The sequence below is a fragment of the Dermacentor variabilis genome, chromosome 11 (assembly GCF_050947875.1).
Source record: "Dermacentor variabilis isolate Ectoservices chromosome 11, ASM5094787v1, whole genome shotgun sequence".
Classification (NCBI taxonomy): domain Eukaryota; kingdom Metazoa; phylum Arthropoda; class Arachnida; order Ixodida; family Ixodidae; genus Dermacentor; species Dermacentor variabilis.
The window spans coordinates 41,102,115-41,216,780 of record NC_134578.1 but is presented as its reverse complement, the minus strand read 5'-3'; the positions used below and the strand labels follow the sequence as shown (position 1 = coordinate 41,216,780).

Genomic DNA, 114,666 nt, shown 5'->3' with positions numbered 1-114,666 from the left:
TATGATAAAATTATTGGGTGAAGATAATGGGCATGTGTTGTTACCGGAATTCTTGACGTTTTCTCAGGTGCCGCTATTCTATAAAACACTTAGGAATAATTCAATGAAGATGAGACCCGGATTGAGCAAATTTGGAGGTTGAATAGTAATACATGTAGCTTGCCTAAGCGGTATGGGTGAACACAAAAATTCGTACGCAACGTCGCGCTGAAAGAGAAAATCCGCCTGTAGTGCCCGTATATTTGTCATCGCAACAAAGCGACAACGAACGCAAAGCCCCTGGAAGAGGCCAGGAAAGCTTCGCTGGAAAAGAATTTCTCCATCGCCTTGTAAACAACTTACACCTCCCGAGCTGAACCTTCATGATAAATGCCAATTGGCGCTAATTTCACTTTGGCTAAATTGTTAATCGGTATTTTGAACCAGATTTTCATGGCTTCTTTTTTTAGCGAGAGTGCCAGCCGCGGCGCTACGCTCGGCACCAGGTGCAGCCTTCTCGCTCTACTTGCGGCGCCTGTTCGAGTGTTTCAAACACCTGTCCTCACCGCACCAGCTGCGCTTTTTGTTAACCGATTTAGCTGAGAAGCGCGATGTACCGTTGATGCTGTTCTATTACTCGTTACTCGTACATGTCTGAAAGGGGCCACTGCGCATACTTTAGCCCAGCAACATACACGGACACAAGAGATGCCGGAGTTTGTGCGCCGTGAATTTTCTTGACGGATTTCCCGCGGCGCCCGATAACCACCGTTGTATAGCTACTTTCAACATAAAAGACTTTGTGCCCAGAAAGTTTATTCGGTGGGCATTAGCCCTCCCACTGTAAACTACGCGATAGTGTAATCCCTGCGTTAGTGTACGACCTCAAACCGCGGTAGCGTAGGGCCGCAAACCACTAGCCAGCTATCTGGAATAACAATATTGCTGTCTCGATGAAAGTATCCTCGTCAAAAGAACAAGCGCCATTGCTCTCCTGCCTTTGCGCACATACTTTAGGTAACCAAGAATTTTTCGTTCGTATGAAATTTCGGCGTTTGCTTGTAGCACGCAAAGGCCCAATAAGTGCCTTCCGACACTTGCATGACTGAACAGTCTATTTTGATTCCTTTTGTAGGGTGCGGAAGAGGTTATCTGTAAGAGGAGCGACACAGAGCGAGTCGGCGCCAGCAAGATGGGAGCCATTAATGACAAGGACAGAAAGGCTGCCCAACTCGGGACGGGCATACCGGCCGGAGTATTGCTTCCACTAGCCGTGGCTGCTGGTTCCTTTGCACCGCTGGTGCTAACAGCTGGACAAATACTGGATGCTGCCGGATGCACAGCAAGAGCCATTACTACTTCGCTCTTGCCGAGCGATGAAAAAAAAAGTAACAGTTTAGTGTCTGTGCTTGTCTCCATTGTGGCGGATTCTGTGATAAAATATTCTATATGTTCGTCACCACCACGACAGGCAATTTCATTTATATAATAAATAAATTATTATTTAATCATTTACTAAATTATCGGATTTTACCCACCGCATACAGTTGAGTTCACACGTAAAAAATAAGGGTTCACTTTCGAACACATAGCAGTCACGCGATTTTCGAAGCTAATGAAACTTCTTCGGAAACAATAAAGGAACCTGATAATGCCGTAGGCTTTTAAATTCGTACATTCTCAAACAATCTGCAAACAAAATGTTAGCTTCCTTTATGGCATTTTACAGTATCATACTTGTCTTTGCGTGTTTGTCATGTTTGAAAGCCCATTAGCTTAAGCCCAGGTCCCTGCCCAACTCATTTCATTTCTACATTCTCGCACATTACTGTTTGAAATTGTTTTATTCATTATAGATTACCGTTTATAAAAATAGAATAATATACAGAGGCAGGTCCCATAGTCAGACTGTATCGGGACCTTCTGTTATTTATAAATATGCGTTTCCTAAAGCAACGAGAACTACATTAAAATCATATATAAGGAAGCATGGAAGAAAGTAAGTACTGGAGAATCGAAAACAAGATTAGGATTTACAATAGATCTCACGAAGGAAATTATACAATTGCACGGAGGAAATGTAGCAAAACTAAATGAAAAACACGAAAATTACTGTAAAGTACAAAAAAAGATTACCCAAACATGCAATACAAAAAAAAAACAAATTGAATATATCATCATCATCACCAGCCTAGTTACGCCCACTGCAGGGCGAAGGCCTCTCCCACACTTCTCCAACTACCGCGGTCATGTACTAATTGTGGCCATGTTGTCCCTGCAAACGTCTTAATGTCATCCGCCCACCTAACTTTCTGCCACTTCCTGCTGCGCTTTCCTTCCCTTGGAATCCAGTCCGTAACCCTTAATGACCATCGGTTATCTTTCCTCCTCATTACATGATCGGCCCATGCCGATTTCTTTTTCTTGATTTCAACTAAGATGTCATTTACCCGCGTTTGTTGCCTCACCCAATCTGCTCTGTTCTTATCCCTTAACGTTGCGCCCATCATTCTTCTTTCCATAGCTCGTTGCGTCGTCCTCAATTTCAGCAGAACCCTTTTCGTAAGCCTCCAGGTTTCTGCCCCATATGTGAGTACTGGTAACACACAGCTGTTATACACTTTCCTTTTGAGGGATAGTGGCAACCTGCTGTTCATGATTTGAGAATGCCTGCCAAACGCACCCCAGCCCATTCTTATTCTTCTGGTTATTTCAGTCTCATGATCCGGATCCGTGGTCACTACCTGCCCTAAGTAGATATATTCCCTTACCAGTTCCAGTGCCTCGCTACCTATCGTAAACTGCTGTTCTCTTCCGAGACTGTTAAACATTACTTTAGTTTTCTGCATATTAATTTTCAGACACACCCTTCTGCTTTGCCTCTCCAGGTCAGTGAGCATGCATTGCAATTGGTCTCCTGAGTTACTAAGCAAGGCAATATCATCAGCGAATCGCAAGTTGCTAAGCTATTCTCCATCAACTTTTATCCCCAATTCTTCACACTCCAGGTCTCTGAATACCTCCTGTAAACATGCTGTGAATAGCATTGGAGAGATCGTATCTCCCGGTCTGACGCCTTTCTTTATTGGGATTTTGTGTCTTTCTTTCTGGAGGACAACGATGGCTGTGGAGCCGCTATAGATATCTTCCAGTATTTTTACATATGGCTCATCTACACCCAGATTCCGTAATGCCTCCATGAATGCTGAGGTTTGGACTGAATCAAACACTTTCTCGTAATCAATGAAAGCTATATATAAGGGTTGGTTATATTCTGCACATTTCTCTATCACTTGGTTGATAGTGTGAATATGGTCTATTGTTGAGTAGCCTTTACGGAATCCTGCCTGGTGCTTTGGTTGACAGAAGTCTAAGGTGTTGCTGATTCTATTTGCGATTACCTTAGTACACACTTTGTAGGCAATGGACAGTAAGCTGACCTGTCTATAAGTTTTCAAGTCTTTGGCGTCCCCTTTCTTATGGATTAGGCTTATGTTAGCGTTCTTCCAAGATTCCGGTACGCTCGAGGTTATGAGGCACTGCGTATACAGGGTGGCCAGTTTCTCTAGAACAATCTGACCACCATCCTTCAACAAATCTGCTGTTACCTGATCCTCCCCAGCTGCCTTCCCCTTTTGCATAGCTATTAAGGCTTTCTTTACTTCTTCTGGCATTACCTGTGGGATTTCGAGTTCCTCTAGGCTGTTCTCTCTTCCACTATTGTCGTGGGTGCCACTGGTACTGTATAAATCTCTATAGAACTCCTCATCCACTTGAACTATGTCATCCATATTAGTAACGATCTTGCCGGCTTTGTCTCTTAACGCACACATCTGATTCTTGCCTATTCCTAGCTTCTTCTTCACTGTTTTTAGGCTTCCTCCGTTCCTGAGAGCCTGTTCAATTCTATCCATAATATAGTTCCTGATGTCCGCATTCTTACGGTTGTTGATTAGCTTAGAAAGTTCTGCCAGTTCTATTCTAGCTGTAGGGTTAGAGGCTGTCATAGATTGGCGTTTCTTGATCAGGTCTTTCGTCTCCTGCGATAGCTTACTGATTTCCTGTCTAACGGCGTTACCACCGACTTCTGTTGCGCACTCCTTAATGATGCCCATGAGATTGTCGTTCATTGCTTCAACACTAAGGTCCTCTTCCTGAATTAAAGCCTAATACCTGTTCTGTAGCTTGATCCGGAATTCTTCTAGTTTCCCTCTTACCGCAAACTCATTGATTGGCTTCTTGTGTACCAGTTTCTTCCGTTCCCTCCTCAAGTCTAGGCTAATTCGAGTTCTCACCATCCTATGGTCACTGCAGCGTACCTTGGCGAGCACGTCTACATCTTGTATGATGCCAGGGTTCGCGCAGAGTATGAAGTCGATTTCATTTCTAGTCTCACCATTCGGGCTCCTCCACGTCCACTTTCGGCTAACCCGCTTGCGGAAAAAGGTATTCATTCTCCGCATATTATTCTGTTCTGCAAAACTCTACTAATAACTATCCTGTGCTATTCCTATAGCCTATGCCATATTCCCCCACTGACTTGTCTCCAGCCTGCGTCTTGCCTACCCTGGCATTGAAGTCGCCCATCAGTATAGTGTACTTTATTTTGACTTTACCCATCGCCGATTCCACGTCTTCATAAAAGCTTTCGACTTCCTGGTCATCATGACTGCATGTAGGGGCATATACTTGTACCACCTTCAATTTGTGCCTCTTATTAAGTTCCACAACAAGACCTGCCCCCCTCTCGTTAATGCTATAGGATTCCTGTATGTTACCAGCTATTTCCTTATTAATCAGGAATCAGACTCCTAGTTCTCGTCTCTCCGCTAAGCCCCGGTAGCACAGTACGTGTCCGCTTTTTAGCACTGTATATGCTTCTTTTGTCCTCCTAACCTCAATGAGCCCTATTATATCCCATTTACTACCCTCTAATTCCTCCAATAACACTGCTAGACTCGCCTCACTAGATAACGTTCTAACGTTAAACGTTGCCAGGTTCAGATTCCAATGGCAGCCTGTCCGGAGCCAGGTATTCTTAGCACCCTATGCAGCGTCACAGATCTGACCGCCGCCGTGGTCAGTTGCTTCGCGGCTGCTGGGGACTGAGGGCCGGGGTTTGATTGTTGTAATCATATAGGAGGTTGTGGCCAAGTACTCCACCAGGGTGGCCAATCCTGCTTTGGTGAGAGAGTGCGTTACCGGTTCTGGTCACCGGGATCAGGCCGCACTCCAGGCCGTTTGTGCAATTTTCTCAACACACGATTTTTTTGTATTTTCCGGTGGAGAATTGCGCAGCTCCGGGATTTGAACCAGGGTCCTCTTGCACGGCAGGCGGATACTCTACCGTCCCCGCAGGAGTTAAATTAAAAATTAAATTATGGGGTTTTACGTGACAATACCACTTTCTGATTATGAGGCACGCCGTAGTGGAGGACTGCGGAAATTTCGACCACCTGGGGTTCTTTAACGTGCACCTAATTCTAAGTACACGGGTATTTTCGCATTTCGGCCCCATCGAAATGCGGGCGCCGTTGCCGGGATTCGATCCCGCGACCTCGTGCTCAGCAGTCTAACACCATAGTCACTGAGCAACCACGGCGGGTCCCGCAGGAGTTGTGCGCTTCATTTCACCTACAGTGGTGCCCTATTTGATCAGTCAAGGTGGACAAATCTGAGCTCGGTTATACCGCACAGATGGCACTCGGCTAGAGAACCTGGTATTTATGACCTGGACATGTGTGGCCATATATAATTGACCATATATATCTTTTTTTTGAAGAAGGGTTCCCGTACAGTGATAAAATAAAGAAAAAGGCATGCAAAAGAAAGAAAAAAGAATTTGGGGGAAAAGAGGAACATAAGAGGTGATTTGAACTCGTGACCCTGGGATGTTGCCCGGAAAGATAGCTCAGTCGGTTGGTTCGTCAGGCCCCAGGTTACTTTCGAGCGCCGTAACTCCTGCTCCGAGCCTCATACTTACGAGGAAAGGGACTGATGTTGTCAGCGATAGTTGATTTTTGTAGTTGGAAGGCATTCTTTCTTGGAAAAATGGCCGCCCACGAAGAAGAGCGAACTTTAGCGGCTTTAGATACTAGGAATACTGCCTTAAAATATTTAGACTTGAGGCAAACCTTCGTTAACAAACTATAACACGGAAATCAGCACTCGAATACGACGGGAGAAATTATTGAGCCGTGGAAAACTCCCTTGAAATAAATATGGTGTCCGAGACAAATGCTTGTAAGTATTGAACTCCTTAAAAGATGAGGGGGAATAAGCGCTCACCGAGAGGGCATCGTCCGCGCGAGACCACCACCAGGCACCTTACTGAGATAGCACAGCAATCTTACGATAGCACAGCAATCAGCACTCGAATATAATTATAACCCTAATAATAACTGTAAATATTCATCTCATCTATGGGATCTAATGCGCGCGCTGTTGCTTCGTCTCTGCGCGTAATAGTTAAGATGGCCAGTTTAAAGGCGGAGAAGAAGGAAGGAAAGGAAAGCAAAATTGCAGCGCCGTGGTTTTAAAGCGCACCCGTGGTAGAGAAACGAAAGGCGATATAAGCGCGCGTGGCCATATACACACAGGACAAACTGCCTTAAAATATTTAGACTTGAGGGAAAGCTCCGTTAACAAACGATAGCGCAGCAATCAGCACTCGAATATAATTATTACCCTAATAATAATTGTAAATATTCATCTCATCTATGGAATATAATGCGTGCGCTGTTGCTTTGTCTCTGCGTGTACTAGATAAGAAAGCCAGTTTAAGGTCTGAGAAGAAGGAAGGAAACGAAAGTCTTTGAAGCAAAATTGCAGCGCCGTGGTTTTAAAGCGCAACCGTGGCAGAGAAACGGAAGGCGATATAAGCGTGCGTGGCCATGATACGCACACGACAAACTGCCTTAAAATATTTAGACTTGAGGGAAAACTTCGTTAGCAAACCATAACACGGCAATCAGCACTCGAATACGACGAGAGAAATTATTGAGACGTGGAAAACTCCCTTGAAATAAATATGGTTTTCGAGACAAATGCTTGTATTGAACCTCTTAAAAGATGAGGATAAGCGCTCACCGAGAGGGCATCGTCCGCGCGAGACCACCACCAGGCACAATAATGCAAATGCAATAATGCAAAAAACAAAGAACTTCGAGATACACATGACCATCAATAAATAAGAAAGGTATCAGAACTCTGGAATATTTGAAGTAGTAAGGGTGAAAGAAAAAATGAGAAAACAAAGAAAAAAATGTTAATGTTAAATATTTTCTGTCGGAAGAAAATTCTTCAGATGTTTCTTATTTTAAGTATGGAGGTTCAACGCGAAGTTTGGTGCAAAGTAGTATGGAATTCCAAAATGAAAAGGCTGAAAAATGAACAGATATTTTTCCGTAGTTTGTGCTCACCTGAGGTAAAATGAGATTGTTTAAAGCAAATCTAGTGACATTAGCGTCCATCAGGCACGCTTTAGAAATTGTACATGCAGGAACTTGATTATTCAATAACCTAAGAATAAGTATACCCAAATTATACAACACAGTTCCTTTGAGACAGAATGTTATTATAATGTAGCAATGGCAGAGCGCTAGTATTATAGGTACTAGAGATGACTATTCTAATTGCTTGGTTTTGCAAAGTTTGAATTGACCTGAGGTAAGTATTATATGTATTTCCCCAACATATCAACGAGTAGGTAATGTGTGAGCGTATAAACTCGTAATATAGGGAGACAAGTGTAGAGCAGTTAAAGAATTGGCCGGCTCTTATCAGTAACCGAATGCCGTAATCAACTGTCTTTAATATTCGAGACATAATAATGAAACTTGAGGTTAGTCTAGTTCTACCCCTAAGAATTGGCAATGAGTGCTACAAGGGATTAAATGGGAACCAAGATTCAGCAATGCAACTGAACAAGATGGTTTCTTGAGGGAATTAAATAAAATAAACTTGGTTTTTGAGGTATTTTTAACAAGATTATTATTTATACACTAGTTTGTAACCTTAGCTAAGCCAGTATTGACTTCAGTAACCGAGGACTAAATATTTTTATCGTAGTTAATAATAGTTATGTCGTCGGCATACAATACAGTGTGAGGATGTTAGACAGGTCTGGCAGATCATTAAAGTAAATTAAAAATAATAAAGGTCAGAGAATAATAAGGTCAGAGTAACCTTAACTTCGGAAAAAAACATTAGAAATTTTAACTATGTTATCTCTATCTTGCAGATAGGTTCGTATTAACATTAGTGTTGTTACACACTGATGTTACACACTGGTAGTAGGAAAAAGCCGCAGTTTGGCCCGAAAGCGAAGCATCCGTTGCGATAGCTAATTAGTGGACAGATATACGAAGTATGGATAGTAGTTTGATCTGCCGTACAAGCTTGTAAACATTGGCATACTAACAAAATTAGCAAGCATGGTGCCACGCGCGTACAAGCGAACATGTACGCATCTCATTTGATGACAGCGGAAACTCGCTGTCAAAATGCCGGAGTGAGGAAGCGCGGCAGCAGCAGCGACCGAATTTACTTTCGTGCTTGAACAGCGCACGGCGGACTTTGTGCCCGTCGCAAATGGCTTTCAAGGCAGAGCGGCGCAGGAGGGCGCGCGAAGGCCCAAAATTATCGGAGGCCCAAAAGTAATGAAAGGAGCGATCTAAGATCAACATAGATGTTGCAGGGGAGTCCACGATTATTTCCGCCCATTGAAGAGTTGTAGTGTGCCGCAAGAGGTGGTGAATGTTCTGAACACCCTTAAACTTTTAAACTTCAAGCAACTGCGGTTCTGGCGCAGCACTCGAGCAAATACACACAAATAAATTAGCGCTCTTAGTAAATGCACCGTGTAATCTCATTGAAAAAGAAACGTTTCATAGCTAGTATTGCCATAATTTATGTAGTCAATCAAACACGCGTGTTGTCCTTGCGTAAAAAATGCTCTATATACTAAAATACACAAAATTAGGCTTGCGGTCACGCACGCAAGCACAAATACGTGCGCTAATTCCTGACCACAACTGCTCGCTGTATGACGTCACTCTGTCGGTTGAAAAAAAACTCTCTTAGTCCCCTCTTAGTTGTTGCCTGTTGGTATGGAGGACTACATGCCAATCAAATTTGAATAGACTGATATGTCTCCAAAATCAAGAAGTTCGCTTTATTGAAAACCTTGAACCGCGCAATTACACCGCATTTTTCTTGAAATATCGCGTTTTAAACATTATTCATCCACATGAGTTTAAGCTCCCAATACACACACGAGGTGAACTCTAGAGAAATACACTCACTTTTTATCAGAAATACCTCTCAATCACACAATACAATTTCAGGCGCAACAATTTCAGAGTTCAATTTAGCAGAGGCAACTACGGTGCAAAAGTACTAGCACACTTAGTCCCATCCTTCATAAATGGACATTCTAACACGATCATTATTGTAAAAAAAGTTCAGATCATTGAACTGCTTTGAAAATGCAATAAAAATATATATGCTTTCCTTTTCTGATTGAGACTGTGCCAGATAGTTTCTTGTGTGCTTTATCTGTAATTATCCTTTGTTTAGGTCACTATCATTTTCTTCTTGTATATATTATTTTTGTTATGCGAATTATACTCCGTTGAACCTAAACTGTTCCCACTTAGAAAATTGTATAATGACACAGCTATCTATTACACGTATGTTTTTAATGTACGCTAAGTATGTGTAATCCGTGCTATTGATATGTATGTATGATATATTTTATGCTATGCTACATCAACGTTCAGCAATGTATGGTTGCCAAGACTTCAGTCAGGTAGACAATGTGTGCCTTTAGCTTTCCCATCCAAGACTTTAGTGTCTGAAACAATGCTAAATAAATAGATAATCTAAGGCAACCCAAGCGCCACGGTATATTGAGCTTAGAGTGCTATTTATAAAGTTACATAAAACACTAAGATGTGTTTTTGAAGTGTTAGATGTGCAGCAGCTGGGTTGGGGAAGAAAATAAATTCTTATTTAACATGATTATGTCATACTTCATGTGGTATTTTAGCATTGCGGCAATTCCTACGTTGATGTGGGAATATCTAAAAAACATATTCTACGGCGATTGCATGGAAGTTAGAAAATATGACTTCGCCCCTTTACAGCCGGATATTTTGTCACTACTTGACACTACCAAACCCATTTTCTGTTTCTGTGAGGGCTTTCCTTAAGGCCAATTACAATAAGAAACTCCGTTTAGTGCCCCAGAGAAGTGTATATCGGCTGTGATTGTCCATACTGCATCATTTAAACGCCCTCTGGCAATAGATCCTTCCTTCGTTAGGTACAATGAGTCATTAGTATCACGGATGAATATTTTTATCAAAGAAACTTATCACGTTGGCACATATAAATAAAACATATAAGGTTATCTTAGACTTATTTGTACCAATATTTCCTGAGGACAAGAGACAAGTACTGTCGGATGCTTTTCCCTGCAGTATCTCCATCAACCGTTGATAAAGTGCTTTTATTTTCTCTGTCATTTCCCCAAGGGGACCTGGCTCATACAATTTAATCATGGGGCGACCAGTGCAGATTGTATCCGTCCAGGAAGACCACAGTATCTGGTTGATCGAGAACGAGTTGGAAAGAATTTTACTGGCTGACAAAGTGAAAGACATGGCCATCATCGTGATTTCCATAATTGGCGCTTTCCGCCAAGGCAAGTCATTTTTAATGAACTTTCTGCTGCGATACCTACGCACCGTCGGTACACCGAACTGGATCGGTCACGATGACACTCCGCTAAATGGATTCAGCTGGAGCACAAGCACGGAACGAGACACCAAAGGCATCCTTCTGTGGGACGAAGCGTTTCGGGTAAGAATAAGAAATTTTCGCAAACTGCGCGTTTCATTTGACTTGCATGTTCGTAGGGTTCCACACCTGAAGGTGCCGAGGTGGCAGTGGTGCTCATGGACACACAGGGGGCGTTTGACAGCGAGTCCACTGCAGACGAGACCGCCAACTTGTTTGCCCTTAGCATTCTGACGAGCTCAGTGCAGTTATACAACGTTTTGCACAACATTCAAGAAGATCACCTTCAGCACCTACAACTTGTCGCTGAGTACGCAGAGGTCGCACAACAGGTACTGAAAAGTAGTCTGAAAAGTTGAGATATAATTTTCGAGGCGTCAAACTTTTTTCTAGTGATAGCACTCAAAGCGTGCTGAAATTCTTTGGAGTCTACGGTTGCGTCTTTTCTAACAACGGGGTTGCGTGGACGTGATCGTGATTTGGAATGTAAATAACGTTACAGTTTGAAACATTAGGTATTTGTTGCTTTCTCGAAATTCTTGGGATGTACTCCTGTGCAAAACCCGTTGCATCGAAGCAATAAAAATTCAAACAGGTAAACTTCTAAAATATTTTTAGAGCCTAGAAGTTTCAATTTCAGAAAAATCTATAGAAACACTAAAGCTTACTCGAAGAAAATGTAATTATGGTGGCTACTTCACAATTACATAAACAAATGGTCACCTTACAGAAACAGCTACCCTTTAGGAGGACCGAAATGCCACCGAGTAAATCCATGAAACTATGAAATACCAGCGGTCTGTAAATAGAGAGCTTTGATTGCATAGTTTCTTTGTTGCGTATACACAGCGTAACCAGAGATGGATTGATAAATGTCTGGTTTGATAGATACAAGGGTGAATTGCAGTGTAGATGAATGAATGGCTAGGTGTAAATGTGGATGGATGAACGGACTCACTGAGGCATGAACGAATGTGAGCATTCCCTTTGAAACAAGGAGTTGCCATTAAAGTTGTTATTGTTACGTTTATTTTGCTGCTTTAATCGGGCTTGAAGCCCCTCGCAGGTGTTAAGAGATTGATTGTGATCGTTAATATAATTTTTCCCAAAAGTGTTGCATTATTGTTCACCGTGTTGCCCCCGCTTACGCCATCAGTACTCCAGGCGTATTTTATTGCTGTTCCTACTATTATCTTAGATTTACTATCTGTCTGTTAAGAAAAGGTTCACTCTCAAATGCCTCCCCACTTTCCGCCCTCTGCCCTCCTTTTGTTTACGAAGAGCCTTTCAAAAGCTGTACACCGCCATCTCCGAAGAGTACGCCCTGAAGAATGGGCTCCTAAACGTCGGGCTAATCAAATTCACTTATTCAGCTCGAGTCGCTCTTAAAGCCCTAATCAATTTTCCGCACCAGATAGGCAATTCTGTTAAAATGTTTAGCTTCAATTTCTACTAAGCATATTCTGAGCAGCATGATATTATACTTCTTTTTATGCTTAACAGTCTAGACAGCGGCGCATACGCATGCACAAGTAGCGCGGTCGTAGAAGTATCACTCCGCGCTATTCAGGGAACAGCTGTGTCCGATCTGCAGTGCTTTCTCTCAAACAACTACCTCAACTATTACAACTACAACTTGTAAACGTAAAGTTAAGTCAAATTCTCCAAGATTTGTGCACTTTTGGGCTAAGAGCACCAGACCTAGTATTTTTTTTGTTGTTGCTAGTGCGAGCGTTCGACGGCGAGTCTCGGGCAGTTTCAGTGAACTTCGCGGGATGTTAGTGGAGACACAGAAAATATAAACGGGAGGCAGCGAGTCCCTGCATAATTTTTGGCACAATCTCGCCGTCATTTTATACCGTCACCAGTCTTATCGATCATAAATATTCACAAAATTGTTATGCCAGGTTGTGCCAAATTATGGCTTCATATTTCGTTTCAAAGACGTGGGTGCCATATAAAACACGAGAGACATGCCCAGAGCCGCTACTTCAAGGCAGACTTACCAAAACACGACTCTTTTACGGCAAGTGACTACCTTACGTACAGTAAGCAACCTACAAAGCTCACTGTAGGGGCAAGGGCTTAAACGAATCAAACCTGACAAAGACCCCGGTCCTTCTGCAGTTATTCGCAGTTCACATGCTTCAAGTTCAGCACAGTCAAAAAGGCATTATAACGCATAAGTTTCAGGAAAATGGTCAACTAGCAGCTGCAAGAGTGCGCATATCAAATCACACAGAAAGAAAAGGAGAAGTTTACATAACAGTTTTAGGCAATAGATCAGAAAAGATCGCGCGCGGCAAAATACAAAGCTAAACAAAATAAATTCCAAAATGAGAAACATAGAATGGATGCGGATTCACTGAAATAAAATACAGTGTACATGGAAATATTCAGAATGCTAATTCGTGAAGAATTTGTTCATTGTTCGAGGCATGAAAGTACGCTAGTTAATGTTGATACAGTATACATCTCGTTATCAATAAGTTGTTTGCTTGTTTTTTTAAAGGGCACACATTAGTATTAAAGCTCAATCTATCTGCAAAGATATACAGAACACGATGTGTCTCGTACGCAGCACTTTGTCTTTTGTAATTGTTTCTCATTTTAGATGCTTGTTTCCTTTCTTCACGTAAAGAGTAATATGGTCCTTCGGAGGAGCTTTGTTCATATAGCTTATTTTCTTGAGATACCTCGAGCAACTTAGGATAGTATGACTGATCCGCTTTAAGGAGGAGGAGGAGGAATAAACTTTATTTGTGCACAGCAGATTTGAGACCTAGGCCTCTACCTAAATGACGGCCTCGAGCCCTTGGGCCCTGGCGGCATCTTCGGCCTGCTGGATTGCCTTGAGTTGGTCTTCCGGTGCACAGCTGAGCAACGCGGTCTCCCACTGCTCTCTGGTCTTAATTATTTTATTCTGTATGGGTGTACGAGGACAAGCCCAAACAATATGTTGTAGGTCCGCCCTTTCTTCACAGAATCTACATCTATCCGTGTAAAGGTCCGGGTAGTAGCGGTGGTAGGCCACCGGGTTCGGATATGTATCTGTTTGTAAGAGGCGCCATGCCGTCGCTTGCCGTCTATTTAACGAGGAGTGTGCCGGGGGGAAATGGGCCCTTCCCAATTTATAGTGTTTGGTGATCTCGTTAAAGCTGGTCATCCGGTCTCTCTCCGTTCCCAGTATTTGTTGCGTGTCACCTGCTCGGCCTGTCAGTTCTCGAGCCAGGTTAGCGCTATTTCGTTCCCGGGAAGGGAGGAGTGTGCGGGTGCCCAAATAATGTGGATGTCGCGATCTCCACGAAAGTTGTTTAAAATTCTCAGTGCTTCCGGCGAGATTCTTCCCTTTGCATAGTTCTTGACGGCTGTCTTGCAGTCGCTTACTACGATGTTAGCTTCCGTGGAGGCTATTGCCAGTGCTAAGGCAGCTTCCTCCGCCACCTCTGCCTTGCATGTTTTTACCGGCCCACTAACTCTGCAGTCACCCTCTAGACTCGTAGCAACTATGGACATACTATGTCCATTTGCGTACTCCGCCGCGTCCACATAGACCACGTCCTTGGCAGTACGGAATCTTTTGTGGAGAGCTCTCGCTCGTGCGTTTCTTCGATCTTGGTGAAACTCCGGGTGCATGTTTCTGGGGAGTGGGGGTATTGATAGATGTTCCCTTATTTTCCTTGGGATGTCTCTCCGCACTCCGTGCTGTGCTTCGTAGGTTATTCCGATGTCATCTAAGATGTGTCTCCCCGTCAAACTCTGTGCAAGCCTTTCATACTGCGCTACTCTCTGGGTCTCAATAAGTTCGTCTAAAGTGTTGTGCACGCCGAGCGCCAAGAATTTCTCGTTTGACGTATTTGCCGGAAGTCCCAAGGCTTGCTTATACGCCCTTCTAATACTGCAATCTATCTTGGTTTTCTCGGCAGCGTAGAGCTTGAGGTAAGGAACCACATATACAATGCGACTGATTACGAATGTTTCTATTAATCGGATGAGATTGTGCTCTTTCATGCCATAGTGCCTGCTGGATATCCGCTTTATTAGTCTGATTGTTTGTTGAACACTATTGTCAAGTAGTCTAATGGTTTCTCCGTTATGGCCGTTTTCGGATATGCGGAGTCCCAGTATTCTCAGGCTCTCAACTATCGGTATCGCGGTGCCTTCTACTGTGACCACAATGCCCGGCCTTTCCCTAATGCTTTTTCGACCCCGGCATGTGGGCCTATAGAGCAGAAGTTCTGATTTTTGTGAGGAGCATCTCAGTCCCTTGTCTTTGATGTAGTCTTCCACCGTGTTTACTGCTGTTTGAAGGATCTCTTCCACATGCCCATCGCTTCCACCCGCCACCCAAAGGGTGATGTCGTCCGCGTAGAGGCTGTGTCCGAGTCCTTCTATCTTGTCAAGTCTCGCAGGAATACCGGTCATTGCCACGTTGAATAGAAAGGGAGATAGGACTGAACCCTGCGGGGTACCCCTATTACCTAGCTTGAGCGCGTCCGATTTGGATTCTCCAATTGAAATCTTTGCGGTACGATCTGTCAAGAAGTCTTTGATGTACGCGTATGTTTTACGTCCTACATCCAGCTTTTGGAGATTTTGTAGCATGGCCTTGTGCGTGACGGTGTCAAAGGCCTTAATTAGATCGAGACCTAGTATTGCCTTAGTGTCTAGACTTTTCTCACCCGCATCTATGATCTGATGTTTTAGTTTAAGCATAACATCCTGCGTCGATAACTTTGGTCGAAATCCAACCATGGTATGTGGGTAAAGTCCTCCATCATCCATGTATCTCGTGAGACGTGTGAGAGCCACATGTTCCATGAGTTTACCGACGCAGTATGTCAGTGATATCGGCCTTAAGTTCGTCAGTTGTGGTTTTTTTCCAGGCTTTGGTATAAAAATTATTTGGGCTGATTTCCATTGACTTGGAATGCTGCCTTGCTCCCAGCAGTTATTCATGTAGTCCGTGAGAGCTCGGATGGATACATCGTCTAGGTTCCTGAGTGTTTTGTTGCTTATCCCATCAGGTCCTGGTGCAGATTTCGAGTTGAGCCTGGTGAGTTCATATCTGACTTCTGCCTCCGTAATAGGGGTATCAAGATCAGGATTCTCGCTACCTAGGTAATCCGGAAGTAGTTCTCTCTCCGCATCTCCAACGTACATCTTTTGGAGCTCTCGAAAGAGCTCTTCTTCTGTACCGTTGTAGCTGTGTATAACCTTCTGTAGATTGTGTCTTTGTATGGTTTTTGTACTTACGGGGTCCAAGAGACATCGGAGAATGTTCCAGGTCTTGGACATTCCTATCTGCCTTTCCATCAAGTCGCACGTGGCGTCCCACTTCTGTTGGGTTAACCTATTTGCATATATCTCGATTTCCTTGTTTAATTCCACAATACTCTTCCTTAATTTCCGATTATGTTTTTGCTTTTTCCGTCTTTTCAGCATGCTGCCTTTCGCTTCCCACATGTGCAATAATCTGCTATCCATCTCCTCTATACCTGCCTCCTCTGGAACAGTTTTGGTAGCTCGTTTAATGTTTTCTTGCAGTGTCTCTGCCCATTTCTCAATGTCCGTTATAGTGTCTTTCGCATCATCTTGTCGGATTTTGCGGAAAGAGTCCCATTCTACTAGCTTGAGTTCTCTCCCCCTCTTTCTTCTTGGGCCTGCTTGTACCGTTGTGACGACGATGTAGTGGTCACTACCTAAGCTTTCCTGCATGTTTGTCCACTGAGAAACTGCTAGATTCTTCGTAAATGTTAGATTTGGTGTCGTGTCGTTGGTTACGCTGTTTCCTATTCTGGTTGGTGTCTGAGGGTCAGTTATGAGCGTTAGTCCTTCGTGCTGAGCGTCTGCCCATAGGCTTCGGCCCTTAATGTTCTCTATCCTGTATCCCCAAGCCGCGTGTGGCGCGTTAAAATCGCCGACCACGACTAGTGCCTGCTTCTGCGCTACGCTCAACACTTTGCTGAAGAGTGGGCCGAATTTGGGCTTGTGCCGGGGTGGACTATATATGTTCAGAATAAATAGACTTCCCTCTTCTTTACGGGAGGGGATTATTTCAATCAGGACGTGGTCTATGCCGCGCACACCGGTATCGTGCTCGACAGCTGAGAGGTTTCTGTGTATCAGCGTCGTGACGGTTGCCTTCTCGGCGGAAGCACTGTACGATTTATACCCCGATAATTTTGCGATCCCCCCGGTTTCCTGCAGGGCAATGATATCTGGCGCCTCCTTACTTGTTACGAACTGCTGCAGGTTTCCTCGCTTGCGACGATACCCGCGGCAGTTCCATTGCCAAATCGCGTATTGGTTACGCGGCGCCATGTTGATTTATCTGTTCTTGCCCGGTGGCCTTGTTATTTTCTACCGCATTCGGCCTGCTATACGGTTTGCTTTTAGCCGGTCCTGCGCCTGCCGGCCTAATATCCTTTGGTGTGCTTTCTAGTGCCGCTACTCTATTCTCTAATCCATCGAATCGTTGTTTAATCTCTACATACATGTTTGTGATTTGTTGCTGTAACCCATCAAACATTCCTTTAAACGTTCCCATAACCTCGCTGATTGCAAATACACTCTTTTCTTCAGCCGTTTCTTGCGCCCTCCTTTTGTGTGGTGGTGCTTCTCCGTTGGCTTGCGTGGGAACGGGCGTTGGAGCCCGACTACGCGTCGACGTCGTACTGGCTGAGGGTGCGTTGACATTCTTTTGTTGCTGAACCTTCGCGTTTTCTGCCCTAAGCTGCTTGATCTCACCTTTAAGCGTTGCATTCTCTCGGGTAATCTGTTCTAACATGTTTCTAATCTGTGTCATTTCCTGTTCTAGGGCGTACCCTTTAACTTTAGGCGATTGAGTAGCAGTGCCGGAGACCACGCTTGCCCAGCTCACCTGTGCTTTGCTCCCGTCTCCCCCTCGATTAGTTCTCGAACCGGACCTCGACCTTGATCTCGTCCACGATCTGGTCCTGGACCTGGACCTGGAGCGTTCGCCACCGGCTTCCCCTGGCAGTCTCGGGATGGAACCAGAGCGGTGTCTTCCATAGTTTTTCCTGCTTGTTTCTTCTTTGTCGGTTGAGGGCTGCTTGCTCGCTACAGTCTTATGATTATCGTTGTTGCTCCCTCTGGTTTCTTTGTAGTTGTGGTAGGAGTACTCTTCCTCTTCGGCCTCTTCTTCTTCCCTCCTCCGTCGCTACCAGCGGCGTTTCCTGACCAGGTACGGTATCTTGTATCTTGCTTGGCACTTCTTGTCTCCCGTGAGGTGGTCTTTGCCGCACAGTTGGCACTCCGCCTCGCAGTTGTGATCCTGCTGAGGATTCTTGCACCCACACCCCCGGCAAATCTTGTCTTTAGGGTTGGGGCACACGTCAGCCCTGTGCTCTGTTCTTCCGCATCCATAGCATATGTCGATGTGTTTTTTATACAAGGAGCATTGGATAAGCATCGCTCCATACCTCACATATCTGGGGACGTGAAAACCTTCAAATAAAATGATCACGTTGTCTGTGTTACCCATTCTCTTGGCGTGCAAGACTCCAGGATTGCGTGGCGTGACCAGACTGGTCACTATGTCCTCCGGACTCTCCTCCTGGGATATTCCTCTGATGAGACCCTTGGATGTATTATCAGGAGCTGCTCTGTAAGCACTTGCTTCAAATTCTTGTTCTCCAAGGCGTAGCTTATTGATAGCCCCATATTTCCTGGCCCGCTCCTCGGAAGGTGTGCTGAGCACCACTATATTTTGTTTGCTGTTTATGCATATGCTGTCTTCCTCCGCTGTCTCTCGGCCGACCCCGGCAGCGTTTCGCAGGCAGTAGTAAATGCGATCCAGCTTGTAGTCTGATACCTTAAGTCCGCCACGTGGACGCACGATAACCCTGTAGTCTTTTTTGGCAGGTTAGGCAGCCTACTTGCTTTGATGATTTGTCGCACCTTGCGTTCGTTCTTCCATTTGTTTCTATTTTTTGCTTCTCCGACGAAGGTTCTTCCCTGCTGCTCGTGTCCCGCCAATCCGGCCCCACCGCTGCATCGCTTCTTTGTGCCTCTTCTAACTTCGCACCAACCTGATTCTTTTCCGAACTCCTCCGGTTGCATTTCTTCGCCTTCCACGCTCACGACTTCCATAATGGAGCAGGGCCTGGGTATCTCCGTCGGTAGGCCGAGCTCTCTCAGCCACCGCTGCGGCGGTGCCGTTCGAGGTGTCGAGGCGTTCTAGTTAGGTGTAGATCTCCCGCCACGCGTAGCGAGAGGAAGGAACGATTGACGGCCGAAAAACGGGCCCACCTGGTAGAGAATGGTGTCCTTGGACTCCTTGGCACCTGTTCTTGAGAAGATCAATGGATTTCTCCACAAAATGCGATTTTCCGCCGAGAATCATAAGAAAATGCGGAGCTGACGCGATGTGCATCCGCACTCCACGGCTTCTTCTTCTGCCTCCTTTCTCCGCTTTGAGCATTTAATGTTTTAGGAACATTGGAGTTGGAAGATCTTGTAATATTGCCCTGTACTTTTCAAGACAGCACAATATTTTCTTTTGTATAGTAATAAGTTAATGATAATTTCTTTGCGATGTCGTTCCACAGACTAATATGCCATAAGTTACATTTAAGTCGAAGAGTGCATAGTGAACTCTTCTTTTTAACCTTAGTTGGATTATGTGTATTGTTTTTAAAAACACCAAACTTTTTCGTAACACGGTAATCAGGTGATTCTCATGCGTATTCCAGTTAAGTTCCTTCTGGAACCACATACCAAGAAATTTTTGTTCCTTTACCTGCGAAATACAATTTCCTTCAAATTGTACACTTATTTTACTTATAGGATTGTTTATAGGTCGCAATATCATACAAGTTGTTTTTTTTTCATCGAAGCGTAGCGCATCCTGCCTTAACCAATTTAAAGATGCCTTAAATAGTTATTCACACGGACCTCAAGTGATTTTAAATTGCCTGATGAAAAGGAAACGTTGGTTTCACCAGAATACACAATAAGTTCAGGGGAATCCGGTATTTGCACAATATCATTCATATAGGCAAGGAACGGTAGTGGTCCCAATATGGTCCCTTGGAGAACTCCTTGGTTTAACTTTGTCTTTCTAGACATTGTCCTATTAATTTGTACGAATTGATAAGCAGCTTCAAGGTAACTTAGTTGAAGTGCGACTCCATGCACCCCATACCTCGACAATTTGTGAAATAATAATTGGAATGGTATGGAGTGAAATGCTCTTTGAAGATAAAAAAAAGTTGGAGAATTTTTTTTTCTTTTGCATATAGTCGATTATGCTATCTTTGATATAAAGTAGAGCTTGTTTTGTTGACAAATTCTTCTGAAACCCATATTGACTCCGTTCTTATTTGATGTTTATCAAAAAGGGTTGGAAATCTCTGGTAATTTACTCTTTCAAATATTTTTGATATGGTTGGAAGCACGGATATTGGTGCATAGTTTGCTAAAGTATCCATATCACCACTTTTATGTACCACAGTGAATTTCGCCACCTTAAACTGTTCTGGAAATACACAGTAGTGAGGGTGAGATTGATATAAGCCAACACAGCACATATCACTGGTCATATCAGTTTCGACTCAAGAGAGTCTATTTCATCAATCCCTGATACAACATCAAGCTTTCTGATTCAGTTTTCTACTTCAACCGGATCTACGGGTACCAAAATATGGAATTAGGAACAATATACTTATTTGCAGTTGGATCATTTTTCGTCTTTCCATCGGTTGCAACATAAGAGCCCACATTTTTAAGGTGTTTGATCGTGACATTGCTTCTCTATTGTCAACAGAGAAGACTGCGAGCTGATCAGCCTTTAGTACTATAATCTCTGTGAGGATACCAAAGGTGTCAATCCAGCAACCACGAAGGAACCTTTTGTTTGAGTAGGAACGCATTCAACATATATAGCAGATGTGAATAAAATGACGCGTATAGCGTCTTCAAATGGTACACTGAGTGATTGTGAGGGACGTTCTACGGTAGGAAGTACAGCGTCATTTTGAACATCGGGTATCCTTTAACGTGTAACTAAGAGCAAGTACCGGAGCATTCTTGCATTCCACACCCGTCGGAATGGCCGTCGCAGCGACCGGTAATCGAGCCGCTACAGAAACAACGCGATGGAACTTGATGCAATAAATTGCAAAGGTCAGTGGAAGCAGAACCTCGCTTATATTCACCGAACAATCAGGTGAACTGTGTATACATTTGAAGCAGTATCAGCTTACGTTATAACATGCCTGGAACCAACAAACACATGGCGTATAAGGTAACACAATTGCTCTATTTCTTGGATTCTACCTTTTCCTTTCAGTAAGACATCGCTATCTCACAAAGATTCCGTAACTCACATTTGAAGGCCCCCGAACGGTAGCGTTGAAGAGCACCAGTGACCAAAGGGAATCGTTTAAGCAAAGCGAGGTCTCACGTTCCTGAGTACTTCATCAAGCTGAATGGCGACGAGCTGCGACAAGATGCGACAACTATGCTCATGTGCTGCTCCGTATTTTGTAAATGTCCTTACCTTCCCTGGTGCGTTAACACGACGTCTTCTGAGACGTTGTCGTAGAAATTATTTACCATGCATCAAATCCGATTGCGGACGTTCTTACTGGGTTTGACTACTGTTTTCTGCCACTGATACATGAGCTGGCCGATAAAAATTTTCATGCTGTTGTTTTGTGCATGTAGCCTACCCTTTCGGTGCATTATTAGCACCAGAACGCCGATCGTTACAGAATATCACGACTGTGACGTGATGCTGATTTTCCTTCAGCAAATGCGCAATATGTTAAGCTAATATGCAAGGAGGGTTAACTAAGAACAACTACCCATTAAATGCCCCGCTAGTTTAATGCAAGCCGGTGCCGAAGCTTCTGTTTCCGAAGCACATTTTCGTCCGTCTGATGAACCTAAAGCTATTTCGATCCATGACTGAAATTACGCAGCAGCAAAAGTACCAGATTGAGTGTGCGTTATTATAATATTATTTGTTTTGAACACATATATACAAATAACAGGAAAGGGAAAGCGAGAAGCAGGCTGGCAAAAATTGCCTTTTTTGTGGAAATGTGAAATGCGTTATTGTGGCTCTTCTCGTAAAAAAAAAATTCCTTCGTAGAAGAAGAGCCATAATAACGCATTCCACATTTCCACAATGACGAAAGAAAGAAACCCAGCACTATTTCATTCCTGAACAAGTGAGGTTGCAGCGCAAGCTGCGGCGGCTGAGTGAGAGAGGGAGAGCAAACGTAGCCCCATATGGCTTCTTAAGTGAAGCTGGTTGTATTGGTAATTTTTGCACCGTGTGCTTTTACATTTTTTTTCTACACTGTGCAATTGCAGGCTCAAGAATGTAATTGCACAGCGTAGAAAAAAAGTTTAGCTGTAAGGAGGCATGAACTATTTACTAATGTAATGTGACAAGTCCTCGCGGTGATGAACGACCAAGGGGAGCCTCATGTGCTTCCTGAAAAAAAAAAACATTAATCTAAACCACTGGCCCGCTTGCGACACAATCGTGCATGATCGTGCCCATCGTGAATAGGAGTTGGCATTGTCTGAAGATTCGAACAACCGCGAGCGAAATAGACCCGAAGGGAGGAAAATTGTTCATGCATTGGCGCCTCCTTGTGCTTTTTGCATGAGATGTGCGAAACGGTGGACATGCGCCTTTGGGTTAAGGAGCTCGTCTCGCAGAAAAGCCGGTGTCGTCGGCGTCGGTGTCGGCTGCGTTGGCAGTGAGCTATAAATCTCAGAAGGCACTTCATAAATAAAAAACATCTTACAAGATGGGCTGGTGGGAATCGAACCAGGGTCTCCGGAGTGTGAGACGATACCACTCAGCCACGAGCTCTTTCCTTCAAAACGGGACAAAAATCGCCTCTAGTGAATGCGGTGTTGCCTTAGAAACGTGCCGTAGAATGTTATACTGCGCTGTATATCGGTAATTATGACCATGTAACTTACAGAAGTCGCAGTTTCACGAGTAGCGAAGTACGTTTCCGCTAAATTTCTTCTGCGCTTTGCGCACACGCAGAGCCATCTTGCGGCAAACACAGAAGACCCCCTCCTCGCAATGTACGGCGCTGCCCCGAGACATGGCGCCCCACTCGCCCCATGACCGCGTCCGCCTTCACGGCGCGTCGGGGCCCGGCTATCTGTCGATCGCGACGTTTGGCTGGCGTAGCGCGTTTGAGTAGGCAGTGCGAACGGGATGCAATAACGCTATCGCGTTCCACTCTTGAAGGCGAAGCTTAAGCGTCGTCCAATTTTTTTCTCCCCAAGCGTATGCTATATCAAAATATAGAACTTCGTCGCGTTCGTGCCTCTGTGTACCTGAACATATGTTTAAGATATTTCAAAGCGTGACCTGGCCACAAACGTAATCGCCTATTTCATTATGAAAGCCATGATATCTAGCTCTTCACAGCACGTACACTGGGGAATAGTCCGCTGGAAAATCCGCAGCATCTTCCTGACAGATTTGAAGAAAAGTGGGGACCAGTAACTCAATAACTAATGCTGCGTTGCTACGGATAGCCAGGGGGCCTAATGATACTTTCAAATATATGGGGTCATACCAAAATGCATATCGAGTAATTAAGCTGTCCTCATTAGGGAGTAAATATGAGCGTTGATGACATCTCATCCAAGGTTTGTGTTGCGTTGAGGGAATAGCGCTGGCTAGTGAGCACCGTAAAAGCCAATCTACAGTACTACAGGCGCGCTTCCACAGTTGTAGGCTGGCAAGGGCCCAAAATAAGTGCATGATTGCAACAGTAGGCTTGCAGTGCACAGTTGGTGTCACTGCAGCTAGAGGGCGCTTTCGATAATACGGTCGGGATGCAGTAGCAGATGAGTAAATTTTGTAGCAAGGGTGGCTGAAAATCGGGGCTTCGATTTCCTCTTAGTTAGCGTGCCAGCTCCCACTTCAGCGGTGACACCTGCCGTAAAAGCGCAGGCCCCTACGAGAGTGGACATGAACACAATTTTACTAGAACTTGGGTCTGTCGAGCCCACATAAGTGACAGGTGCGTCCAGCAGATCAGCGCAACGAAGCTCATTTATATGAAGTGGACGAGGTGTCAAGTAGCCCCTTTGTTTTGTTGACGCGTGACATCGTTGACAAAGTCCCCTCAATGTCACTTCAAAATAGCAATTGCGAATTTGCTGATGGAAACGCGTACACTAGTGCACGAAGTCACCATACGCACGGGTGAATAAAAGTGCTGGTTAGCGCTGCACGACCGATGCAATTGCACCAACATGGCCGCTGGATAAAAAAAAAAGGTGCGGCCCGCCACGTTAGGCGGGATGCTATGGGAGCGAACGTCACAGCCGTAGTTGCATTCTCGGCCGCTTGGCTGGGCCGAATGGCGCTAGCTCTCGGGGACGGGACGCGTCGGTGTCCACGGGCGACGGCGTTCGAAGCGCGTTTCTCACGCACTTTCTATGCCGATCCGAGGCAACAGTCCGCGACTGGCACCGCCGCGACGCATGACAGCGTTTTCGATGCACGCGGCAGGCCGCACCTTCTTCATTTATCCAATTGCCGTGCCACCACGTACGTGAACGAACTGCTCCTCCCGCTACAGTTTCCGCAATATGAAATTCCCTTAGTGACCGGCTTGGAAACGTACAAGGTTAGCTTTACCAATACTTGAGTACGTTTTTCCGAATGTCTTGGATGAGGGAAGCCGCAAGTTATATTGAGAAGCGGGGAAGCGCCGACCAAGGTAGATGCGCGCTTGCAGCAAGGCCGGGTTTCGTCCTTTGCGACGTCAGAACTTCACTGCTACGCTGCAAACAGATCATAAGAAAAGCAGATTGACTATAACATGCTCACGCAAACAGGCACTGAGCCGTGAAGCAAAAAACCTACACTGCGTGGTAAGTCCGCTCATAGAGCAGGCGGTGTAAAGATGTGAGGGTCCAATTACGGTGTAAAGACGTCTCACAAATGACGCAAATTTTTTCAGCGATAATCGAACAGCAGAGCTATAGGCAGCAGCTAAGAACCACCGTCACCCTGAGCTACGTATTTTCTAAAGCATTTCCCAAGCAACCGCAATATCAGGCGAAACGAACAAAGCTGTTAAAGAAGCACTTGCCTGTAGTCATCGCGGTAGAACAGCGTGATTCAGGCCCCTTCCTAATAAGGCGGACCAAACACTAACAAGGTGACCAACCGAACCAAAACGTGGACTGGCTGCGATAAACGTCGTCATTTACCGGTGTTAACAAGATCGTGGGCAACGAACACTGAGAAGATTACAAAAGAAAGCATGAGAACAAGAAATGTCTCTCAGAACAGCGGCGATCCATTGCTGCCGTTGCTCCACGAGACGTGAGGCCTCGTGAGAATGATTAGAATCGTGTAGCATGTTTTTGAAGCCATTTATGCCTCCCAACACGCAGTAAGTGTTCTTCGATACGACTTGTGGCATTGTCCATCACGCATATGCAACTGGTGTTGCTCATTTCCCTCGGAAAATTTGAATAGAACGGATGATCTCGATCAACGATGCACAAAACTACGGCGCACGGCCGCCTCCTTTCCCGAGTGCACTTAGCAAGGCCGCCACCAGGAGCGCTTCAGTAGGTGCACACTACGCGTATTACATTGAGCCCGCAGATATGTTATACCGTGAATGTGTTTAATTTTTCAGGAACAGACATTTAATTTGTTATAAACGTACTATCGCCAGCTCAGTGGGAACGCTGCTAATGGATGTAAGCGGTCATGTCGTTTGTGTTGGACGTTTTGAGATAACAAATACAAAATTACGGAAATAGGCACAAGAATGCAATAACATGAATTTGGCCGATGAAAAATACATTCTTTTCGTTTGAAGCCTCAGAAGTAGTTCTTTCCAATCTGCTGCCCTTGAATACCTTAGACATTAATAGTGCAAACACTGGAAAAGCCTAAAATTGTGTGATGTGTCGAGTTACGTTTCAAAGATGGAAAACAGCTTATAATATACTTTTTTTTTATTTGCAGATAAACCAAAAGCTGACTGAATATATAACGGAGCTACATCCCTCGACAGTCACCTTATTCCTGCAGCGGACTGTCTCCTTCCTTGGCATAAACTTACGTCCTAACTTGAAGTACACTATATAGTCATGTTGCGTTTGTTAAACAAAAAACAGCTTTCAGCAATAAAGAACTGAATAAAATATGAGCATTTCTTTTGGAACGTGCAATATTACCTTTATACTTTGCGTTCATTCATATTCATATCGCCCACCGCACTGCTTCCTGGGAGAATAGATATGCCACCACTCGTTGCATTGAACACCTACAGTACTCGGCTATTTGCATAATTACCAATAGTTATTTTTACTCTTATGCTCTACTACTACTTTAGGCTAACTTTATTCTACCTGTACATGGATTGTTGCAAGTACGATTGTACCTTTTTTTTAATTACTTAACAAACAGCTTGCTTACGAATTTGGAGACTACAGGTTACTGACTAATACCGACTGTACTAGGCCTGCGCATAATTCAACTTTCTACTATCTAAATGTAACCCCAACTACACAAAAATAACATCCTCGTTTTCAGCGTTAAGATATGTAATTACGTGTGAGACTCACTTGTGCAATTATCATTCAATCCATTCAAACATAATTTGAAACACTTTTTTTTAAATAGTTTCATCCGCAATAGTATGTTCTGCTTTAGAGTTCCGCTTTTTATATGTAAACGAGAATAAAGGGGGTTAACGGAGGGGCCCGATTGTTCTTAATCATATCATAGGAAGCCAACAAACACTGAACCCAAGGATAACACGGGGAAAATTACATGTGCCTAATAAATAAATAAAGGAACGATAAACTAATGGAAATGAAAGTGGATGAAAAAACAACTTGACGCAAGTGAGGAACGATCCCACAACCTTCGCATTTCGCGTGCGATGCTCTACCAAATGTTTTGTCGCAGATATTATAGCAGGTGATTCTGTAAGTTCAAACAGACTGATTAAATATCGTCCTTGACAGGTAGCGCAACCCTGTACGATCCACGTGCCGTCCCACGTGAAAGTTGGATTCTTCCGTCATCCAGTGCGACCGTTCGTTCTAAGACATCTTGAGTGCCGTAATTGTTTGAAGCTCGGGCATGTCAGTGGCATATGCATATATTCGACCATGTGCCCAAAATTTTCTCAGCAGCATAGCGCTGATGCTTGCCGTACGACTGATTTCAAGTGTTCCTGTTGCTCAGGTCCCCATGAAGCATTGTCGAAAGACTGCCCGAGACACAGACAGAGCTGAATGTCCTAAAACAAATGGTGAGAGACAACTCAACGCACAGAGAGGCCGCCGCCAAAGTGCGACGGCGTCGTGTCCACCGTCACCGCAGGCGATCTTCGTCTACTAGAAATACTGATACTTTCGTGAGACAGACGCTACTTCCTGCAGCTTGTGCTCCCAAGGCGCTCACCCACAATAACGACACGGTGCCTGGTGACGCAGTTGATATATCTACTGCGAACCCCTGGCCTGCACTTCCGACCATGTCCTCCAGCACAACAAAGATCGACGGTGAACTACCGACGCACCAATGACGGCACAGATCAGGTGCAAGGTAAAGACAAGCAAGTCATCGCCAGAATCAAATCTCTAATGAAAGTCATTCGCGTGTTGATAAATGACATGCAGACGCCATCCGCTCGAGGTGCACTACAAGTCCTCGGCGGCCTGGATCCGGTTCTTGCGAGCCTCGAGTACCAAGCACAATGGCAACACCGCGTCAGCCTTTCCTCAGGCAAGTCAAAGAAGCGTCTGTTATGCAATGGACTGTCCGTGGACTGAAATCCTGTACTGCGGATTTTCGCCATTAGGTTTTCACCCATCGATTCCTCATTGTTGTCGTCTGTAAACCGAACCTACAGAAACCCGTCCTGATCTCACATTATGAACCTTAGGTGTCATCGACATGTAATGACATTAGCAAAGTTATCCTTATATGCCGTGTGAACTGACTTGCGTTGTTCATCCAGTGAGGCCACATGACAATAACCAATGTCTGTTTGACCGTGAAAAAGAAACTGAAACTTACGTTTACTTTAGTGGGCGCTTACCTCTCTCCATCAAGTCGTTTCGATAGACAGAGACTGAGTGACATTATAGATGCGACTCCTCGTCCATGGATGGTTCTCGGGGACTTCAACGCCTATCATTCACTTTGGGGAAGCAACAAGATAAATTCCAAAGGAAGAAACCTCGTGCCCTTTGCTTGCGAGCATGAACTTTGTTGTCTAAATGATGGCAGTTCCACGTTTCTGCGCGGTCGGGCGTACAATAGTCGCTCAGACTTAGCTGTTGTTTCGCGATGCCTCACTCGCTGCGTCCATTGCTCGCAGATATAGAACCCATGGAAGCGACCACATTTCTACCTACCTGAAGATAAAAAGCCGAACAAAATCCGCTTCATCAAATTTTAAACAAACAATAGATTGGCCCTTGTTTAAGTCACTTATTGAAGACACATGCCACGAAAGCTTTTCGTCCACGCAAAAATTTGAGATTGTCAAGGGTATGCAGGATGCTGTGAGTTCATTTCGGCCATTGGAGAAAGACAGATTTTGATGCGGAAATACCGAAGCCTCCGTGCAATCCGCCGGAGAGCGGAGTGACGGTACAGACGGACGAATTCGGTCTACAACCGTAGAGAGGCGAGACGCATTCAAAAGAAAATTCAGCGCCGCCTTGCTTTATTGCAATATCAAAGCTGGAAATCCTTTTGTGAGTCCCTCGATCCGCGCAAACCTCTGTCGGTTGTCTGGAGAACAATCCGAAGAATTTGAACAGCTCCTCAACAGCGCCGTCTATTTAAATCTTTAGACCTCCATCAAGGACGCCGAGAAGTCGAAGTAGCCGAAGATTACTGCGCAAGGATCACGGGTCCAGCGTTCAAGTATTCACCTTGCGGACCTATTATTATTGTCCCCCCTTGCTCCCGAGCTCCTCCCGTGGGCGCGCCTTTCTCCATCGAAGAATTGGAGGCCGCACTTGCTGGTCGCAGGCGATCTTCGTCACCAGGACCCGATGGCATTCCATACTCTGCGCTTGCAAACCTCGGTCAAGAGGCGAGAGATGCACTTCTTTGCCTATACAACGCGTCATGGCGTGGCGGCCTGGTCCTTACCACGTAGAAATCCAGTCGCCTTGTTCCACTCCTCAAGGCTGGCAAATCTCCATTGGAACTGTCATCTTACCGTCCAATAGCACTGGCCAGCTGTGTCGGCAAGGTAATGGAGAGAATCATCCGTACATGGTTGGAATGGTACTTACAATTTTATAACGTCTATCCAGATGTAATGGCTGGTTTTAGACGCGGTCGCTCGTCAATAGATAGCGTTATCGACCTTGTAATATACGTACGACCACCACGAACATCTGAAACAAATTACTGCGGCCTTATTCCTTGATGTTAAAGGTGCGTACGACAATGTAGATCATCATTCAATTCTGGACGCTTTCGAAGCTGTAGGGATTGGTGGACTCACCTTTCGCTGGTTACGCAACTATTTCAATGGACTATCTTTCTTTCTTTTGACTGAAGATGGACCAACGCTATCTAGCTATACCAGTCGTGGTATACCGCAAGGCGGAGTACTCAGGCCGACCCTTTTCAACCTGGTGCTAGTTGGTCTCGCTGATACGTTACTGCAAACCATTCAGCTCTCCGTATATGCAGACAATATTTGCATATGGACTTCAGGAGCGACATGTATACAAATCCGCGCGCTACTTCAGAAAGCTTCAACGGCTGTGTCAACATACCTAAGCCAAGGCCTGGAGCTTTCAGCTGAGAAATGTGCACTTGTTGCTTTTACTCGCAAAGCGATGGCCCCTTATGCTTTGCGGATTAATGACCAGATTATACGATATAGACGAACGCATCAAATGTCTTGGAGCAAGGCGTTTGGTCGCCAAGGCGTTTGGTCGCCATTGTGGCACTTCTTGCGTTCCTCGGCGGAAAGTCCTGGGGCGCAACAGTACCGTCAATGTTGCAACTGTATAAAGCACTGTTTTTGGGCTTCCTGCGGTGCAGCTTACCTGTACTAGGAAATACTTGTATTACAAATATCCGCAAACTCCAGAGTATGCAAGCACAAGCAGTCAGAGTTGACCCAGTCTCCCCAAAACTACATCATTGATTGCGACATTGGCCATTGCCAGAGACGTTCCTTTGACAGTCTACATCGATGAAGATGTCTTGAAAGCACACATCCGACACCCGACTCGGATTCTCTCCCACCATCTTTCTCGCGTGCCAACAAAAAGGCCACATTCAACTTTTGCCAATAGTATTGTAAGACATCAGTGCTACTTGCCATCACAATTTACGCTTGCTACCCGATTATCCGACCCGTTGTAGTCTCTGCACCGGCCGCAAGTGCAGTTGACAATTCTAGGCATCAGAAACAAAGCCTTTGCAATCTTTGAAACAAGCAACGTTGGAACACATTCACAACGTGCACAGATTCCGCTAACATGTCTACACGGACGGTTTGGTGAAACTCAACAGCTCTGCTGCTGCAGTCTCCATCCCCCCAAAATCTGGTTAATCGACGCTCGCACTTCAAAGGTACTTTTTTCCGCAATAGTACATCCCCTTTAATGCAAATATTATGAAGGCAGCTCATAGCCGCAGCAGCAGGTTACCACTGAAAAAATTGTCTTGCCAAGACACTGACATGATTGCAGACATAAAACACTTTGCTCTTTATGATATGAATGCATTGCATGGTAAATACACAAAAAAAGGTGCCAAATTTCAGTCCTGAAGTTCTTAGATCACAGAAGCAACTTTTTGTTCAATCACTCGTCTTGCAATTTTTCCTGGTGAAAGTTTTTATTGACCCCAAACGCCCTGAAAAGATAAACTTGCTGCTGTTAGGAGAAAGAAATAATATTCGTGAATTTTCACCCTAGAGAAAGCGGCAAAAAAGAATAATCACAGAACAGAACAAAGCAGTAACTTCTGTGTTAGAAAAACATGTACGTAGACGAACTTTGTTGGAACAAGGCATGTTGCTGTAGCCGACATTTCGACATAGGCGTTTGTCATCACGGTAGCAAATGTTTTCCTTGGCAGTGTTGTGCATAGCTGACTGGCCCCTGCACTCATTGGGGAAGAAGCAGCTGGTGCGCATAATAGGTCAAGAGAAGTGTCAAAGTGTTAAAATAAATGCAGGAAGGGTGTGCTTAGTAGTGGTGATTGGGATGGAGTGCGTATGAGCACTGCTGTGAGTTCTTGCAAAGAGTAGGGGCGACCAAAACAGAAAACAATGTACACATATAAGCCAAAAATTATCCAATAGACCTAGTTTTCCCATAAGTCAAAATGGGAATTAGGATAAACTGTTTGCACAATTGAAAAAGAAAGGCAAGGAAGAATTAAGGAAAACAAATTTTGTATCAAGATTCACCTGGTTAAGATGAGTGTAAATGGTAAATGAAGGCACATTATGAAATCACATTTTGTTGAAAGCCAATGAAGAAAATATATTGACCAAATATTAAAAATAGGCACATTAAAATAAACTGGGTATGGGCATAAAACAGTAAAGAACAGCCCGTGCAAAAAATTGGATGGGCAATAAGATAACCAGGTACAAGATTGCGAAACGGTGAGCGCTGTTTATATTCATGCTGCTGTTGATGGCTTCAAGTTTCTGTCTTCCTGTGGAACCTTCGCCTTGCTTGAACAAGAAAATGGGCCATTTTTGAAAAAGTCTCAGTTCAAATGCTGTTCGAAGCTTCAGCTTTATTATAATTAAATAAAACATTATGGGCAGATCTCCTGGGTGGACTTTCATTGATCAGCAATTTCCACAGGTGTAAGCTCCAAATTTAATGGTCTAAATGGAACTTAGCTCCTGGCAAACCGTTAGCTGCTCTTTTTTTTAACACAGATGCCTACACATTATATATGTTGGCAGGAGCGCTAGCGAACTACATTATACTTGTTGCCACAACCAAAGTGAAGCTTGGTAACAATGAGTGAAAGAAACAAACAGCACTCCACAATACTGATTCAAGTCATCCATAAAAGTTAATGCAGATATTGTACACCCCCCCACTATACACACTATTATACACAGCACTGACGCTCATGCTTTCGACCATGCTAATATAGCACCAGGCATTAAGTTGGGAGAATTAGGGGATAAGAGGGCGCAGTACTTTTTGTTAGCACATCAAATGTGCTTTACAATAATGCTACATTTTAACTAACAAAGGAGCGGCCGGTTTGTGAGATAATGACCAATGCATACGAAAGCTTATGACATTCTGTGCAGCAGAACGCTGCCGATGAGGTGTTATGCACACAACCTCACTTTTTCACACAGAATGACATCATGCTGTCAAACCTATTTCCAAAATTAGAGTTTCAAAAACACCACAGTGGAAGGCAAAGGGTACTAAATTTGTTGAATATTACTAAAACTTATTCGATTATTTATTATGCTCACTGTTCGTTAAAGATTCACAGACTGTTCTCTACGGGTGCTGTAAACAGGCACCTTGCTTTTACAGTCGTAGCAACAATGATCTGTGGAACAGACAAGAAGAAATGTTTATGAAATTTATGCGAGGGTATAACCTACAAATTACACCTCATTTCACATTCCAGTCTGGTAGAAGAGGAAGATGAAAGAGGAAAAAACTATTTTCTGGAGGAGGGTTCATACTCCAGAGCAGAAGAAACTAGTGTACCCTAACCGTTGCTGATGCCGATGCCTGTGCACTAGCAGTTACATATAATATGGCAGTAACAATTGTTTTTCTCCAAGCACTGCAAGCTGCTGAACGTTTACCAGTACACAACAGTAATATATTTAGGGCAAGTTAAAGCTCTCTAATGAAGTTATCTGATATGACACAATTGGAATTCGATATTCTGCAAATAAACGAAGCGCTATGTGCCATCGCATACAACGAAACACCTTTGAAGAACCTAAATCTTCACCTGGGCCATGACGAGATAAAGAGTGTGTTCTGTGTAAAGTAGTACACCTGTATAGCTTAAAGCTGTGGAGAACGCATTATCAGTTATGAAGGTTTCTGATTTAAATTGTACACAGTAAAAGCCTTCATGCATTTTTGGAAAACGCAAACTCCCCACCTTTTTTTTTTGTTTAAGGGTAACAATACGTGGGGCCATAACATGTACACTATGGGCTTCATTCCCAAACACGCAATGTGAATAGCGCCACCCTAAGTGTTATGTGCCTTATTTTTCGCATTTGCTGTCAAAAATTTTTAGTGTCGGATGCTGCGATTGGCAGAGAAACTTATTTCTGCAGCAATATAAAGTATTACGTCCTGTGACCTCAGTTCTTTCACTGCTGTTTAAGCATTATTGGGCATCAAAGTAAGGAAATGAATAAATGCAAGTTGTATATTTCATGTCGCAACCCTCATGAGGCATTTAGTAGTCTGAATTATTAAGACTTCCACATTTACAACGGAAGACAAATTTTATTCCAGTGAAAGAATGACATCATTTCGATGATTCTTGCATTTGGTGCTATATTTATTTGTATTTATTTCAGTTGGAATGTGTGTGAATTAACAGTAATATCGCTTGACATGTTTTACATTGACTGTTTTCCAAATTTACGCAAACTCATATTCGCAAATAACCTTGAGGATGACACCAAGAACTTGCTTACCAGGAGTATTTCTAACATTTGGAAGATACGATGCTCTTGAATGCTTATCTAAACCTGGGATGCATGCCGCCCTCTAATCTGATCAGCAAGTTTCTGGAAATCATTTACAAGGTTTCTTATGATGAATGTAATTTTGCTTGTATGGCAGAAATAGGGAATTTAAACAGGTCAATTATGCAGCATAAGAATGATGTCAGCAAGAAGCATGCATCAAGAAGCACTGTCGTTGAAGGCACATAGACTATCAAACACAAGAATTATTTGGGATGATTTAAAATTCTGGCAGTGGAAGGAAATACGTATTTTAATCTATATCTCAACTCTTTGATTATTCACTCTACTACCATCACCAGAAACGTTCATAATCATTATCTTATCTATGCCAGATCATCCTGGCGAATATGCAAGCGTTCATAATCTGCTTTTTTACTGCTAATTCTCTGCGAGAAAGCGGCGTCCCTTGGAGACCATACCATATACTTATTTCAAGTTTTCTTGATAAATGATAAGGGAAAAATTTCACACTTAGAATGCATTGAGCTTGAGTAAGTTATATGTTTGAAGCTGTTGATTATTTTTCCCTTTGCCATCTTTGACCCACCTGGTTAGTTAAGTAGTTAAGTAGACAGAAAAGAGGAGAAATATGATGGTGCCAAATTAGACTTGTGTCCCAGGGGACCTTTTTGTGGTCAATGGAGGAACTCGCCTGGGTCTTGGCTTCTGCAATTAACTGTTGGCATCGGCATCTTCCTTGAGGGCCATGGCCATGTCTAAGACACCTTATCTCCACAGGCTGCATAAAGAAGGATAATTTTCTGAACTAAGTATTTTCCTTAAGAGAACCTATTTAAGTTATATTCGTGGCTTTCCAACACAATATTGCCACATGACTGCCCACTCAAGGCACTTTACGTGTATTCGCAGGCTTCTTTCTTCGAAAAGCCATTATGTAGCACAAAATGAGTAACAGTGGGAGGCTTTTATTTTGCTCTACATCTTTTTCATTGAAATTTTTAATTATTAGAGAAGTTTCTTTACTAAAAGAATTATTATGTAATTAGGCATAATGCAAGAAATAGTCTGAGTATCTCCAAGCGACGGTGAACAAAATTACCATGGTTCTGTCGCGTAAACATCGCGTTTACATATTTCTAAATCTTTGTGCATGTAGTTAGGACACCCTGTAGATCAAAAAACAATATTGGAATTTTCATAATTGTCTCGCGTGTTAAAGGTGAATATGGCTGCTTCAAGTGATTCTTTCATTACAGTAGAAGCACTTCTGAAGTTAAATTGTTTAGCAGCAAGGTGCGTGTAATTTAGTAAATAAAGCAAAAGGTCAAGTTGTGTTCACTATTGAAATGTGTAACTAAGAAGCTGTAGAAAAAGAAATCAGGACACAACACCTAATAAACAATGCAAATTCGAAAATCACAACAGAACAAGAAACCAGCTTTCAAAAATTCAGAATAAAGCCACCAGCTTACGTGGAGTATACACTTGCTATGTAGTCCAAGTGAAGTTGTTACCGCAATGCTTGGGCACCATATGAACGTAACAATGAACAACTTTCAGCAAAATAATAACACCACTAAATGAACTGGGCTTTGAAGATTCTCGATCTGAAATCCTCCACGACTTGTTCTGGCGTTTAATCTGTTGCGCTCATTCTGTATTCTCAAAAGCTGGTTCTCGGCCATAATTTCTATACGTGCAACATCAGCTTAAGTCTCAAGATAGGGTTGACCTGTAGATAAAGTGGATAATGCATGGCAAACTTCATGAACACTCTTACATGTTAACCAGAGGGTTCACTCATGTAGCTATGAAATTATGTGATGCAGATACATGATATATTGAAGCTGGTTTCGTGAAGTGTTTCATCCTTCGAAGGCTCCTTCTTCAGTTGTGAAAGCTGTCTTTACTAGCTGAATAAGCACCGAGAATGAAAACTTCAACATGCTAACAATAGGTTGGCCATTTGCAAGCAACCAGCAGTTTTTTTGCCTCCTAGATTGTCTGGTGCTAAAGAACTATGCCGCAGTACTTGCTTTACTCAGTACCAGCCACTTTAAAATGCAATGTGTTCAGAGTCCTTTCCCTCTGTTTTTCTGTTTGCAAACAGTTTACCATGTGTTCAGTTGGCGTCTAGAAAGGGGACAGAAAACACTGTGCACTAATGATTTCTAATATGTTTTGCTGGATGCAGCACACCGCAGCGGATGCAGATGAAGCCAGTGGAAATGCGATGTCGTGCAGTGGCTTGTCCTCAAAGCAGGGCAAGCTGCATGCGTGGCCTAACTAGTGTGCGCGATCAGATAGTATTGCTGCCGTAAAAATTTTTCTTTGTGGTTTTTCACATTTTAAGAGATGTCTCGACATGTCTGGTAAGCACTTTTATGACAATCTTAACCCGCATAGGACAGTGTTTTCTTGCGTCAAGTGTTTTCTCATTTACCAGTGTTTCCATTGCGCGCCACTTATGTTAGAGGCACTGCGGACGCTACAACGGAAAAATTCTTGGCACCTCGAAACACTGCTCTGGCCAGCTTGGGTAGTTCATGGCAAATCAGGCAGGCATTTTAGGCGAAAAAATGCCACGCACTTGTCCAGACGAAGTGTTGCTGCAAAGTTGTGAAGCACCAACTTCCGGGACAAAGTTTGCTTCAGTCGAGGGCGCTTGATGTGCTGTCCATCCCCTCTAGTAGAGATCAGTGGTGTGGACCCTTTTAACTGGCTTTGCTTTCTGGTCGGAACCTTGGCAACAGCTTATGTCTTACTTTTTTGAACCTGCAAGATATGCAGAGAAAGTCATATCATTGTGCGTTGATTCTATGGCTTTATTTTTCTACACATTCCGTCAAATCATTAAAAAATGCTCGCACATTTTTACTACTCTATATAGAGAGTCTAGTTGATATACATGTGAAACATTACCATCCCTTTGACAGAATGCAACAATAGAAGCATACACAGGAAAGCTACAATACAATTTAAGTTTCTGTGACACCATATGAGCATACAGTATGCTTACTGTATGCTCTAGCTTCTGTCAAGCAAAAGTTATTTGTCAATTGTTTATGATGCATTTCTACTTATTCTTAGGCGTCACACTGTAGAAGCAATGTTCCAAGTTTATACATTGTTGGCTTTTGATTGCCTATGTGATCAGTTTCCAACTTACACATGCAGCAATCGCTTTGATATAAGAAAAAAGAGCCACAAAAAGAAATGCAGTGATAAGTTTTCGCATTTGCTGAGGGCAGGAGCAATGGCCAATAGCATATGGTTGACGCTACATAAGTATTCCGTTTTCACACATCTTAATTGTTCAGCAAGTAATAAAGAGGTACGCTGTGCACCTCTGCATGACCAATGCAATCTGTCTACTTCAGACTGCACTAAGGCTGCTGCTTGGTAAAGTTCGACAGATCGGCTTTGGTTTTCTGCTATGTAGATCTGCTGAGGTACCACTAGTTTACTTTGCAATAAAATGGAACTTGGAGCGCTGGTCATTTGCACATAAATAACGCGATAGCAAATATACCACAAGAACCGTTATATAGGTCTCTTAAAGAAAGGACATATACATTACGATTATTATGTGATGTGATGCCACAACGAAACATAAAACGAAGCATAGAAGTGGACGGCGCTACCGTGCCATGAAGATTATTGGACAGGCAGTACTTTAGAAGTGCCTGCAACGCAGTCAAACAAGGCAAAGCCGGGCTTCCTTGTGTGTGCTTGTAGAAAGCTCCACAAACGGAAGCGATTCCAGTATTGCTGCCCAGTGGTTTAGCTAACCGCGGTTTGAAGTGCCACAAGATACAATGAAAGAATACTGCATTATAGTCTTGTTGCAAACAAGAATATAACGTGAAGTGCATTCCAAGGCCAGAAACTTTCGAAAAATATCTTGCATTATAATAATGCAAATTGGTATGCTGCATGACATGTTTAATATGATAAATATTCGTGATGCACCAGTGTGCAGGGTTTTAAAGACAAAGTCAAATACATTCAATGGAAATACCACACTCTGATGGTATACAATGATGGTAATCTCTAGTATTATAAAAAGGTGTTGCCTTAATGTTACAACAAAAGTTGACATTATTTATTAATAGCCCTGTAAATTTTAGTACGCAGGGGCACTATTTGGTTAAACAATAGTGATGTACTCTCTATGTGCATAAGTATTACCCATGCATTTCTGCCATTGTCCAAATGGCAGGAATGCATGGGTAATACTTGTATGCATAAACATTACATCACTATTGTTTAACCAAGTGGTTAAACTAAGTCTGCCTCATAGAAGATTAGAACTAAAGCATAAATTATATATAGTCACCCTAACATTAACACCTCATTTGAACTTCACAGTAAGTAGACGTCTGATGATGCCAGCCTCCCACAATGCTAAACCGTGCTGCATGTTTTACAGAGAAATTATAGTGGTATCACTTGGCTCTGAAGCTATTCAGGACTGTAGCATTGTAGAAGACATCTACAAATATCCCATTTCATGTGTAACAGCTTCACTTGATTGCACATTTTACCAAGTGCAAATTAATATTACTTCTGCTTGTTTAGCATTTTGCCAGCTAGACCACGATCGAATGACATCAATTTATTGACATATTAAATCAGACAACCTAATTTGGCTTACATATTAACACCTTCGCATACTGAAACAGCTACACTTTGCCATATGTGTTGCAATAATGGAGTGCTTGTCCAACAGCACTCCAACGTCGCTAACAGTGATCACTTATGCAGCTAAGTAGTGTCATGATTCGGGTAGCAAATAGCAAAGATAAAGAAAGCCAATCACTTTGACAGCTAGAATACTGCGATAAATTGAGAGAGATGGACCCATTGCAGGCTGCAGACTTCTCAGCTCCAACAGGACAACAGTAACTTGCCTTTCAGTAAAAGAAAAGGATTAATTAGCAATGATAAGTTACCTTGTTCTTGCTGAGTATCAATACAATCTGATCTAATGCACACCCACTCTCCGCTTTAGTAATACAACTGAGTTATTCATAAAATAGAGCCTATGATGATAGCATTCACTTCTCTCGTATGTACAATTTTTTTTTGACTGATACAAGCTTTAATGCTTGCTCACTGACACGAATGCCTTGACTGCCCAGACATCATTCGAAGCAAAACGTCTTGCGGCGCCGCAAGAAGTTGCACCAAAGAAACGCACAACGGAGCAGCCAGAGCAAGGAACTTTCTTTTGGTCACTACAATTAAAACGTGCATCCAAGCAAGAAAGTAACGTTCACACGTAGTGAGCCACTGCTATTACCTCGAACGTTTGTTTCCCTATTCTAACAAAAGTTCTTGTTTCAGATACAGTATGCTCTCAAGCCGGTACAAGCATTATTACAAGTGTGCACTGAATACTGTTTTATTCCAGGCTTTTAAAGCAAGTGAGCAAGAGGTTAGAAATGTCACACGGAAATTGCGATCGAGCCGATCGCGCTACCGCTGAAATCGATCTGAAAAGACAGGGTGATCCTGTGCCTCACTCATGCGTCATTTTTGCCCTAGTTAGACACTGCATAGTGGCCTTTAGAAACAATATTTCTGTTCACGATGCCGGCTTACCACACATCATTTTAACATCTAAGTTATGCAAACCAAATGAAATTAAAATGGGCTTGCCTCATGTGCAAATTATGAGCGCGCGTAGACTGTTGAACACCCATAGAGAACACGCCATCGCGTGTCCAAGCGCATACGTGCACCAGAACACAGGACAACTTCTTAGATGGCGCAGTGTGCAGAGTTTTGTACACGAAGTGAAAGACATTCAGCGCAAATACCCCCGCGCGATGACGGCAAATGACGAGCGCACAAGCGTACACCACACAACGACAAAATCGGAACTTTGCCAATTCGAACGTGCCGAGACCCAAGCAGCGTAACCATCCATCACTTCTGTTCTTCGCTCCCGATGCGTCAATCTCTCTTGCTTGGGGCCTTGCTCTATTTTGAGTACAAATCAAGACATATTTACTGTAACTTAAACATTTTTACAACACGACACGATAAATGCCGGCTGACTACACACATGCAGGTTCATCTACCACTCCTTAGATCGGAAGCGCCGCGCGCTCTGCTCCCTGAGGCCGCACTCTGTGAGCGCGGAGAAGATAATAGAATCGGTTTCGTTTTCGCATTTGTTCTCTAGTTACTGGAACAACAAAATAATTGCTTGACAAATATTTGAATTCTGAAAGAGGAGAACGCGTTCTCTCCCATAAGGTAGTGCATTTTATACGAAGAGAGATAGAATGCAAGAAGCAGAAAGGCAGGGATGTCAACCAAACCGTTTGCTACTGGGGATAGCAAACACCTGTGTTGCAATGCAATGCACCACAGTGCACTGCGATGCGTCAATAAGCTCTAGTATAGTGCTAATTTGGGCTGCTTGGTGCATGTAATGTACGGGTAAATAATTAGTTGTGTTATAACATTTACCCATAGATAATGCACATGGAACAAATTGTGTTACATTCTAGGTCAAAAAGAAATAAACCTTGAATTGTTACAACTCAGCACTGGGCGTTCTTTTTTCAGTCCTTCTTTTTCTTTTTGACAGTACACACACTACTAGCGCGGTACTAGGTCCTTCATCTTCATTAACCTTCCCGTTGTTTCCACACATGTCGGTGTATGTTCGCGATGTTTATTCGGCCGTACAAGAACGTGCGCGCTCACCGGTCTTCTTTCAAGATAAAGCGCCAAATATTTACGATTGCATCTTACCGCAAGAATTAACACAGGAACAGTGAATATTATGCGTAATCTATGCGTCTCAATGAATGACCAGTGATTGACAGAGACGAGATATTTTGGAAATATTATGGGAATGAGTTAAACCAATACATTGCAATTCAGCAAATCCCTTTTACACTTGGGGTAATTGCTTCCCGCATTCGAAAATTTCATCCGACCGTTGTACTTGGATCTATTGACCACCAGTTCCTTTGAGGACAATTGTTGCTAAATGTAAACGCGATTACGGTCATTATGCCACTCTCTGCGTTTCGGTACTGATTTATAGTGCGCACAAATTTTGGCGTAGAGCACCAATGTTATTCTCAGTGCGCCAACACCTGAGTGCCGCAAGTTTATTTACATAGGCACGTATGTACATGGCTCTTCATTCACCTAAATTTATATGTTGTATTATTAACTACAAAGCGCTTAATTTCAGAACATTGCAAAAACACGAATATTTTTCCGCATATAATCAGCGTTACAAGGCCCGTATGGGCAGCAAACTGCGACCGGAATAGAGGATGCATATATATATATATATATATATTTATACGATCTGCTATTGCAGCTTTGGTAGATGGCTAGCTCTCATATTTCGTACGTAGCTTCACAATGCGTACAGTTGGTGTGTTCAATAAAATGTTGTTGGATAAAACTTTGTGAGTACAAGCACTCATTCAGACAGCGTGTATAGTATTCTTCGCAAAAATACGGATGTTCGCAAAACAAAAATGCGGAATTCTGCCTGTTTCGCGAAAAACAGTCTAGCCAGTGTATTATTATTGTGGAAATTTCCGTAAAAATTGGAACGGGGAGAATTTTCGTATATTAAAAGACGTTTTCGTTATATTTTTTTGAAATGCTACATACTTTCGGTATTTTTACCTATGATTCCTCCATATAATGACAGAAATCCTCCGTATAATGACGGAAATTTTTTACAATGTACGGAAGCACGTGCATTCGCTGGCATTTTTGTTTTACTTCATCTCGCTTCCGAGGGCGCAGAAAAGCCATTGACTTTGTACATGCCGGCGGCGTACCGACCATACTTGAATCCCTTCTTTCATTTCTATTGACCTGTTGGTTTTTCCTTTGAGAAATAAACCACAAATGCACCGACGCTCATTGCGATGCACGACATGCGAACGGCTTTCACCATTACGGATGCGCTTTCAAATGTTTCGCATCGTTTGTTGCCCCCGCGGCACCTTCCCAAAGCCGATGCGCGCGCGACCTCTGGTGTGTCACCGCGGAAGACTCCCCGCCGTTTTATGATCTTCACGCGCGCGTCCAGCGGGTGGGCAGTTCGGTCGCCGACCGACAGAGGTCGTTGGCTATGTCTGGCGCTCGCGGCGCCGATGGCAATGGATTGCGACAGGTTGCGATATATCGGCGACTAGTAGAATGAAAACAAAAGTGGACGATACGTATGGGCTACGCAGGTTGCCTCTTGTTAAGGATGGTGACTATAGGTACCGTCTTTTCTCGCCGAGATCAAGGGAACACTTGGCTTACCATCACGTTTCGTTGATCTTGACGGACGTGTGATCACTGCGGTTCATGCACGGACGAGAGCATTGCTTTTCCGTTAGATTACGTTCCTTTCATTTAAATTGCTGGTTGAGCGTCTCTTTTTTTCTGAAGGTGACATTATTTACTTGATTTTCATGCTAGTTTCAACTTAGTTTAACAAAACGTATACTTGGGCGAGTTTATTGAGCTTTCACTCGAGTGAACAGCAGTACACAGAGAAGTGCAAGAGCTAAGAAAATTACGAGAGAGACGCTGAACTCGCATGTCAGAAGTTCATTGAAACGAAACACAATATATATAATCAAGAGGAACATATCACGCGAACTCTCCGAGTGCGAAACAACTAGCAAGGAACCATTTTTGGGAGCATACGCGAACAACGCCGACGTCAACACTGAGTGCGCAAAGATCGGGCCTGATCCGACAAAGCGCTGTCCAGAAAATTCAATTACTTGCTTGATAACGACACCGAAGGATGAATTATGCACAGATATATTGAGTTCTCTATATGGTACGCACAGGTGAATTCCCTCGCGTGATGAGTGCTATGATCTCTACCATCGTCCACCGTCATAGTAATTAACGCACGCGGGAAACAGACGAGGCTTATCACATCTACATCCTGAAGCAGTAAAAGCGCACAAAGACAAGAAACGAAGGTAGTGGACAGGACGAAGCATTTCTCACAACTGAAAAAATTTTATTCAAAGAAAACGAATATATGCGCACAGGTTCTAACTATCCAGAAACTTGAATTCCCTATCATGCAGCGAGACCGTTTCTTGATAGTTTCTTGATAGAACCTTTCCTACTTTTAACGTTGCATTTCAAAATATCTAACCCGAGAGCCTTGTAACGCGTGCTCAGACGTCCTACTTCGTTCGTGTGCGCGTATTATTCGTTCCCTTTGAATTAAATATTTCTCTTTTGAGAAAGAACCGTGTCCTCTCCACTCTCTTCGTTTCTTGTCTTCGTGTTACATCATCCATAAGTTTGAGTAATTTCCAACGCATCTTGCGAAACTCCCAATATAAAAAAAGAACTGGTAGAAACGGTACCTCAAAGCCAAGCCAAATGACGTACTGCTAACCTGCACCTTTCTGTCCTATTTTTCCGACACTTCCCTATCACGTGTATCAATCCGATTTCGAAATTCGGCCGTATTGTTGTCCAGTAAAGCCCAGATCAGAACCAAATTTGGCGATGACGGGTACCAATTGTGCAACAATATTTATTCCCTAAAGCAAAAATCACTTTCGTCAATCTTGTTATATGAAAATAGTTATGTCCTTCTTTGTGATGCCGACTATTCACTAGATTTTACAAATAACGCAACCGTGCTCCTTTGAAGCATGAACACACTCAATATTGCAGTTTTTTTCTTGTTTAGTCTGTTTTTTCAGCCAACAAGTGCATTCTACTTTGCTGATAGTGCCCATTTTGGGCAACAACGTAATCATATTCGGACTAACGCCGCTTCCAAAAGAAAATTATTATATCAGTGAAGTAGAATGCGCTTGGTAACTTCAGTAACAATTCTGTATTTCTGTAGTGGAGCTCTCCACCACCAAGTGGCTGCACTGTGCAGAACACTCACGCTTGCACCCCCCTCTCTCGCTATTCGACCCGATCATCCTGCATTAAGCTGAATACCAGACGTGCTAAAGCTCCCTATCATTGCTTAGATTGAAAGTTCATTTTATATTACAAATATTTCAAATTAGGGGCGATTTTCAAGATTTAGAATTGGGTGGTGGATTAAAATACCACTGGCTCTGAATTTCCTGCATAAGCAAGAGCCCCTAAGGCTCTAATATAAATGTTTACTAATAACATTTTGTTAATTGGCTTGACAAATCCGCTAACCGTGGGAAATAATAGCCGCCTGGCCCTTAAACTCCCCTCCAAAACACGCCAGGTTCATACACTGATATCATAGACTTTTTAGACAAAAAATGTGCACTCTCAAGATCACTTTCTATACAAAAGAAAATAAAGGAAAACCATAAGGAAAACAAACGCAGCATAAAGGTTAGGTGCCATCAAGTCACATACAAGGATTCCATTTCTTTGCTGACTCTTTTCCAAAAGACTGACTCTGCAGCCTGTTACTGCGTGTTTTTTATGCGTTTCTTTTCCCGCTTGTTCTGCTTTTTTTTGCGGCGTTCAGTAGTTGCTATATTTATTGCATCAGGCAGAATTCGAACACAAACCTTGTTGGAGAGAATCACTGTGGTGGTTGCATACTGAAGCGTCCATAGGATTTAAAGAAACCAGGCTGGCGTATATCACGAAGAAACAAAATACTTCGAAGGTATAACGTATAACTGAGGTTACTATTTAGATTCCATGCTTTACTTCTGTTTTATAACACTTTCCTGCTCTTGATTAAATGGACTGTACCCTTCTCATCATTACAAATACGTGCGTAATGATATCTATGATTCCCCAAGTCTTTGAGAGCTTCAGGCCATTTTCTCGCTTATCTGGCTTGGTTTAGATGTAATTGTGGAAGTCATTATTCAAGCAGCTGCATTTCATTCGTAGTTTTAGTAAACGGGCATGAGCCTGTGATACGGCGCACACGCTGAGCTCATAAAGAACATTGCACTGGACAATTGTATGTAGCACTACCGACACAAGCACTAGAATCAAGCATACAGGCTAGTAGAGGCAATTCAATCCGAAGTATACAATTCAATATCAGCAATACTGTCTCAGCCAGACTGCATTGCTGCATTAATCGATAGGAGTTGTCGCCTAGAGATATTCGACCTGTTTTTATCAGTGAAGCCAGTATATTAAGTAGTACTGGCTTCATTTTCACTGCTGATGATTCATATATTCTGGTCATGAATATAGGTGCAAAGCAGCAACACGAAAATCAAATTAAAAATTAAATTATGGGGTTTTACGTGCCAAAACCACTTTCTGATTATGAGGCACGCCGTAGTGTAGGACTCCAGAAATTTCGACCACCTGGGGTTCTTTAACGTGCACCTAAATCTAAGTACACGGGTATTTTCGCATTTCGCCCCCATCGAAATGCGGCCGCCGTGACCGGGATTCGATCCCGCGACTTCGTGCTCAGCGGCCCAACACCATAGCCACTGAGCAACCACGGTGGGTCAACACGAAAATGACCAGAACAATAAAACACAGTGCTTTGTGCGTCTAGACCCCTCCGGCTCAAATTCCTAAGTTTCACATTTAGTCATAAAGCACCACCAAACTTAAATTTATACTTTTCTGCTATAATTAAGCTTCTATAATCCACAGTATAATTCCCCAGTGCTTTCTAGCCATGTTTCTTCCAGAGTTTCTTCACCGCCATTCCGGGCTAAATTTTTAAATAAATATATATATATATATATATATATATATATATATATATATATATATATATATATATATATATATATGTCACGACACGTCAACAAAATCACCAATCGCACAGGCGTACTATTTAGGTGTGCGACAGTATAAGCTAATTTATTAATCCCTGTTCCAAAACGAATAGGTGATAACATGAAAGCGGCTCTTGTATTCCTAGAAAAAGTGGGAGCTTCGATGTACATTCACATATACAAGACCATATATTATGCAGTCGTTTATTAATTGTGGTTAGACTTGAACGTGAAGCAATGATAGTGATAATAAGCACGCGCAGCCTGTCGCTTTAAAAAAAAGCACCGCGGAGATTACCAGGCGTCATTGGTATGTACCAAGTGATGGTCTGTCCGTACGTTGTGAGAGTGCGTCGTTAAAGCTCCGGCGGCATCACTTGATCACACACGCACATGTTCAACGTTGACGTGCCCCGGCGACGCCCTGCGGTGACGGTTGTCGCGTACGGGGCAGTGCGATTCAATTATACAGCAAGACGCTTCCAATAACTGACAGCCTCACTACTGCTCAGGTGTCCGCGGTGCCGGGTATATTGTGCAGGTAAGTGCACAGTGATAAAATCAAATATACCTAAATATCCTTCTTGCGAAAAATAATGTCATCAAGATGAGCAATTCCTTTAACAAAGCAAACCATTCTAAAATTTCTGTGCCTTCTTTCCTGACTGTTAGTTAGGCACAAAATGACAAAATATGACCGCAAAGACACTTTTAGGCCCTACCATCTATACAGCCCTTCTAGTAGTCGAATCGTGCTAGTCGGTAATGTTTGTTAGGGTTGAGCTTTTAGAAGTGTCCAAGCTTGTCTACAAAATTGTGTACGATTGTCTAAAATGTTGTTTACAATATTACTCGGTGATTAAACAAATGATTGCTAAATGTCCTCCTTAAAATGCGTACACGTCTTCAAGAGCACAATTCCTGCAATAAACCAAACCCTTCTAACTTTTCTATGCCTACTATGCCGACCATCAGGTTGGCGAATTTCAGTCATCTCGCGGAATTGCGCGATGGTGAATGCGTCAGGTAGGTACGCAAGACAAATTTTCGGTGCGCACCACATGAAAGAACTTGGTGTTAACACGTAACTAGATGATAAATATGTTCCTATATCTGATGATAGAAACAGTTACATTACAAACAAAGGGCCTGCCATCACCTGCCTCAGCAGAAACAGGGGCTGGCACAACAACAAGCAGGAGCTGCTTGCTGTATGCCACTGCCGATTGCGTTACCGCAGCTTGCATGGATAAACGGATGAATAGTCTGAGCGGCCCCCTTGAAACGGGGTGGTGCGCTGCGCCACCAAGCTCTTGTTACTATTTTTTGTCGAATGTCCCACGATTGTTTTCTTTAAAAAAAGCACACAAAGGATTCCCAGAAACAAACTTCCCGAACCACCATTGGGAACATTGTTTTTTTACGCCTCCGTGGTTTGTGGCCTTCCTACTTTTCTACCTCGAACCTCAAATCAATTACTACTAATCTCAATGGCGGACATGTTTACTTTCCCCTTGTTAACTCTGAACTGAAGCGCTTCAAGGATCCCACAGGAGCCTGAACCGACAGCTGGATAGATACCTTTACATTTCAATAAAACATGTTCCATTGTTTCCATAGCTTTACCCCAGCAAGAATATGCTCCTCCTTCCTTAATTGATGTACCTCGCTTTATTCGCGTAGTGTACCTACGCGTTCTTTAGCATCCTGATCTCGCTTCGAATACTAAAGAACTTTTCTTTGAGTTATCCTAAATTGTTTCTTTCCTTACTTCCTGTTTCCCTCTTATTTAGCTATCATAGCACGTTTCTTTTCCATTGCCACCCCAAAACACATTGTCTCGACCTCACTGACTATGCGTTTGACATTCTTTGTTGCCATGTTGCTTGCTATTTCGGCCGCATACTTGCTGGTAAGCTTCCTAGTTCTATTCGTCCACTGTGAGTCAATGTTTTCCTGCACAAGATCCTGAACACTCCCAAACCATTTACTTTCTTTCGTATTCCCCAATCGGTATGGTATGAACTTTATTGGTCTTCTATATCAATTTTACTCTGAGCTTCCGTCACTTCAGAGCTTGTCCTTGGCAGAGAACCAAGGAGCGAAACTTAACCCCAAAAAAACAATGTGGGCGCTCAGTATAGCAGTGTTTTAGAACTCCGTGATATAGCTGAGCATTGGAAACAAGTTACTCATGGAAAATAATCTCGACAATTGATTAAAAATTGTAACTGTAGGGTTGCCGCACCTGTCTGTACTTTGCATTATGCAGTCGTGATGTTGCTGCCATCACCACCTTTGCGTTATGGTCGTCCGAGGCCCTCTCACCGTCTTTAGTTTCATTTCGCCATATGCCGTAGGAAGACAATGGTTTGCGCAACACAGCAACTGGAGGTAAAACTCGTGTCAATACATGGGAATAAAATTTTTATAAGCTTGCGTCGAGCATCTCGGAAGGACAAAGCTCTTAAATGGCGCTAATTCAAAAAGGTTTCTTTTTCGCGTAACTATCTCTGAAACTCGCAGCGAAGCCACTCGATGCATTTTTGTCCTCTGCAGACTGTACGGGTGACCGGTTTGTGATGGTGCGTGTATTGGGCCTACTGAATTGCTCCCCACGTGACACCTTCTGTAATATTTTACCGCGATTATGCTAAAATGAGTTAATACTGAGTGTATTTTCTCGCCCGTATATAACAAAAGTAGCAAACTCAGCATTAGAGCAGCGAGGAACACACAATTCTACAAACTAGCGTCTGATTTCTCACTGAGAAAGCAATGTACTTTAGACAGAGTGTGCGCACACAGATTGGAGCCCACGCGTGATAGAAGGAATGAGATAAGTTGTCAGGAATCACAGAACATCCGTAGCCAGGTAGTCGATAAATACTCGGACAGTACTTGAGTATATATATAGCAGTGTAGAACGCACTCAGATGAGCTCGTAGATATTTACGCTTGTCTCAGATGTTCATAATTATCGGACAGCCTCAAGAGCATAAAACCATTATCTCCAACGCAGTCTGATCTGATGTGTGCTTGAGGAGTTTGTATAGGAACTTGGATAACATTTCGGCCTCAGAGTACAGGAACAAAAGGGAGATGTGGACGCCACGAAGCCCTACGTGACGTCTGCGTCTCCCTTTTGTCCTTGTCAAGTGGTACAAAACGTGTCACGTATATAGTCCTATTACATTTAATCACGTACAGCTGTTTTCATGTACTCTACGGGATAAAGCTTTTCTGCGAAGGCGCTGTTTACTCCCACATAGCCATCAGTATCTAAACGAGCCTTCTGTTCCATAGGCTAGACATAATCTTTTTTTTTTCATAGTACCGTCACGTGCCTAGCGCCCTCATTCTGAGGAATCCAGCGGATCAAAGTTGGACGTTTGTATCCGCTCATATCTATAGGGTGCATTCAAACGGGCAGGTACACTAGCGTCTGATGGCTGCACGACAGCATTGAATAAACTTGGAATATAATTCCCCGTACATTTCTAGACGTTCAACATTATACCCACTGAGAAAACAAAGCGATTGTGTCATGTAATGTTCATTCCTCTTGCAACACGCCGAATGGAGCAGACGGCGGCGAATGGACGCACCCGACAGGATGAAAAGGCACTTTCTTGCGCCATGTTGCCTTTGTCGGATTTGTCTTTCCCTGTAAGAACCGTAGTCACTATCTCTAAGTGCATTACAAGATTAATGATGCCCGTTATTGCACTTATGTCGTCACGGGCGGTGCACTTTCCAAGCATGACAATTCGTGCATATCGAGTGTTGCAGCCAAAATTTTAAAAAAAAGCTCGCCCATCCTTTCCGAATGTAGACGTCTGAACTGATTAATGTAGCATGTTCTCGAACTTGCCGGTCTACTAGAAGATAACTGAGATTGCAAGATTACGCCCCTATAAATATGCGAGGCAGCCGGATAGTCGCACCATTGGATTCAGTGACCGCGGACAGTATTTCTAGCGATTACCGCCACCGAGTTGTGCCTTCTTTTAGAGGGCACGAGTGGGCCCTGTGAAGAGTTTCATTTCAAGTTGGTCGTTTTCCTGCCTGCTGGCTACCAGAACTCGTCATTAACACGTGACAATATCTCCGAGAGCTTCAGGCGGCGATCATTTTTATGCAGATCTCAATGTGGAGCATTCCTGAGATGCCAATGAAGCAATGGCACTTATTGCCCAGTCAGTATCCCTTGCAAAGCCATTACGCAAAATATAAAACGATCCTAAATAGGCATTTGTCGAGTTGTAGCATAAAAAAGAGCAGAAAAAAAATAAAAGAAACTCCTCTACTTCAGGAAAAGCTTTCCTAGGTGTGATGACCATATAGTAACATTTCCATTTACGCTATATGAAACGTCTTATTACAACCCTTCGCTCCTCCAGTTAACGAAACAAGTCTGTGTGAAGTTGACAAGAAAATTTATTCGCCCGTAAGCACGCTTACAACTGTGGTATGAACGTAGAGAGAGAGAGAATGAAGAGGAAAGGCAGGGAGGTTAACCAGATATGAGTCTCCGGTTTGCTACCCTACACTGGGGATGGGGGATAGGGGTTAGAAAGATGACAGAGAGGAAAACGCAAAAAAAAAACGCACGCGCACACATGGAGACACACGCACGAAAGGCGTTCCAGTTAAAGTCGTTCACACAGGCCGGTAGATCGCAAGAAGCGCAAAAGCGCTTGCACGGCCTTCTTCTGTGACGGTAGGTCCTTTCGATGTTGCAGAATTCTTTTTTCGGATAGCGGTTGGTCGTCCAGTTGGTCAAGTTCGTGGCTAAGGCATGCCCTCTGTGGACTGTACTGCGGGCAGGCGCACAAAATATGGCCAATTGATTCTTCATGGCCGCAGTGGTCACAGATTGGGGTGTCGGTCATCCCTATGCGGAAGGCGTAGGCTTTAGTAAAGGCAACGCCCAACCAAAGTCGATATAAAAGTGTGGCGTCTCTACGGCGAAGCTGTGATGGCGCTCGAAGACTTAATGTTGGATCAAGTGAGTACAGTCGCGGATTTCTTAAATGTGGCTCATTCCATTGCGACGCGGTGCACTGCCGAGCAAGTAGGCGGAGCTTCCGTGCCGCGTCAGTTCTAGAAACAGGAATTGGGACGTGGCGCTCCTCAGTATGGGCTGAGCGGGCAGCGTGATCCGCCCGTTCATTGCGGATAATGCCGCAGTGACTTGGAAGCCACTGAAAGGTTATTTCGTGGCCTGCATCACTTATATGGTGTAATGTCTCTGTAATATGGAATATTAGTTGTTCGTGCGGTCCGCGTCGTAAAGGTGACAGTAGAGACTGCAGTGCCGCCTTCGAATCGCAGAATATTGTCCATTTGTGTGGCGGTTCATCACCAATGTGATGAAGAGCAGTAAAGAGTGCTGCGAGCTCTGCTGCCGTCGATGTTGTCGCGTGGGTCGTCTTAAACTTGATTGTTGTAGATTTCGCTGGTATGACGATTGCCGCCGCGGAGCTGCTTGGAAGGACAGATCCATCAGTGTAAATATGCGTAGAGTCACGGTAGTTCTCGTACAAATATAGTAGCGTGAGCTGTCTAAGGGCTGGTGATGACAGATCAGCTTTTTTCGAGATGCCAGGTATTGCGAGGTTGATTTTTGGCTGAGCGAGGCACCATGGAGGGATCGAAGGTCTCGCAGCCGGAGTGAAACAAGCTGGCAATGATTCATCATATGCAGTTATCGTTTGGCTGAAAGATGTGTGTGGCCTGTCCGCCGGTAGAGAGGCTAAATGGTGACGAGGAGTCCTGGCTAGATGCCTTATATGGGTCCTGAGTACTTCAATTTCAATGTGGGTCTTGACAAGGTGGTCTCTAGCGATTGCTATCGTAGCCACTGTTGAAGCACTCTGAGGCAGGCCTAGACAGATCCGGAGCACTTGACCCTGAAGACTTTGTATTGTGCGTAGATTCGTTTTGCCTGTGTTGTTTATTACTGGCAAGCTGTATCGCAGAAATCCCAGAAAAAGCACCCTGTACAGTTGTAACATGGCACTAGGCGACATTCCCCAGGTCTTGCCAGCGAAAAACTTGAACAGGTGGCAGATGCCTGTCAACCGTTTTTTCACGTAAGATATGTGTGGGCTCCATGACAAGTCCCTGTCGATTATGACACCTAGAAACTTGTACGATCGGACCCGTCGTATTATTTGGCCATTTATCGTTACACTGTAGTTTGCCATGGGCTTGCGCGTAAATGGCACTAGTGCGCATTTCTCGGAGGAAATTTCCAGGCCTCGATTACGGAGGTAGATAGCAGTTTGTGTCGCGGCTTTCTGAATTCTCGCTCGCAGCTGTAGGCGTGTTACTGCAGATGTCCATATGCAGATGTCATCTGCGTACATTGATAGCCTGACTGAGGTTGGCACGTGCTCAAGTAGAGCAATTAGTGTTAGATTAAATAACACGGGGCTAAGAACACCACCCTGGGGGACGCCGCGGTAGCTATAATGTAGGGAAGTATGGCCTTCCTCGGTGCTTACAAAGAAGGATCGCATGGATAGATAGCTCCGTATCCATTGAAACATCCGACCACCCACTCCTACCTCTGCGAGAGCAGAGAGGATGGCTTCATGCGTAACGTTGTCATACGCCCCTTTAACGTCGAGGAATAAGGATGCGCAGAGACGCTTTCGGTGTTTCTCATGTTGAATGTAGGTCACCAGGTCGACGACGTTATCGATCGATGATCGACCGCGTCGGAAGCCCGCCATGGCATCTGGGTAGGTGTTGTGGTACTCCAAGTACCACTCCAGGCATCCTAGGACCATCCTCTCCATTACTTTGCCCACACAGCTCGCCAAAGCGATCGGGCGATATGATGAGAGCTCCAACGGCGACTTGCCAGGCTTCAGCAGTGGAACAAGGCGACTTGTCTTCCAGGTTGTTGGTAGCGTACCATTTCTCCAAGATTCATTGTACACCTCAAGAAGAACCCCTCTCGCTCGCTCCCCCAGGTGACACAGAGCTCGGTAGGAAATTCCGTCAGGTCCTGGCGCTGATGTGCGGCTACACAAAGCTAATGCTGCCTTAAGTTCGTGGATCGAGAATGGTAGATCCAACCGATGATCACGTGGTGGCGGACAGCTGCTCGAAGGCGATGGAATGTTGGTAGCTGTGAGTTGGCCGGATAATCTGGCGCAGAAATCCTCTGCCACGTCAATCTCCGATCTCTTTTGAGAGAGGGCAAGTGCCTTGAAGGGGAATCGCTGTACGGGAAGTGTCCGCAGTCCGCGCACCGTTCTCCATAGTTGCGATAAAGGCTTGCGTGGATCTAGCGACTCACAGAAGGCAGCCCAACGTTGCGATTCGAGCTTGTCTAACCGGCGCTGTATCTTCTTTTGCGTGCGCCTGGCGGTCCGTAGATCGTCCATTGTTTTCGTACGTCGGTATCTTCGTTCAGCACGTCGTCGGATTGCGCGAAGTCGTTCTAGTTCCACATCAAAATCATTAAGTTTCGAGGAGCATGTTAGAGTACGCATAGTGTCTTGCACCACGCTCTTGATTGCCTCTTCCAAGTCGAAAGATGGAGTGGCGTCGCAGTGTTCTTCCATAATAGACTGAAATTTAGGCCAGTCCACTCTTTGGATCGTATCCCGTATTTTGGAAGCGGTCAATCCTCTGATCTTGATGTACGTGGGGATATGGTCGCTTCCGTGCGTCTCTATGTCCGCAAACCACCCTGCACGTCTGACTAGGCTTCGTGAGACGAAAGCCAAGTCAAGACAGCTGCTGTACGTGGAGCCACGTAAGAACGTAGGACTTCCATCATTCAGCAGCCAAAGTTCATTACGTAAAATACAATATAAGGTATAGACATGTAATACATCATACATGATATACACGAAACAGATAAACATATGAAATAATAAATTGTATCCGCTTTACACTGACTTTGTCACACACAACGACAACTAAACGTCATTACAGCGTCCACGCAAAATCATTGTTGTCAGCCTCCAAATTATCAAAGACACCCAGGGCACATACAAATACAAAGTCTCAACTCAGGCAAACAGAATTTGAGCATTATTCTGACCGTAGAAATATTTTGCCTCGGGAGTCGGTTAGGTACCGCATAGACCAGCTGCGAAGAAACTCGGTGAAGCCGAGTTTCTTCGCCTCTGGTCTATGCGGTACCTAACCAACGGTACCAACTATTCTTCAATATGACCCCATAATATCGCCCGTAGTTTGCGGATTCTGGGGTACATTGCTCCACTTGACTGCCGAGATCGTTATGCAATGTTGCGGAAGCACCATGAAACGTAGCTAGCGCTGTAGTAGACAGGACTCGCAAACCGACCTCGGCGCTTTGGTGACCGCACCATGGATATTTCATGCATCCTTGCAACTAGTTTCTAGAAGGTGCGTGCTGAACCACGATTCTCCCATGGTAGAATGCCAAAACCTTTGGTGGTGGCGATACTCTCATCCAGAAGGAATGCCGTGAACATATCTGTGAGCCTTATTTATCGTCATCGTTTTCAACCCCGCGATTACTCAAATGTGAAAATAACGCTCCCACAAAGAAAGGCAACTGACGGCAGGAGCTCTTCAGTCCTTTTCTTTTTCTGGTCGAATCAGCGCTGCTGTCACTATCTCTGCGTGCGTTTGCATGCTTCCTGTTTTATGAGGTTGAACGACAAGGCGCGCTTTTCAGCTGCATCAGAGGGAACCGCTTCTAACTGAGAGACGTGTTTTTCTGGGTTTTCTTTTTTTTTTTGTTCTTGGGGGCTGTGCGCACGTGTTGTCTGGTCGGAATGCAGACGGCGGCGAGCGGAAGTGAGAAATCCGGCGCGCTCCCAGACGAAAGGGCGCAGAGACGTCGTCACATGCGTGAAGGCCTGTGTGAGTGGCTGTGACATCATCCAGTGACGTAGGAAGTGCGTGTTATGTACGATAACAGACTCGGCGAAAGAAAACTTAACACGTGCGTGATTTCGTGTTTGATTTGGCCGTACAAGTGTCAGCGCAAACTGGGAATGATTGAACCTGTGACGAATTGTGACGCCCGAGCATTTGGCGTAGCAGGAAATTCTTGTCAGTTGTATTATTTTAGAGACGTAAGAGCGTAGACAAAAACAAAAGTAGCTGAATACCACTTTCCGTTTATTATTTTTGCGAGGATGTTAGAGGGGATAGGATGAAGAGGTGTAGAGTCGTGATAGCAGGCAGTGGGCCGGCTGTACTTGCAATTATAATTGTGGCCATTACATTTTGAAGAACGAATCGTTGTGAAAAAAGAAAACGAAATTCATAAGGATCTATGATCAGTAAACCAACTCGTTTAGAAAAGACTACAATAACGCAAGCTATACTAAATGATGTAGAAAAAAAAACACTATCCTGAGGTCACCCTAGTGATTATTCGATACATTGATTTAACCATAATCACCTTGGACATTTTGATTAAGCTGAACGTTGAAGTGAGTAAATAAAAGTCAACAAGTTCGACAGAATGAATTGCCATTGTTGCGACATCTCAGATATTTTCACCTAAAATCACCATGATCTTATGTTGTACCAAGCCTTCGCTTGAGCAGTGTAAAGGCAATTTTCGTAAGTAACTAGAAAAATATCAGAGCAGTGTAATGGGTGGTGTTGCTTGTTGAATTACGCTGCGCCCAGGAGGAAAAGTGGAATCCTTGCCTCAGACAGATAAGTTTCTTTTTTAAAGACACGAAAACGCCTCTTATCTCCGAGCATCTTGCCTACCTTACGTTGCCACAATAATAATCCAGACCCTCGCAAAGACAAATTGAGAATTATAATATATGGCAGAGCATGCTATTGCTAATCTTGTTTGTAGACGGTGTGAAAAAAAAAAGTCGTATCCCATGTAACTGTAACAAGTACTTAACTTGGCTAACCAAAACCTTTACGGCTACAGTGAGACGCGATTATAAGCGGGATAAAAAGGTGGTCTTTTGCGTGGACGCATCAGCAGACAGTTACTTATTATGCTCGGATGTGGGCAAGATTCACGGTTACTGGAACACGTTAAGTGCAGTGCTTCACCCGTATATTGATAATTCTAAAGCACTCCACCAGCGCGTTCAATTAGGTAAATTGTCGTTTTTTGTTTATTGCACTAAATGTAATTCTTTATGTCATGGATTGACGGCGCGACAAGCTTACTTCTACAGCTTGCGCGAAAGATTCAGTCGAGATCGAGAGGTTCCACTCCGATAGGACTTAGTGGCCCTTGAAAGTGGCGCTGGCGACTTCGGAATAAACAAACATCCCATAGGTGTAGCTGTCCTCCCTCTAAAAAACATTACGAGACATTTACACGGCACAAGTTACGTGCTATCGTAACTTACCTGAGAACCGAATTTTTCTGACTGCTTGAAAGGAACTTTACGATCCCGTACCACTCTTTGAAGGCTTGAAACGTCGAATGAATAAATCAAGGGGATATGATCCAGTGGCAGAAAGCGTTAACCGCAAGAGGCAATAACCGAAAGACATATCATCATCATCATCATCAGCCTGGTTACGCTCACTGCAGGGCAAAGGCCTCTCCCATACTTCTCCGACAACCCCGGTCATGTACTAATTGTGGCCATGTCGTCCCTGCAAACTTCTTAATCTCATCCGCCCACCTAACTTTCTGCCGCCCCCTGCTACGCTTCCCTTCCCTTGGAATCCAGTCCGTAACCCTTGATGACCATCGGTCATCTTCCCTCCTCATTACATGTCCCACCTATGCCCATTTCTTTTTCTTAATTTCGACTAAGATGTCATTAACTCGCGTTTGTTCACTTACCCAATCTGCTCTTTTGTTATCCCTTAACCTTACACACATCATTGTTCTTTCCATAGCTCGTTGCGTCGTCCTCAATTTGAGTAGAACCCTTTCTGCCCCGTAGGTGAGTACTGGTAAGACACAGGTATTATGCACTTTTCTCTTAAAGGATAATGGCAACCTGCTGTTCATGATCTGAGAATGCCTGCCAAACGTACCCCAGCCCATTCTTATTCTTCTGATTATTTCCGTCTCATGATCCGAATCCGCCGTTACTACCTGCGCTAAGTAGATGTATTCCCTTACCACTTCCAGTGCCTCGCTACCTATTGTAAATTGCTGTTCTCTTCCAAGGCTCTTAAACATTACTTTAGTTTTCTGCAGATTAATTTTTAGACCCACTCTTCTGCTTTGCCTCTCCAGGTCAGTGAGCATGCATTGCAATTGGTCCCCTGAGTTGCTAAGCAAGGCAATATCATCAGCGAATCGCAAGTTACTAAGGTGTTCTCCATTAACCTTTATCCCCAATTCTTCCCAATTCAGGTCTCTGAATACCTCCTGTAAACACGCTGTGAGTAGCATTGGAGAGATCGTATCTCCCTGCCTGACGCCTTTCTTTATTGGGATTTTGTTGCTTTGCTTATGAAGGACTATAGTAGCTGTGGAGCCGCTATAGATATCTTTCAATATTTTTACATACGGCTCGTCTAAACCCTGATTCCGTAATGGCTCCATGACTGCTGAGGTTTCGACAGAATCAAACGCTTTCTCGTAATCAATGAAAGCTCTATATAAGGGTTGGTCATATTCCGCACATTTCTCTATCAAAAGACATAAAACAGAACGAAATGATACGCCACCTTTGACTTTAGGGCTTCCTTTGTCTGAATAGGCATAGGTTGTGTAAACAGACGGCAAAACAATGGAGTCTTCGCTGATATACATATTTATCTATACACCGTATCTCCATGTTGCACGACTGCCATGTGCGGTGCTTCTATTTGTCCTATCGATAAGGAGCGAACGTTGGTACCTTGGACGTACTGAGCTGTTGCAAGGTTTTGCGACAGCGCCTGGGTCAGGGACAGGGTTTTTACGCATTGTGTGCGAGCTGCGCGCTTTTCCCAGAGCGCGGGGAACTTGAGTGCCAGGCGCTTAGCTCTGTTATCTAAAGATGAATGCGAGATTGGGGCACGTCGACAAGAATACGTGATGAGATCAGTCCAGCGTGAAGACAATTCCCCTCCACCAAGACCAGAGAGATAGTTATGTTGACGTCGCGCTGTTTAGCGTACGGAATCCAGCAGCTGACCGCTGCGCATTTTAGCATTTTGATAGAACGTCACACGTTGACCCTCCCTGTAGGATAGGGAACGAAAGAGATATGCTTCATTAATTGGGTTCAGTGCCGCCCACCATGTTTCGCAGGTTTATCTCATTAGAGCAATTGTATGGTGACATTCCAGCAGCAGTCATTGAAGAAAATGTCATTGTAGCACCCGTTCTCTCCTCTTGCTTGCCTCAACGACGAATGTAGATCAATAACTTGAAAATCTTGAACTCTAGGAAAGCTTTCCGTCATTAGAGCGAAAGACGACAGAACAAGACAAAGCCCGCAGGAAACAAAAGCAAAAAATTGAAATACAGTTTATAAGAAATGCGCAATAATAAGAGCCAATGAAGATAAGAACAATCGTCGTAGTAGCAGCGCGGATAAGTGTTTTGCATGTATTTGTGCTATGAAAATGTGTATTTATCCAAAATCAAGCCCGGAATGGAGTACGATGATATGTTTGCTTAATGCCGTTTATGCCGTTAATGCCGTTAATGCCGTTTATGTTTATTAATGCCGTTAATTTTGTTGCTCATTTGATTCTTAGTGAATATATGTAGAGCAAAAAATAAATGGCCTTTAGAATGTAGGCTCTATATGATTGTGCACCTAACAATAAAAAACCACTTCATATGGGCGCCTCATTTCGTTAGCTTAGTTTTCTGAACTGCAAACTTCGAAGCGCTCATGAAAAATAGCAAGATTTCGCTTAGACGTTGGACGTACGGATAAGGCTCGAGTACACATATGTCACCTGAGACCGGCACACTAAGTAAAACATCGACGCATCCAGAATGATCCAGTCAGAATAGGTCTGAATGATAATATATAACCCTGGAATTAGAGAATAGATCATGAATGTAATGGAACAAAGTGGCATGGGGCTCTCCAACTACGGTGCGAGATTTTAGTGCACTTTCGCTCGATTTTGGGATCAAAGAACTAGAAAATGCGCGTTCAAATACCAAGCCCAGGACGTACAGCCTGTCGGCATCGTCACATTGAATCTATTACACCGTTTAGCCCCCAATGCTAACACGCGTTAAATTTGAGGTTCTTTAACTATCCCAGACTGAAACTTATTACCAGTGGTAAACTACTTAGATATTCAACGAAATGCCGACATGAAGCGTATTACACCGTCATAACATCTTTTAACAGTCGATTGCTTTCAGCTTATAAAGATCTCTCATTGCCTCACTAGGCCTTGTTCCACAAATATTTTTGTAACATTGTTTTAAAGATTCACATCAGAAATATATTTATGCCTCCAATAATCCAAATCATGCAGTCTTTCTTGTTGTTACCCATCTTTCAAGGGTGCAACTGCAAATTACAAATACAAGGTGGTCGTAAGCTCTTCGCGTCTTCTTAATACAGCCTTGTAGTATCGGGGATCTTATACTTGCAGCACCGCTTGCAGAGTTAATGCAACGCTGCAAAGTTTCTTGTCGTGATAGTGCTATATTTAACACAGCGGCCCCCGTTTCTTTATTCGTTTTGTATAAATATGTCACATCGTCGGGTACTGGAATTATTGATAGTCTCAAGATTGTGCCTGTTAGGGCTCCTAGCGTGAAGGGGCTTACGTGTTAAACATCTCAGTTAACTACGAACTCGCATTATCCGCAGGATCCTTAAATACTTGCGTTGAAAAATCTTGCTTTGCAAGTATTGGAGCACTGCGATAAGCTTTCCTTATGTCATCAAGATTGATGGTAGTCCTCGCCGCCTGGAGGATGCTGGCTTAAGCACGCATAATTTGAATGGCGCTTCGAGCGTTCTGCTACCCACTACGTGTTTACACGAGCGTGTAAAGCGTCTGATTAACCTTGCGTTGTTGTATCGCAGCCGTAAAGGTGCATATGCATTTTGATCACGAAGCTGTCTTTGACTAGGATCCCGAGATCTCTACGTAGCGTAACGGCGACAGAAAACCACCGTCATCTATGGCTCATAACCCCAAATACATTGGCTCATGCCCCCTTAAGGCAGCGGCTACGAGCACTCACAAAAGTGAAGCGAATAGCGCATGCATTTTTTTGGACTCACGCGTACAATACACAGAATAGCCCAGGTTGCAATGAACAACAACCTCAAAACAAGCACCTGAACGACATAATTGATGATAAAGCACTCCTGCACCTGCATGAAGTGCGAAGCCCGAAGCGATCCCTGGACACGTTCCTCGGTAAAGATTACTGCTGCGCAAGCTTCCGCGGCGACAGCAGCTTGACTATAGCATACGAAGGAGGCAGGGACGGAACTACACTTTAGGCGCGTAAAAGAAGAACCCGCCCAGCAACTGATCTGTGTTGTTACAGTGCTATACGAAGGCCATGTATAATGAGGGCTCCTAAGAGCTCCCAGTGGTTAGAAGTTAGCGCTGTGTGTGTCCCTGTGCGTCTTCTTTTGTCCTCCGTCTTTTAATCGCGCTACCGTACACCTCTTGAAGAACGCGCTACCGTACACCTCCTGAAGAGCAGCGTGCATACTAGGCGAGGCGAGTTTCTCTTCTCTCCGGTCCACTCTATGTAGGAGCACGAAGTAGCCGCGCAACCCAAGTCGCAGGCCGTCGAAACGTGCTTGGCTAATGATTAGGTAAACTCCACGTGAACGTGGCCACATTAGTAATGTGCACATACGTTGAAATTTCCAATAAATAGGATGGGTAATTGTCCTGTAGTTGTCGTTTTACAGCTGCGCTCTCCGACCATCTTAACAGCGTGGATTTTGGGACCATTGTTTGAGAACGTGCAGAAGTATTAGGCTTTGCGTTGTAGTCTCCGTTCCATTGGGTATCTTGGCTGTAGTCTCTGTTCTGTAATCTGTAAGCCGTAGAGCACAAAATGGGTGATAGCCGCAGTTTCCGTTCTCCGCAATAGTCTGAATTTTGTTACCGCTGTCTTTCAAGTGCATAAAGAAATGCGTTTTGCATTCAAAAGAAATGGACGTTGGGTGAGTTGGGGCTGCATAATGTACTATACTGTGAAAATCGGGACGCAAGATCGCAAAGGAACGTTGTGTAGTAGTTTCCTGGGTCGTTATGCGGGCCTGTTTGCATCACATCATTTTGCGCTTTAAAATACAAAAGACAAAGGAAGTTGTCAGAGCGAGTCGTAGATGTAGAACATTAAGGACTTCTGGTCGCGATGCGTTGCTCATTAAGCAATCTTTGCGATACTATGAAATATGAACCAGGTAACGCGAACATCAGACAATGGCAGAAAAAAAAAGACGGCAGCATTTAGATCATATAGTGAAGTGGATTTGATCTTAAACTTATAACTGCGTGACTTACACTTACGTGACTAGCCTCAACCCAGCTGTCCTTCATATTATATGTATCTGATCGCACTGCTGAGAAAGTACTCTGCCTAGGAGACGAATTATTGGCACATCCATACTAAGATTTTCTGCTACATAACACAAGTGCGAAATGTGAATAACGCGAGGGTCACGGCTGACAGGGGAGTCATCAGAGGTTAAGCGGCTTAATAGCGAGTTGGTGGAGGCTAATATAATTCTTTCTTGAAGGTGGCGTTTTTAGCTGGATGGTAGGTAGCGGCATTATTTCCTGCATAAAGAAAATCACGTAATCATTCTGGCCTTAGAATAATTGGACTGTTTCATTCTACAGTCGGGGACGCGTTCATGGAAAGACAGTGTTCTGCCTAACTGAAGTTATTGCCTATGTGCTTTTTATTCGCAGGGACGTAGTTTGTTTCAGCAAACTTGGTAATTTTATTTCATTTAACTATGAATTCAAAAATACAGAAAGACGGAAGTGTATCTCTACATGCAACCATGTAGAGCACAGTGATGTAGCCTTTATCGTACGCAAATAATGGCTTTTTATAGCCAGTCGAAGATTAGCAGAAAATTGTGGTTTAGGGGAGTTGTGCTACCGCAACGGTCAAAGGAATAGGCCTTAAACATGCCGAACGTGCGCGCAAAAAAAAAAAAAAAGAACGAGAACACAGAACTCGTGTGGCCAAGTGCCACTCCCCCGGGAAATGATAAATTGCACTTCTTTAACTTATAAAAAAGTTGCGCATTGGAGGGCAACATAATATCAGTTCACTGCAGTCAGCACATTTCATTCTGAGATAATTTGCCCGAAACCCTTACAGCGAAGCGCGGCCGTGTACATTACAATGCGCGCATTGTAATGTGTACATTACAATAACACCAAGATAGCGCTGCTACTTGCAGCTCGATGTCACGGCTAATAAGTGGTATGATTTCTGCTTTCCAGCGTCCGAATGTACAGAAAAAAAGAAATTGCCCGAGAAGCACTCAGTGGGTCATGTTCTTTACAGCTCCAGGTCAATGAATGAGAACTACCTTTTGTTTTTTACGAAGCCTTGCCAATGAATCTACATCTTCGCATCATACGGACGGCTGACCAAGTTACGTTCATAGGAACCACCGTTACTAAATCTAAGAAGCCTATAGGGGAAACGTTCTAGGTACTGCTAGTATATACAAGTCACTTGTTTACAGATCTAGGGAAACATTGCCCCGCAAGGCTTCGTTGCCGTGTACGAAATCAAACAAACACTTTTGAGGACATGAAAAGGGCTCGTTGAGACCCTGCTGCCCGAAACAGAATTTAAGAAAAAAAAATAGATTTTTGTAGACGAGACGTGTAGAGAGGTGGGATTTTCTAAAGTGCAGAGCAAGCAACTTAGGGCTGGACATTGCGGGGGATCAGTAGCCGTGGCGTTGTTCTTTTAGGCGGGACGCCGCGGGTGCCATTTCCGGCCAAAGTGGTTCAGACTCCACAGCGGCGGAACGCTAATATCCTCACCTAGCGTGCTTTAGGTGGAAGGCAAGGAAACACAAGTGTTTAAAATTAATGCTGATCCCTCCAGTATAGGGTTTCATCAAAACAATATCTGTTTTTCTCCACCTTGCGGGTTTCCGCAGAACTGTTACGTCAAACTCTTGCCTTCGCTTCGAGCCTTTGACAAATTCGACTTCGTACTGTCATCTGCTAGCCGTCTGGTTAGATCATATGGTTGAGTGACTGCCCCGGAAAGGCGGTGCTCCAGGGTTAAAGTCCCGGACGAACTTTTCTTCAACAGCGAGGCTGTTCTTTCGAAGAACCGGTATGCGTTCCTTTTGTAGATATTGCTACGAATGGATGGATGTTCCTTTTTCCATTAATTACTTATTTCTCTGCAGCTTGCGCGTTTCCGCAGAACTGTTACGTCAAACCCAAATATGCTGTTTTGAGAAAAGATACCACATAATTTTCATTTCTTGTTGCATAATTGTGCAATGATCCGCTAATTCGCTCGCACGGTTTCCAAGAATGAATACTATCTAGTCTATTCAGGTTACTTCCGCGTATTTTGATGGAGTCCACATTGCAGACACATGCGGACACTTGCAGAAACATGGTATTGCAGACACATGCGCTGAAAGATAAGTATTAAAATCCCTTTCCTGACCTGATAACGGTTGTGGGTGTAAGGAACGGCTCTTGCAATGCAAATGTAGGACGATTGTTCTGTTCCAAATTATCAGCAAGCAGCTTCCCCTAGTTGATCTCTTTGACAGCAGCAGGAAAAAAACGATGTCAGTGGCAGATGATAATAACTTCGCCACCGTGCGATGGCCAGCCACGTTACGACACCTTTTTGCCTAGAAGCTTTCGTAAATAGAGGTGCCACTCAAGATTAGACATGCTGCTCAAGATTGGCGGTAATGATAATCGGTAACAGTGCATGTGGTTCCAGCAGGGACGCACTATACTGTCAGCATGCACCAACTGACCCAGAAAACCACACTGATAAACGGGAAACTTCGCGCAGAAGCCAGCTCCCAGGTATTACGTGGTAGTCGGCTTTCGCTAACCATTGAGTGGCCATAGATGTTTTTGGATAAACTAAAAATACTCTAATATACGCCGCTGGTTCAGGGAAACGCAATTGGTAATTCACCAGAATGACGAAAAGCGTAGACCTTCAACGAATAAAAAAAAATACAGAGCCGGAAGCAGTCACTACCATGTTATAAAAATGCCCCAAGTCCATGCCTGAAGCTAATGATGAATGCAGACGCCCAGGTTTCTCTATAGACCATCGTTAGCATGGGCACTTCTCTCAGGGACATCAGGGAAGCATTGCGAGAATTTACCGACACACTCAAGATTTGCCTGTAGCAAGCTCAAATGATGCCCAAACGCATTCCTTAGCTTTGTTGCGTAGATAATGCGTGTTCTGAAAAGAAATAAATCAATTGTTCTTTGAAATTCAGTATGAAATTAATATAGGGAGCGTAACATCCCAAAAGAACGGGCTAACCATAAGGGAACTATAGTGGTGTTGTGACTTCAGGGTGGAAAAAGAAAGACGGACTCTTTCCCCGGACGAAGAAGAAACGGAAAACTTTATACAGTATTTACAGATAGTGGATGATAGCGTACATGTAGCTGCAGGAGCGCATCAGATCGACGGGGCCACTGGAATCGACTCTCTCTGCTTACAATGGGCCGGTTCTCCCTTAAGTCCCTTTGGCGACCCTGGTCGGCAGGAAAGCGTTTACCGACCACTCATCGGCAGGAACCAGGCGAGGCAGGGTGATGAAGTCGCCAGCGTCGAATTCTTGATTCCTCGCGCAGATAACTGGACACTTCTTGAAACTGCCTCCCGTGTCAAATTATTTATTCATCGCGGAGAAGGGGGACCTCCCGTCACCTCTCTCATGTGCACGTAGTGCCTATAGTATGGCAGCTCCCATAGCCTCGATGATAGCCACGTGGTGCACGTAGTATGGCGCAACAGTGGGAAGAGGTGGGCTCGGAATCAATTTCGCCCGCTTCGCGTTTTTGATTCCTGCCCGAAATGTAAGTGCATGAACATTCTTTTTAATACTGTCTTCGTTGAAAAAAAAAAGAAAGGAACACATTTCGCGAAATACCTTTATTAAACTTGGCAACACTTAGCTTCGAAAAAAAGAAAGCGCCGGTGATTTAAATATAAAGAATATAAAGGCTGGTGTACCAAAGTGTTAAAGAGTACCCTAGCAGTTCCACACGCCTGTTTTGTACGCTGAACACCGACCCTCGGTTATCCACATTCGACATACCACCCGAGGCCACGCGGGCACAAACATGCTCGACAATGTGGACTTCCCCAGGCGTCGACGCGAAACAATGAGAAGTCGGCAACACTCCCTCCATCCCTGTCAGATCCTGCAGCGGCCGCGTATCGGTCGCCAAGAGCCCCCCGCGCCAGTCCCAGTCGGGGCGGGAGTGTATTGCTGCCTCCTCCGCTGCGGCTTCCGCACCCCTTAGCGGAGAGATTGTAGAACGTGCGTTGCCGGCGCGCCGCGCAATCGGAGGGGGGGTGTTGGGGGTACTGGCCCAACAGCTCCGGCGTCACGTCACCCCCGGTGGCAGCCACCGACAGCGCAAGCGCACGCGCTCGAAACTTTATCTCCCTGTACGCGCGGCGACGGCACGGTGAGAGAGAAGGCATGCTTGGCACCCTTCTCTCAGTGGTCGTATATATGCAAAGCCGCGCTATTCGGAAGATCAGGTGGGGTCGTGGCCGATCAGGCGTAGGTGACTGCATGTTGGCCCCAGGGTGGTAGTTGAGGAAAGTTGGTAAATTTGCAGCCGCCGCTGTGGTGTCGGCAGTGAGAGGCTCGCACCTACTGACAATGGCCGTGGGCTTTGAAATGGCGAAAAGGAACCTGCTTGTCCTGGCGACTGTTACATCATTTGTAATAGCGACGAGCAACGCGCAGGTAAGTCTGTTTTCCTTTTTCGCGTCCTTATATTTCAGCGGTTAAGCTGGTCTTCTATTCTGACGTTGTAAAATTAAATTAATACATTTCTTTTAACGAAGCACTGCGTTTATCATTAAAAGCATGGACCAATGAGCAATGAGACGCTGTCACGTTTTTGTACAATAATTCTGGGCCCCTCCCAAGTGCAGGATAACTTGAAGACACACCTAGGTACGTAAAATGTGGCCCATTATGAGAAATTTGATTTGTAATCTATACATGTTGTCAGCCATGGACATTTTACTTTTTCACTTGAAAGGCGGGTGTATCTCTTTAAGACGCTACTTGGTTGCATCTAATTGTTTCTAATGTGGTTGTCTCCCTTTAAGATTCTAATTTATGGTAACAATTCCGAATGTTAAATGTGCAAAAAGGTGCCCTTACTAAATGTACTTGCAATTTTAGGTTAAGAACCTTAAAGAACGTAAACAATGTCTCCGCTTCTCTAATCTAAATGCGTTTCCGCAGACTGAAGTGTGATTGAAAGACCTCGCAATATACAAAGGGATGCGGAAATCTCGGCGTAGTGACAAGTTGTACGAGAAAAAAAGCCTTTACTCTCCTTGATACTATGAGTGAAAAATCGGTTTCACACGGTTAATGTGCCAAGAAAAATAAACACCACATTTGCTATGTTATACAAAAGAAGGTGAAGAAGCTTGCATGTTGTGATTTATGGATTGAAAAATTACGGACACGGTAACCAACGAACGAGTTGGTATTTGATTACATTGTCCAACCGGTTAACTTAAATTCGCGCATGGGGACGAGTTGTCTGAAAGAAGAGTTGCCATTACTTTTTGACGTTTTTCGCTAATGTAAGGCACAAAGGTTGCTAAATTTCCGGTAAATCTTTCTGCAATGTAGCTAAAATTGTCAATGAAATGCTTGAGAAAATTTAAAAAAATAACGGAGGCGTTTTCTAACACCAAGGTATAAGCTAACGTGGCGTAAATCGTCTAGCGAAACGTTTCACGTTTCTGTGAGGTCCACGTCGCTTGAAGTAGACAGCAAATTTTCGAACAGTCAGTAGTGGACTTTTACTTTGCTGATGTACTTTTGCAACCATGGGCGATGATACCTGAAAGTAGGCTTTTACCTTCATATTATTAGGTTACAAATTTAGCATAATTCGAAAGAAACATGCGTGATCTAATCTTACAAATACGAAATGGCATATGTTTCGCATCATCCCTGCACGTTTTCTAGGTTTCGTTGCGGTTGAATGAAAAGCTGAACTGAGAGACACGCACTTGGTAGCACGTTAATTTGTAGTTCCTTTTATTTCTGTCATCAGATATAGTTTAAGAGATGGCCGACACAACATTCGAACAATGCCTGACGAGATCTCGGTGGCTCTTACATAAGCACACAACAATTTAGTACGTTATGTGTGTTATGGTTTAATATGCCAACACAGTGGCATAGTCACGTGATGTTTTATGCTAGTAAGATGTTTGGCTTCCACTCCTTGATCTCCCCGAAACCGCCACGCAGGATGTAATTTCTTCCAAAAGTCGTGAGGTTGCCTGAGAAAGTCCAGTCGCTCCAATATCTGCGGCTTTATATAGTCGACCTTTCTTATTATTCACCTGCTGCGTTCTAAATCTTGCTATGAAACTTAGTGCAACAGGTCTTGTTAATATTTCGTCACTGCAACTCTTGCAAACGTCCACCACTGGAACGTATTAATGAAAGTGCAGAACCGTCAACGTTAAGACACATTGAATTTGTTTTCGTAAAGAATGAACAAATGCATTTTGAGAGCGCACTTTAAATTCTGTGAAAACAACCATGCAGTGAACCAGTTTGAAGACAATAGATAATAAAGCAATCGTCTCTGCAACGTGGTCACAGAGCCCATTCGTCGTATAGCCAATTTCTGCCGCTTTGCCCTAAATGTAGCTTTTTATTACTGAAGACCGTTGCAGAAGTTCGTCCTCAAGCCAGCTTTCCTAACTTCGTCGTCACTAAAATATCGCCGTTTGTTATCATGTTGCTAATGTCGCCGCCCACTACATAGAAAAATTTGTGGCTAAACCGACGAGAGATTCATGAAATCTAGGGACGAAATCGCTAAAATGACAACACTGTCGAAAAGACGACAGCAAAGTTTTCTATGCCCACAATTGCTACATGAAAACAACACTGCTTTATTGTTTGTTTGAAAATATTTTATTTTCTTCACCACAAACTTCTCATTTCAAAAATATCATTGTATTTTACGGTAGCCTGGTGTATGCCACCGCATCTGCACCAAATTATGACATCACACTGCATTTCCACTACATACCAATTTGACACGCGATTCGTCTACGAAACAATTTTCACGAAAAATCGCTTCAAAATGTAGTCATGTCATCATTGATGAAAACTATAAACTAAGCTTTTCTTTTCATCACGTGTATATTTCGGGTGTTCTATTTTCATATATTATTATTATTATTATTATTATTATTATTATTATTATTATTATTATTATTATTATTATTATTATTATTATTATTATTATTATTATTATTATTTGCTTATGTTCAGTGCTTAGCTTTATATTTCTTTTTGCGATGTTCGTTGATTTTTTTTGCCAGCTGGCGGCTTCGACAGTCATCTTCAAGTGTGCTTGATGATACCTTATTTCCAGGTCATTTGACTCACACTCGTGTATATTGTAGTGATCTTTAAAGTATCCTGCCATGCATAGCGCACCTTTTTCGGTCTAAAGAAGAAATGTGAACGAAATGTATACTACGTAACCCTTCAATATACCAATACATGCATGATCAGCCCAGGTGTGTGCTATCAACAGCTGGAAATGCTTCCATGTAGCTTTTAGTACGGGCAGCGTCAACAGACTGTTTCTTTTAGTCCCCGAATACTCCGCTTGCTCCTTGAGTATTACGGGTGAGCTACTTGTCTTGTCCAATGCATAGCCACATGCAAAGAATCATGTCTCAAGCAAATATTATTGCAATACCCTGAAAAAGCACGCGTTTCAGTTAGAGAGATGCGTACAGCTTAACAAAAAGCAGGCTTACCTCTAAAAAGCCGAGTGACGATCTTACAATAGACATTTAAAATTTTCTCAGCGATGCACAGTGACTGTTCATTTCTTTTTCACTGATTTCTCTTGACAGGGCCCCAGTTGCCCGGAGCCATCGAACCTTGAAGCATCAAATGTCGTGTACAACGCTATCACGTTCCGTTGGGATGTAACAAAGTAAGTTAGTGTATCGCAGAATGTCATTCCATTATGAGCAGGACAACTTATTCATAATTGAAACTACGTGTTGTATTTACTAATAGCACTGACGTTTCATGAACAGTGAATAAATGACGCTGTCGATATAGATTAATGTGAATGGCGAAGAATGCGTTTGATATTTAGAGTAAAAAATTCACTCTGAGAGAAACACTAATAACGTACATGCGCATGTGTACGTACATGTGTAGTTATGTGACATTTTCCGCTAGAAACGGTTGGAGAGGGCGGGGGGATGGCACACAGCAACTTTGGTAATAATGAAGCCTTCCTTTGGCAAGGTAGTGATAAGTACCGAGTATGCTGTGAGAATGTAAGCTGTCGCCTGGTGAAAGTCTGGTGGCACCATAAAACATACGTACAGCAACATGCTTGAATTCGCAAGCACCCAAGCCTTTCGCAGTGAACGGGTACAAACTGAACACATCGATCAGGTTGTTTTCAACTAATAGTAGTGCGCCAAACACACGACTCTTGAAGATCTGAGGCTTCAAGACGTTCTTGTACAGAGAGGATGAACTCGCTGAGGACAACTGGGCCAAACAGTGATAACAGACCGTTTTTATTTACGCTCGTAAAGCTTGCGTTCCGACTGGAACAGTAAGCTCTAATGTCAGGAATAATTCCTTTTTCATTTTGTTATTTTAAAGGCTCTGTAATATGAGCTTATAATAGCGAAGAAATGTTTGTATGCTACCTATGTACTAACGTCAATGTTCAATATCGTAAATGTGCATTTCTGAACACTTAATTTTAGGCATTAGCATTCAATAAACAGTTTCAAAGCTAACAGCAGTCACCTGCTCTTTGTGAAACAGACGGGTGGGTAGTGTTTCTCTGCTTCATAAGTGGCTCGCTGTTCAGTCCAGAGCTGACGACAGAGGAAATGTCATAAGTTGCGAAGTGGCCTTCTTGGTTACCACTAATTCGAACGTATGATATCAAACAGTGTCAAAATAACACGGGAAGAATAATAATAGGCATGGGCCAAAAGTATATTTGCCTGTTGTTTTTCGTCCAACCAAGTTATAGCGCACTGTTTCAAGCATGTTTTATTGTAAGAGAGGAGTTTTGTCATTGGGGAGAAACACAGACGGAAAATATTTTCGATGAGCATTCGCCATGTCATCGGGGCACAATGTCTTTGTTCAATATTTCAATCGTAGAAGACAGCTTTTGCTTCAGAACGTCGTAGTGAGGTGGGAACACATTGAACTGTTTGAAAAATAGACGGTGTTGAAACTTGTTTGGACGGTGAGTTTTTGGTCCATGTGATGAGCGCGATAATGCTTGCATTATCTTCAATATAAATTTTCACGGCGTTAATGTGGTACGGAAGAACAAGGCAATGACGACCTGCTAGAGATGTTTTCTATGTGGCGCGAAAAATGGCGCGTCTGCGGTGCTTGTACATTGCCCACGCACCATTTTACACCAATTTCACGACGTTTACAGCTTAAGCACCTTAAACCACGCAGGTACATACCAAACCCTGTGCACTGCACATGCATGTCGTTGGGAAATTATGGTGAGACATGTTCGGCCAGCAACACGCCGAAAGTCTGCACTACGGGAGTGGCCGGTTACACAAGGGCACAATCGAGCCTCAGCGTCTACACCAACTACACGATGTGCGTACAGACCCAGTGCTCCGGTTCGAACTTCTCCACTGCCGTTTGCAGGACCTTCAGGACGTCGCCTACTGGTAAGATGGGATCCTCGCTCATACCAAAAAGCTCAGGTTGGCCTCAACACCAAAGCATTCCGTAAACGTAGTGAAATTCGGTTGTCCGACAGTGTTAATACAAAAAAACTACAGGCCAAAAATGGAGGCATGTCATGCACGCAAGGGAGTTCCCAAACTGCAGTGTTAGTTTGTTGGCTAAATGTCTCCAGTCTGAGGGGCCCGATAAATATCATTGTTTCGATGGTTCGATAGAAAGATAGTTCGAATGATTATTTAACAGAATAAAAGAAGCGTTTATGCTCTCTTCAGCAGCAACATGCTAAGATACATGCCGGATTTGTAGGTAATTTTCATAGCAGCTATACTAATTTTTCATACCGAGGTGTACTATGCAAGCAATACCAAGACTTGAAGGTGTCACATTAAGTGCCCTTTGCTGAAATATTGAGGTCTCTATGTAATAGGTCCCTTGTCTTTCGCGTCACAAATGCTGACATTTCTTGCCATTCGCGTGCGTTTATCTCGTCATGTTTCCTCAAATATCGGCGACTGCTCTTGGTGAATAATTTATCCAGTCGGAACCAAACTTTTGATGTTCATTGCCTAAAGTTTGAACTCTTTACTCGCTTAAAATGCCAAGCTTTATTTCGCATCATTCGTTATACTGCATCTGCCCGGAAACGTGCAATAATTTCACGCGTAATGTCAGAACAGCCAACATTCTCAACATGCCTGCAACATGTATTGCTGAAGCATTCAACAAAATGTTCGATAGGCTCTTGTGAAATGTTGATTTTGTTCGAGCTTCAGTTCTGTGTTGTGGCACACTCTGACTGTGTAATTCCTCGCTGCCTTCCAGCGCCCAGCCAGCCGTACCAGATCTTCGCTACTAAGCACAGTCCTTCTTCCATCGACGTCAGTTGGCGATTCCCAACGGCACTGAACGGCCCGCTGGACGGTTACCGCATCCGCTGGTGCCAGACGTCCAGCTGTGTGCCCAGCCAGCAGATACTTCGCGGGAACGAAGTCCGCAATTTTCGGCTCGCCGGACTGCTACCATTCCGCCAATACAACGTCTACGTGTGCGGCTTCAACGTGGATCCCTACACCGGGCAAACCCTCTTCGGAACCGAGGCGTCACTCAACGAGTACACCCTGCCCACATGTGAGTTACCAAAGACAATCAAGCTATGAATGGGGGTTCGTATCTTGTCGTATGGTACAGGGTGTGATATTCAGGTCCCTAGCGGTACACACAAGAGTATATTCCAGTAACTTAATGCGTAAATGCGTGTTTTAGTTCGTAACTGTGACCTTCTACTGATACTCGTGTGGCTCCCGAGTTGGAAAACTTTAAATGCCGGGAAACTATGTGCTCGCTTTTTACTTCCTATATCAACTAAAATGTAATATTTGCACTGATTCGAAAATCCTCTTGTCTGTCATATGAGCCTACGAATTGAGTAGTGATTCAATTTTACCTGCGATAGAAAGTAATGCTGAGTGTTAGCATTAGTTTTTGTCATGTTGTGCGAAGTTGTTTGCGTGGCGTATATTTAATGGCGCCTAAACCAAAGAAAAGATGTCGATGGAAAAGATGCACTTTTCTCCACCGACACATGGAAAGTAGTCGTCATTGAATGAGTGGATTCCAGATGGGGTCATAATACCACTTTCAAGCGACTCGTTAGTCTACATCACTAGTATTTGTTCGTTCCAGCGGAAGTTTCTCATCGAACACATAAAAGGGCGATAGATGAGCAAGAACAAGAGCGTCACTAAAGCAGTATTCAGGAAAAGGGTCTATTTTCTCGTTCAGTGGCAGATACAAGCGATGAGAGTTGCGTTTTCCCTTACGTTAAATGTATTTCGGTTCGTTCAGCATACGGGTAACTTGCTACAGCCGCATCTAGTGAATACATCGAATACTACTCATCACTAATTCTTTGCAACGGTACTTCCTTCGCACCTTACCTTAAGATCGTTGTGTAGATCAATGAAATGCATCGCTCGATAGTGGGTCACGTGGAGAGGTGGCATCGTTGTTGCGTCGAGCGTGACACAACCGGAGCTAAATTTAACCTCTCGCTCGGCGTTCAGAGAGGCACAACTCGACAGTACTTTTGTGAATCCGGGCCTGAACTATCGCATTTGAGGGTATTCACCGCAGGCATAGAAGTTATATTCCATTAAACTAAAGCCTACGCACATAAGCATATAAAGGCTTACAAGGCCGCAGTTGGTTACAAAAATTAGATGGTTGTTCAGCTATAGCGCTCAAATATACTGACTGACTAGTTGGTGAGCCATAATATTGAAGCAGCGCACTTAATCGGACACAAATGCGCATACATAGGAAGGCCATACACGTCCAGCGCCTGTGTATGTCCTTTCTGTATGTGGGTATACGTGTCAGGTGTAAGTGCGCTGCTTCAATATTAGTTATGGACCCCCTGCGTTCCAAACATGGGATTCAGAAATGACATGGAGACTCCGGCAACAGAATGAAGGGACACTAATTCGTGGCCACCACCTTTGACCATGGCGGGCCCTACATGAATAGGGAGCGAGCGGTAACGGAAGATCAATTGGGACATGCCACCTACCTCCCCCCCCCCGCTCCCAATATCTGTATTAGTAATTAAGCAAATAAGCCTTGTAGAGCGGGAATAGACGACCTTCTTGTATTCGAGTAGGTTATTTGTGTGCCAAAATAATTGCTAAATAAATTGCAAAGTAATCATTAGTAAAATGTCCCGCTACGGGAAAAAGGTCTGCTCACCAACTTGATCAACCTGGGGCTCACTCCCATGCTCTAAAATAGGCGTATACCGGCCATGTCGCCTTTCTTCTGTAATATGAAATAGGGGCCACGAAATGAGCCGGTAACCTGGTGCTATGTGTTTGAAAACCTTAGCATGTAAGGCACAGTGGGGCTTAACTTTTATTTCACTGCTAATTGATGTACAGCTCGATAGCTTGTAAGTTCATCCAGTACATCTCACATCCGCATGGTCTCTGTCTAAGTCGTTATTGTTAAATATATCTCATAGTAGAACGTTACGGTGATCCAAAATCAAAGCTTTTGACTTTACATCAACTTTAGCGAACAACCAAGTACTGCTATCCCCCCTTTTACCGCCCTCGCCACTCTAATCACCGGCATCCTAGTAGAAGCTGCTGACCTCAAGACGTATAAATTATCATGCTCTCATAAATGTGTGCACTTGCTCCTCTCTCGCTAAAATATTTTAAAACAAACTGCGCTTTAAGTTTATAATCATTTTGCCTCTCGGCAGCGTTCGTGTTTCTGATTAGGGGTTTGTGTATATGCGCATAGTAGAGCTTGTCTTTAAGCAACATTCAGTTATGTGCCTTCTATATTGACAAAATGGTTTTGATGACGATTGGGTAAAAATCACCCCAATGGATATGCGACGTCAGTGTTCGCTGCACTATCTGCTTGAACTTTCTTTTATTCAACCTTTTATTGTAATGCAATCGTACGTTGAGTTATAAAAGTTCATGGGCAACTTTGCGAGCTAAGTCATTAAGCAACTCTTATAGTGGTATGGCGGAGGTAGCATATTTCTGGAGATGGCGCTCAAGCCGCTTAGCCATAGAGGCCGATAACGTATGAACGAGGGTGTGCTGTTCTCGTGTTTTCTAGGAAGCCTGCGCTTTTTATGAAAAGTGCAGATGTGAGCGTAGTGCAATCGGGGATCTGAGGCACGTGATGAACATTGAGACAATGATGTCATCATTGTGTTCGTTATCTTGACCTGCCAACCAGAACAACTGACATGAAGACAATTGTCTATCGCATTGTCTAGGTCTTTCTTCTCAAATAATTCGACAATAGAATCCCACCAATTGTTCATTCAATAACCTAGGGAAATCTCATTCTAGGTATTCCCCTGGTGCACGTAACTGCTTGAAAGAGATAAGACAAATGCAAATACGTTTCTTATCTCACACGTAGGCCGCAGCGATTGACTGACTTTCACATAAGCTGCTGATATGAATGCAAGACAACAAATAACTAAGCTCCAGCGATTCGAGACGGAACTTGCCAATTCACTGCAGCCAAACTCTAAAGAGGACCTAGCAGAGCATATTGAAATATTTCTCGTTATAATGCTAAACGTTATCTTATTTTATACCACATGTTATGTCTATGTAACGCTTAGCGACATGTGTTAATACCATCGACTTACATGACAAACAGCTTAGGGACCACTTCACCGCGCAGTGACACTGTTCTAAAATGAGATCTTGTCGCCTCAAGGAGATGCTCTGAATTCAACAAGTGGCGATCGCAAACAGCTTATTGTACAGAGTTTCTGAGCACATTACCGTGCTTCTCTGATCGGTGGCATAATTGGGATAACTGTAGTAATGGCCGTACAAAGACGTCACAAGAAGGATTACTTCGAACGTAACATCAAACTATACATAAAAAGAGAAGTGTTAGATTAGCAAAATAATTAGATGCAGAAAATATAACGTGCAAGCACAGCAGTTTATTAGGTTCGGCGTCCCAGCGCATTCAGGAAAGGAATGGTAGCATGCATAGCAGAGTGTGGGTGTGGGCCAGTTAGTCATCCATGATTTCGGAAGCTTACTGCAAGCTAAGCGCGAGACTTGAAGGAAGGGACAAGACGAAGCGGTACTGACAAGTGTAGCATACAACTGTGCCAATTGAATTAAACAAATCTATGACAAAGGAACACTTGCCGCCTCATTGTGAAAGGTGGATTCAAACCGTACTAACAACAGCATAACGGAGCAAATGGGAGCTCTTGTTCAGGCTTCCTATATAGATGTACAAGTCGAGCCAAGAAATTTTATAAACTTGAGCAAGGCCTCTAATGTTGCCTTGCCAACTTTTCATAATAGCATAAAGCAATAGCATGATAATAAAGCTAGCCAGAAGTACTAACAAATAGACACACGAGTCACAAGATAAATAAATATTTCGCTTTCTTTGTATGTTGTGACAATGGGATGCTTAAGTTTGGCTGTTTGTCCTTTTTAGTAAACACGAATATTACTGCGCTCTAGCGTCCTCGCACAACACTTCTTTTCAACTGCAGGCACTATTTTACCGCGTACGAATTTTGCTCAGCAGCATTTTGACATAGCGCTATGCGCTATCGTGCTGCGTTGTGCATGGTTGAGACCTATCTTCCACAAGAAAAGACTTCGCACAGCCGCGTTCACCTTTCTAGTGTCGCCACGAAGCTCCGAAATAATTCTCATAGAAAAGCGTTTCCTTGTGGAGTGTTTGTTGGCTTTATCCTGCATTTTACGTGAGATGTTATTCTGTAAGGCTATAATGGAATAACGAAAACCCACATACACACAAACGTTCTGTATTTACCGTGTGCTTCAGGCAACATCTTCAAATTATATTGCGCTTAGTGTCACACTTAGTGTGTGTGTCACACTTAGTGTCACACTTACGATTTTAAGTGAACGACAGGACGTGGACGTGCGTAGCGCAAACTATCAACTGTTTAATACTGTTAAAGAGCGTGCTTGTATACAAAGGAGATATGGCGCGGGGGGGGGAGATATAAAAAAGTATAACAAGGTGAGGCCATGTGACCATACTTTGCGCCAGGCATACATCGTTCACTTGCACCCGTTCGACCTTGCAAACTCCACCTCAACTTCGCTAAGCGCGATGTACGGAGTGCTTACCCGCACCTCTCTTTTTTTAGCTATCGCCAGCGCCTCCCATATTTCTCGCTCCGTTTTTGTTTTTGGTGGGCCAATGACTGTGGTGCTTTCTAGTAGCGGAGAGCATTTGCATTGCTTGCAGTGTGCAGCCAAATTGCTAGGTGCTTTCAGATGCTGGCACGTGTGTTTGTGCTCCCGTAACCTTGTGTGTGCGTGCGTGCATGTGTGTGTGCGCGTGTGTGTGTGTGTGTGTGTGTGTGTGTGTGCGTGCGCATGGGTGTGTGTGTGTAACCTAGCGAACGAATTCGTCTGCTACTTCATTACAGACCCCTCCGAACCTTCGCTGTCCTTCACCAAAGTGTCGACGTCGCAAGTGAACGTCGTCGTGGGCGTACCCAAGTACACGAACGGCCCCATCAACGGATACGTGCTGACGTGGTGCCCCAAACTCCGCTGCTACGGCGACAATGTGGGCACGCGTGAGGTGTTGCAGGCCAACGCGGGCACGCAGTCGATTACCGGACTGCAGCCATGGACGGAGTACGAGGTCACCGTGAGAGCCTTCAACATTGTCCCCGCAGACAGCGAGCGAGCGTACAGCGAAGAAGTGAAGGGGACCGTCGTTCCCATGCCCTTCTGTAAGTCACGGGCTGGTGATTTCCGTGGCTGCCTTGCTCTGCATAAATATGCTAGCAGACAATCAAACTTCGTAAATACTAGTTTATTCCACGCTATACAGAAGCACATTAAGCTGATCAATCATTCCTGAAAAGTATAATCAAGGCCCCTGCAGCCCATTTCTAAAAGTCTATTGCTGCTGTAAAGTGTATTTGGAGGTTTCATGCTCCAACATCTTTATTTTGTGCGCACAAATACTTTTTTGACAAAACAATACAGGAGCGCAGAAAATCGCATACGCAGGAAAGCCCTATAAGCCATCACAAACTCTTTGCATTTGTAAACACTTATTCCTGTTATTTGTACTACGGGTTTGGTTGCCTAATATATTTCAAGTTTAGTGTATGGATAAACATAGGGAAACGCAAAATAAGTGAGCAGCCTTGTAATTATCTTCAGTATCTCCTCCCAACAGTGTGACGGATATAATAATTTTACCTTTCATTGCGCGCAGCTCCCAGTGGTCCACAGAACTTCAAAGCGACTCCCGTGAGTTCAACTTCAGTGAGGCTTACATGGGACCTGCCACCACGTTTTGACGTCACTCCTACGCACTTCCGGCTGTTCTGGTGCACCGGAGGAGACAAGAACTGCTTCAACTTGGACGTTGGGAATGTGCGGGAGGCGGTAATCTCCCCGCTGGCTCCAAACACCGAATACCGCTTTATGATCAAAGCACTCGTGCAGTTTTCTTCACCGTGGCTAAACAGCGCTGTATCAAGCACCAGCGTGAGGACATGGCCAAGTGGTAAGTAAAATTTTAAAACAAATTTGTGATCTGCTGAAACGTTCAAGAAATTGCACAAACTATATAAAAACTTAATCCACTGGTCCTACTTGTTTGAGTATGGTTGGGTGTGGCTTCGTATGTTTTAATTTGAGCAGTTAACGCACAAGTTGTGGCAACGAATGGTAGCGTTGACTTCGTCGTCTTTATGCTTGGTCGTTATACGTTTAGCATTGTTGTCAAAGCTGGGCGTGACTTATGCTCATAAGGTGTGTGCCGTGGTGGAGCAAGAGGGTGACTGCTTGCCTACTCAGAGTCGTATGATGGGCCTGCGACATCACCGGGACGGACCAACGTTCCATTCCGGATACCGTAGAGGCAATGACAAAGCTTTGCAGAGCCATAATTGCGGCACTCTTAGGGCAGTGTGTTTACCTTCGTTCTAAAGTAATCTTCTGCTACTAGATCTCAGATTATTTCTTTGTCGAGCAAATATTCAATGGGAAAAATGGTTGTAATATTTATTTTCGTGAAAGAATCTCAAGTCACTCATGAAATGCTTGAGTTTAAAGGGCAACAGTAGCTTAATTTTACACTCAATGTGCTGTAGATTTAGGTAGACCATATTTGATTAAGGGAGTATTGCAAAGGTGCTGGTATGTGTAGTCGCAATGCACGTTAAAAAAATGCTTAACGGAACATGCTGAGGAACGATTAGAAAAACAATTGAGGTTTGGGCAGTGGTAAAATCCAAATTCGGCTGTTAGTGATACTATCATTGTTCCATTCGTCCACACTCTTGACTAGTTGAAATAAGATTATTTTAATGAGTTGGTTACATCATCCGACCAATAATTGTACATATTTATACAAAGTTTAGAAATTTCCAGGAATGCAAAAATGCATAACCCTTAATCGTTTTTTATTAGAATGTTCAGGTCACCGCTTTTAGGTATCAGAATAATTGAAATGGGTGAGTTGGTACCACTTAGTAATCATGCTTTCGGTTCCTAACGAAATAAACACACAATTGTACGGAATGAGTGACGGGTACCTAAATATTGCGCTAGTGTCATCTAGTACTTTCCTTTCGTCATATGTTTCTTCCGCAACGCAAAGAATGAATTTCATGTTACAGGGGAGCGCTTGCTTGAATGTTTGCATAAGTGTCGAACCCTTTAGAAGAAAGACAAGTGATTTAGCGGATAGCGTATACCGACATGCTTACATGTCCTCGTAACGACGACATTGCAAAGGCGAGCTACTAATTTGTAACTTAAAATTGGTCTAGAAACATGCGTAAGTGTCCCACCTACTTGCTCTTATAAGAAATTTATTCAATTTCAACGAGGAGGCGATAGATAATTCAGTGACAATACGCCGCGTTAGAGACAGCCAGAAGCTGTTTTTCTCGTGCGGTAATAAATAAGCACCAATTTCATTCTCCTTGTTAACGTAGGGATATAGCTTTACGTTAAGAACTATACCGTTTTGGTTTTTGTTGGAACGATTATCCGTTAATCAGGAAGTCCCACGCGTACCTTTGCAGATCCCAGCAGACCCATCGAACTCAAAGTGGTAAGAACAAAGGCGACGGCAGTAGACGTCTCTTGGAAGGCACCACTTGATCCTGCTGGTCCATTGGCCGGATACCGCGTGCGCATATGCCCTGAGCTTGGAACGTGCCCCGCTATTGGACTCATCAGCCGCCACAAGACGCTCAACAAGAACACAATGAACCACTCGTTCTACGGTCTGGAGCCGTATGCGAAGTACCAAGTGCAAGTCAGGGCCTTCAACAGCCTTCCGGACGGAAAGACAGCGGAGGGGGACGTGGCTGCCCTTGCTGTGTCTACGACATCGAGTGGTGAGTTCAGTTGTGATATTCTGAACGGAGGTCGTTTCTTTTGCGCAACCTTTCAGAGCAATGCTTAATAAAAATAGGAAGTTATTCCGCTGGCATAAATGCCGAATTTGTATACCGAGGTAGATATAGAAAGAAAATCCCAGGTCAACTGGGCACCAGGGATAAGGCGGTAATAGTGGGTGACTACTATGGGGATGCGCGAAAACGTCGCCCAAAGGGTTCCTACTCGAGCGCAACGCAATGGCCTTGGGCTTACGGGCAATCAATCAGATCGGCAAACCGACGCGCACGGATAACACCGTCAGCAGAGACACGGCGCCCGACCGTGCCTTGACAAATAAGATTAGATACGCACAATGGGTTTCCTTTGACGAAAACCTGGGGAGCGATCACGACATAATTCGAGTAGCGCTCTCCACGCCCAGCATACAAAGAACAATAGGAATGACTAAATGAACTGACTGGCCTCGTTATAGAGAACTCCAGAGAGCGCTGGAGGAGTCGCATACAGCCCCGACCAACATGCGAGAATGGACTGAATTCCTTCGACGAGCACACGGGGACACCACTAAAGCCATTGAGCGTACAGCGGAGGTGCCGGTGATAGACTCTCACCTGGTCAGCCTATGGGAAAAAAGACGGAAAGTTGCCAAGAGGTGGAAAAGACAACGTCTAAACAAACACCTGAGACAACGCATCGCTCTCTTGGCAGAGCAAGCCCATGGCCACGCCAACGAGCTCGCTAAAAACGAGTGAGCGACGTTCTGTGGAACCCTATCAGGAACTCTGGGAACGACCAGTACGTGGCGATTACTACGAAGCATGCTAGAACCACTGAGCACGCGTACTGAAAATAACAAGAAGCTCCAAATTATAGCACACAACTTCGAGGGTACCAGACCAAGATCTAGTCCATACTCTTCAGAAAAAGTACATAGGACCCTCAACTGCCTCGGGATCGTCGTACGCGAGGAGACAATACGCGGGGGAAGCGAACCCTAAATTAGACGAAGAAATAACGTACGCGGAAGTGTATGAGGCAGCACAATCCGCAGTTAAAAACTCGGCACCGGGCCCAGACTCGATCACAAATGCATTGATTCGAAACATGGATTTGGTAGCCCTACCGAAAATAACAAAGATTTTGAATAGCGAATGCTGGACCAAGGGAGACATGCCCCAAGAGTGAAAATTGGCTTAAATAATGATGATCCCCAAACCAAAAAAGAATCCCTCGATTGATACACTATGGCCAGTGTCGCTCACGTCCTGCCTGAGTAAGCTCTAAGAAAGGGTCCTAGCAGATTGCCCTAGCAGATTGCAGCGATACCTGGTAGGGCGGAGCTAGATCCCAGATTCCATGATAGGATTTCGCACGGGTTTATCTTGCCAGGACGCGTTCCTCCTATTTAGAGACGAAATTCTAAGGAATATACCGTACGGCGACGAGAGATTAGTCCTAGCACTAGACCTCAAAGGAGCCTTCGACAACGTCTCTCACGCCGCAATATTGGAGAAACTCGAACTCGCGGTTTGTGGTGAGCGCGCTCACAATTACTTAAGAGCGTTTCTTTCCAACCGCGAAGCGAGCATAACTATTGGCCAAATCACTTCCCATTTATTTAAAATGCCAGAAAAAGGAACACCTCAAGGAGCTATATTATCTCCACTTCTCTTCAACATGGCGATGTGTCGCCTCGCGCGCTATCTGGATCGGATACCCCACCTAGGTTACACGCTCTACGCGGACAACATCACGCTGTGGACGAGCAGAGGTTCACTAGGGGATAAGGAATATACCCGCCAAAGCGCAGTATTAGTGGTGCTAAAATTTTCTACATGGAGTGGCCTGAAGTGCCCACCCGAAAAATCTGAGGTCCTCCGGATACGTGCGAAAGGCTACAAATCCAGAGGATCGATTAACATCGTGGTTGAGGGCCAATCAGTCCGAGAGGTACCCACGATGCGAGTCCTGGGTTTGTGGCTTCAGAGCGACGGGAGAGCAGTACAGACACTCAAGACCCTCAAATCCACAGCTCACAACATAGCCCACAACATAGCCCAAGTGATACGTCGCGTGACGTATCGAAAAGTGGGAATGCGAGAAGACAATACCCTAAGGCTCGTACAGGCCTTAGTGGTTAGTCGAATCACGTATGGCTTACCTTACCAAATCCTGAACAGGGAGGAGGAAAAGCAGGCTTACACAATAATCCGTACCGCTTTCAAAGGTGCTCTGGGCCTGCCTAAGTGTACTTCAGCGGAGCGCATGTTAGCTTTAGGAGTACAAAATACTTTCTACGAACTGAGGCAGGCCACCCTGATGCGACAGAGGGAGCGCCTCAGCTTCGCAAAAACTGGTAGGGCAATATTGGCTAGACTCAATATCCCAGCATACCCCATTTATCTCACCGAGCAGGCTGTACCTCTCCCTCCTTCGATGAGATCCAAAATTGCAATAGCCCCAATTCCAAAGAATATGCATCCCGAGTACAACAAAGAAAGGCGCAAAGCACGCGCACAACACATTCAATCAGCGTACTCTAATAACCGTAGGTACAACACGTACTACACGGACGCAGCTGTGTATGCAGAGGCGACCGGGCAGCGCTACCAAAGGAGGTACGCTCTGGCAGTCGTGAACGCGATCAGCCAAGAGCAAATTACCACGTCGGCCCCGGCGGGATCCCCACCTCGGCTGAAATATCAGCCGTGGCGATCGCACTCGCTCACGCGGAGCGTTCGCAAATGGACTCGGTCGTGGTCGCGAACTCCCAGGAGACATCTCGCATATTTCTCAGGGGGCACATCACTGCGGCTAGTCTCGCTATCATCTCCAAATCCTTGAACCACCATCATCGCCTACTCTGGTGCCCGGGCCACGAGGGGGTACAGGGGAACGAAAATGCCAGCGCGTTAGCTCGAGGGTTCACTAACCGAGCGACGGCGTCCTCTTCTAACCCCAACCACCCGCACTATCCCTCACAAAATTCCACCAATCCCACCAATGCCAAAGACATCTTTGCTCATCAGCGCTGAGTCGCAGAACATACCCGCCGCCTCACCCACAACTTAGCGGGGAAGGGGCCGCCGATTGGCGTAAACTACAGACCGTGGTATTCCCCCATTTAAAGTTGCTGAACGCTATATATCCCACTTGTTATAGGACCAACTGTCCTTGGTGCGGTGGTATACCTACCCTAGTACATATAACCTGGGAGTGCACTAAGCACCCTCATAGGCCAAATACCAATAACAGAATGGAGCAGTGGGAGGCGCAGCTCGCCCGCTCCGACCTGGAAGGACAAAAGTCCTTAATTAGCCAGGTCAGGTAGCGGCAGAGGCCAGTGGGGCCCTGGACTGAGAGGCTCCGTCCACCCCTCCTTCAAATCTTTTCTATTGCAATAAAGTTTCCAACTTCTATCTGTGAATGCAACATCATTAATGTCCATTTGAACTGCGCTGAGTTGTCCTTCAAGTTATGAACCCCTCGCGGGCGAGTCAGACCATTGAGATGCATGGCCAACGCGTTCTAGATAGCATGACCCATGCACTTTGATCCGTGACGTCATGCTACCTTGGTAGACTGCCACAGAATCTAATGGAGACGCGGCCGAGTAAGCCGCGGTGATTTTGACGTCACCTTTTCGTCACGGCGGGCTTGGCAAGGTGATTTCGGCCCAAGTAGCATGATGTCATAAAGCAGAGTGCACAGGCCTGCTGTCTAGGAGGCACTGGTTTAGCCTAGTGGGTAGGTCACTCGCCTTCTGAACGTGGACTCGTAGGTCCGATACTCACTGCCACCAAAGTTTTAGAGCGCAGCTGTTAGGCGTCCGTTCCTGCATTGAGAGTCGGTGTACCTCGGCGTAACCGAGCGATTGAGCACCGCGAAAGATGAAAGCGAACGCAGAGTACGCGAGGAGAAAAGCTGAGGATGAGGCTACAGTGAAAGCATAAGGCGGAACGCGGAGAAGGTGAGCATGGCGAAAGGGCAAGGGGAAAAGCAGAGTGCCGCAGGAGACTACGCGACAGAAACGTTCTGTCGCGACAACAATATTTCTGAAGTCGTCACAACCGCTTTCTATCGTGACCGCGATTCTGACGTTACGACAGAAATTCTGCAGTCGCAACAGAAATATTCTGTCGCGACGACGAATAGTTATGAAGTCGCAACAGAAACGTTCTGTCTCGGCAAGAGTTCTGATGTCGCAACAACAGCTTTCTATCGTGACAGCGACTCTCACATTACGACAGCAATTCTGACGTCGCAACAGAAACTTTCGGTCGCGACGGCCACGAGTAATGAAGTCGCAACAGAAACCTTCTGTCGCGACAACAGGAGGAAGTCGCTACAACAACATTTTATCACAACAGCAATTGTGACGTTGCAACAGGAACTCTCTGTTGGAACTACACATTTTCTGTCATGGCGTTATAAATGTGCTACTTTCTGTCGCAGTGACATGTTCTGAAGACGTGACAGAAGCGCTTTCCGTCGCGTCGCTTTAAAATTGTGTGACAGTTTCGCCTCGGTGGTGTATACTGTACTTTTCTTGTACAGTATACACCACCGTGCTTCTCTGAAGCCAGCAATGCTGATAGTACCGACACCGGTATTAAAGTCGACGTGGTCAATTGTTTTAACTGTGCCGTGACGACGAGGCACCAGCCTCCCCCCCCCCCCCCTAGCGCCCTACCGGCCTCACAAAAATCGGTCGCTGATCGAAATCATACGATCTGCTGGAATGGCTCCGTATCCGCTTGTTTTATTTCGTAAGATGTGGCACACATGCCTATGGACTTATACGTGCCGTTACACTAACACATTAGTTATATTCGCAGAGGCATTGCATAAGCTTTTGCGAAAGAAAAAATAACTTTTGGGTTGTTCCACAAAGTTGCGTGACAAGCTGTCTCGCTTGGTTCTCATTCTGGTACAGCGCTGCCGTGAGAAGCGGGCATGCTGTCAGAATGAACACTGATCCACGAATGTTTATGTAGCTATTTTGCATTGAGCACCCGAATTATACGCACACTCAAAAGTGTAAAGAGCGAGAGACAACTGTCGAAATCAGCAGTCACAGCCCTAACAGTGTCCCCGGTCACCGTTCTCTATTTCTGAATTTCTTATTTATTCTGGATATCGTAGAGCAAAATCGATCTTCTACTATTCCACGGTGTACCTGTAGATGGTAACAACACTCTTTCTCTTCTAGAGATGCGGCAGTTGACGCGATGGAGTGAAAGCGCATCTTCGCGCTTAAAATACAAATGTAAACATCAACGCGGACAGAGATTCTTACTGTTGACTTAGCCAAAATGTACCCTGAGATACATGTTCGGTGTGGTGCGGTGATAACGTCATGGGCTCGGGATCCTCAGGTCCGAATTGGGATCCCCGGCGGGCCAAGTTTTTCGTTTTTTGTTTTTACTTTTATATTTTCTTTTCTGTACTAACAAATTTGCATAGCCTTAAATAGGTCTCTCTCAATTTTTAATTAAATATTGACCAAGAACTACAGAACTTTTGACTACAGGTCGTCACACTACAGACAACAGAACAACAAACAACAGAACTACAGAAACAGCGTCCAAGAATACGACAGGCTGAAATTTCTTGTTGTGTTTTCCAAGTGGGTAATTACCAAATGTCGGTGCATCCCATGCTATAACTGCGGGTTTGAATATGTTAACTTATGTCGAGTGAGCACTGGTGGAGAGCATGCGGTAAGAACAGACTGAGTGCTGTCACGCTAGTTCATGCGCCCGTCCCCGCAGTCATCGACAAAAAAATGGCCTGCACGTGCAGAAATTTCTGGTCTTTAGATATGCAAGGCCGTTGAGGAGCGCATACCTCTTGCAAGCTACGTTTCCATGAATCCGACGAGAGCGGATCGGAGACAAGATCTGAACTCCGACAGCCGGACTTAGGAGCACGTGAACTCGTACCTGGCGTGTAAAAGCTTTCGTGAAAAGTTGCGCGCCGATAACGCAGACCAGACAGCGCTTCCGGTTATTCGTTTCTACTTGAACCACAGATCCAACTTGTCTGTTCTTACATGCGCGACAGTTCAACTAGGTTGGGGAGGGTGAACGTAGCCTGTGTAGACGGGCTGGTTCAGCTCGACTAGGCGCTGGTTGAGGCCGACCACCTTGCGTGCACGTAAGCACAGCCGCCTAATCGTAGCCCTGCAAGCACATTCGGCTCGCTTTTGTGCGAAAAAATTATATGCCCCACTGAGCGAAAATCCGTCGTAATCGGCCTGACCGAAATGTGGTACCAAAATTTGGCCGATGGAACAGCGAGTACATTACCGGCCTTGAAAGGAAAATTCGGTACATCTCGGTGTGGGCTGCGATCGTACTCGGGCCTCCCGGTTGTGAGACGATTACACTTCTCCGACTCCCCGGCGGCTCCACGGTTATGCCTCCCTAAAGATACGCCTAGTGCGTGCCTAAAAAGGCACATGACGGCGCAACCAACCGGGAGAAGATGGTACCACTTCATGGGTGTATAAACTGAGCGCGTTTCTGACGTTCCGAGATCTGCAAACGGTATAATGCTTTCGCACTCCCACACCTAAGCAGTCTTCAGTGCTTACGGCAGGTGCATGTAAGCACGCGCCCTCGTAGAAAGGAGAAGAAAATTGTGTTAATAAGTGAGTGGTAAAATCAGACACAGTGGCGGACAAAAAGGCTGGAAGAGTAATATAATAATATTTGGGGTTTTACGTGCCAAAACCACTTTCTGATTATGAGGCACGCCGTAGTGGAGGACTCCGGAAATTTTGACCACCTGGGGTTCTGTAACGTGCACATAAATCTAAGCACACGGGTGTTTTCGCATTTCGCCCCCATCTAAATGCGGCCGCCGTGGCCGGGATTCGATCCCGCGACCTCGTGCTCAGCAGCCCAACACCATAGCCACTGAGCAACCACGGCGGGTTGGAAGAGTAAAGAAACGAGGTTGTGTCCCATGAACATAAACTTGGCCATGAAAATCAACAACAAAATAACAAGAAAACGCTACATTAAAACAGGAATAACAATGAAAATCTTAGGGACTGTCTCTCAATCTCCTTCTCATTAACGCGCCATGATGATTGAAGCGGGATTCATGAAGCAGGTATAGGGACGCTCTTGTGTTCAGTGGTCTATAGTCATGAAGTGCCCGCCGTGGTTGATCAGTGGCTATGGTGCTGGGCTGCTGAGCACGAGGTCACGGGATCGAATCCCGGCCACGGCGGCCGGATTTCGATGGGGGCGAAATGCGAAAACACCCGTGTTCTTAGATTTAGGTGCACGTTAAAGAACCCCAGGTGGTCAAAATTTCCGGTGTCCTCCACTACGACGTGCCTCATAATCACAAAGTGGTTTTGGCTCGTAAAGCCCCATAATTTTATTTTTTATAATCATGGAGTATATATACATCGCTATTAGTATTTCTAACACTGGGAAAGCGAGAACTTGATTTGTGTACCCATAATTCATTATTTTAAGCTATACGTACTTAATACACTTGAAATAGATGAGGCTATAGGAGTACGATTTTGTGTGTATTTATTGTCAGTAATCACTTTTATGTGTCCTAAAGGTTATTAAAAAATATTGAGTATTCGTAGGACAATAAACACCAACAAAAGACGCACCCGGATGCTTCTTCTGTACTGCACCATATTTACTTGAAGGATGCCACTAGGTTGACGGTGCCGCTTGTAGGCATATTCAGTACGCAGAAATCGAATATAAAAAAAAACAGTTTAGCAATGATGGAACGTTCGGTCATATTTTTCGCCATCTTTCTTGCATACATATTCTTCTATATTCTACTGTTTGCGTTCTCTCCCCTTATGCCTTGCCCGTGAAGGGCTATCATATAAGTTATTCTTCCTACTAAATGCCTTATACATATATAGCGTGTCGAGTGGGGCAGTAGTGGTAACCACATGTACTTACAAGATGTTATTGAATCTAACACTGCTTAAAGAATACACTATTTTTGTCATTTCTTTTTCGGCAGAACCAAGCGAGCCAACAAGCCTGGCCGTCAAAACAATCAGCAGCACAGTTCTTTTAGTCACGTGGCAGCCTCCAAGTCACAAGAACGGGCCAATAAAGGGCTACAACGTCAGCTGGTGGAAGAGTGAGGGCGCTTCAACGCATGACGTGGAGGACCTGTCCGCTGGCCAGAGTACCTTTGTCGCGGGCGAAGCGACGTCCCTGAGGATATCGAACCTTCTCCCATACACCACGTATGCCGTTCGAATCGCGAGAGTGAACGTGGACGGCAACACGACGTTGGAAGGGGCAGCGGCGCACGCCGAAGGTATCACCGATCCCGAACCATGTCCGCCACCCACCGACGTCTCAGTCGTGGCGGTGGAGATTAATGCCACAGCGTCCAAGCTTACCTTCAGCTGGTCTCCTCCGAACGCCACCGTGAATCCGCCCGTGGAAGGATATCAGCTCCACGTGTGCCGCGTGGAGAACGCATCTACCTGCTGGGACGCCAACACGACAGCGGAGCAACGGTCGTACGCGATAGAAGCAGTGCCGAACTTCGAGGACTACATCGTCGCTGTGAACGCTTACGTACTGAACCACGGTCGTGTGGTTGTGGGTGAATCCGCCACCACTAGTGCGAGCACGGCTGCTCCGAAGATACCCGTCGTCACGAACATCAACGCAACAGCGGTCAACTCAACATCCATATATGTCGAGTGGAGACCTGTGGCCTCAGTCAATGAACTAGCAATACTGTACAATGTCACTCTATTGAGCGTAAACGGGGCCGAAGTGAGCCAGGTGTTTGTTAGCGATCCAAGCGCGGCGTTCGCAGGGCTTCAAGCGTGGACAAGCTATAGCGTTGAGGTCTCAGCATGCTTGGCGCGGGGATCGAAGCGCCAGTGTGGAACCGCCAGGGCTGCTGACGTTCGGACGTCGCCATCAGGTCAGTCGACTACTGGTGTGCCGTCTACTACATTGGCCACATAATAATGGGGATCACAGAGAAGGCAGAAGGCATCTAGAACCATTTGAATATATAGAAGAACACGTGAACTCCCGTCTAGTTCTTATTGCGTTTTATTCTGTAGTCGAAGAAGTATAGCTAGGAATATTTGATAGCCATTGTTTCCCGAACCCATATTAACCACTGCGTAGGAAATAGTGGAACGCTGATTTATCAATATTTCTTGACGAAAGAACAGCAATAACGTTCTGAAAGAAGTGTCTACGCATATCGTGTAAACAGAAATGAGCTATAGGCGATTTAACTCCTAATTAAATTTTGCTCCCAAGAAACCACAATGTCGATGGTTGCTCGGCTTTACCTTATAGCTTCGGACCTGTGTTAAAGCAAAAGACCAACAATATACTACGTATAGTCAACTAAAATCGCCCAATGAAGAAAGATAGAGCTTTGTGCGAGAAAAAATACACATTGTGTGAATGTTGCGTAGATGCACCTAAATTATATGCGTAGATTTTCTCCAGCATTATAATGAGCAGATCGTGCCAGTAGTATGCCCTCGCACATAATGGCCTAGATTATTTCTTGTTGAGCGCGTTCACAACAGCAATTGACAGGAGGAGATACGCAGTCTTGGTCGTAAAGTGACACGAAGTTCAACACTGAATGTTGTAACATTAGTTAATGCGATATATCTTGTCGAGCCGCATAGCGACGTAGGTAGATATGAAGGAGCTGCGAAAAATTGCACTCACTGCCAAGCGCAGAACCTTCTAATGTCCGGCTGTGGTTAGGATGCATATATTGGAGTGTATGCAAGTTTGTGTTCAAAAACATACCTAATGGCGAATTCTCAGAATTGTTTGACTTACATAAACGTGTGATACGTCTAATTGTCTCGGGCGACATTTCGCTGTCACTACAAAAAATTGCAAGCGTGTTTCTCTAATGAAACATCTCCTAAACACTACTAATACGAGTGGACAGAGAAAAATACAAGAGAACACTATTCACTGCCTAAGCAGACGAAGATACCATGTCTATGTTCAAATCTATATGTTTTCATACATGCTACATATGCGTCTTCATGAGCCCATGGCCCGAAACCCTTAACCGAAAAATAAACTTCATACTGTTGTACCATTAGGTGTATTGTGTTTCTCTACTGCAGCCAAGTATGAATGATGATGAAATGCAAGACGAAACGATACATAGTGCAGCACAAGATTATTTGTTTATTCTAATTCTGGTACCTACTGCGACTTTGATGCACATTTTCAATGCCTTGCATCAGCTGGGCTAGAATTCGCTTCCAGCTTTCATTATTCCAAAAGCTTCCTCCCCTCCTCCCCTAACCCTCGCGCTTATATGCCAAATAATCAGACGGCGAAACTTTGACGGATGGCAAGAAACCTGTCAGCAGAAGAAACCAGTGCTGCTGAGAGTTTGGTCTTCACCCAGTGCATAAAACAGCTGAAGAATCGTTGCAGATAGTGAAGTAACATCCCACCCGGCACTTTAGGTGCAGGAAGACATAACTGCTGCATGCATTGCAACCTGGTAGTTACGACGGCCAAAACTTAATCAAGCAATCTTCAGCGCATGTTAACTTTCCCAATAATAGATAATACAAGGCTCCCCGAGACACCACAGTGGTCAGCATTGATTTTAAAGGTGAGCAAATGCTTTCGAATGTGAATTGCCCAACTTTTGCTTTTTTTGCGAGCAAACGCACACTGATGATAATTGTGTGCCTCAAGATTACATGGTAGCACGTATTATGAATATATGTCTGCTGGTTAACTATTTTTATGTTTTTGCAACATAAGATCTTTCATTAGAGTAAGTTGGTTATCAATGAATAGAAATCGCATGATATTGTAAAAGATCGCATAATACCATTACATATCTGAGATCATACATGCAGTATATGCTAATATGCACCTTGGATTCAATACTTGTCTAAATATATCACATTATGTGAATGCGGGAATGTACTGAAAAAAGAAATGCACGAATTGCTTAGATATTCGCATAAAGCAAGCCGATGACGAAGCCGAAGTTCAGGATTTCGCGAACATCATAATAACTGCTGAGTTTTCAATACAGGCTATATTACACTACCAGCTGTATAAAACCTATTTTACCATTTATTCTTGCTCCTTATGTTGCAGGATCGAGCAAGCCAACAACGGTCCGGACTAGTGCAAACAGCACTGCCATACACGTATCGTGGGAAGAACCTTTACACCCCAATGGACCGCTACTGGGGTACGACGTTGCGTGGTGGTTAAACAACGCTACGCAGAACGAGAGCGACGACTCAGCTCAAATACATAAAAGAACCGTCTTTCTGGAAGGCGCTGTTTTTTCGCACATCATAACCGAGTTGAAATCGGCAGCCACCTATGTGATCGAAATACGCCGAGTTAACGGAGATAACTCCACCTTGAAAGGCGCTGCAGCCCGAGTTGAAGCTTCAACCGCTCCTGACACATATTCTAAACCGGAGGATGCTAACTTTACCATTGACAAAATAAACGCAACACATTTTGCCATTCACATAACGTGGAACCCGCCGTACTCATCGGGAAAAGGCGCGGAACTGGAAAGGTATGAAGTATTCGTCCAACGCATCGAAGAAGGCAAGCCTTCGGTCGTCTTCACGGCCAACCCTGTCACCACTGATTATACCTTCAAGGCCGGCAATATTAACCCGTTCGTTGAGTACGTAGTTCAGATCAGAACGTACGCGAGGTTCGGAAGCACCGTAGTCAAAGGTGAAGCTGCGGAAGTGCGCGTCACTGTTGACGCCAGATTTCTTCTTGTCGTGTCTGACGTCGAAGTGAACAGCTCGTCCCATGGTGTCGCAGTGGTGAGCTGGAAGTCGAGCGTGGGAGTCGATGACGCATCCAGCAACGCAACGTACGAGGTTAGGCTGATTTCAACAGAAACCGGAGAGGAAGCGGAAGGCGCCGTCGTGAGCTCCCTTCAAGCAACTTTCACAGGCCTGAAGCTTCGCACCAACTACACGGCGCGGGTGAAGGCCTGCGACGTGAGGGGTCACGTTCGCAAGTGCGGCGACGTGAGCGAGGCGAGGTTCCGGACGCCGATGGAAGGTTAGTCTACCTTACGTGACAAAAACAGTATTTATCACAAATCCGTTCTCCAGAAATGCGCGAGTTGAGAAAAGTTTTATGAGGAATGAACGCGAAAAAACGTCATGCACCTCGGACTGGCACGAAGTCAAGAGAGAAACATGCAAATTTCTCAGAAAGAAGCTGGGCAGTTGAAGAAAAATGTGTTCTTCTTTCGGGGATCAAACCCGGAACTAATGGAAAGGGACTTCCATACTATGGCTTAGTGCTGCTCTATCACGAATGGCGATTTTTCATTTCCATATTGCATAGTGTATTTATTTCTAATCGTAATGGCATGTGGCGTTCTGCTCAGCCCAATATAGTGCAATTACATTATCTCTCCAGTGGAGCTTTAGCAAAGCGAATGGGCTTCACTTCTGAGATGGAATCTAAATTTCTGGAATACGCGGTATTATCAACTTTCACATTTCCTCATTTCTTGCCATTGTGTTTAAGGGTGACAGTGCCGGAGATTACACTGGTCATAAACCATAGCAATTGTTTTACCGTGAACCTTAATTTTCTTTCTCTTGTCCCAATAGAAGACAAAACAACCTGTACGGATGTACTATCCGAACAAACTAAAGAGTTCACTTGCGCATCAACTAAGAATTTGAGTGCAGTGACACTTGTTAAGCGGCTCTCACGAAGTATATCTTGTCGCGGTTCTCTTTTACGGTGTGTTTATAAACGGAACGCTGATAACAGAATGTTTTCGGGAGAGCAGTCTTGCAGACAAAAGAACCTGAACATAACTTCCGTCAACGCCAATCAAATCAGTAATGCTTAGAAGCAGCTGCTGCACATTCACCCCGCCCATGCCGCGAAATTGACGCGTTTACTTGTAAAAGGAAAACCCGGTGGCCGTTTCCCCCCGGGCAGTGTTTCTTTCCTTTCTTTATATATACTTGATCCTTTCTTCACACAGAACATTTCACTATTAGAAAGTTCATTTTTATATGCACTATACCGGATGTAATACGGGCCAGGCACGTTCGACATCTTCAGCTCACGCTGCTGCCAGTGGTTTTCAGTGACAGCGATTGTGACGGTTTAACAGGCAAGCACCCGAAATGAGAGAGCCTGTTGCGACCACCTCAAGTTTTCAGCTGCAACTAAGTCTAAACTTTAGTGCGATGCCGAGCTCTCAGTGAAAAGAAAGGATTGTTTTCTGAATATCGCGCTGCTGGCTAAATGTTTAAAGGAGTACGTGGCTTAAAGATAAGCCCCCATTGGAAAAAAAGTTACGCAAACGTTTTTTGAAAACCCATAGGTAAAACATCGTCACTCGTGCAGATATTCGGGCTTCGATATCGTGAGCGGCTATTTGAAGGCTGCAAGCATAAATCACTATTTGAAGGGCCAGTGTCTCTGCTCTTCACTGATAAATTTAAAATTATTTTTGTGAAAATCTACACAAAACATTCGTCATTGCGCTTGGTTGGACATGACAACAGTTGCTGAAGATTGCGCAATATAAATTTCGAACATACTGGTGTGGGCGTGAGAAAAATTGCGAGAGTCCCCCCTTAATATTATCTCTTTTAAAATTGCTTTTTCTTACTTGGTACAAATTGTCCACACAAACTGCAATAGATAAAGTTATTTTATGGTAGTAATAAGGAGTTTATATGCAGCTTTTAATGAGGCAAATAGGGACAGAAAGTAATAATATAACACGGAGGTTAACAACAAAGTATCAAGAATCGCTATTCAGTTCTAGGGTTATAAAAGCAGGTAAAAAGGGCGAGGAAACAATAAAGGAGGAAAGAAGGAACAATCTCGAATTCCGAGTGCGAGTGCTGTTACGTACTCTATCGACTGTTGGGCGACAGGTTTCCCAGAACGAAACTTTAATCACTCAAAGAAACTGTCACCATGGCAAAGCCGAGATTGACCTTTATACTTCAATAAGCAAAGCTTGGTCTCCGAGCTTCTGGTGACAATTTTCTTGAGTTAGTTTTGTAAAGCAAAATTAGGAAGCAATGAAGTGATCGAGTCTAATGTACAAGATGAACGCTTTAGCCTGGTAGACACCCCAGTAAAAACAAATAAATAATTTTGCTCACGTGGCACTTATTAACCTGCACTTTAACTTCAATAATAAATCGGTTTTTGGTACATTGTCAAATAATGCGATCCTAGTGGTCGGCACATGGAACCGTGACTCCGTGTCCAGCAGCAGACCACTGTTCTCATCGAACTCCCACGGCCTGTGTTCCTGAAATTTTGCGCTGGACTCAACCAAATTTGTAGGCGCCGGATCAGTTAAAGTCTCAAATCATCAGCACATATAAGCTAATTGTTCGCGAACAAAGACATCAGAAATAAATAATACACAGATGGTTTCTTGTTGTGCTCCTTGTCAGTAAAAAGTTAAGCTATAGTTACTAATCGCAGAACAAGAGCTCGAAAAAAGCTACTTCAGTTTTTGAGTAAGTCACTGGGAGAAAAGTTCAGTCACCAGTCCGGTTAACACTGCTACTGCTGTTGGCTTGGCCCTCTGAAACTCGAGGAAGTTGTCACACTGATCACTCAATTGTAATCGTTGTTTCACGCAAACCGCCTAAGCAACTGCATAACACGTCCACTCCCACAAGTGGAGGCTTTACACGTTCTAGTGCCTAAATAATTATAATAATATTTCGGGTTTTACGTGCCAAAACCACTTCCTGATTATGAGGCACGCCGTAGTGGAGGACTCCGGAAATTTTGACCACCTGGGGTTCTTTAACGTGCACCTAAATCTAAGCACACGGGTGTTTTCGCATTTCGCCCCCATCGAAGTAAATAATTATGAGCATCATTGAAAAAAAAAAAAAAAAAAAAAAAAAAAAAAATTGTAACTGCTACAAAATTTTGTTGTTTCAGATGTCACGCCACGTCCAACAGACTTCACTGTCGTTGCTGTGAACTCCACGGCTCTGAAGGTTACATGGCAAATGCCAGAGCTTTCCCATAGAGTGGACGTCACTGAATACCGCATTTTGTGGTGGCCTTCCATCGCAAACGATACATCTGCGTCCGCTGAGAATGGGCACACCGGAATTCATGTTGCAAACTGGAACGAAAGTACATTTATCATCAGCGGCCTCGAAGCCTACATGAACTACGATGTCGAAATAGTCGTTTTCTACGTAGAAGGCACCATGATCAAGAACGTATCTCTCATTTCAAGAAGTAAAACAGCACCAAAACCATTTGCGCCACCTGTCAGAGTGAACTTCGATATTTCCGGTGGCCTTGACAACTTGACGCGCGTAAACATAGCCTGGCAACCACCTATCCACCTGAAAGGGCCTTCAATAGAAGGTTACTATGTCGACTTATGTCCCATTGTCACATCCAGCAAGTCGCAGCATGGTGTTGTTTGCAAGAGGCACAACACGACAGCCACAACTTTCGTCGCAGTGCTTGAAGGCTTGAACAAGTTTGAAGCGTACACAGTGTTCGTAAGCGCCTACACTACACACCAAGGTGTTGTGATCATCGGAAGCCCAAAAGAAACGTTCGTCACCACAGATCCGACGCCCCAGCTCAAGGTTGAAGGCCTCAAATTTGAAGTGGTTGCAAAAGATAGTTTGCGGGTATCATGGACGGGAGTTGACCTATCGGCTTCAAGATGGAGCGCTGTTTACACAGTCAAGGCTATTCGGAAAAGCACAGGCGACCAAGTTTTTGAAAAAGAGGTCACCACCACAGAAGTAATTTTCCCTCAACTCAAGGAAGAGGAGTATACAATCCACGTGGAGGCATGCATTGTAAGAGGTGGTGTGAAGCACTGTGGAAAACCAAATGCAGCTAGCGTCCAGCCATCTGCCGTTGGTAAGTAAAAAATTATAAGCAGGTCACACATCGGGGTACAGACTGTGGATACGGAAAAGAATTAAATTCGTATTTTCCTGCTACAACAGGAGCTCCAGAAAGCCCAAATAGTTGTCTGTCGTGAATTCCTTAGATGGTTCTTTTAAATTTATTGATCTCTATGACAGACGGGAATGACTGATAACCGTTGCTTTATTTCCCTGAAATGCAATAAAGCCTCATAATCTTGGAGGATTCTGGACATTACTTGATAATCACCTCTCCAAGTGCACGCATATACAAGCAGGGTTTACGGCTGCCCTATTCATTTGCTAAGGACTATCAGTTCATTAGTAACAATTCTGCGGGTATCCGCCGAACAACTACGTCAATCAGTTGTTCATATTTTAAATTTTAGCTGGTGTGGCTTGTGTTTCTAAGGCAGTTATTTGGGCACTACCAAGGCGACATTTCTAGTCCTCCAATTTCTCGTCATACTTTTTGGACCAAACAATTACGGCCAATTTGAGTGCGTCAAAAGGGCTTGAATATATTTCATTTCGAGTAGGGTGATTGTTCGTCTATATGGGACAGACGTCAGAATCTGCAGCCTTCTCTGTAATTTTTTTGTTTCATTTCTTTTCTTTTGCCTTTATAGTGCAGGACAAGCAGCTAGTGAAGATTGAGACGGTCAACAGTTCGGCCGTTGCAGTAATTCTGAGCCATGACGCGCAAATGGAAACTTCTCTGGACGGAGTTAGGATTTCTTGGTCAACGCCCGAACGCTTTTCGAATGACACACGGCCTGGAAAAAGGAACACAGTGATTCTACCCATTAACACAACCAGCTTCGTCATCACTGATCTGGATTCTTTCGAAGATTACAATATCGAGGTTGCAAAAGTTTTTACCGACGGAACCTCACAATGGGAAACAGTTGTCGCTAGGAGCGAAGCCGTCACTGACCCAGAGCCGCTGCCAAAACCGACGGAAGTGGCCTACCAATCCAGCTCCTCTGGCAACACATCTTCACTCATAGTCAACTGGAACGCACCGAACATCTCCTCTGGCCCTTCAATTGAAGGATACATCGTGTCAGTCTGTCCTCGTGAAGAAATTCTGAAAAGAACAGGCGGCTGTCAAACGTTCAATACATCTGAGTCGTCCCTCCTAATTGAGGTCTCGGGACTCAGAAGCTTCAGTGAGTATGTGGTCGAGATAACGGCGTATGTGACCAGCAACGGCCGGGTGATCAAAGGAAACATAGGGAGGATTGTTGCAGAGACAAGTCCGCCGCCAATACCAGCAATTGAAAGTCCAGTTTTGTCAAAAGCATTTGAAGGAACATCTGTCAACATATCCTGGACGTGCCCTCCGGTACTTACAGATTATGATGTGGTTTACGAAGTTGTGCTGACAGAAGAAGCCTCTCGACTCACTCTCTTTAAAGGAGAACTGAACACTTCAGAAACGACCCTCGACAACCTTGAGACATCTACAGAGTACACTGTTTCCATCACCGCATGCCTCGTGAGTGGGTCTCGAAGGAAGTGTGGAAATTCCAGTACCACTTTATTCAAGACTGCTTCGAAAGGTGAGTTACAATATTTGCTTTATTATGAATCTCTATACAATTTCTTTCTTCATTTCCACAGCTCAAAGTCACCGTTGGATACATCAAATGTGTTTGAAGATCATTCCAAGTTAAAAAATGAACCCGTTCCATATTTATAGCGTCTTATAGTCTTGTAGCCAACGTTATTCCCACATTTATATATATATATATATATATATATATATATATATATATATATATATATATATATATATATATATATATATATATATATATATATATATATATATATATATATATATACATAATGTTGTCGAGCATCTAATGCTCTACAAGCTTTCGTATCCTGCCGTTACATGAAGGAATCGTAAGGGCAGGAATACTTTCACCTCCCCTGACTGCCTTGCATATATATTCACTCAGTTCTCTGACTGAAATCTAGGCCTTTTCTTGTTTCTTTAATAATATTTTTTTCAAGGCAATCTGTTCACGATGACACAATGAAAGCAGGGCTTGTATTCAGCCTTGGCTAGGAAGTTTTAGAATTATGCTGCAAGTTCTCGTGATCACCCAGCTTGCTGTCTGCTTTATAACTAGATTATCTGCGAGTGTACACAAATTTACACTGCCTTGGGCTAGTTATGCATCCAAGCCAAATATTCAATCCATTCCTTTACCCCTTATTTACGTTTGATTAGTAATTTCTCTTACGTTGGGAGACGTCAGATCGCTCAGTGGCTAAGGAGTTCAGCTTCCGAGCACCCGCCTTCGGCAGCCAAATTTCGGTCCCGTTAAACGCATACACGCTCACGCATCGTGATTTAATCCCCATCTCTATGGAGTACCTAATTAGCGACCTGTTGCGTGATGACATTAAACGCCATGACACATTGCCTTCTGTTTCACTGATACGTTAGCTTAAAAACGTTTAGACGATGCATACGATTTAAATCGCTCCTAGTCGAACAATGGCTCCGTGTATACACCCTAACTTATTACAAGCATAGTAGTAACCCTCACTTTATAGTCGCGAGGGTAAAAAAGTGGACAGTTTCGTCTGAAGGACGAAGCAGTGACAGTGACAGCAAGGGTGAGCGCCATGCTTGAACTGCTTGGACAGTGTCCTAATATACGCAGGTGCGAGTGTGCGTGGGCGCGTTAAAACTTCTGGCACCCTTAAAACCTTGACCATGCCGTGTATGGCATGATGCCATCGCCGAGGTGCCACTGCGGTGCCTTTAGTGAGCGGTGTCATTGAAATTACATCACATTCAAATTGTAAGCTCTAACTTGTTGCACATCTTAACACCTTGAGAAGATTAAAGGTAAGAAGCATTCGCTATAACTAAAATGTACAATCAGGTTATTTTGAGCAGCAGTTCTCAAAAAATTCAGAGGACTAATTTTGTAAAGAACGCGAAGGAAGAAGTATTTTGGGAGGGCAATCCGGCTGCGAAAGCGTCTGCCGGTGGCGCGATAGCTAGCGATAGCATTACGGTTTGGCGAGAAGGAAATGCCGTTTTGGTTGCCGCACGACACATGACGCGGCAAGCACGTTCCCATCTATTACATGCTATCCTATGTAGCCGACGCACAAAAATTACGATATTGTCCTATATGTTGTTAATCTTCCGAGGTTTCAGTCATTAAAGAAACAGAAGTGACAGATATTTAGTAACAGTAATTGCTTAATACTGCTCAAGTTAGACGCCGCGTTGTCTCTAAAACGAGCTAACAACAGTACTCCTGAGCAGACGACATCTTCTCGCCCCACCAATGCACACGTTCACATTCGGTGCACGTGCGCGTACGCATTCGTTTGTTGGTGACCTTGTGAAGCAACGTGAGGGTCAATTAGGGTGTAATTTGCTCCGATAAAGAAACTGTCGTGATTTTGTTCGTGGTTTGCAGGGTTTCTGTTTCTCTGTTCTCGATGGCTTCCGCATTCAGCCGGCGGCGCCAGTTTCTCAGACATGCTCGCGCGCCTTCCACGTTTATTTGCCATCCTTGCCATTTGAGAACGTGGCGAAAATGCCTCGTGCTTAACTGCTGCAGGGGCTACATAACCTTCGAAGAAACAGCAATTAACCTGAGGGTTCTTAGCAAGGTACAGTTGCAAGTGTGGGCTAGTGCAATCCCGAGGAAAGATTGAGAGCTGACGCGTCGCGACTAAGTTCGCGAGATGGATTTCTCGGAGTGACATTGAACGATGACAAAGTCCTTCTAGACAACCGAAATGGCCTCTTTTGCGGCTAAACGTTGTGCCGTCAATATTTCCGGGCGGTCCCGGCTATTTGTCTTCAGCTCGCGAAATATAAAAAAGGAAAATCAATTCAATGCAACGTGAAACACGTCAAGGATGCTAAGACGCAGACGTAAGTGGGTCAAGATACCAGGATGCGCGCTACATGTGACGGTGAGCAAGGTGAGATGGGGCATCATGCCGTCGCCCGCTTTAGTCACCGGTCCGCAGACTTGATTGTGTCTGGTTCAAAATTTCGAAATTACTTCTAAAATTTTGAAGCGGCGGATGGTCCCAGGTTGCCTTGAACTGGGGAGCCTCTACGGTGACCGCGCTGTGGCATCCTGTAGTTCTCCGCGAGTTAACTTAAACCGACAGAGGGCTTATGGGCGCTGTGGCCTCCACCGTGACTTCATTGGGACGCCGCAGCGAGTGCTGTTTCGCCTCCTGAAAAATTATCGGTCCGTGGTCAAGAGCCTAGGGGGTGTCCTGAACATCTTCGGCGGTAGAATAGTACAGCTACTGCCATGTATATACGGCATATATAAAGATATAGTATTCGTATATCTGAAGATATGCAAAACATAACGCTCACGGTGACGGCAGCAATTTCGCCTAGAGTATTCACGTAATTGCTTTCGCAATGAAACTTACAATGTTTCATATCACCAAATACACATCTTTAGTACCGATGGAAATGGAGCCGCAACTGATAATACAACCTATAGCCAATGCCTCGCCGCAAGATTTACTTCTTGCTTGGAATAACTCAGCTTGTCAGTGTTACCAAAACTTGCCATCCCCATGGGCTCATCGAATATCTGTTGAGGACCACTGAAGGGTCTGTGGACTGCAGTGGACTGCTGCACCGCGCTATCCAAGTTGTAGGAGAATGTAAGAGTGAACTATGTTACCTGTACTTTCAACTAGAATTTAGGTGGGAGGGCTTTCCACTAAGCTTATAGCACTTTATTATCTATATTAGCTTGCAGTACTTACCACTAACGTTGTCGAATCATTTTTGTTGTTCTCTGAACACATTATTATTCATTTCAGATGTCCCCAAGGAACCAATTCACCTGCACATCAAAGCCATCAACAGTTCTGCTCTTGTCATCACATGGCCCTTGCCGTTGACAAATGCAACACCCTTCGACAGCTATCTGCTTACTTGGTGGAAGGAGGAGGAAACATTCCCCGAAGAAGCGTCAGTGCATAACGAGTCTTTGCCGGCAAACTCGACGAGGTTCGTCATCGATAATTTAGAACCAAACAGCACCTACCACGTAAACGTCTCTAGAATATACCAAGACAATGAGATGGACAGAACCGACTCTGAGCAGGTATCGGCGAGTACGCAGCCAGACCCTTACGTGAAACCCAAGGGTCTACACGTCGAATACAAAACTAACTCATCTGAGGTGATTGTCACGTGGGAGGGCATTCCAGTGCGCCTTGAGGACTCGCCCGTGCGCCAGTATGCTGTGAAACTGTGCTTGGTAAATGTCGTAAACCCAGATCACGAATATCCGAACTGCGAACGAAAAGAAATATCCGCAGGCGTAGAGAAAGCAGTCTTCACCGGAATAAGCGGCCTCACTGATTACCGAGTTGAAGTAAGAGCTATAGTGAGTCGAAGTGACAACACGACTGACGAAGGAGAACCAGCTGCTCAATATTTCGACACTCCAGCGCCTCCTGTGCCTGAGCTACGACACACGCTTCGCGCCGACGTCAACGCTACCCGCGTGACACTCCACTGGCGTGAACCGGCGGGATTTAATGACTACGAAATTCTCTACTACGTCAGTATCTTCAGCGCGTCATCGAAGCCGGAGATGGAAAGGACAACCAATCTGACGGAGCTGACATTCGGCGGCTTGGAGCCGAACACGAACTATTCTGCGGACGTCGCTACGTGCCTCGTCGGAACACAGCGGCAGCACTGTGCAGGCAACACCACTATCGAGTTCAAGACTCTCCCTATCGGTAAGTGGGCTGCATTTGTAAAGAACCAAACCATGTGTTGTCACGACTGACATTCGCATGCTGGCAGCTCAGAAAATTTTTTGGCGTTGTTGGCGTGAAATTTTATTTGCTGAACTACACTTCTGAGTTTAACTTATTTCGCTTATCCCTTAATAATCAATATTCTAAGTACCCTACATCCAGTTACGGATAAAAATCACCTAACCACATCAGAATTTGTTGTTTGTTGTGAAAGTATTCATGTGGTATCTAAACGCATTAAATAATATCCGTTCGCGCAAAAGTAAGAAAGTGAGTATCCAACCACTACCAAATCTCTGACAAATGATGACATTTGAAGGCGGAATAGCATTCAAATAAAACGCAAGCGAATGTATTGGTGGTGTATTGATCCATCTTTGAGTGCATGTGACAATATTTTGAGCAACGTGACTTAAAATATTTAAACACGATTTGCGGACAGAAGGCAAATAAGCAAGGCGCTCTGCCACCTTTTTAAAATTCTACATGGTGACTAAGCCCCACTAAGTGCGCGTTGAGTGCGAGAACTTCCGAAATGAGCCACGAGGGCACTCTTAAGAAGTCCTGAACAAATGACAAAAACGTTGTCAGGTTTCTTGGTAATGCTCTGCCCCCCCCCCCCCCCGGCTTCATTCTTCTATACTATAACTTCGCTTCATTTGTTATAACTACGAAGGCCTTTAAATGCCGAAAATATCTATGATACCACTTAAAGTACGATTTGGAAAGTATGTGCAGAATGTGAACGTTCTCACAATATCTGTTGGTGTTATGGTGTTATAAGTGCTATAGCTACTCACTCTAGCATAAGGCAAAATTGTTTTTTTATTTGCAAAAAAATGTGATTCCTTAATGCACGATCAACAAATTCAGAGGCAGTCATCGTCGCACTGACAGTGTCACGAACACTGTCTTCCCTTTCCCACATATATTCATCCGAAAAACATATTATTATTATTATTATTATTATTATTATTATTATTATTATTCAGAAACCTCACAGGCTCCAGAAGGAGTATTGTGTAAGGGGTGATTATACAACACACACACACACACACACATATATATATATATATATATATATATATATATATATATATATATATATATATATATATATAAGCATTACTAGATCAAGAATTTGCATGAGCTTGCTTCCTGTTTTATCTGGCTTTTTCCCATCACCTCACCACAACAGACACCAGTGACTACACGCCTGAAGTCTCAGTGAAAGCCCTTAACGCCAGCGCCCTTGAGGTCAGTTGGCTACGGCGTAGCATTGATGCAAAGTCTCCGGAGGAATATACCATCTCCTGGAGACCAAAGCGGGCCACCCTCGCAAGTGAAGTCACAGCCAGAAACGTCTCATTTGCCCCAGAGGAGCACGGACGGGAGGTTGTCATCACCGATCTTGAACCCTACACGGCATACATCATTTATGTAGTTTCCTCGAATGAAGCCCTTAAAGACCGCTCTGTTATAGTGCAAACTACTGGCGAAGGAACCACAAATCCACTGCCCAGCAGCGCACCTGCGTATCTGACACTCGATGTTCTCGCAGCAAGTGACACCTCAGCAAAGGCCTTGGTAACATGGAAACCTCCCAGTGATACGGGTGGTGCACCGGTAACCGGATATTTAGTGGTCTTGTGCCCCCTGAACGATGCTTCAGCTGTTACTGCTTCCAGTTCAAAGCCAGCTTGCCAAAGCCGGAAGACGACATCGGATGTGAAAGAAACTATCTTCTTGCAGCCGGCGTCGGCAGGAAAAGATTACGTGGTGGAAGTTAGAGCGTTTGTTGAGCACGATTGCCATACCATTGAAGGACAGGTGGCGATAGCTATAGCTCACGCGAAGTGAACTCAACATTTCTTAATGATAACGCGAGCTGTTATGAAAAAAGAGCGCGCTGCATAGGCAAATAAAATTGCTAAATATTTCAAATCAAGAAGGTTTAGCACACATGGGACAAAACAGCAAAACAAAAGGAGTATGCGGAGAATACATAGGTCCTTCAGGTGTAACACACGCCAATCATGGGCTTATCCTAATCAACATACATTGTAACGGGACCATCTAGCATTTGCATAGTTCGCATAGAGAGCTTCGTAGGGACCCCACAGATAGCCTATATACGAATTAAACTGCATGAGTGCTCAACTGGGGGCTGGTTGGGCCATTCTTAGAAGGCAATCGAACAGCCCTTCAGACAGGTCGAAGTAATGACTACAGACAACGCACAACTGCCTGCCGACAACAGTGACCTGAGATTATTTTTGTCTTTTGTTGCCTGCGCAGATCCTCGTTAGCATATGTATTGCCTTTCAAGTGCAATAAACACTGCTTGTTAGTCAGCGACGTGTTTGTCGACTTTATTTCGTCCTACGTTACACACTGTTCGATTAGCTGCTATACGCGAACGCTGTGCCTTCTCTTTTGATACCAAAGCCAGATAACGTTGTGGATATAGGGAAACCTGAAGGAGCCATGGCAGTCGCAAGTACGCCTCAAGATTCCTGGAATTACCAAGTCCCGTCATTCAGCAGTGTCCCTACGACAGATGACGCTGTTCAGTCTGAACGAGGAGCTTGGACAACGAGCACACATTTACACCCCATATATCGGTCTCTGTCGCGCGCTGCGCCGACACTATGCTCCTGCCGGCCTTACAAGTCACAATGAAGTTCCAGGTGTACCACATGACAACGCCTACGGCCGTTTAACATGCCCTACGTGATGATGTTAATTACATAGTGCGAGCACCACCTGGAATGTGCGTAGTTCTTTTTTTGCGCTTGCAAGGCACCTCTTCAGAATGACCCTCTTGGTGGTGCCCCCCAGTCAGCCCACAAGGAAACCCAGACAGTTCCCACACCTTTGTCAAGAGCAGAAGCGGCGAGAGGTCTTTGTTTGGTCACACGAGAACATAAACTTCGTGGAGCACCCCGAGTGTCTCGAACTGTCATAGCTGTAGACTTTGCCCTTCGTTGCAGCTGCAAATTTCATCCCACTTTTCCCGCCATGATGCAGCTTTACTGCGATGCTTATGGATAGAGGTGGTTTTTATGAAAGCCGACTCATTCCTTGTTGGAATGTCAGACACGCCCATCGCTGACTCCTGCAGCTGTGAAGAGACTATAGAACACGTCTTTTTGTCATCGCCTTAACACCGAACGCGCTATTCTTCGGAGTTTGTTAAATCGGCAAGATAATAGAGAATTTTCAGAGACTAAGATCCTTGAACCATCGCCCCACGCATCGCACACTTGGAAGGCGAAGCGGTCATTGTTACATTATGTGTAATCGACTGGTCTCATTGACCGATTGTAGGCGTGATGGACACCCGTACCTGTTTTCGCTACCAGTGCCTTCTTCCTTCCCTCGATTTACTTTCTTTTCATCTCTCAGCCTCCTTGCATCTGCGTAGGGTAGCAAGCCGGACACGCGTTTGGCTCTACGTTCCTGCCTTAGTTTTTTTTCTTCCTCCTCCTCCTCCTCCTCCAGCAATTTAAAATGTTCTTGATTCGTCTTCAGTATTCTTTGTTTGTGCTATCACCCCTGCGAATTAATAACCTCGAAACAAAAATTGATGCTAATAAATTTATTTAGTCGCATTATTTATTTACAACCGCAAGAAAACTGGCATGGCCTCGTATTTGATTATTTCAAAATCTTTGCGGCTTTAATGGTGTTCATGTATAGCTCCCCGAACAATAAAGCAGGTTGGACGAGTGGACTGTCAGCAACGTTTTGTCCTGTATTCGATCAGTTATTACACAGCTCCGTTGTTGAAGCTAATGATATGCGGTTTTTATACGCTCTATGTGGCTGCAATAAATCCGAAAATATGTTCAGAGCATGACATGTTTTATTATAGATCTGCATAACATCTTGTTTCTTTCCTCATACAAATTACATTTTACATGGGTGCAGCAAATGTCCTATAATGTCTGCAAATACACGAAATATAGAGCGAGGAGGCGTTGGCGGATGCTTCCCTCCATCTAACTTCTTTCACTGTCATTCCGTATCATAAATATCGTCGTAGTCAGTGGCATTCAAGTCACTGCATGTATGTATAGCACTGAAAATACTACCATCACTCTCAGTAATTTCATGGAGAAGGAAATCATCCTTGGAGCATGAGCACTGAATCAAGTGACAGCTGCGCTTTCGTGACGGGCCCGAAAGCACGCAATTGGCGGCCGCCATTTTTTATGTACTTGCCAGATGAACGTAGGCCAACGGCTTTGGACCCCTAGTGGCCAAAGAGGGAACTAGATATTTTCAATGTTTTTTACCAGACGAACGTATACCAATGGCTTTGGCCCTCTAGCGGCCAATGCGGAAACTCGACAGAACGTTGAAATAGGTTGAATCTGCCACGCCTGTTACTGGCACTTACAAAGAGAGCCCAAACACGTGAGCGAGACAGGCTCGTAGTTGTCACTTATTTAAAACATAATGGTATCCGAGTGATACTCGTGCATGACACTGAAAGGCGCAAACGTTTGCATGATATTCCATCTTGCCATTCCTTACCTGTTACTGAAACACACTATTTGTGGAGTAAGCAGCGTCCCCTGAAAGGAGGCGAAGACCATTGCTTTCAAAGCGAGTGCTGCCACAAAGAATAAATCCGTTCGATTTTCCACTTACGAATTTGTCAGTTTAGTAAAGGGCACCTTCTTATTTATGGGATGTTTGCGAGAAATAATTGTGCGGCAATCGATTTTTCGTGTTGAAAATTAATTGTGATGCGTGATATCGGTGACGGTTTAATGCGTCTTACCTGTTGTTTCAAACTAAGAAAAAAAAACCCGGCAATTTCTCATGTTCTCCGGCATGTGGAACTTGCGCTGAAGAACAGCTCCCGCTTCAGTGATCGATGAAAAGTCGTTATGTGCAATACTAGTGCCTCCTTCTATACTATTGTGCCTTCCTAAGAGTTTGGCAGTTCATTACTGCGGTAGACAACAGTGTTGCTTAGGTACTGTCCTGGGTAAGAACAAATTCACATTTACCATACATTGCAAATCTATTTTTATTCGGCGGTATAACGGATTACAGAAGTTGTACACATTCGCCTGTCTAACAATCTTGTACTCCTGCCGTTATTGGGCTTATTTCAATGTTATGAGAAATTCCTAAAAGAAAGCGCGCACGTTCTAGAGGAGGGTCGTAGAATTAAATTCATTGAACTTGCTATGACACTAACATTCGTCTTCATTGAAAACCTTCGCGAGCTCAATCACTACTTTTCTTATATTCTTCATGTTGCTTTGCGAAAGTAAAATGTTGCTTTCTATAAAAAGACATCGTTATAAATTAGTCTTATTTTTATGGTCTGACGCATCAGCCCTTGATAGATGTTAGTTCCATCTCCTATTACGATCGTATAAGTGCTCCACTTAAATTTACGCCTGGCAAAGGTCCGTTGAAATGCTCTGAATGCCAAAAAATGCTCTGAATGTCATATAAGCGAGCAAGTAAGGCTAAACTAATTTGGGAATACGGACATTTTTCAATCTCCGATGGCGTTTTCCTCGACTCGAGGTAGCGGAGCACTACCTAGCTTCTACAACGCATGCACCACCATATTGACAACCATCAGGGAGGAACTCGGAGAAAAACAAATCGAAACGTCAAAGAAGTAAAGGATCATACGGCTTTGTCTTGAACTGAGTTTTTGACCCGACCATGACTATATTTCGGCTTCGCCTGCGACTAAAAACGAAGGTGCAGAAGTTGGCAAGACTGAATAACCTAGGGCAGCCTCATGTACACAAATAAAATTATATTACGAATGTAGATTCGAGAACGCGTTACAGGACAAAACATAATTTTAAGAGCGGTGCCACTCCGAGATGTAGGCTTTATATGTGGGTATCATTTGACTGAAAATGTATCGCGAGGTGCTTATCTGGCATTCCAAAGCAGCCTCTTGAAACGTTCCGAAGACATCGCGGCTATGCAGTCTCCGTAGCTCACTATAAACCTGCATCCTCGTACTTATACAAAAGATCCGCACCCAGAAAATTAGCACTGAGCCGCAAAAAATGGCAAACGCAAGCAATATTTTTGTAAGCTACAGGACTGCTTTTTTGCTTGAGCTGGTGTGGCTACAGAAGGCTGGTCGCCTTTTGGATAGGGTCGTCGCTTTTGTTAAGTTACTATGGCATCAGCTCGACTAGCAGTTGGCAACAGCCGCCACATCAGAAAAGCCATGTGGTGAGCTAGAAGCTCGTGCTGTTATAGTGATGTAGGTACCCACATGCCGTTTAATAGTGTGTAGTTTTATTGTCCCTGGAATATACCTGACTATAAATAAGTAGTGATGTACTAGAAACCGAGAAATGGAGGTGGACACTCAGTGGGCTGAAATATTATATCGTATGTGAAACACGCAGTATATGCTAAAGCCTCTCCAGTTCGAGAACATTTCACATGTTTCAAGTTATTACGCGGAAGCCGATAAGTTTATTTAAAGTAAAGGTTGATGAATGTGCTCTTGCTCTAGTTATACATCTTTTTAGGTTGCTTATTTATTTATTTATTTATTTATTTATTTATTTATTTATGTTATCAACTGGTTCACCGACAAAACTAGCACAGTGGAATTATACGCAGGCACCAGTAAAAAATGTTTAAAACTTGCTTAGCAACCTTAATTAAATGCACTTGCCAGGATCTACTTACAATTTTATCCGCCTCTACTTTTAGTGAGCGCCTGAAGAATACGATGCGTTTAAGCAATTTGTGATCTCAGAAGTACCAAGAAAAAGGCATGTGCGTATTACAAGGTGCCTGATTAGAGGCCAAACAAAAGCATTTCGAATGTTATATTTTATGCTAATTGAGAAATATTCAACACATTAATGAAAATTGTATGTTTGGAAAAAAGCATGCTTACATGGCTAGGCATATACAATGCAAGGAATATTGGCTCTGAGCTAGCATGACAGTTTCTGCCAGCGGCGTTTTAATTAACTTTCTTATAAGCTTTGCGAGGTGTTTAAAGAACAACAGGAGCAACTAAGTGAAAAAAAGCATTCTTTTAGTAATTAGCTGAAGCTTCTTTTTTCCTATTTTTTTTAGGATTTCAGGGAGACGTCACCAACCTTACTGCTGAAGCCATCAGCGGTACATCACTTCGAATTTCTTGGGACGCTCCAGTCGCACGTGAATTTCTGAAAGGTTACCGGGTGTTCTGGTGGTTGGACCATCACAACCAGACTCACAGGGCAGCCGACGACATACTCACAGTGTCTTTACATAGCACGAACACAATTATCGACCGTCTCCAACCCTACACAACCTACGTGGTTGAAGTAATTGCTGATTACGTGGTCGGCAACGTAATGTGGCACGGCAAGCCGCTACTCCAGTCAGCGACAACCAAACCCGATGGACTCCCCGCCGTGGCTAATGTCGACATTGGAACGACCAACAGGACCATGTCGTCTTCCGACGTAGTCATCTCCTGGACTACCACTAACATGCAGAATTCCAGCGCTGAGGTGCAGTTCCGCGTCATTCTTTGCATAGGGTCGAACGCAGGCTCCCAAAACTGCTTTGACGAGGCGGTAAACGCTCCATTATCGACGGTAACGTTCCCAGGAGTTAGGAATTTTGCCGCTCTTGTAGCCAAAGTTCAGCCGCTCGTCAAGACAGAAAATAAACTGTACGAAGGAAAACTAGTCGAGACCACTGGAGTGAGCTGGACACCCGAGATTTCGGAATTGAGCGAGCTCACCATTGCGGATATAACCGAAAACTCCGCGCATGTCTCGTGGTCGAAAGCGCCAGTTTTTGACGAAATAAGTGGGGCGTACTACAGGGTGGTTCTGAGCGTTGAGCCCTCGCAGAACGTTCTCCGAAATACTACAATTTTAGGTACTGACGCGTACACGCCTATGAATGGAAACGTTAGCCAGCAGGAACGAATTATTGTGCGGAACGTTACGACAACTGACAGAGAGATAGAGTTGGGAAATCTGAAAGCGTGGAGGAACTATACGGTCACCGTGACTCCAACAGTCGTCGGCGAAGGGCAAGTCTTCGTGGGAGAAGGGAAGAGCAAGGACTTCGAAACTCTCGTCGGTGGTAAGTGTCATGCTGTTTTCCTCCATCTTAAAGTATGTCAAGACAGTGTTAGCATTCGAAACTAATGGATTTGAGCCTACTTATGGCTTTCATAAGAAATTACTTAGTGGTAAGGAAAGACTTTGCTGGCACACTATGCTGAGGTGGAAGGGTTTTATTGCTCAAGTATTTAGTAGGTTTGCGGAAAGCCTACCGGTACCATCGTAACACTTTGGAAAGGATTGGACTTGTGCAGTGCTCAAAAAACACTTCACTAGTCCTTCAATCGAAGTAATTTGGTGTGCTGTGTTGACACATGCCTTATGCCTAGCTACGCTAGAGAACACCAATTTGCGCTTTATGAGGAAATCAATACGCCAATGTAAGAGAAACGAGACTGCGAGCTCTTCAAATTAGGAGAAATATCTTAAGTGAAATCAGGGCGAACGTTGACAATTAATAAAGAGAAACACTATGAATAAGGTAATTTACTTGGTATCATTGCGTTTTCAGAACGTGACAGGGCAGAATATTTGAAATTACTTATTGCACATTTGCAGGGCTTCCTGCTATTGAAGATTTACTTACCCCAGAAGGCCAGAAATTCACTCTCCGACAATAATGTTATATTATACTCATGAAGGAAGGCGCACATTGGTTAAAAAGCTAGCCATAAACTTGCAATAAATAAATGTGTTCATTGGATTTATTCAGCAGCAAGTTCTGTCTTTGATAGCAACCCTTGGTAACGGTTGTATTAGTCAGCCTTTGCTTAACTCCGCTATTGCTTGAGATAAAATATCAACCCTTATAAAAAAAAAACTTTTTACAGCAGGCGCTGAACAGATTAATGGGACGGCTTTCTGTCACAGCTTATCACACTCCGTGTGGCGGTAATTTACTGACAACATTGTATTTCGATATATTAAGTGAAGGGCTTTTTTACGAGCAACCAAGCTCGCTTATAGCAGTTTGAGTACTTGAAGGTGCACAGACACCAAATAATATTTAGGGTTAACTCTGTTGCAGGGACTTTTTCTTTATTCTAGCATCGGAGAAGTGTCTGCATTACCACTGTTTACGGAAACTACAGTCAAGCTTGTGTGCCGCACAAGATGCCGGAAATGAAGTTTCCGGCATCTGTTGCGGCAATCACTTTCCGGCGATCACATCATTGTGAATTATTGCTTATTTTTTAACACATTAGCAACGACCGGCAGAGTGAGACATTGTGAGCTCGCTTCACGCACACAAAAATTATTCTTTTACATGGTTGCCCACAGCGGGGTTTAGGGAGTGGTCGTTTTTTCATAAAAACGAAAATATATAGACTTTTCAGGAAAACCTCGAAAATGCTGCGTGCTACAGCAGCCGCTAGTCATTCGCGCCTGCCCATTCGTTCATGCCCAACTTTCGCCTCTCTGATATCCACACTTCACGGCGCCACTTTCCAGTTCCCGAAAAGCCGAGGAATGTGACCGTGGAGGAAAAGGACGGGGGACACACTCTAACATGGCTGCCTCCGGAATCGTGGAACGGACCCCCTGGCGGCTACGAAGTCAGTTTCACCTGCATGAACGGCGAAGTCAAGGGCAACAGCACCAGCGTCTCTCTCGAGCCGGACAGGATGGCGCTTCGCATTCCAACGCTCAGCCCGGGCGTGCCCTGCACAGTGAGCATCAACGCGTACAGCCTGTACGAGGACGAAATACAGGACGGAGCAAGAGTCAGGGTCCGCTTTACACCTCTTGGCGGCAAAAAGGATTATGCCGCGTTCGATCATCCGACGATCAACTGAGTGCCGTACTCTTCTTATAAAAGCAAGCGTGAGCAAACTGTATGCACACTAACATTATTGTATAGCTGTCACACGAGACAAAATGCCAGAACCACTGCTGGGGCAGCCTACAATGATTCAGCTCGGAACGACATTGTCTACAAATCTATAAAACAACGCAGAAACAGCATGGAGAGCGCTTACTCATTGAAAAAGTTAGGCAATACATTTCTAAATGGACAGTTTATTGTTTTACATGGAAAGAAAATTAACAGTCACTGCTGTCTTTGTATTGTTCTCGCTGTTCTTTAGGCCCCTTCTTTCTTTCTATGTTCTTTTCTAGATAATAGTAAACACATGTATGGCGTCGTATCAGGCGTACAGTGTACTATGTATTTGAGCGGTGTGTGTTGTCTATATCGTTCTTTTATTAAGTGCTTTGAATACCTTTCAATAGGTCAGTTATGTCTCAAGCGCTCTCGCGTGTGCGTAAAATGTTGGCATGGCGTTTTCTTCAAGTAGACTGACTACTGAGAATATTGGTCTTTTAGCGCCCTAGCACGTGTCTTCGTCCTCCTTACGCTAGTGTTGTGTATTAAATAGCGTAGTAAACTGTGATCAACTGCTACACACTCTACCAAAATGTCTTTCCACGCGGCTTCTGTTTTTCCACCTAAAGATTCGCTGTTGATCGAGGTTCTTCGTGTGGGGAATTTCCATCAGGCTTCTCGAGCCTTTACTAGTCATATAGTGATCATAGTGTTGTGGTAGAAGGATGATATTTACGTGGATTATGTTGGCCTACCTTCCCCCAGCAGGTAAAATGTATTGCAGTAACACTTCCAACTTAAGTACATGTTCATTTTTGATGGTTTCTTCTAATGCGTAGACATATACCACGAATTTGCACACAGTTGTTTACATGAGTTCTCATGGGTAGAGGTATCTACAGAGATTTTCGAGGGTATCTGGGCACCCCTTGACCCAGCCACACATTTGGCGAAACATTCCAGCTTCCGCCATTGCAGTACGAGGCACATTAGAGTTACCGCCGGTTACCTAACGGCAAAACAGGTACAAGCGCACTGCAGGCCTGGTGCTCGCATACAACGGGTGTTCTAGACGCTTAGAAGTTGTCTCACCTGTTGGTAGGTGTGAGGCACATGACCGCCAGACTGTGTTCAGGCGGCGTCGGGCCGTCCCAACACCTGGTCAGGAGCGCGCTTGTGTCTATTTTACCGGTAAGTACCCTGCGGCAGCAGTTGTCAGCCCACCACAGCAGCGGTGAATGCTCCCCTACTTCATGAAGGAGGAGGAAGACGAGGAGAAGGAGGACATAAAGAGAGAAGGCAGGGATGTTAACTAGTAATGCGTCTGGTTGGCTACCCTACCCTAGGGGATGGTAAAGAGGGAATAGGAAGAGAGAGAGATGGAGTGGAGGGGGAGGAAAGCGGAGCTGACATGTTCATCTTTGACGGTTTCTTCTAATGCATACACATGTACCACCAATCGGCACTCAGTTGTTTGCATGGGTTCTCATCTCGAAAGGGTCTCTGGGCACCCCTTGACCCTACCACACCTTTGGTGAAATATTCAAGCTATTTCATGAAAGGTGTCGGTTTGTCAAGGGGCACTCGGAGACACTGGAAAATCTCTATATGCCCTGTTTCGAGATTAGAACCCATATTTACAACTGAGCACCAGGTCGTAGTAGATGTCTACTGACTAGAAAGAAACTAGAAAGAACCAGCGCATTGCCGGCGGCACCGGGATTGAAACCCGTACCTCTCGCATACGAAGCGGATGCTCCACCATTTGACAAGCGCTGCTGTGTGGTACACTTTATTTTGTAAACTAAAAGGTAATGTCTTACTTTGTAGGTTAAGAAGATGTCCTGTTGTCATACACTGCAATCGAATGCGTATGTCTGAATGTGGTGGCTACATAGTACGGTGCCAGGCTATAAACCTCGACGGCCCTGACTAATAGCCAGAGGACGACTGAAACTATGGTACAAATTTTGCCAGACCTTAAATGGCTAGTTTACTCCTGTTACTTATTATTTGCTCTTAGCGACCAATGACGAAACTGTAATTTGATGAGATTGTTTAGATGGTAAACTGCTTATGTTATTGTGGAAAATTTAAATAAATGCTGGCACTCCTCGCTACACGGCTTTGTTTATTTCTCACGGGATGAAATTCCACTGCAGATGCAATGATCGCAGTGTACTAGTGAAAGTCTTATTTAACTTTCTATTCCAACCTGTTGCTGGAGCCGAAGGCCACTTCGTTTTACGCTGCTTCAAAACGCGAAAGTTTTCTCAGCTGACTGTGAGTTTGTTTCCATCCATATAACGTGAGTGGCCGAGAAATGGAACCGGAGATCCTACAAGTTTGAACTTGGAATAATTTACTTACGGAAACAATAAGATAGGCGGTTGAGACAAGTGCACCGACAGCAATCGGCCTCTGAAACCTAGCACAAAACCTGCCTCGAACGTCTGCTAGTCTTGTGCTCGACGAATTGGGCACAAGTAGCGTACAGAAACGTATGCGTAAGTATGCGTGTGTGTATGGTTGGGAAATCCTTCTCCATCGAAAATGCCCACGTCGGCGTAATGAACAGAGGAGGTTCCCGCTGCTTGGGATAACGGGTGACCTCCCAGAACCTAATCACGAGCCGCAGATAAAAAGCTACGGGTGTTCTGGGACAGGGTCATCCGAATTCCCTGAAAACTCCTCACTTATGGCCAATAGCGATTTCCAGGGGGGTGCCGAACAGCGCGCCATGTACGCCTTCTCCCCCCGACGTTTTCAACAACGCTCCTGGCTGATATGCTGGGAGCATGCTGGAAGAGACCGGAAACCTCCTCTTCTGCGAGGCAAGCGCTGCAAACGACAATGAGCAGCGCAACGAAGTGGAAATCGGAAGAGATTACAGGTTTCCGACACTCTCTCTGCTTTTGAACGTTTAGTAATAATAGTTCGTGTAAATAAATGTAAAAGGTTTGTTCCCTTTAAACCTGTGAACTGGCCGAGTGTTTCTTTTTAATGGCTACCTCGGAGAAAGATAAAAATTCAGCAGATACACTTAAGACTGCGTGCGTGTGGGAATGCGAAACCATTATAATCCCTTAGGGGAAATGTTCTCGACTGATGTTTTCCGCGCGCAATAAAGTTCTTTCTGCTGAATCGGTGTGTGTGTGTGTGTGTTTGCGTGTACGTTGGCCACAGGCTGAAGACATTTGGGCCATTTTGCTGCAGAACGATGAATTTTATTTTATGTATAATTAAGTGTGAGACGCTGCCACAAGAATTGACAATGAAGTTATGTTGCTGAAGTGAACAGGACAGAAATTCCAACAGGCTGCATTTGTTCTTTCTAATGATTGTAACGACAAGATCTACAGGTAAGCGTAGCGTGCTCGAATCAATTCGAGGTTTATTAAAATCACCAAAAAGAATTACGCTGTGCTTGCCGTGCTTAGGCAAGGCATTTTCGTGAGAATAGATGGTATCTTCAAATAATACAGGGAAATTACTCTTCGGTATATAGAAAGCTCCGATTAATACTTTTTGACGCTCTAGGCTGATTTCAAGCCAAGAAGACTGTTGAGTACTTTCTATAACGTTGTGGTTAACACATATTAGTCATCTACCAACAGCAATCCGTACCCCATCACCTTTTTGTTTAAACCGTCTGAAGCTGCGATCACTACGGAAAACGTTGCAGTGTGGAGAAAAAAGACAGAAGAAGGAATGTCACGGAAAAGCCAAGTTTCGGAAGCAACAGAAAAATGAAAAAAGACGAAATGATATTGGAGAAAGATTCACGTGCTTTGGTGCGAAGTTCACGAGCGTTTTGATAAAAGATGTCCAAATTACCAATTTTAATAATAATAATAATAATAATAATAATAATAATAATAATAATAATAATAATAATAATAATAATAATAATAATAATAATAATAATAATAATAATAATAATAATAATAATAATAATAATAA

The 114,666-nt window shown here is 44.3% G+C and overlaps 1 protein-coding gene across 2 annotated transcripts; it reads left to right on the top strand.

The window, feature by feature from the left end:
• Nucleotides 1-64,875: 64,875 nt before the first annotated feature.
• Nucleotides 64,876-112,821, top strand: LOC142564367 (uncharacterized). 2 transcript variants are annotated; one of them, XM_075675351.1, is made up of 14 exons: nucleotides 64,877-65,103; nucleotides 68,280-68,362; nucleotides 69,883-70,109; nucleotides 70,951-71,256; nucleotides 76,103-76,414; nucleotides 76,909-77,202; nucleotides 78,731-79,048; nucleotides 87,069-87,998; nucleotides 90,194-91,138; nucleotides 94,031-94,984; nucleotides 95,622-96,557; nucleotides 99,838-100,770; nucleotides 107,890-108,897; nucleotides 110,331-112,821. In XM_075675351.1, the coding sequence occupies exons 1-14, from the start codon at nucleotides 65,017-65,019 to the stop codon at nucleotides 110,672-110,674; spliced, it is 7,677 nt and encodes a 2,558-aa protein (XP_075531466.1). In that variant the 5' UTR covers nucleotides 64,877-65,016; the 3' UTR covers nucleotides 110,675-112,821. The 2 variants fall into 2 exon arrangements, with proteins under 2 accessions (XP_075531467.1, XP_075531466.1); XM_075675352.1 differs by lacking the exons at nucleotides 107,890-108,897; nucleotides 110,331-112,821 and adding an exon at nucleotides 101,990-103,145 and having other exon boundaries at nucleotides 64,876-65,103.
• Nucleotides 112,822-114,666: the final 1,845 nt, after the last annotated feature.

Excerpts from the sequence above, each read along its gene's own strand:
- LOC142564367 (XM_075675351.1), top strand. The coding sequence starts at position 65,017 with ATGGCCGTGGGCTTTGAAATGGCGAAAAGGAACCTGCTTGTCCTGGCG. Across the intron at positions 71,257-76,102 it reads CGAGTACACCCTGCCCACAT|ACCCCTCCGAACCTTCGCTG; the intron begins GTGAGTTACCAA and ends ACTTCATTACAG. Across the intron at positions 94,985-95,621 it reads CGTCCAGCCATCTGCCGTTG|TGCAGGACAAGCAGCTAGTG; the intron begins GTAAGTAAAAAA and ends TTGCCTTTATAG.